General features: G+C 41.1%; 9 protein-coding genes across 30 annotated transcripts; 4 read left to right on the forward strand and 5 right to left on the reverse strand.

Annotated features, from left to right (window-relative positions):
• Positions 1–5,080: 5,080 nt before the first annotated feature.
• On the reverse strand, positions 5,081–9,095 carry sod1 (superoxide dismutase 1, soluble). Its single transcript, XM_051402281.1, has 5 exons — positions 8,936–9,095; positions 6,938–7,034; positions 6,775–6,844; positions 5,686–5,803; positions 5,081–5,481 (listed from the first exon to the last, which is right to left on the reverse strand). Exons 1-5 carry the CDS (start codon positions 9,005–9,007, stop codon positions 5,374–5,376), a joined length of 465 nt encoding a protein of 154 aa, XP_051258241.1. The 5' UTR covers positions 9,008–9,095; the 3' UTR covers positions 5,081–5,373.
• A 576-nt stretch (positions 9,096–9,671) lies between these two features.
• Positions 9,672–22,330, reverse strand: scaf4a (SR-related CTD-associated factor 4a). 3 transcript variants are annotated; one of them, XM_051402268.1, is made up of 19 exons: positions 22,151–22,330; positions 20,382–20,465; positions 20,196–20,240; positions 19,946–20,107; positions 19,687–19,819; positions 19,291–19,427; positions 19,009–19,185; positions 18,718–18,803; positions 18,505–18,589; positions 17,813–17,989; positions 17,613–17,686; positions 17,282–17,472; positions 16,977–17,077; positions 16,524–16,637; positions 16,283–16,439; positions 16,063–16,190; positions 15,672–15,825; positions 13,790–13,945; positions 9,672–13,398 (listed from the first exon to the last, which is right to left on the reverse strand). In XM_051402268.1, the coding sequence occupies exons 1-19, from the start codon at positions 22,178–22,180 to the stop codon at positions 12,236–12,238; spliced, it is 3,354 nt and encodes a 1,117-aa protein (XP_051258228.1). In that variant the 5' UTR covers positions 22,181–22,330; the 3' UTR covers positions 9,672–12,235. The 3 variants fall into 3 exon arrangements, with proteins under 3 accessions (XP_051258228.1, XP_051258227.1, XP_051258229.1); XM_051402267.1 differs by having other exon boundaries at positions 19,003–19,185; XM_051402269.1 differs by lacking the exon at positions 22,151–22,330 and adding an exon at positions 21,437–21,517 and having other exon boundaries at positions 19,003–19,185.
• A 2,105-nt stretch (positions 22,331–24,435) lies between these two features.
• Positions 24,436–34,932, forward strand: hunk (hormonally up-regulated Neu-associated kinase). Its single transcript, XM_051402270.1, has 9 exons — positions 24,436–25,268; positions 28,027–28,319; positions 29,139–29,194; positions 29,546–29,681; positions 29,791–29,918; positions 30,695–30,821; positions 30,990–31,158; positions 31,418–31,580; positions 32,634–34,932. Exons 1-9 carry the CDS (start codon positions 25,029–25,031, stop codon positions 33,380–33,382), a joined length of 2,061 nt encoding a protein of 686 aa, XP_051258230.1. The 5' UTR covers positions 24,436–25,028; the 3' UTR covers positions 33,383–34,932.
• mis18a (MIS18 kinetochore protein A) lies at positions 29,951–44,891 on the reverse strand. 3 transcript variants are annotated; one of them, XM_051402279.1, is made up of 6 exons: positions 44,590–44,891; positions 44,235–44,307; positions 43,799–43,921; positions 43,410–43,512; positions 40,695–40,800; positions 29,951–30,813 (listed from the first exon to the last, which is right to left on the reverse strand). In XM_051402279.1, exons 1-5 carry the CDS (start codon positions 44,822–44,824, stop codon positions 40,720–40,722), a joined length of 615 nt encoding a protein of 204 aa, XP_051258239.1. In that variant the 5' UTR covers positions 44,825–44,891; the 3' UTR covers positions 29,951–30,813; positions 40,695–40,719. The 3 variants fall into 3 exon arrangements, with proteins under 3 accessions (XP_051258239.1, XP_051258240.1, XP_051258238.1); XM_051402280.1 differs by lacking the exon at positions 29,951–30,813 and adding an exon at positions 38,262–39,637; XM_051402278.1 differs by lacking the exon at positions 29,951–30,813 and having other exon boundaries at positions 39,947–40,800; positions 44,590–44,889.
• Positions 44,892–45,357: 466 nt separating this feature from the next.
• On the forward strand, positions 45,358–50,942 carry haus1 (HAUS augmin-like complex, subunit 1). Of its 2 annotated transcripts, XM_051402276.1 has the most exons (10): positions 45,358–45,637; positions 45,727–45,901; positions 46,350–46,485; positions 46,569–46,703; positions 46,894–47,017; positions 47,835–47,900; positions 48,011–48,082; positions 48,311–48,358; positions 48,446–48,531; positions 50,931–50,942. In XM_051402276.1, exons 1-9 carry the CDS (start codon positions 45,617–45,619, stop codon positions 48,488–48,490), a joined length of 822 nt encoding a protein of 273 aa, XP_051258236.1. In that variant the 5' UTR covers positions 45,358–45,616; the 3' UTR covers positions 48,491–48,531; positions 50,931–50,942. The 2 variants fall into 2 exon arrangements, with proteins under 2 accessions (XP_051258236.1, XP_051258235.1); XM_051402275.1 differs by lacking the exon at positions 50,931–50,942 and having other exon boundaries at positions 48,446–48,571.
• Positions 49,464–56,201, forward strand: eva1c (eva-1 homolog C (C. elegans)). 2 transcript variants are annotated; one of them, XM_051402272.1, is made up of 8 exons: positions 49,464–51,207; positions 52,363–52,556; positions 52,875–52,998; positions 53,209–53,361; positions 54,050–54,193; positions 54,815–54,892; positions 54,975–55,079; positions 55,162–56,201. In XM_051402272.1, the coding sequence occupies exons 1-8, from the start codon at positions 51,093–51,095 to the stop codon at positions 55,551–55,553; spliced, it is 1,305 nt and encodes a 434-aa protein (XP_051258232.1). In that variant the 5' UTR covers positions 49,464–51,092; the 3' UTR covers positions 55,554–56,201. The 2 variants fall into 2 exon arrangements, with proteins under 2 accessions (XP_051258232.1, XP_051258231.1); XM_051402271.1 differs by having other exon boundaries at positions 50,352–51,207; positions 54,972–55,079.
• A 2,000-nt stretch (positions 56,202–58,201) lies between these two features.
• cfap298 (cilia and flagella associated protein 298) lies at positions 58,202–60,914 on the reverse strand. Of its 2 annotated transcripts, none has more exons than XM_051402273.1 (8): positions 60,757–60,914; positions 60,330–60,499; positions 59,939–60,106; positions 59,568–59,635; positions 59,318–59,476; positions 58,998–59,129; positions 58,773–58,868; positions 58,202–58,683 (listed from the first exon to the last, which is right to left on the reverse strand). In XM_051402273.1, exons 2-8 carry the CDS (start codon positions 60,466–60,468, stop codon positions 58,573–58,575), a joined length of 873 nt encoding a protein of 290 aa, XP_051258233.1. In that variant the 5' UTR covers positions 60,469–60,499; positions 60,757–60,914; the 3' UTR covers positions 58,202–58,572. The 2 variants fall into 2 exon arrangements, with proteins under 2 accessions (XP_051258233.1, XP_051258234.1); XM_051402274.1 differs by lacking the exon at positions 60,757–60,914 and adding an exon at positions 60,622–60,749.
• A 582-nt stretch (positions 60,915–61,496) lies between these two features.
• Positions 61,497–90,037, reverse strand: synj1 (synaptojanin 1). Of its 15 annotated transcripts, XM_051399829.1 has the most exons (35): positions 89,877–90,037; positions 88,717–88,876; positions 88,426–88,512; positions 87,847–88,114; positions 87,366–87,591; positions 83,847–83,930; positions 83,484–83,561; positions 81,096–81,157; positions 79,132–79,228; positions 78,451–78,626; positions 78,285–78,366; positions 78,019–78,171; positions 76,604–76,769; positions 76,156–76,179; positions 75,498–75,689; positions 74,955–75,039; positions 74,491–74,631; positions 74,206–74,398; positions 73,966–74,124; positions 73,673–73,829; positions 73,314–73,440; positions 72,422–72,634; positions 72,260–72,338; positions 71,870–72,035; positions 71,603–71,782; positions 70,893–71,021; positions 70,653–70,691; positions 69,892–69,939; positions 69,104–69,145; positions 68,276–68,317; positions 67,501–67,553; positions 67,216–67,405; positions 66,795–67,108; positions 66,481–66,504; positions 65,270–65,369 (listed from the first exon to the last, which is right to left on the reverse strand). In XM_051399829.1, the coding sequence occupies exons 2-34, from the start codon at positions 88,838–88,840 to the stop codon at positions 66,484–66,486; spliced, it is 4,197 nt and encodes a 1,398-aa protein (XP_051255789.1). In that variant the 5' UTR covers positions 88,841–88,876; positions 89,877–90,037; the 3' UTR covers positions 65,270–65,369; positions 66,481–66,483. The 15 variants fall into 15 exon arrangements, with proteins under 15 accessions (XP_051255774.1, XP_051255776.1, XP_051255775.1 ...); XM_051399814.1 differs by lacking the exon at positions 66,481–66,504 and having other exon boundaries at positions 61,497–65,369; positions 89,877–90,029; XM_051399816.1 differs by lacking the exon at positions 66,481–66,504 and having other exon boundaries at positions 61,497–65,369; positions 76,604–76,760; positions 89,877–90,028.
• Positions 90,038–90,228: 191 nt separating this feature from the next.
• slc46a3 (solute carrier family 46 member 3) lies at positions 90,229–98,302 on the forward strand. The gene is made up of 6 exons (XM_051399830.1): positions 90,229–90,363; positions 90,921–91,144; positions 92,327–93,203; positions 94,037–94,120; positions 94,366–94,522; positions 96,655–98,302. The coding sequence occupies exons 2-6, from the start codon at positions 90,953–90,955 to the stop codon at positions 96,770–96,772; spliced, it is 1,428 nt and encodes a 475-aa protein (XP_051255790.1). The 5' UTR covers positions 90,229–90,363; positions 90,921–90,952; the 3' UTR covers positions 96,773–98,302.
• Positions 98,303–112,116: the final 13,814 nt, after the last annotated feature.

Raw genomic sequence — 112,116 nt, forward strand, 5'->3', positions numbered from 1 at the left:
TCCAACATATGTGATTGTCCTGCCATTGACCATTCAGGAGTTAGACACAGAAGCATCTCTGGAATGTCACACAAGGTCAGCGTCTGCCAAGATACTCAGTTGCCAAATATCCAGTCATGTCGGTCTTTGTGCCTTCCTTCTACAAAACAGTGTTGAAAATCCTACAGCCATTCATCCTAGAAAGAATAATAAGCACGTTCTCGACTAAAAGTGAGAGTTATGGACGTGCAGGGTTAGGTCACCCAGGAGTTCAGACCCCTCGACTGCAGTTTGACCATGGATGAGAGTGGGGGTAGTAATGTGTTAAATAAGTCTTGGAATCCATCTGGAGTCATCTCTACACAGCTCGCACACAGTGAAGCCCCATGCTACAGCCAGCAGAGGCTGGTGTAAAGGTCTGAGAGGCTACTGAACCATTTGTATACACATTTCAAGACTCTTGGGCAATTCTCATTTCCACTTTCTTGCCCAAACTATGAGAGTTGAGCAAGAGATGGAGTGTATCTGTAGTGTAAAAAGATATGTAGTGTAAAATAATGGTATAAAGTATAATAATAAAAGTATAAATGAGAAATTAGCTGTCAAATGTAAGAGCAATGGGGTGTTCAGGGGTTCCACTCTCATGGGCACATGGCACAGATCTCAGGGGGCAGAGGTTAGGTCACAGGGGCCTTGTAATTAGTCTGTCTACCAACCAACCATGTCTCATAGGATAGGCACCATTTATGGCATCTCACCCCTGACCTATGGCTCCTAGCCTCTAAAATAGCCCCACAATGTCAGTGGTGGATGGTGTACCGGAAGGTAAACTCTCACCCCAGAGAATAGAGGAAGGTCACAGGGGAGTGAGCACCAATACCTAAAGAGGGTCATTGAGGATAGAGTGCAGAATAGGTTTCCGTGTTTGTTTCAAAACATTTATCTGTGTCCATGTTGTCTCTCAAGAGAGCAACAATTGTACCCTAAATCACACACGCCTGTGCTGATACAATTACAGCTGAAACAATTCGTCAACCAACAGTAATTTAATCAGCAGCTATTTGATAATTGATAGTTTGAAGGGATACTCAAGTAATTTAGTAATTACGTTCATGAGGTGTGGGGACTTAATACAGAGATTAAAAAAAGAATGGTTAAATTACCAGAGGTCGAAATATTCTGACTTTTCAAGGGGTCAATCTCCAAAAACACGAACCCATGTCTTTCAAACACCAGCTTTCTGTTATTTGTACAGTAAGATATATATAGTTAGTTGCAGCCCTAAATACAATCCTCCAGCCTGAGACCAACCAATCAGTGGTTGCAAATGAATTCCAGACCTGAACTGACAGAAACTTTGCCTCAGTCACATCTATAAGGAACTCACACACATAAATGATTGCTTTTCATTTTCCAAATGATTGATACCGACCCAAGTAGAAAACATTCCACCTCAGAGAAATCACCTACACAGATTTAAGATGGGTGGGAATGTAGTACATATATAGCATGCAACTGGTAGACAAGTAAAAGCCTGTACAGCTAGAGTGCTGGGCCACACATCGACTGCAGCGGCCCTGCAGGGGAATGATAGAGAGCCACCTCCAGAAATGTGACCACACTGGTTCTTTTCAGCAGTGCTTCAGGGTGCAAAGCTGGCTGAGGATGAAAAAAAAAAAGAAAGAAAAGAACGCAACCCTGTAAATACTCACAAAGTACACGTACTGACAGAGGCACATGCACACATGCCAGCAGAGTGCACTTCTCTCCACTTACGTAACTTGGTTGAATAGAAGAACCTCCACCTATGAGTCATCTTTCAGTGAACACCAGAGGGACAGCTCCACCACCTCCGAGTGTGACTGTTTATATGTGGGTGTTGGATATCGGTTAATAGTAGGACATTTTCCCTCTTTTGTTTTAATACAATGCACAAGCACGCACACATGCACTCACTGCGACTATAGGTCAGCAATAAAAGGACTGAACCCTGTGAGACTGGTTCCCCCGTACTTTTTGGAAGGAACACACACAGCTACTGTGCTGTGTAAAAACCCTGAAGCAATGCCTATCAAAGGATGGATACACCTTAAGCATTACCTTTCACCTGAAAGCTTGTTGTTGAGATGCAGTGACAGTTATGCTCCAAGGCTTACGTAAGTATAGCTTATGTCTGTTTTGTGTAGGCTCATTCTAGGGCTTGACTGAATTTAAAGGCCTGTGCTGTGAAGTGAAGGCTGATGCTGACGTTTTTCTTCGTGTGCTACCAGAGTTACTACTTATGCCTTTTGAGGAATCTCAGTTTAACAGTTTTCAGATGTGACAGTGTGTAGTACAAACTAATCTCTTATCTAATCTGACAAAGTACATTGTGACATCATATCTGAGACTATCAGGATTAGCTGATCATTCATAAAAATCCAATATTATATTGACATATGACACACACATTAAATTCTGTCAACAGCTGGCTGGATAGTTTTCATTAGCTTTCTCATTCTATCCTATTCTTTTATACTTAGCTTTGTTGGACTGTCACGGCCACTCTCCCTCACTGTCAGCAGCATTGGTAGTCTCTATTATTCATCACCTCCACTGCCAGGCTATTTATACCAGCTTTTACAGTCAGTCTGTCTTTCCGCTCTGCTGGTTGCATCTGTCTACACTAATACAGATATTTCAACCTGTGTATATGCAGTTTTAGGCTGCTTTTGAGTTCTTGGCCTGAAACGGCATCACTACAGATACCCAAGCAGTGGAAAAAACATATCAATACACTGACTTTCATATATAAAGGCTAATCCCGCCTGCTAGCTACCTCAAAAAAAATTGTCAAAATGATATTGCAATTACTCTTAATGGCCAATTCTTAATTTGACTAATAAAGTAACAAGTGCTTATGGTTACCAAATCTGCTGCTTGACTGTCTTTAAAGTTGAAATTTACACGCAATAGATTATATTGAGCAGAAATCAGAGCCCAGAGAGGCACATCCCATACACCAACAGATTTTCATGTCTTGCTACATGATTAGTATTCCACTGCACATTTTCAGAGCTAAACATTTCATGTATGTATTTAAACTGCATACACTGCAGCTTGTCACTGCCTTGCTCCCTGAGGTGTTAACTCCATTGATGGCCCTCCAATATTTCATTTCCCCTCGAGAAGAGCAGAGAGTGCCAAGTCGCTTCACATAGGAGCATCCACCATTCACATGAAAGGAAAAAAGCTTTTAGAGCATGCAATTTTTGCATCCATGCGCTGTCTGTAGGCAGGGGTGTGTATGCTATATGTGAGTGTGTCCGTGTGTGTTAATGTGTGTGTTGGCTAGTGCTGGCCACAGCTGTTCAGTTTAATATCATGGATGAAGAGCAAAGACCGAGATTTCAATTTCAATCCAAAATTTCCAATCACAAACTGTTATTTATATTTTAGTAGACCTGGCTGAGATGTTTATGAAATGTAATGTTTTTATTTATGTGCAACAGCAATTCATAATTTAAATGAAATTATTTCCAGTGCAGCATAATGAGACCTGTGTGTCCTGTAATGATGCACTAACTTGTGGACATTTCCGGTCACTGGTATGCACGGCTACACTTCCTACAATGTAAAAAAAAATATGCAGATTCCCAAGAGGGCATATTTTCCAGTCTACAAAATGTGGTCTGATCTCTCTGTGATGGAGTGTCGAGACTTGTACTTGTTACAATTTGAGTTATTTAGAGTGTCAATGCCCTCTAGAGGATGACACAGCTCAATACACAGTTCACATAAAAGCTGATCAAAGTGTTCTGCTGTCAGAAGCTCCCAGAAATTCCCTGCCTGAGAATCTAGGGCTTACAGATTGATTACATCTTTAGAAATCACGTCTTCAATTTAGAGTAATTGTTTTAAATGCTTGATGTCAATCTCTTTATTGTATTGGTTTATGTAATGTCAGCATTAGGCCAAACTGTCCTATGGCCAAGGGTATTAAATCATCTTCATTAATATATCTGGAGCGTCAACCTTGTCTCTGCCAATGTAACATTTGTGCTACTCATTTCTAGTGTTAGCCAAGTAACTTGAAATTTTAAGATTTCACTCACTGGAAAGGTAATTGAAGTACACGACACAGGAAGTAATTTGTTACATTACTTAGCACACAAGTAACTTGGATGTGTAACCGAACAGAAGCAGAGGGTCCGTACTCACAACTTGTCGACTCTAGAGAACTCCAGGTGATATTCAGAGAATATTCAAGGTGACTAGCCAGCAGCTAGGAAGGCATAGCCTGTGAATTAAAATGTATGACTTACCTGAAAGACCTCCTGTTTTAGCAGATGCTAGCCTCGCCTGTAGCCAACATGTCCAGGACAGGTGTTGCAACGAAATCTGTAACCCATCACATTCCGCGACCCCCTGTCGTTGATCGTATACTGACATGTGAGCTGCCCCAACAATGGCCGGATTAACCTGTGTGGAGGGCCCTGTGGCCTCCAAGTCACACGTTACCAGCTGATAGGTTGTCTTTACACGAGCTAGTTTGGGGCAATTTAATAAAATACAACTTAATTTAGGAAAATCTACATTGTAAACACAATATGAACTGAAATGATTAGAGAGTTTGCCTGATTTTGACACAGGGACATTCACAAGACAGGGCTACAAGATTAAGTAATAATGCAGGAAGTAATCAATTTAGCAAAATAAATGTATACACAGTAAATTCGGGCCACAGTGGGAGTTGCCAATTTGGTAATCCAGTAGAGTCTAATGTATATACTACAGTGTCACCATTTGTAGAAAGAAAAAATGATTAAAATCAATATTACAGTATGTACCAATATCAAGAACCATCAGTGGCAGTGAAGCTGACATTTCCGATTTGGCCACAGTATCAGAAAGAATCAGCGTCTTCACGTCAATTACACTTTGATTACAAAAACAAACATGCCCACAGGTCTAACAACACAAACAATGACTACTCCAGTTTGGGTGTGTCAGTGAGCCATGCCAATGAGGAAGTATAGCAGGGCCCTGGAACGAACACACCTACCTGGTTACAACTGTGTATTGACTCAAAAATGTCCACTGACAGAATTATCACACACCATTCAGATGAAATGACAATTTATTGATTAACTTTGCAAATTGTATACATCCGTTTAGGACTTGTGCGTTACCAATTCTTTGGGACCAAAACTAAACGGCAGACATATAAACCCATACGTACAATTGTCATGAAGAACACACAGGGTAAATCATGGCTCATCTACTCTCTTGACTCGTCAATAAAAAGCCAGAGTACTGAAAAGGACAAACTGTCACATCAAGTAGCTAGGTTGGTCTTAAGTGCTGTGGGGAAAAGTTTTTTTTCCTTCAGTTTTCCATGTTCTGGCAGACTGTTTACTGGGCGATGCCGATGACTCCACAGGCCAGACGTGCACCAGCATTGCCCGTCTTTAGACTCTCCTCATTGCCTCCTTTTCCCAGGTCATCGGCCTTCTCGTGGATCTAAAACATGGGATAGAAAGAACAATCACAGTTCATGACCTAAATAACGCAATTCCAGTCAGTAAGTTGCAATACCCGACAGGTTTTGTCACACAAGCACACACACGTCTGCAGCCTGTCTTATAAAGCTAAATGACCAAGTTGACTTACTTGTCTCACAAACTTTGCTCGCTGGAAGTGAAATGGAAAAGGACACTTTCTTACCACCATGGTTCTTCCAATAATGGATAACGGGCCTGTGAGAGTGAGCATCTTGTCCGTGATGTCGATCTTGGCAATGTTATCTCCTCCTGCAGTTACATTTCCCAGGTCTCCAACATGCCTATTTACAAAAAAAAAAACAAAAACAAAAAAACACAACACTTGCTTGAATTAAACCCAACTTATCTCACACACACAGAAATGTTCCTGTTGTCGTAAGTTAGTTACAGATAGCAACACTGACAATTTAACATACATACACACACCTTCCTAAAGGGCAGAACATTTTCCTTAAGCACAGGTTCAAGTAATAAGCCATTTGTAACAGCTACATATAATTTAAGTGTTCCAGAGGCAGGGTCCTGATGTTTGCACACTGTCAGTGGCACATCTGCATGATATGCAGCCATCATCAACACCATTACGTTCACCCGTGCTTTTCCTGCACAGATACTGATTTATTAAGCTCACCCTTATTAACACGTTGCAGTAATTATTCAAATTCAATGTTTTAACGACAATTGATAAAGATTTTATTCTGGTTGGGGACCCAATGATTCCTGTCTGTACCTTAACAATTGCTATCTAATAAAAATAAATACAAATTTAAAGCAAAACCTTTGCTCCCTTCCTAAGAGTAAAACCCACATACTTTATGTGCACTAACAAAGCAAATCAAAGTTAGTTCTGCCTCCTAACAAATGATCTGTGACTCAAAATGTATTAAACATGTTACCAAACTACACACAGACCACATGCAAAACTATGCAAATTTTGCTGAATCATTGCTGAACCAGAGTAAATGTGATTATCTTTTCAATCAAATATCATAACCTCCAGGAAAATACATGCCAGGTTATGCTATACAAATACAGGTCTTCCAATTAAACTCAGTTATTGATAAAACATGGAGCTTTACATAGAACCAGGATTTAAAAATATTTTTTAAAGTACCCTAATTTCTGATTTCTTAAAGCTAGTGATAAATCTGAGTCTATGGCTTCTGATAAAAGGTTAACCATATACACCAGCACCATGATTTGCTGAACATTATAATGGCTCATAAATACTCTCCCCCCAGACTGGACTCACCTCTCAGCATCAGCAGGACCTGCATGATTCTTGTTGTGGGGATTGAAGTGAGGACCTGCGCTGATGCATCCTGGCAAAGAGAAATAAAAATAAAATCAGTTACATTCATTTGCAATTCTTGCCATTTCAGAAACATGATTAACAATCATTGTCAGATGCTCACCGTTTGTATTGTCACCAAAAGCATGGACATGGAAACCATGCTCACCAGGAGTAAGTCCAATGATTTCTCCTGTCAGCTTCACAGGGGCTGAATCACTCTAGCAGATCAAGATGACACAAATTATCAGGAGAATACAAAGGACACAAAAGAGCTGTCAAAGCCAGGTGGCGGGAAGGAGAAACTAATGTAAAACAAGACACGGATCATTTCCACCTCATTTCCATTTCCCCCACAGGCTAAAATACAATTAAAATGCAGTCATCTTAATACATTTCCAGGTGTTTCCATGGCTGGAAAACTAGTCTTTAAATTTTCCAGGATGTGTGGTAACTCGGATGTTTGTTTGACCTTCTCTCCGGATCTCTGAATTAGGGTGTTCCTATAGCTTGTAAATATGTAAATAGTGTTTGAGCGTGTAACTATTTAAATAGTTTGTTTGAGCTTGTAAATTTTTTAATTGTTTGGCTTTTTTTTTTTTTAATTCAGATATAAGTGCAGGAATCAACTATTAAAGATTCAATGGCAGACCAAAGCAAACCAATGAAGTGATGCAAGTTACTGAAACTATTATTATCATGAAACTAAGACTAGGAAGGTTGAAAGTAGAATTTGGCACACTGAGGAAAAAAGGTAATGTTGAGGCCTTCATTAAACAAGCTGAAACACAGGACAAGACCTGTGTTCCTCTCTGTAAGGTGGATAAAGAGACTGTGGCTGTTGTGCAGCAGGCAGCTATGTGGTCCAGTGTGACCGTCTGCACTGCCTATCACAGAATGCTGACTTTACTCCTTTTGGCAAGATCTGACTGGCTGTATCAAAATAAGGGCCCCATCTGTATAAACTGACACCGGAACAATACTAGGGGGGGGTGCCATTTTGAAAGCCAAAAAAATAAAAAAAATACACATTTCTCCCTTTTGGTTTATGATGTTTTTTTCCTCTCTCAGAATGAGAACACAGGACAAGTGACAAAGCAGATATGTAGCACGATGAATAATATATGTCACAGGGTGTTTCAGTCCAGAACTACAGCATATAACGTTATAAAGATATAACTGTATGCACATGCATTTCCATCGAAATATGATCATGGATTTAATTGTTAGTTCAACCAACCTGCCGTTGTGTCTGGGTAGTCAAAAGCTAGATACATGTACTCTGACCCTCGTTGACACAGAGGATCCCAGTCCGCCTGCAGCTTATCAACAAGGCCAAATATTGGAGGTAAAGGCAACAAGAACGAGGGCAGTGACTCAGCAAAAAAAAAAAATCTAATTAGTGGGCTAGCATTTGCTCTTGTTATAAAAAAGGGCAGTGCAGCTTTCGCCTGGAACTATGTTGTTTTCAGGAAAACGACTACAAACATTAGTGCTTCCCTGACTTGGTGTTGTTCAGCTAACCACAACAGACTGACAATGTTCACGTCCAAACATTGGACTTATGCAACAGGCGTTTCCAATACACACGCTGTCGATCATTACCAAACTACAAGCCTTGAACGTACAAAGGTTATCGGTTTAATAACACGCCACTGTTTGTCTTTTTCCCCCTGATATATTAACTAAGTATTTACTACGGGTTCACACGAGTAGCCTAACGTTACTTTGAATGAAAAGTGTCCTGTTCCTGACTGCATGCGCACTTTGACGTTAACGTTAGTTGGATATTTTGCGACGTGCAGACTATCGGTAGTTTGCATTGAGTGAATACATATCCACAGCTCGGTAACCTATGGAAAATCAGCACGGCTTTGCTTCATGTGACCAACTTCGATGCATTTTCATTCAATAGTGAGATATAACTGGTTAGTGTAGTTAGCGAGCTAGCTAGGTTCCCTGAAAGCCAATCTAACGTAACTACTGGCTTGTGCGTGGACAACTTAGCTAACCAGCTTAGCATTTTAGCGCTAACGCACCCCTGAGGATGCATGTATAAAATATATCTCCGGGTAGTTTCCTACAAACACTGACTAGACATTTCTTCCTCTGAACGCCTTACCTCCTGCTCAAAGTGAACGACCCCGCTGGTCTCCCCAGCTCCTTTCAACACGCAGACAGCTTTCAGCACCATCTTTGCAGCAGTTTCAAAGGACGACCAAGTTTCTGTCGTTCGTGCTCTTGTTAGACAACCAACTTACGTCAGCAACTGATGGGCGGGCGTATGATACAGACAGCCAATCAGAGTAAAGTACAATCAAGAACACACATTGTGATTGGTCATTAAGCTCATTAAGCAGGTGGACGTATCTTCATCAACCAAAAAACCAAAAAGAAATGCTGAATAAAAAGTAACTAAGCCGGGGGACAAGACTGTCAATAGACCTCTTATAGTCATAAGTGAAGTAGCATGATTAAACTACATGGCTGGTCAGTACAGCAATAGTTCAAAGCTAATTTGAAGTCATGACTGGGCTTTTATATGAAGAGGAACATTTGAGGGGAAGAACTGTGTGGGCTGCAAAGTCTGCTGTCCTACTGGCTTTCTGTTGTTTCTACCTAAACTTCCTAATAATAAAAGACCTTACCTGTTTTACTCTTCACCGTAGATAGCGAAGGAAACAGCCTGTAAGCATTAGTTGAATAATTCCACAGTAAATAACAGGCGAGTGGCATTTAAACTGCCCATTGCATCAAATGTGTGCCACATCATTTTGAGTATCTACATCCTTCACCATCTGGCAAACAGTTTACAGCATGAGTTATGCACAGAATGTAATTTGAACACAGAAAAATCATTTGGTACAAAAATAGTTTATTAAAAACAATTTCCTATGGCTGAAATATTGAAGATTTTATGTCCATGTCTTTTGTATTTTTAACAAATCATAGAAACATCTGTCAACTTTCAAACCATCAGGAGTTAAAAAACGTTAAAGCAAAGGGCCTCTGTTATTCCTTCCAAGTCAATTGGTTTTCTCAGATAAACGAATCACAGATCATAAACAACAATTACCATTACACCTTTGAATCGTCAGTGATACAAGCATATTTACAGCAGTGTGTCCCAAGCAACACTCTTCATTTCATCACTTTAGTTCTGCCCGCGCTGTCTCTCTGTGTTAAAATCAAGATTGAAGAATCATTGAACAGTTGGGCTTGCAGAATCTGGGCTTCAAACATTAACAATGTTAACAACTCAGATAAAGTACGTCCTCAGTGAAACTTTGAAAGCTGAAATGATCAAAGACAAAAAAAAATTATTCAGCTATAGGGTTACATTTTGCATTTTCATGTGGCCAAAATGAATTAAAATCCCAAGTTTGACTGACGTACAAGAGGCAATTGAAAAAGCTCTTTTGTGTGGTCCAAGACATTCCTTCCATACACACAGCAAAAAGAAAATACCACCATTAGCATAAAACTTATCAAGTCTGCTTGCTAAACTGTGTTTATACAAAATGCTCAAAAATCCAAGCTGGCACTAAAATAAACCTGTTTTGAATATTTCTCTGTTGGATCTACAAAAGGTTCTATTTCATTTCTTTAACTGAAAAATAAAAATATACACATTTAGGCAACAGTGTGAAATTTAGACAGCAGAAAAAAAACTAAGTATACACATACTGGAATTTCCAATGGAATGTAATTCCACATAACTTTAATGATGTAGATGTTAAAGTTCTGAAAAATAGACGGAAACAAAGATGAAAATCCACTTTGCTAGTGAAAAACGTCTCGTCTTCTCAGCAGTTTTTGAACAGCTGTTGCTCATCTGGGTCAATTTCTTTGCAAATGAATATAATCCTCTATGTTTTTGCATACCAATATCTCCATCTAGATTGCTCAAACTTTTGAAACAAAACGAACTTATATAATATCGTCAAATCTCTTTATGTCCTAAATATTCCAAGGGACATATACCACAATACACCTGGGTGTTCCTTTTCTTTCGTTAACTGTTATGCATGTTATGTTGAAATGTCTTATATAAAATGCCTCTTGGCTCATCGTTTACAATGTCTGCTCAGCAAAACAAATTAAATTATGCCACTGGTAAAGTTTAGGTCCTTGGTTTTGAGCCCCTACAATGGTTTGAGTCAGTAACCAAGCAACATGATTATGATGCACACACAGAGAATTAACCAATTTCCATAACAGCTTTTCTATAAAGTGACAACTGATACAGTATGATCAAAGAATGTGAAGCATTCTTGATTTCCTAAAGAATATCAGAATGAGAGGACTTTTGTTATCAGTAAAATGTGACTATCAAGTTAGACTCTTGTGAGAACAAGCTCAGCTTCTAATCAGTCCTATGTCTCAGTATTAGTGGAATATATACTTTTTAAAACTGAAATAAAACCATGTATTGAGAGTGGATTTTTTTAAAGGACATCAGGTATTGGCCAGTAAATGTGAATGTCACAAATTCACAAGTTACTACACCAAGTGTCTGGTAGAATGAAGACAATGCTCATTTTTGTTTTGCCTGAAATAAAATATGGTTCAAAGTGTGAAACGTGAGGACATAATGAAAAGGAGAACTCAACAAATTGTGTGAGCGAGTACCAGGCCTAATTCTCATGGATATTTTAACTAATTTATAAATCACGTGCTCTTCTCCATTTAAACACATACAAGTAACTTGATTGGCTTTTAAGGCAACCATAGTCCTTTCAAAGCTGAGCCTTACTGGCTGTGATTGCAATGAGGATACAAAATTAAACACAAGATGAAATGAAAACAATAAAGAAAATTAAATTGCGCCTCTATTATTCAGTGTTTGACAAGAACTTTTGGCAAATTAGAAAATATATGTTTTAAAATCACCATATTTACCTTGTTGAGGAGTGCCTGCTATCACACAGATGAGGCCATGACGTAAAAATAAATTTGTGTCATAAAAATCATGTTTTTCCACCGACTGCAAACCAACTTGAGTAAAACATAAAAGAGCTAAGCTCCAATTAACCTCAGATGGACAGAGCTTAGTTTACATGCAAACACTCATTCATTCTTACAACGTACAGGAAGGAGAACAACCAGAGTTGATAGCCAACATTTAACTACAGCCATTTTTCCGAACTGATTTTCAAGTGGTAAGTGTTTAGACAAATGCAAAGCCAAATGTGACCACGAGCCATAAAGTCTTTAAAAAAAAAACATTTTTATGTGTGGAAGATGTTTGTTTTCAAGAAATGTGTTACTGCCCAGAAACTGTTAATTACCAACTGACAAACTGTGACTAGTTAGTTGTTCAGTTGAGGCTGGTTATCATAGTAAAAAACACCTTTTTTTTTTTTTTTTTTAACTTTCAGTGGTTCACAACAGTCTGTGGCTGCAGGAGTAGTGAGCCAGTCTACGATGCTGCTTCCTCTTTTGTTTCTGTGGGCTCACTTTGAGCTGAGGGTAAGGGCTCAGAGGGCTTTGGCTCTTCTGCAGCAGTAGTTACGTCTGGGGGAGGGTCTAAAAGTTCTGATTCTGCCTTCTTTTGAGAAGTTTCCATGCTTGGTTCTTTACTGGTTTCCGCGGAGACAACAGGAGTCAAACAAGGTTGCTCTGTACTGTTAGAGGTCTGAAATCTGTCCATGTTTTCCAGTTCGGCCAATCGATCATCTCTGTCCCACCGCGTGGTCCTCTCTCGCCGTTCTGACCGCCTTGGCCTGTCCCCTTCTTTTCCTTCAGTCCCCCTTCCTCTTTCTCGACTCCCACCTTCTCCCCTTCCTCTCTCACGCTCTCCTCGCTCTCCTCCCTCCCCCCGCCCTCGCTCCTTTTCCCCATCATCACCCCTCCCTCGTTCCCTGTCGCTATCCAGGCTGCTTCGCCTCTCCCTCCAGTCCCGTCTGTCTCTGTCCCGATCGCGGTCTCTGTCCCGATCTCTGTCTCGATCTCTTTCCCATCCTCCTCCCCGGTGATCACCACCGTCTTCCTGCCAGCCTGAAAGCCTGTCCCTGCCATCCATTCTATCACCACCTCCACCCCTCCCTCCATCACCAAATGGACGCCTTCCACCTCCAAAACCTCGGTCCCTCTCTCTATCCCTGTCTCGATCCCAGTCTCTGTCCCTCTCTGGCTCTCGGTCCCTGAATCCAGGCCTGTCTCCCCTGAATGGTCTGCCTTCCATTTCTTCTGGCGCTTCCAGGCCACGAGGACCCCCTGGTCTGATAAAAGGAGGGGGAGGACCTTGAGGAGGAGGGCCATGCCCATGTGGGGGAAAAGGAGCCCTCATATTGTGAGGAGGGAGAATCCCAAAGCCACCTTTAGGTGGAGCGGGGTCATGGTGTATTATTTGAGGGTGTGGCCCTCTGGGCATCATCTGTGGGGGCATGGGTGGCATGTTGGGATGAGGGGGTCGTGGCCCGTGGGGCGGAGGGAAACGCTGCATGTGTGGTGGTGGGGGAACTGGAGGACGCTGAAGTGGGATTATACCGGGTCGTGCGCCAAGCAGACCACCAGAAGGGGGTTGGAGGTTTCCTGGAGGACCACCTGGGAGAGTCCCTGGAGGTCCGACTACCTGGTTACCTGGAGGGACACAAACACAAAATACAGCTTTAATTATATTTCATTACTGTCCAAAAGCACCATAATATTCAATTTAGGACAGATCATACCATTTGAGAATCACAAACTAACAAATGTCTGGTACTGTATTTTCACTTGATAAATACAAATGAATCATAATAAAACTAGTCATTTAAATTCCTGCCCATCAACAATCAAGTGACCGTTGAAGCACTATATTTTATCTAATAATAAAACATTTAAACCAGTTTACTAATGGTAACTAATAACTTACTAACTAATAACTAATAGTACTAACTAATAGTAGTGGGTTGTTTTAAAGTGGGTAAGGGCAGTATGAGAAACCACAAAATCACATTGGTAAAAAGTCTGGAGTGAAAGACAGACTGACCTATAGGTCCCATCTGGTTGTTGAAGATGTTGGGTCCCTCCAGGATCTCATCATTTTTCCTGTTGCCCAGACCTGCTGGGTCCAGAGGTGGGTCTTCAACTCCACCTTTGGAAGGAGGTGGGGGGCCGAGAGGCATTGCACCTGGAGGAGGAAAACCTGGGAGAAGACAGGTGAGAGGAGTTAGCATGCTTTCAAACCAGTTTGATTCAGTTCAAGCAAACTTTGGTGACAGGTGAACACCGACAAACCACAGGACTTTTTGATAGTGGATATATAGTTTTAGCATTTATAAAAAGTAGTGCTGTCAAACGATTAAAGTTTAATCGCGATCAATCGCATTAATGTCATAGTTAACTCGCAATTAATCGCACATTTATATCTATTCTAAATGTCCCTTGATTTATTTTTGTCCCATTATTTTTTCTAATTTTAATGCTCTTTTCAACATGGAAAAGTGGATCGGCTTGCTTTGTGCAAATGTTGTTTTTATTGAAAAATCCTCCATTGTCGCCTGGCTTTGACGAGGGGGTGGAGAATTCGCATCAGCTGTGTGTTTGGCCATCAAGTGGTATTTCAGACTGGACGTGCTGCAATGATAGCTCAGTTCACAACGACAAAACACACAGCTCACTCTTGTCAATGGAACCATTTGGCAACTTTTTAAAAGTAAACTTTCCATTCAGAATATTATTGGCATCCATTTCGGCGTCTCGTGCTCGCCATCCACTCAAAACGTAATGTCTACTACTCTTAAACAAGTGTGTGCGGCGTGCCTGTTGTTTTGTTTCCGGTCTAGCTAGATCCGGTGTGGTGTTGTAGTTTTTCTAACATTACTAGTTGTTGCAACAGCATGTGAAAAAAAATATGAAGTTAAACAAACGTTAATCTCACGATAAAAAAATTGACGCCGTTAATAGCGCGTTTAACTGACAGCACTAATAAAAAGTTAAAGGACCAGTGTGTGGGAATTAGTGGCATCTAGTGGTGAAGTTTCAGATTGATAACTAAACACTACCAGTGTCTGTATTTGACAACCTGCGAAAGACAACGGGCTGTAGGAGAAACTACGGTGGCTGTGAAACACAGAAGGCCCAATCTACAGCCAGTGTTTGGTTTGTCTGTTCTGGGCTAATGTAGAAACATGGAATTCCACAGTGTGTGCAAATAAAAACAACTTGTTCTAAGGTAACAAAAACACAACAATTTCCTATATTCAGGTTACACACTAATGAGAACATACCTATGAATATTATATTAAATTTCTCCCAATAGATCCTCCTAAATGTTACACACTGGACCTTTAAAGTAAATCTTTCAAATCAATCTGCTGATAGTTAACTGTCAAGGAAGCAATCTTATAAGCAATCTGTATAGGTAAGCCTAATAGCGTGCCAGCACCTGAGCGAGGGGATTGAAAAGCAGTTAAAACAGCAGTGTGTTGTACTTGTGCTTTAGTTTGTGTATTTTTGCTGTTTATTGTTAAAAAGTCAGCAAAACAGGATTCCTCTATTTGGTCCCGTTTTAATCATCAATATCCTTGACGATTATTTCGTCATGAGATGTTTGTAATACCAGAGAACATAAATTAACACATGAGGAGCGTCAAAGGAATTTGAATGAAAAGCTGATGATGCAGGGTGACAGACACCTTCCAATGAATGACTTATCAGCCAGTCCATATAACTTCTTGGTTAGTTTGTAATAAGCCAGTATGAAGACAATTTTAATGGCAATGAATCATTTGGACCAAATGAACTTAAATTTGTGTGAAAATGAATTTGTGTGTACGTTACTGATATACATCATTCGAGACTGTGCCACAGAGGGAAACTGAATGAAAGCCAATGAGAAACGATGTCATGGCAGCTGAAGGAGGTGCTACCTGGAGGCATCTGCATGGGATTGAAGCCAGGTCTGATGAAAGGAGGAGGGGGGGACGCCTGGGGGAAGGAAGGCGGAGGCATGCCTATGGGACCAGGAAAGACAGGAGGCTGGAGAGAACCCACACCAACCATTGGCTGCTGCACTGGAGGAACCTGAGAACATTTACAGGGATTTAATGGACATCTCAAATGAGAAAAGTATTTGTTATACTGCCCAATCATACTCTTGAGAAACACAGGAGTTAAAGAACTTCATCAAAAATGATCTTGTCTAACCAGGTGACACACCAGCTTGCAGCACTATTAAATATTAACATAGCAATGATATTTCAACATACCTCTAATGCTAAGAGTTTTAAATACTGGCAACATCGTTCAGCTGTTGTTTACCTGTGCAAGAGGAGCAGCTGCAGCAGCCACAGGTAATACTTGTGTCTCCCCAAGCTGCTGTGGCTCCGAACGGCCGTTGTGCGTGAGCTCTTCCGAGAGGTCAAGAGTGTTTCTCACTCCACTCCACTCTGGAAAAGACGGATGCAATTCAAATTTGGTTGGTGAACAAACTATAATACACAATCAATCAATAACACAACTTGTCTGTCAGAGTTTTTACCAGGTGATAAGGTGTCTACATCCAGTATTCCTCCTTCTTTTAGCTCCTCCAACTGAACCTCTCTGATTTTAGACCAAGGTATGTAGGTGACACCAAGCTCCACATCCCAGTACTGTTTGAACTCAGCCTTTATGCCCTTGTTTAAAGCCCAAGCAATCTGGCAAGAAATGAAACTCTTGATTAAATTAGAAAATGCTTTTGTTTAGCAGTGCTTTACTAAGCAGCAATGTTGCTCACTCACCTTAATGGCTTTTTGGTTAACTTTGTGAGTTCCTCTACTAAGCTTCTGTAGCGCTCTGAAGGCATCTTGCCTATGTATCATTACAATGTAGGCACAGCCACGTGGAGGGATCATCTTAACGAGAGAGGAGGACAAAGACAGGTGAGGAAAAAGATTGTGATTTCCCATGATTGCACTATGATTCTTTTATGAACATGTACAACATTTGAAAAGGGTTTGGAAAATCAACGTTTTTTTTGTAGTTATTTCGACTGTATGTAATCAGTATTTTACTATCAAATATTAATAACAAAGCAGATTATATGAGCTGTTAATGTAATGACTTGAATGAAAAACACATAATATAGCATGACAAATGTACCATAGTGGCAGAAAGACACAAAAATCTCTGTTTTTCATTGTTACAAACACAGGATGTGGATCAATAGAACTGATCAATATAAGTCTACTTACATTGATGGACTCTATCTGGCCAAACTCCTCCAGTAAACAGGCGACGTCTTGCTGTTGTGTTCTCTTGTCCAACTGGCCCACCCAGAGAGTTGTACTGCAAACTGAAGGAGGAGAAAGAAGTGGAAACATGAACAAGAACAAAAATATGTAATAAATGGGATAAAAGGGAGGAGAAAAAAATGGTAATGTTGTCTCATCGTTTTATGAAATGACTAAAACAAAAACACTGCATATTCCTAGCACATCATTTCAGGGCCGTGTCTATCTACTTCAATAAATATGACCATAAATAGATTATGACTCACTGCTTAGTGTCTCGCTCTTGGGTGGAGGAAGACCTTTCTGCCGTCGCTCTCGTTCTTTCTCTCTCTCCCTGCGCTCCTGCGAGCGAGAGTGTGGGGAATGATGACGGCGGTCTCTAGAGCGCGAGCGGGATCGCCTGTGCCTGGAACGTCGTGTACGGGAATTAGACCGCGACCTCCTCCGCTTCGGAGACCTGGAGCAAAAACAAAAACAAAAAGACATTGTAACTCATGATATGTCCGTCATAAATAAGTACTGAGCAGTTTATCTAACGAATTACCGTGCTTGGATGGAAAGTCAGTTTGACACATTGCATTAACATCAGATGCTTACCTGGAGCCTGAGTTTGACCGCCGACCATGTCTGCCATCCCTCATAGATGAACGCTCCATGTCCATTGACAAATCCTGATATGGCATCAGATTCCAATTTTAATGCAAATATAAAAATTCACAGGAAATATACTTTACCAACGAAATGTACCCTAAAAATGGCTTGTTTTCACATATCCTTTGTACCATTGTTAAGTCTACCTGTTGTTGCTGGGTGGCATTGTGGGGAGGGTATACCCCCGGGAAGCCCGGAGGCCCAGTAGAACCAGGGAGAGGCTGCCCTGGTAAAGCATGGCCCACAGGAGGCATCATAACTGGGAAGCTTTGTCCTGGTGGTAAACCATAGGCCTGGAGCTGGCCATTAGGAGGGAGGGGAACCTGAGAAAGACCACTGGAATAAATATTGTGCACGTACAACAGGGTTCCCAAAAAGATTTGTCCCTACACACATTTTATCTTCATTTTGTATGTATTACTAAATTAAAAAAAGACCATATACTGTAGTGTAAATGGTATATGTATTATGTAACCCAATAAAGCTTTTTCACAAAAGACATTTTGGCATGTCATAGCAGGAAAAGCACAGGTATAATTAATAAAAACACACACAAGCCAAGCACAGCCAGTTCCAAGACCCTGTATTTTTCATGCTGGCTCACTCGCATGCTAACTGGCACAAATATGTTTCACCTGTGCTTTTCCTGCTACAACAAGTCAAAATGTCTGCTGTGAAAAAGGTCTACTGTTGTAACACAAGCTTAAATACAAGTTATAGTGACAGGAAACAATTGATAGCAATTTTTTAGTTTAAAAGTACAAAATAAAAACAGATAATCAGTGAATCCGATGGGCAGATGAGTTATTTTATAATTTAAAATGTTTGTACTTATTACCTGTTGTGAGAGGTCTTGCGACATGTTAATCATCTGCGGTTTAAAGTGCTCCATGTGCTGTAGGAAGGCTGGAGGCTGCTGCATACTGTGGTGATAAAAAAAATACCACATCAGCTTCACAGCTTTTAGTTCCTTTTAAAAAAATCAATCAGAGCTTCCCACTTCTTGGCATTGCAGAGCTGCTGTAGTATATGTAATAAATAAAAAGCTTACAAGGAGGGCTGTGATGAGATTTCATCCTTCTTCGTTTCTTCTCCAACTTCTGGTTCGTCATCATAGTCGAAACGGTCCAGCAATTTCTAAAAGAGAGGCAGGCAATGAATGTAAAAAGTACATAAATTACGTTTAACATGGAAGAACTTTTACTTTTCTTAAATTACTTGCTAAAATACTCCAAGCACTGTGCTACAAAGTGCCTAAACATTGCCTGGCCTCTGCCATGTTGTATAGAGTATGTTAAGCTGTTGATGGCATGTGAAAATACAAAAAGAAACGCACAGCCACCTTGTCAAAGGCTGTCTTCTGCTGTGTGGATTGGGTAGGCAAGGGAGGTTGTGGGGCGACCATGCCCAGGCCAGTGGTGACATTTTGGGCTTGTGTTTGCACGTTATGGACAGGAGGCTGAGTGTTGGTGTCGGGCTTCACTGGCTGCTGCTGAAAGTTCTGGAGCATCTGTTGAAGCTAAACATGGCAATGATAGAGAGTTAAAGAAGAGTTATTAGTGAGGATCTCAAGCAAAATGGCCATGGTCAAAGCTAATGTTGGAATGCACTAGTGCACACACACCTGCTGACCCTGTGAGGACTGGAAGAGCTGTGCCACAGCTGCAAAGGCATCAGAGTTTTGCAGCTGAGCAGCAGGTGTCGTGGTGGAGTTTGCCGTTACCGCAGTAACAGGCTCTTTGGCTGGAGGTGGGGAAGAACCTGCGAGAAGAGACACAGCATGAACATGTGTGTGAGCAGCACACAAATGCCTTCAAACGCCAGCATTGTTCACCGACACGTCACCATATCAATATTAAATTATTATATGCTATTACTATATGAATCTATAAAGTGCATTTGCAAATGTATTCTCTAAGAAAATTATTATTATTATAATTTAAATTTATAATATAATTATTAAAACAATAATTCACATTAGTTAGGATCTTGGGCTGCCTCATGTGTACAGACATATTACCTGGCTCATCTGTGCCTGTGTACGGTGCAGCCGCACTGCTAGAGCCAGCTGCCATATCCAGGAGGGGCTGAATAACCTCTATCTTGAACACCCCATTCTTCTGCCACAGGTTCAACACCCGCACGATCTTACTCTACAAAGGAAGATAAGAAAGCAAGGAAACAAGTGAAGGAGAAGGAATAACAGGAGGCTGGCAAAACCCCAATGTGGTACTACACTACAATGCACAATATTTATCAAGTGAAATTTCTGTTCTTACCCTGTCCTCTACTGGGCAAAGGCAGAGGTTCTCAAAAGTTCCTGTAATGTTTTTGGTGAACCTTGGGCCAAACACATCCTTGTCTGCTCCAAACTGGTGTCTGGACTGCCTAACAATGGAATCCACCACATATAGGCCTGCTACCTTGTACTCAGGCTTACACTGGAGAGGGCAGAAGTAGAAACAGATTTTAGTTTATTTGTGTTTGGTGAGAGAAACCAGGTGATGACTGAATGTAGGGGTGTCTGACCTTTTTGATAAACTTTTCCACAATCTGGACCACATGTTTGTAGAGCTGAGAAAGAGAGAAGCAAGTAAGCATGTCATTGTCTAGATACAGGCAAAAAAATTCAATCATTTTAGAAAGATGGAAAATATCAGTCAAATACATAAACAAGTAACTCTCAAAACAAACAAATACCAAACTCATTCTTACTTTCATAGCTTTGATGGCCGATTTGGTGATCGATATCATCTTTGCCCGAGATATTGGAGGCTTGGAGTCCATCAGCGAGAATAACTACAGACAAAGTAGATAAAAGATGAGCGACATGTGGAGAGTCAGGAAATAGGAGGAAGATAACAAATAAAAAAAACAGATGACATTGCTTGAGGAGCTTCAGAGGTGATGTCAATCATTTCCATTTGGTTGCTTTCTATTTCCAAACCCTCATGTCTTCCCACATCAGAGAGACACATTTATAGGAAAAGCTCTGCACAACTACAGATTTTAGTCGAAACAAGTAACCGAACTAAACATGAAATCAAAATCTTTAATCAGGGAATATTCCAATCTTAACAGGATTATCATTGATGTTAACATTTGTTAACTGGATTAATGATCTTTCATATTGATCATCTGAAAAGTGACACTGATTGGTGGACTTGGGAACTTTTTCACCACCTCTGTATGCTGCATGATTGTTGTATTGTTCATTATTCTCTGATGGAGGTATGGCAATGAAAGTTTTAGTATTGTGCTGCAAGCCAGTGAATGCACCACTTTCATTTCCCATCAAGGCTACAAAGCTTTGATACACGCAGACACACCAAACTGGCATCTGAGTTTGTAAAACAGAATATAACAAACTCAACCTCTGCTCTGGGGAGGACGGGACAATGATACATATTGACTGTTTTGACGTGTGGATCCAAGAGGTCAACATACGGCAGCATGAAGATACGGTCTTGCCACAGTATGGTGCAAAGAAACTAGAGATGAACTACCCCCATGTTGTTGGCTGTCTGCTTTTGAGGAAGGTAAAACATCTTAACAACTGAGGTGCACTGAACTACTGCTTTTCTTATTCTGAGCTAAACAAAATGATAGTGTCTGAGAGAAACTCATTTAGACATCGCAGTCTCATCATAGTTGCTCTTTCTATAGGTGTCTATTGACAGTATGCTAAGGTATACACTGACATATTTGCCTTATCTAACAGGGATCTGCATTTGCAACAACTACAGCCTCTGTTTCTGTGCCAGACTTACTGTTTTTTTTTCATAAGAAACTCCTCATATTCCTGTGTTATGATGATTTGGTTTGCCACTCAGTTATAGCGGTCCCAGTCACTGTAACTGTTACATTCAAGGGTTAAATCAGCAGAAACGAGAAGAAAAAAAAAAAGAAGACACCAATAGATAACATGACCTCTCTTTTAACTGGACTTATAACAGTATCAACCATCACTGCTCAGGCCTTACAGAGACTCTGCCTGCAATCAATCTAAACAAACCCTGGGATTTGCATATAATTGAAGCAGTTACGAACATTTTGTTAGTAAGCTTGCAGTGTGACAATAACAATAGCACAGTGTGTTTGCTCGCTGTGTGGTTGCCTGTAGCATTGTTACCAACACCAGTGCAAGTGACCATGCTCCCACAAGCTAACACTAATGTTACTCTGCGAACTTTGTGCAAGGTTACTGGAACCAGTGTGCACTGGCTATCGCGGTTAGCTTGCGAGTTAGCAAGATATCCTCTCATTGGTTTCAGTAACAGCATTACTGAAGTGCTTTAGCAGCTGTAAGCTACAACACAAGCGCTAACTCGGTTAGCCTTGAGCCAGGTTAAGGTGGACAAGTCCAGCTAGCAAGGCCCGCTGGTCGGTCCTGCTCGACTAGCTTCAGTGCATCACAGTACCATGAACCAGCACCGCCAGACTCGGTGACTTCAGGGTCTCAGCGAGCCCTGACGGCAGCCTACCTCGTGGTTAAAGGCGTTGACGGCATCCATGATTGCCCAGCGCTTCGAGCCTTCCCTTTAACTCCCGGTTCCCCGCTTACAGCGATGTTTATTCAAGGAAGGGTCGGTACAACATGTCCGCTCCCGGGAGCTAACGACAGTTAGCCTAGCATCGGTAGCTCTCGGGTCGGCGGGCACGGCAAAGCATGATGGGATTCAATTTCGTTGTTCTATGTTTTGTCCACTGGGTGGCAGAGTGCTGTAGGGAGTGGACATGAGGAGGACAGGGTATGTGGGATATGGGTGTCCACAGTGTCCCTTTAGGGCCTTGGACCTCATTCTTTGTGCATTGTGTGCCTACTCCAGTCGTCTTTAAGTGTCTCTCAGATACAGACACAGCAGACTACACATGCAGTCTTATATTCTGTCTACTCCCTCATACCAACCAGTATTACTGTGCTGGAGAACTGCATGACCCCAGATTAAGCCATGAAACCAAGCTGAAGACTGACATTCGTATTACTCTTCATCGTCATCATCACCTGATATTTCTGGGAGACTGAGCAAAATACAACCTTATCTACCTTTAAAGTATTCTACGCCACGAAGTTAGTTGGATTAGTGAATTAGTTATTAGTGAAATAATCTGTTTTATAGTAGTTTGTATAATGCTTCTCAATCATCATCTCCAAATCATTAAATAACTTCCTGACAGGACCCCTCTGTTATCTTTATTTTACATGCTACTGTTAAATTCCAAAGACTAATCCACAGACTACTGCATAAGTCATAATTTTACTAAAGAAACTAATTCTTTATTTGTTTTTTATTTGGATAAGCCTCCACTAGTCGTATTTTGTTTTTCTTTACTACTGGCTGCAGGTACAAAGAATGCATTTCACTGTGTATTGTACTATGTATAACTGTGCATGTGACAAATAAAACCACTTATCTATCTTATATCTATCTTATCTACAAAGTAGTCACTATCCCTGGTGTCCGCACAAAAACCATAACTATAAACACAAACAACAATTTTAAATCACACTGTATCAGCTAAACAAAAAATGGCAAAACAAGCCAAAGGGAAATGGTGTATGAAACAATAAACAATAGTAATCTATGATGGAAACAGAAAAACTAAATTGTCACAAATAGGCTACACAGCAATAAAACATTTTTAAAAAATCAACAAGAGCAATAACTACAATAACATGTGAGAGTTATATTTTTGGTTTTAATTACTTTTTGAAATAATATCTATTTTTAGTCTGTCTGCTCTGTAGGGGAGGATGCAGGCTCAGTCAGTTGTAGACCTGACTGTATATGTTCTTGTAGTACAAAATAACTCCAATAGATGGTGGTACACTTATACTTTTGGTTCCATGTCTGGGTGTCTGGTCTGGTGTCTAGAAAGCATGGCCCAGCAGGCAAGTCAAACTGTATGTATTCTTTTCACTCCTTCTAGGAATCCAGGAGTGAACAATACAGAGCACACCTGTATATATAACTAAATCTGATACAGTAACGCCACAAACTGCAGCCCCATGAAACACCACAGAGCTGAATGAACACCTGTCTGACACAGACTAAAAAAACCCCAATATGTTTCATATTGGTAGTATTAATTGCAGTGCTATTCTATTGGATTTCAATATATTATCAGGTGTATCTGTTATTTTGTCAACCCTCTGCAGGCTCAGTGTATAGGAAAACATATAACATAATCATATTAGGTCGGATTAACCTGACCTGAAGCCAAATACAGGAAGGAAAATATGCCTCAAACTGTTGCCCCTCCCTGCAAGGTGTCCTCCTTTGAGTGATGAACACCGTGTTAATTAGGCCAGTGAACACCTCAGTGGGCGAGGGGGGGTAAATGCTTCTTTGTCTGCCAATGGTATACTGGAGCACAACTTTCTATTGCTGGCAGAACTCCAAGTTCAGCAACAACCAATAACAAGAAAAAAAATGGCAGTGGCTAGATGACAGTGCCTCTTATATGAAAATTGAGCATTTCTCACAGACGAAATGTATTTAATATTATTTATTACCACTAAAAATGCACACCTCTAACCCTGTGTGTGGGTGCAGAGCGCATGGTGAGACAATTTGCGTCCTTTACGCACAGTTCTACCCAAATGACAACATTACGACGCCCAAAAATCACGTTACAGGAATTTAGAAAAAAAAAAAAAAAGCTATATATATGTGTAGTGACTGTGTTAATGTCTCGCCCTTCAGGTAATATATTCTTTGTTCTTTGCCGTGTAGCCTACAGTCTGAGCGCACCATACGAAACGGGGCAGCCGCGGTACCAGGTGGAGTGGAGTCGTCCCCCTTGTTCTCACATGTGCTCCGCCCGCCTGCGCTGATTGGATTGGAAATCACCCCGGCTACCACCACAGTGTGAGGGGCTGTGGGGTTTTTTTTCACTCTAACACTAAAGAAACGCCCACCCAGAGGAGCCGGCAAAGTCAGTTCAAACTGAAAAACACGCTGCCTGCACGCATTCAGGACAGGAGACGTTCATGTATGGAGAAGGGACGCTGAGTAATAGCCTACCTCAGACAGAGCCACCGACTCTTTTCTTTTTTAAAACCCTCACAAGTATTAACACAGGTTGCGTCAGTTAATAACTTTCCACTGATTGAGTGTGGCATTTACGCTTATCAAGTATCGGAACCTGCTGAGTGCGCTCGCTGGATGCTTTGGCCGAACAGGTGGCGCGCAAGCTCCGGTTGCCTTAATTTGTCATTAGGGGCGAGACGCACGCAAACGGGAGTGAACGCACTTCACCGGACGTTAAGCATTTAATACCTGGCCTTAAGCTGGGCGAGGGGACGCGCTGCGTAGTTGTCTCCCTCGTTAAAAGGAGACATTTGACAAGGGAGCGGTGATGCCAGTTGCCGACAGCGACATGGTAGTGGACAACAGCCACGGGTTGTACGAGGGTAAAACCCCAAACAGTGCCGGGAACGAGAGCATCCTCCCGGCCTCCCTATGCAGTCCTGCAGCGGACATCCTCAAGAACTTTTACCACACCAAACGGGTCGGGAACTATCTGATCGGGAGGAAGCTGGGAGAAGGGTCGTTCGCCAAAGTTAGAGAAGGTCTCCACGCGTTGACTGGGGAAAAGGTAAGCGGACTCGCAACGTGGAGTTTAACCAAATGAGTTTGGTAAAATTGTGTGTAATATACTTATTTCTTGGCATAATTTAACTGCATCCTGTGATTAGAACGGATTGTGTTGGTTTTAGTCCTGGTGATTGCTTGCACTTATTAATTATTTTTTAATGAAAAAATAACTTTTAAGGGGAAAAAAACTGCACTTTTTCTTTTTTCCCCCCTTTTTTGAAAACTAGCTGAGTTTCCTCTGACTGCGGTAGTTTTCGGTAATGTTTCAACATCTAAAAATCATGAGAGGCATGCAGCAAGGCGTCTGATGTGGTTTTACATTTCTTTTCAGCGGAATGTGGCAGCTGTCATTTGCCTGCATGTGAACCAAGCAAAACTATTCGCCTATTTATATTTACAGTTCAGCCGTACATTTTGATTTTAGTCTTCAGCCTACTTATAGAAAGTGATCTGCCCTGTTTGCTTTTTTGAAGAGCTGCTGCTGCGGCACCACCAGCTGTTGAACCCCGCTACACGCTCAGCAGGACTTGTTTTCTAGCCGAGCTCTAGTGACAATATTTACTTTTTGTGTGTGTGTGAGAGAGAGAGAGAGAGAGAGAAAGAAAGAGAGAGAGACGGAAGGAGCTGCCTGTATTATTTTTTCTCCCATCACATGTGTTGGAGGACTAGTTGTGCGCACTGTGGCAACCTCTTGCTTTGTTTGCTTGGTGGTGGTGATCTCACCGCAGTTGGGCGCGCAAGCCCGTGATAGGGACATAGGGGGAAATTGTCCGGCCTATGAGAGGGCAGAGCTGCTACTTGCATATGAAATCCTGTCGTTGATAAATGGGCTCCAGCCTCATTATGATTCTGCCAGCGCAGGGCTTTGATATGGGCTGCCATTGGCCACTGGTTGCCTTTGTCTCTCCGTGCTTTTTTTTTTTTTTTTTTTTTTTTTGAGGAACAGCCAGGACATTTGCATAGGCTATTGGGAAAACAAGTACCTCCCTTGTTTTCCTTATGTATTCCTACATGTAGACCCATATCTGGTTGTATATGTGTGAAAACACAATATGTGCCACTGGATTTAATGATTAGCATATTAAAGAATATTAAAGACTATCTCCTCCTGTGCACCCCCCCATTCAGTTGCTGCGAGGAGAAAAGAAAGCCCTCCTCTCCTCTTCCCTCTCTTTGTTGAGGATGATGCAAACACTGGCAATCACACAGCCAAGCATATCACATGCTCTCCCTCTCCTCTCTCTCTCTCTCTCTCATTCAGTGCAATACAGGGGTCCAACAGGCGCTGGAGGGGAGGGGAGGGGAGAGCAGTGAGTTTATTCAAGCAAAAGGGTAGTCAGGAAAGGAAATATAGGATTCCCAGATCCTTTTTTTTTTTAAGCATCCCTAGAAAGTCAGTGTGGACACAGGGGTGAGAGGGTGTGTGTTATAAAGGCAGGGGTTATGAAAGTGAGGAGAGGTGAGGGATGGTGCTGTCATGGTCAGGGGGCTGGGGAGGTCATATGCATGTGTTTTTGATGTCTGTAACCCACTTTCCCCTCCATGCTCCCCCGGTCCCCCCCCTTTTCTGTCTGAGGGGTGCCTGATAAACAACTGAATCCCCCAGAAGCCCCCTGGCTGGGCACACCCCTCCCCTCTATATACCAACCCACCCCCTCTTCCCTTTACTCATATAGACCAGCCTACTGTAAATACAGTGCCCCATCCCCCCATACATAGCCCACACCCCTTCTCTTATTCACCCTGCCTGGCGTAAACATGGGCCATCTATTACTGTATTGTGACAGCTAAGCACATGCAGCCAGGTTTAATTAGCAGCCATAAAAAAGGTTTTCAGAGGTGAATCAATTATCAGAGATGAAAGGATGAAAGTAAAAGAGAAAGACAAGCTGAAGGGCAGAAGAAAGAGATGGCACACACGCACACGACCACTTTGGCCCTCGCCATTTCATTAATGGATATGGTGATTAGTTTCATTGGTCGTGCCTTTCCATGTCTGTGGGCTCCCCTTGAGATGATTTGCTGTGTATGGTAGCCATGCTCTTGAACTCAGTCTAGACGGGGATACAAGGGGACACACAGGCAAAGGACGAAATGGAGTAGATGGGTACGTTACTGAATGTAATTAGCTACAGAGGGAAGTGTTTGTCATAAAGGTAAAGGACACTTTCTGAGGCTTTTATGAGGAGAGATCTTTGTCAATGAGACCAAGGGCAGAGTAACACGGACAGAAGATGCTGGGATGAGTAATTAAAGAAACTTAACACATCCGACTGGGAATCTGTTCTCTCAGTTTGTTGAAGGCTCTTCCTCCCCTTTTCTTCCTCACCCTTGTTTCAACATTTGTCGCCGCCCCTTGTGTGTCTAGCTGGAGCTAAACTCTGTGACAAATGGGAGTATATTAAATGTCCATTTGGCCTTGGCGCCTTTCTTAAAAGATAGGGTAACATTTGCTTTTCCCCTAGTTTATGATGGTTCAATAACCCCTCCAACACACACACACACACACAAACCTCCCCCCTCCTGCAGCCTCAGGGCCCTATAGCGCCTGGGTTGCCCCACATTGGGAGCAGCTGTGAGGGAGAGGTCAGTGTCGAGTTATATTCCCTGCAACGGAGACTGAGTAGCTCATCACCTGTTACTCTACAACTCTCCGAAAACCTCTCTCCAAGACACGCTTTATGGGCCAAACTTCAGCTGCCAAGCCAGTGCTTTGTCTAAAATATCCTCCTCACCTAATGCTCTTTCTCTGTCTCCAGGTGGCGGTGAAGGTGATCGACAAGCGGAAGGCAAAGAAGGACTCATATGTGACCAAGAACCTACGGCGGGAGGGCCACATCCAGCAGATGATCCGCCACCCCAACATCACGCAGCTGCTGGACATCCTGGAGACGGAGAACAGCTACTACCTGGTGATGGAGCTGTGCCCCGGTGGGAACCTCATGAACCGCATCTACGACAAGAAACGCCTGGATGAGAGGGAGACTCAGAAGTACATCCGACAGTTGGTGCTGGCTGTTGAGCACTTGCACAGGGCGGGTGTGGTGCACAGGTAAAAAAAAAAAAACCCACAAAAAACTTTTACAATAAGGTAGAAAAATGCAGAGAAAGAAAAAACACACACAGAGCGGCACACACATTGCTCTGCAGTGTTAGAGCAGAATTCGTATAAGTGCCTCAAATAATATTGGCAGTTTGCTATCCATAGCTCAGAGAGCTTTGTGCTGTTCATGGGTTAAAGCTGACTTTAAGATCTGAGTCAGACATGATCCTCTTTCTCAAAGTCCTCATAGTGCATATTACTGTAAATCCACAAATAACCATATCTGTCTGCTCAATGACGGCACTGCCATGTTTTAAGAAGTTTCCAAAAGAGCTGTTAAGAACTTCTTAAAAAAATAAATATATTTTTAAAATCTGTATGCAACTGCTGGATTTCAATGTCAATCCAGTTCTTCTACAAATACCATTACATCTTATGATACAATAAATTGATTTAGGGAAGAAAACACATAAACTGCATCTCCTGAATCAAAATTCAGATAAAAATTTCACAAAGCTCTCCCCGGGAATATTCAATTGTTTGTCACTCAGAGCCTGGGAACTAAATTTCTATCGTGGTAATATGGCCTATGTAGATAACTGTATAACAGGATTTCTAAGACTGAGGAGGGATCTGGAGGCACACAATAGACCCTGAAAATCAGCCAGCGTGACCCACATTGGGAGGGGTATTTGTGTATGTGTTGGGGTTTGGGGGGGGTGACCTTTCTTGTTAGTGCATTGTATGATGATCGTTAGATAAGTTATCTCATGTAAATACTGATGCTGTGGAGTCACTGACAGTCTTTTTGCTCTGTTTGTCTTGCAGGGATCTGAAGATAGAAAACCTCCTGTTGGATGAGCAGGACAACATAAAGCTCATAGGTAATTCAAGAGCTCGTACATTTACACAATCTAACTCTATAAACCTCTCTTCCTGTTTCTTTCCCTTGTTCAGTAAAAAGCTGAACAATAAATTCATTCATAAATGCCTTTTACTAGATTTAAAAGATTTTCCCAGTTGGGGTGGGATGGATTTTTACACGGTCCCACATGTGGCTAAGCGTTAAGAGTAATTAAATATCCTGTTAAAACCCTTACAGGCTCTCACCATAGTGTTAATCTGCTTCTGTTTGTGTGTGTAACACTGTGATGAGGTGACTACTTTAACAGGTGAGCTGAAAAGAGCGTAATAAACCCAGAAACAACACTCACTCCGCTTCTTCTGTCCCTCAGATTTTGGTCTCAGTAACTGCGCTGGCATCTTGGGATACTCAGACCCATTCAGCACCCAGTGCGGAAGCCCAGCCTATGCCGCCCCAGAGCTGCTCTCCAGGAAGAAGTACGGGCCGAAGGTGGATGTCTGGTCCATGTGAGTGTATTCTCCTAATCAGTTGTTGCCCAATATCAACATATTTAAATATATTTGTTTATTTTACGAGTGCGTCCAAAAGCTAAAGTGCGTATTTTTGATCTTCCAGTGGTGTGAACATGTATGCGATGTTGACTGGGACTCTCCCGTTCACCGTGGAGCCCTTCAGTCTCCGAGCCCTACACCAGAAGATGGTGGACAAGGAGATGAACCCGCTACCTCCCTCACTCTCCACGGGTAAGTACTGAACACACAAATGCGCACCTCTGTGCAGATAAATCATAGATGACAAGAAGTTTATTGGCAGAGTACCAGGAAAACAGAACGGCCATTGTTTGTTCATAATAATAGAGTTAACCTTTCCAGTGAAGTTGCTGAAACTGTGTCAACAAGATTATCTATTATCTATTTCTACTAGTCAGAATTCCTGAGAAGGGCTGTCCACTGTTTGGTTTCCCCAGGAAAATAAATAGAAGATTTGTTTGTCGTGTTTAATTATACTCTTGGTAGCATTCTTAATCTTTAATTGTATTCTTTATATATAAGTAGAATTAGAATATATTTTCACAGGCACATTCTGTGTAGCAACATGAGTTAAAAAAAAAAGTGTGTATGCACTTGGCTTCAAGTAGTGACACTCTCTACACATTCTGAAACTCAAGGTAAATGATGGCTTAACCGAGTTATGTAAGTAACTATCAATCAAGCTAATGACATAGATCTATTATCTCATCTGTCTTATGTAATAACAGCATGAAAGCGGATGAGGAGGATAGAGTTGCGGTCAGTGCGTAGGTGCACTGTGTCAAGACAAAGGGATTGTTTAATTCGCACCGTCATCTAAAACTGCTGAGGGGCATGCTTAAGAAATGTTTCTTAATTAAAAAATTAAGAAACATTTCATAAGAAAAATATCTAATGTACAAACACGTTGCAGGAGTGGAAAACGTTCCTCTTTGTAGTGAGTTGAGTAGTCGGTAGCTACATATAAATATTTATTCTCTCTGTCACAGCTGCCATCTGTCTTCTGAAGAAGCTCCTTGAGCCAGATCCCAACAAGCGTCCCAATATCCATCAGGTGATGGCTGATTCATGGCTACAGCTGGCCAACAAGAACACAGGGGCACCGTACCTAAACAGGTAGACACACACACATTTTAAAGTTGGTTTGAGTTTGTACCTTGCAGCAGTGTGTCATCTATTTTAGCTTATTTTAGTCAATTTTTTTTTTTTTTTACAAACATAATTTTCAAATTTAATTGAAAGAATCACAACCAAAAACATTTAAATTTCCATTTTTGTTTTAAGGATCCACATCGAGGAAATCAACCACACAGTGTTGCTGCATATGACAGAGAAGATGAGCTACAAGCACAGCGAGGTGCTGAGCGCCGTCCTCACCAATCGCGCCTGCCACACTCTGGCTGTCTACTTCCTCCTCAACAAGAAAATGAAGAGACTCTCTAAAGAATACAGGGTAAGGGGACCCTAGCCCACACCTGTCCCGTGTCGCTCTCAAAAACAGAGGGTGACGGAAAAACTCTTACATAAAACACACTCTACTTGAATTCCAAAGTGTTTTTCTTTTTGACACCTGAATATAGTTGCGTGCATCTAGAAGGGGTTAAAAGAGTGCACGGATTATTAGGTGGCACATCTGGTTAAGCAACAACAGGTTTGTGAAATGCAAAGAATGATTGTAATAAGCGGCTTGCTGTATGTGTGTGTGCCTTTAGGAGATGCAGTTCCAGGAGAAAAAGAAGGGAGAAAAGCAGAAAAGTGAATACTTCCAGACCCAGTGGAGGAAGCACGTCGACAAGCTCACTATCCCCCCCAAACAGACACCCGTCTACCTGGCTGTTAGCAAGGGGCCAAGCAAGGAGAAGAAACACAGGACAGGTGAGGAATCATATGGTACAAAACACTTTGTAAAAAAGGAAAAAAAAAAAAAAAAGATACTGTACATTTGTAAAGTGCCTTTATTTATTTTTATTTACCTTTATTCATACAGGGTAGGTTGACTGAGCATGCATGTTCTTGTACGGCAACGACCTGTTTCACACACACATAGTTACCCAGTCATCCGCCGATCCATCCACCCCTCCTTCCATCCATTGTTTGTCTGTCCATCCATCCATCCATCCATCCATCCATCATCTGAGAGGAAACATCCTGGACAGGTTGCCAGTCAATCGTAGGGCAATTTTTAAAAATGTATTTTACCTGTTGACAGTCAGATTAAATGTAGGAGGAAGTATAGCACAGAAGTAATTGGGGCTGTGCGATATGATAAAAAACATCATATTGCGTTATGTGGGAATGATCATTTTTCCATCAAAAATTTAATTTTTACTCAAATAAAAACTACTAAAATCATGACGAGAAATTTTGGGGGGTCTGTAGTAAACAAACATGTTTTCTTAAATCTGTAGAAAAAGGTTTGTAGAACAGGGCACCTCTCCTATTTGTCACACATTTGACCTTGTCAAAACATTACAGCTCTTGTGATTTGCATATTGTGGTTTGGATAATAATAACAAGTAATTGCAGTCTGTCAGTACACGTTCCTTGAAGAAAAGCTTATGAGTGACAAACAAGGGCCCGAGGGCATGGCTGACACACCTCCTCCTTTGCCCTGATTTGCCTATATGTGGTATAGTGAACGTCTATAGGCTGGTTTCAGATCCAGCATGTCAGAACAGGCTGGTCTTGAGTAGGTAAAACTCTCAAAAGAATGTACTTGTACCTTGGCACCTGCTTGTTAAATGCTCTCAGGTGAGGTATGTCTTCACTGACATGACATATAAGACATAATCACTCAGTGTTCAGAAAAGCTGTAGTTCTCAACAGTTCACTCAGTTGCATCTGCAACTAATATTCCAAATGTTTGTTTGACAGCCAGAAAAATACAGTATTTCAGAAATTTAACAATGCTTCTCTTTTCCCCCTCAGGTCTGTTGCGTGCCATAACTGGGGGCCATCGTAATTCACCTCTGGCGCCACCCGGCACTGTCGCCTCTTCGTCTATGGAGTATCTAGAGATCCAGCCTCTCTTTCACAACACCCCTCAGCAACGAAGGCGCTTGGCCACCCTCCCTCAAGTCAACACGAGCCCAGAACACAACATACCCGCTCCACCAGCACCATCCCCGATCGGCATGCATTCCTTCGGCTCCCTCTCCAAAGCAGAGCAAATTGAAGACACCCCAGCTTCACCCTGGTACAAGCTGACCAACGGGACTCTGTCCCCGCCCCGCCACGTCTCTGCCTTCCAACCCGACTCCTCTTACTTGAAGAAGGCGACCATCCCCAGTCCTCCTGTCCTCATTGTCAACCCGCAGCCCAAAAAGAACCTCTCGTCAGATTGGTGTGGTTCTTCCGACACCAGCGGGAGCCCCCCCAGCACCATAGGAAGCCCCCCAGGCAGCTCGGCTTTCAGCCCTCCGAAGTCCGCCTTTAGTCCCCTCAACCCCACCTCAGCATTTAGTCCTCCTTCCAACAGCAGCAGCAGCGACCCCGACAGCCCGACGCACCGCAGCAAGTTCCCCTCTATGGGAATCGGACAGATCCTAAAAAAGAAGGTCCAGCTGCAGCCGTTCTCCTTCCGGCCAGAACAGGTCGTTGAGGAAGTGGTGTCCCCCCCTCCCTACCCCATGCAGACTCTCCTCTGTGCTTCAGGTGCACTCAAGACCCTCTGCTGAGGGATACCAGACAAAAGAAAATGAAAGAAAGACAGACTGAACTCAAGGCCCCTCTCAACATTTTGTTGAAGTTAGAGAGGTCTTCCAGAGCGGCCTTTTGAACTGTGAATTGTTATTTTATTGCGACTGAGCCACTTTTCATGACGGACTTGATCATTTAAAAAAGATAAAAGAAGAAGGGGTTTAAAAATGTTACTGCTCTCCTTATGTAATGAGAGGTGTTGACACTGAGAAGATGAGATTGGAAACAGATCCCGGAGGGATGACTAAACCTCGCTGTGTCCTAGATAGCTCGGACATTGGACATCATGTAATATGGGCCTTGCCAACAAGGTGTACACATACACACACAGACATGTATACACACAGAACACTGTATTATACACTGAGTTAAGAGATACTCTCTTATGTAATATTGCTGTAACTGGTTACTAATTGAGCCGCAAACTGATTCTCACCAGCTAACAGACCCCAACCCTAACCCTGATTACATGTATAAATGTTTTGTCTCTGTGAAAACTCTCTTAAGATACCCACTGACTTCCAGCCAGCTGGCACTGTATCCTCAATGCTGACTGGATGTAGAAGCTCACTGCACTATTCTTAAAAACCAAAACCTATAGTAACAACGGCGTTTACCATCTTTTACCTCACTGCATTATTCATACATTAATGTATAGCAGCTGTCGGTTGTGACATGCTTGTGTGGATTTTGCCACAGTGTTGCAGTGTCTGAGCATTAGTGCCATTAGAATCAACACACTGAAATAGAAGTAGGTACCAAAAGTAGAGTCATACTCTCACTTTTTATAGCATACTCAATCACTCAACACTGATACCAATTCACAGCTATAACTTTTTATATACAAGTCTTAGACGACCTCTATGACCCACGGGGAAACTGTAAAACTGTCTTAGTTATGACTTTTTCACAGGAGGATATACCTGTTCAGTCAGTTTTGAAAAAAAAAGAAAAGATAAAAAAAACAGAGCAACAGAAGCCTTATGAAACTGATCAAAGTGGGAAAGAACTGCTACTAGGATCGTGCAACACCCATGATAATAATTCACTTCCTTTTGTCTTAAAGCTGTAGTTTGTGCAATAGTCTTAAATGTTAACTGCAATGACGAGTATTTGCCAAGAGCTCTCTGAGAGTGATGTGAAAATTGTGCTTGTAAATAACAGTACGACTCCTGTGTTCCTGTCACTTCTGTACGAAGGGATTCTAAAATGTTTGTCGAGCCGACATTTTCACTCTAGTGGCTTCGTAAAAACTCCACAACAAGGCTTCCACAGGTACACGAGGCTCCTCACTGTTAAGAAACTGTAGAATCTCTTCCTGTCCAAATGAAAAGTTGCATGCAATGTCTCACGAGTCGAACTGTACTGTCACCATTTGAAAATTATTGTCTTTGTAACTTTTTTCTGGTTGATACTGAGATTGATACAGACTCGGGGGGTCTTTTGTAAGATTTTGTAATGGATGGTTTTGTTCGAGGTGTCAAGAGATTTCTATGCTGTATAAAGTATTTTAAATATTTATACTAAATCCATTACGTGTCTGTCTGGTCTTTCAAATGCACCTGCTTACTGTCTGGCTTCCATCTGCGCACACATGCCAATATACAACTTTTTATTAGCTGACAAAATGTACAATTAATACTTAAATTACTATAATTAAGTAAGTAATTTCAGCATAATCCACAGAATCCAACATTCGTGTTAATATGTATGTATAATTCACACAGAGCCTGAGGCGTGTAATTTATTCCTAAAGCTCTCAGCTCCAGGACGACTTAATGAAGATCAGCCTCTCTGCTATGGAAGGGTCTCTGTTGCATTACAACCTCAATGTGCCCTTTTTCTCACATACCATCCACATTTCCCACGGGACACCTGTGGTGGGTATAAAAAGAAACACCCAGCCTTGCAACAGCTGAAGGATCCTTAGGACTGACACTGACACACACACACACACACACACACACACACACACACACACACACACACACACACACACACACACACACACACACACACACACACACACACACACACACATATTATGACCCCTCCCTCCCTCACACACGGACACACACACACACACACATATTATGACCCCTCCCTCCCTCACACACGGACACACACACACACACACACACATACTGTAGACACTAATCCACTCAGCTGTGTCTCCTGTGTCCCCATCATAAACCTCTTTGGGTGACACTGCCCTGACGAGACAAAGAAGGGGGATCACCAGAGCTCTGAGACAAACACACACAGGACAACACAAACAGGGCCGTCCGATTAAATCGGCGTGGCTAAGCCGATAAAAGCCGAGGGGCAAGAGTGGCTCTAAAATGCATTAGAGCCGGAGCCTTTTGTTTATCAAAGACAGGCGGACAGTTAGTCAAAAATCCCTGGGCGGTCCGTTGAGACAAACAGGCTGTGGCTATGTATACTGTGGCTTAACAACAGCGCTGAGCGAAAGGATACTTTACACCACAGAGCGTGTACAGGTAATACCTGTACCTAAGTGTTCAATGCTGCTCTGGTGACACCTGTAGTAGTGCACACAAAAAAATACTCAGTCCTTACAGAGTGGAGCTCCCAGAAAGCCACCTCTTGTTATTGGTGGATGATTATGTTTTAAGAAACAGAACAGTCAGGTGAGGGACAGTGATGGGTCACACCAGATTTGGTAACAGTTTAACCAGACTGCCATGTAGCAGAAGATTAATCAATAATTCTTTATTTAATTAGTGTAAGTAATAAATCAAGCAAAAATGCAAGCAATTTGAGAAGTCACCTTATAGGCTCTGTAAAATTGTGATAGACATTTTCGCTACTTTTGCACATTTTATAGATTAAATTATTAAAGAGTAAGATTAATAAATAAAATGCAAAAAAAAAGTTAGTTGCCGTTGCCTTTTAGGGGATTCTGTATACGGAAGCAAGTTGTTAATCTATGTACAATCTCGGGAAGCTTTAAGAAGAAGAAAATCCATACTGATGAGATAAAGACAGAAAAATAATTTTCCTTGACAGACAGATTATTTCAACGTTAATCTGTGTGTAAACAGGTCAAGTTACAGTGACGAGTCTGTGATAAACAAACATCCACCCCACCGTCCCCGCAGGGATTGACAACAAATTGATATTTTTCACCATAATCATATTCGGGGGAATTTTAATATTGAGAAAAGTGACTAACTAATATGTTGTCTAAAAATGACACCGAGCTGTTGGGATGACAGATTTCTCCAGGGATGACAAAATACTTTGATACGTCACATTTAGAGGTCTTTTGTCAGAATCACCAAGCCATTCATCTTGACTCATAAACCCCTGAGATTTGAGATTGAAACAAGATAAATCATCTATCTAGAGAGCAGACATATGCCACACCTTGGAGACATGTAGGCTGTCCTTCCAAATGTTGACACTTTAACCAGCCAATCTCCTCCTTGTACTCAAGAACCGAGTGATGGCATTCATAAACGTTCACCAGAGACTTGCTCATTTCCTGTTTTTGACCACACAAAAATCCTGTTTTAATATTCAAATTACTTTTAATGTGAGGCCAAACTGACCACTTAACTGTACAGCAGGACTTCATTTCTGTCAATCTGTTCAGGCTTAGATCCTGATGACACTAATCCTGTTTTCAGCCCCCTTCTCGTCACATATACGCACACACACACTCACACCAGGGTGTCACTGGCAACGGGACGAGCCTTTGTGTCTGAGAAAAACAGACGATTAACCTGCTACACAGTGGCGAACACCAGGGACGTGCATGCCCGACCCCCCCCACACACACACACACCCACACACACACACACACACACACACACAACCTATGCATCCTGGTTCACCCTCACAGACCAGTACTGCCTTCCTCAGCAGCTCTCACACAGAGCAGAGGACGAGTAGGAGAGAGTGAGAGACAACCAGACGACCTGGCAGACACCGGCGTACACAAAGATGTGAGGGGGGAAATAAACAAGCAGATGTTTTCTAATGAAGTAGGAGGCTTTGAGCACTCAGAGGGGATTTGGGTTATTCCGACAGACGACTCTCTTGACTGGCCGGCTATCTGGTTCGATCACAGACACAGATGAAGGTGATTAATGAAACGAGAAGGCTGTGGCTTATCAGAGATTTTACGCTTTCGCCCTAGCGGTGTTGCCTGTAAAAAAAACAACAACAAAAAACTGAGCTAAGTTTCCCAAATGCTCTTGACACCAAGATCATCTTACACCCACTGATTCCTGAGATTAATGTGGGAAACTTAACCTCTAGCCCTAAGGGGCTTACTAATTGATCTGCTGTCTACTCTGTCCAACACAAGAGATCAGACCAGACTGTCTTAATGACTTCAGATCTAAAAAGAAGATTTTGGTGAAGCATATGTCATGCAACCAACCATGTGAGAAGAAGTAACAGCGATCAACCGAGTCAAATGTTTGGCTGGTTCTCTACCACATAATGATTCTTTTTTAAAAAGTAGATGTTTTGTTTATCATACGATAGAATCTATTAAATTTAATTTAACTGTTGCTGAAAATTAACATGCACAGTGCAGATTAAATATGACTAAATGTGGCTGTTATGGAACACAGTGGACGTGGGGTTTGGACAAGTGTGATGGAAAATAAAGAGTTAAATCAGGAATTGGTCATAAACAGCTATGAGCAACTAGTGGGGTGTGGTTCTTTTGTCAGGGGGAAACCAAATATTATGATGGGAAGGCAGAAAACTACATTTGAATGAAAAAAAAGTACTGATCAATATTCCCATTACTTAAATTTGTTTGTTTTCCCACCTTTTATTTGAAAAAAAAAAAAAAAAAACCCTGACACCCTCAGAATATACCAGAAAATCACTTTCCTCCTCAATTTATTACAAAACCTCAAATGGCACTACATTTAGGTCTCTTAAACTCTCAAAAAAAGAAACATTTTCCTTATCCCAAAAGTAATCTTTTTCATTTCATGGAAAAAAACAAACATATTTTGTAAGTTGGCACACAGGTGGCACTCCTTGAGATATTTTCTCTCTCTCTCAAAAACAAGATCAGAAATTCAATCAAAGAGCAGAGCCCAGCCAATAGGATTTCAGTGTCTGTGGCAACAGCAGCATCAGTTCGAGCAGCCATTGGTGCAATGTTTCACACAGGGAAGGCTGTAATTGGTTGACGGCGTGCTGAGGCTTCATTGCCTCCATGGCAACATTGCTTCCTTATTGCTTAGGGAAGGTGAAAAGGAGGAAAAGAGGGGAGGGCTTTCACTCAGACACTACCTCTGCATTATTCATCCTTTGTCCCCGAGTGCTTGTACGATGTGTGTAGATGTACTGACTGTTGCCTGTGTGTGTGTTTGTGTTTCTACGTCGGCCTTGGTTTGGCTGGCAGTGATTGGTTGAGACTTAAGGGGTGAGTGGGGTGAAACCGGTGCAATAATTGCACTCGGTAGTGCAATGCATCCAGCAACACCGTGTCTATATATAAAAAAGCTAAATGAGTTCAGAGGGCATTCAGTGAGCCGTTCACAGTGACGCTCACGTCAAATGCGGCTTCTAGCCTTTAAGCTTTATTACTCCGAATGGAACATCAAACAAAACAAACAAAACAAACAGGGACATATTCTCCGAAATGAGTCTGTTACAGCTCGTAACAGCACAAGTCTGGACCGTTACTGGCTGGACCGGCTTGCATCATCCACTCTCTGGGTTGGCTGCATGGAGACAACAACACCACCCACCACCAACACCACCACCAGAAACAACAACAACAAAAAAACACGCGGCTTGTTTGTTGTTGTTTTGACTTTTTTTCCCAAGCAGTTGAGGGAGGGGAGATTTAGAAAGAGGGGGAGGGAGAAAAAGGGGCAAGGGTGGGGTTTGCAGCGAGAAAAACATCACACAGAGATTAGGGTGGAGGTTCATTCAGGACTCCTCCCCCGTGTATGTGTCTGAGCATGAGTGAGGGGGGGTAACGTCTGTTGACAGGCATGCCGGCCAGCGAGCTGGCTGGCTGTTCCTCTGGCGGTGAAACGCGATGACGAGATGGCAACAGGCACTCAGCATAGCACGTGCTCCCAGTTGCCATCGCAACCTGCCCTTGGATACAGCATGCTGGTTGGCCGTTTCTAACTGTTGTTGTTCTGTGAGGCTGATGAAACCTCGTGGATGAGGGAGGGCAAGCGGTACAGCATGCAGCCGCTTTCCCGCCTTGGTAGAAAGTGTTGCTAGGCACATTAGAAGTCAGAGTTGGTAAACAAACACTCAGCCTTTTATATATAATCAACCCCCCCACCACCTCCTCCTCCTCCTCCTCCTTCTCACCCCCAAAGACCTTAAACTTGCTGTTTAACTCTTAAATCCAAGAGATACTTCTAATTAGAGACAAAGCTGGATGAGCCACTGATCCCCCGACAATCACAGTGCACAAAGTCAAAAAGAAACATTTAAAAAGATTATCCTGAGCGTTTAAAGTTGTCTCATTTGTTCATTTCTTTATGTAAAACTGACAATATTGAAATGCATTTTTAAAATCCTTTTTGGAAACAGTTGAATACTTTATTACACAAAAATAAGTCAGACAAAACTTGTACAACTGTGAACAGACAAAACAAAAATAAACAACCCATAATGTAATAACAAATTAAAATTCTGGCAGTATTTTGGAAAAAGACAGAACAGCAATGAGGTGAGTGACAAAAATATCCAATAAATGAGATGCAGGGAATATTAAAGAGTATTTGAGTATTTAACGATGAATCCAAAGTCCCTAAACCAACGTTCACTTCTGGATAAAAAGCATATATCCATCCTGCAATCCCTCAAGCAAGCGTGGAGCTTGAGGAAGAGAACAAAGAAATAGTGTGTGTGTGTGTGTGGCCTCGAATGGCCAGATCAATACAGCATTGTGCTGAGTCTGCAGCCTGCCTGATGAAATCCTGCACAAATAAACATTCTGCTCATAGTGTACATTCGGTCTGCGGCGAGACGTACAAAGAAGATGGTGCTATGAGCCACAGGAGCCGAGCTGACAACATGATTGATTACAAGTGCAGGCAGTCTTTGTTTCACCATCGGTAATCAGGACAAAGCGGAGTGGAAGTGGTGTGTGTGTGTGTGTGTGTGTGTGTGTGTGTGTCTGTGCACAAGGTGAGACTAGGGAATGTAACTGAAGGAATGTGTGGCTGAAATTTAAACTTAAAGGAGGAAGTGTTAATGTAAAGGTAGCTGCGAGGAAGGGAGGATATTAAAACCTCAAGTTCAACACCTGGACAAAGCACCCACCCAGACAAGCTGATGTCCGTCACCGTCATGCCTCATCACATCCCTCCTGAAGGCCGGCTTCGATCTCCTCCAGCCTGTGCGCCATGGATATGACCAGCATTTTCATCTGGGAAGGATAGGGGTCAAGCAGGAGAGATGGGGAGGGTTTTGACAGGGTTCGGGGATGTGAAGATGAACGGCGAGGGCAGAAAAATTAGTAAAGAGTGAGGATGGAAAGGGTGGGCATGAAGGAGTGAGAACGGCGAAGAAACGAAGGAGAGGAAATGGACAGGTGGGAAATGAAGGGAGCAGCAGGAAGCAGTGAGGAAGAAAGAAGGGAGGAGTAAAGATAATTGGAAAAAGGGGGACAGTGAGGGAGAATGACAAAACCCAGAGGGGAAGTGGTCAGGGATGGATGGGTATAAAGGGGGGAGAGAGAGTGGGAGGGGTGGGGGGAGACAGGTCACTGAGTGTACAAGATGAACAACCCAAACAAGTGTCTACCAGCCATACAGACAGACAGACAGAATACATTAAGTATGGCGGCAGGGGTGATGGGCACCTTCATCAGATATGGTACAGCCGAGGACAAAGAACACTTGAGTGTGGGGCTGGGTGCTGTTTTTAATACTAGTGACGATACGGGAGTTTTATCGTACAGATATAAAAAATATTTTTTCCATACCTTACTAATATGCTAAATTAAAAAAAGAAGTAGGGCTAAAACTATGATTATGTTCATCTCATCCTTTCATTCATGTCAATTAGTCAATTTTTTAAACAGATTAGTCTATAAAATGTCAGAAAACAGAGAAAAGCCTTTAACTAGTTCCCACAGCTCTCGTAAGGTGAACTCTTCAGTGAGGGTCTTGTCTGACCAACAATCCAGAAGATATTCAATTCACCATTTAAACTGGGAAAACAGCAAATCATCACAGTTAAAAAGGCTGGCATGTTTGCTAAATAAATGACAACATTTTCTGTTGATCAAGTAATCGATGAAACCACTTCATCATTTTAGCATTTAAAAGTAGCCGAACTTAAATGTTAAATATATGTACAGAATGTTAAACTGTCTAAACACAAGCAATGCTACAAGAACTTTGTCTAGATAAAACCCAATCCAAACTGGCAAAAATACTTATTTTAAGCGGAAACAGCTCAAAAACAATGCTAATGCTAAGACTTTAAAGCAGAAATGGTCAGTCAACGATATACGCTGACAGACGTGCAATGAATCAAAGCACTGATTTTAATTCTTGACCTATTATCTTGTTACAGTGCGCCAATGGCCAACGACAACTGATGGCAATAAAAACCACCTAAAATGAATACAATCATGTACTATAGTGAGATTAATCTTCAGCCTAGAACTAAACACAGTCAATAACGAGGTGGATTTAAGCGGTAACCTACATATTAACCAAAGAGTATATGAGGTTAGCCTGTTCATTTCATCAGACGGTGCCCTGAAGCGGCCCTTTGTTTGAGAGACACAAGTTGTGCAAACATTGTTGCAATGGTGACAAGTATGTCATTGCGTGAGATAACCGAGGAAGCTGATTCATTTTGAATTGTGTTTGTTTTTGGTAGGTCACGAACATTGATCAGAAGAGAAAAGATAACTGATTGTATCGAAGCCACTGACAGAATAACGACATGGGAGTTGATGTGGTAATACCCACAAACATGACACACACACGCAAGTCTCCATAAGGACTTAGAAGCACGACTAATGTTTTGTTGCCCAATCTTAATGTTTTTCTTCTTGCCCTTTGATCATAACTTGTTTTTTTATACAGTCTGTTACACAGATAACATCTCTTCACGCAATGGATCAGCTGTCACCTGCAGGAAAATCCACTGTCACTGCCAAGTAGATAAAATGCCACATATTCATCCAGCCATACATACAAAGACACTTCATGATCAAAACATGTTTTTCCGCTCACAAAGATTCCTCCACATGGTCCCTATCATATCTATTGTCCTTGGTGCAAGTGTGTGGGAGGGCTGGCAGGTAGTACTGCGCACTATCACCACCTACTGGCCAATCTGTGGCTTTATGGATATTTTTTTTAAACAAAGGATGATTCAGAATAACTTCGGGAATAACCACACTACTCCAATCCAAGAATTGTGAGTACCCTCTGAATTTGTATACTAATAACAATAATAATATTAATGTGACAAACATTAAGAGAATTCTGTGTTGAAATAAGTTGAAATATGCAGAAAATAAAATTAAAAACAAAAATGGATTTAATATTGAAACTAAAACTTAAAGAAAATATATTTCTTTATTTCAATTAAATATTAACTGCCATGAAAAATATCTATTTGCAGGGGGTGACATGGAGAGATGAGGTAATGTCTGATATAAACGTCTGCCCGTCACAGGAGTACGGGCTTCCCAGAACTAAGCTGATGTCATCATTAGTACAACCTGTGCATTGATAATCAATGAGAGCTGCTCTACAGCAATGTGACCACTGTCAGCAACACAATGCAACAGTGAGTCATGTGCAGGTCACATATGTAGTTTTTCCATCATTTTCTTTTCATCAACGATACAATTTTAGGGACTAAACTTAACCTGTGTTTGGAGAGACAGTCGTGGTTAGACACTGAACAGAGCTTCAGAGCAGATATTCTGCTCAACAGATGAAATATTTTATTTCACAGCAACACAATATCAGAGAAAACAGACAAAGAAAAGCAGCAGCAATAAATTACCTCTGTCAGCTGTTGTTCAACAATGCCTCTGTACTCCAGTGTGACTGGCTGCTCTTTGGGGCCCTCTGCTGCCAACATCTGGCTTGCAGAGCCAAGCACATAGCTGGGAAAGGTTCACAGTATAATATTAGGATGCTGAATGCAGGTACAGGGGGTTACAATTTCAGTGGAGATTATTTTCTCAGATAATCTACAGTCCTGACTCTAGTGAAAGTGCACCAACATGCTTTTTTTATCTTGTAAAATAACTTTACAGGTGTACAGCATAGCACAATTATGTTTTGATCATCACACATTCTCCAGAAATTGATCAATATCACATTAAACAAATGTAAACTGGGGCGTGTGCCTTTAAACATTCCTACTAATAAACCAAGCCCTAAACATACCTGTCAATGTCTGCTACATTAAAACAGAACGTAAATCTCTTGTGGTCCAGGTTCTTGGGCGTGGATGCATAAACCATGCCGAGCACAGACTGGCAGCCTTGACAGAACAGATCCAAAACCAGACTGACCAAAGAAAAGAAAACAAACATGGGGACAGATTTAATTCAACAAGTACTACTTATAAACCAATAATAAAGGTAAAGGTGGGTTTTCAGTTGTTGTAGTTAAATAGAGTTTTTAAGGTATTTGTACTTTTTATTTCTACTGCAGTTATCTCACAGCTATAGTCACTGGTACTTTGCACATTTAGATTTCATATACAAAACATATGTTCACCTCACAAAATGTGATGAACTGTTATAGATTAATCTACCCAACAACATACAATGGATTATTTTTACATTGTTGTATTCACTAGTGGGAACTACTTTCTTACCATAGAGATCGTTTGCTCTTGCTCACTTCATACAGGCGGTTGTCCTTTCCAATCAAGACGTTGTCAGTGACCCCTAAGACCCAAAACATCACAAACATGTCAGCAAAATAGTGCAGCATTGTAATTACAAGGTAACTTCAAAATCCCCAACCTCGACAACTGCATTTGAATGCACCATCCTATAAGACATTTAGCAAGTCGACTTTTTTTTTTTAAACTTTCCCGTTAGCAGTTCAAAGTTACTGAAACTTAAAGATCCCAAAGATTATGTATTTCTTAAAATTGCTTTCTCCGCCCTTTAGTTTTGTTTGGGACACGAAAAATAAAAGCTGGCGATCTAAAAACCTTGACTCACTCTTTAGTCTTATTTGGTTTTGGTCGTCTTCACTTCCATCCCAGGACAGTGAATCTCCAACAGGCAACTTGCACTTCCCGCAGATAAACACCACAGGTCCGTCGTCACTGTCCTCGTCCTCCTCCGCTTGGCCAAACAACTTTTCTTCGACGGCTGTGGAGTCAATGCTTGACGCTTCAAACGTGGTATTTACATGTTTCAGTCGGTGTTTCAACGACTTTTCTCTCGCCGCCATTTCTACTAGCTTTTCCCAAACAAGATGTTTCGAAGTTACGCGGGTGGATGACAGTGAAGTGAAATCCAGACAACGCGAGATGTGTAACCGCGTGTACTTCCGCTTTCCTCTGAGAAGAGACAACAACGAGTCATTTTCTTTCTACTTTTTTCTCTTAATGTATTTTAAAACTTTGATGAATGGGAATGAAATGCGTTAGTTTGTTATGCGTTACGCCCAACACTTCCCGAGATGTTTCATGATTGTTGTGCATGAATATTGATCTTTAACTGTGAACGGATGTTTCCGTCTCTGCTCTGTCAAATAAAATAAAATAAATCACAATAAAAACCCAGAAATTATTAATTTATTCATAAAGTGATCTCAGTTCTCCCTCGTGTCAGAACTCCTATTCTTTTCCAGTTAAGTGGGGAGAAAGGTTATAAGCACAGAACTATCTTGATCTGATCTTTTATCTTTGGCAGCCTACAGGAAACGTGAACCGGATAAACTTTTGTTAGCATCTAGAGTTTGTTTTTTGTCTTGCATTTACATAATAATTCCCCATTGTCAATTGTATTTATTGAATTCCTTGCCAATTTCGTCTATTTTTTTTAACCTATTTAAAAAAAAAAAATCGTTAGGGTTGCGAGGCCATTACTCTTTCTTCTCATTGGCTGCTAACCAGGAAGTATTCAGAATGATTAGTGGGGGCGCGAAACCAGAAAGCGTAAAGTGTTGTTGTTTATCCTAAGGACTGCTAAGGGTCTTAAGCAGCTAGTTGTTGTGGTTTAAACTTCATTGTCATTCGCCATGTGTGAAAAGATCACGAAGGTAACGTTCAGTGTATTGCTTACACGACTTCAATGCAGTGACTGCCGTTGGCGTTTTTGTTTATCATCCAGTGTCATGTCGCTCCTCAGGTGAACAGCTGGCTCAGCACAGTGTTTGGAGATCAGCCGGTGCCACACTTTGAGGTCAACACAAGGACAGTGGACATACTGTACCAGCTGGCACAGTCCAGTGAAGCCCGGTGCAGTGACACGGCTCTCCTCATAGAAGACCTCAAACAGAAAGCATCAGAGTATCAGGCTGAAGGTGAGGAACTCACAGTTAAATGCACTGGAAGTTGGACTGCTCGTGGTTAGGATGCAGACTGAGTTTTGGTCGTAATTGCTGAGATCTGGGAACAAAGTGACATCACTGCAAAGAGTCTAATAGGTTGTAAACAAGCCAGCTCTGAAATGTCAAGTCAATCTGTAAGTTGTGATTGATGTGTACAACAGACACGTATACGTAGACTCGCCTATGTTTTCTCTTTCAAATCCATTCTCTTGATCCTCAGATCACTTGTGTTTCTTGTCCCATTGACTTCTTTTTAATAATGCTACCACCCTGATGTCAGCAATTCACTTGCGGAAATAAGACCCAAGTTAGTACAGATCATTATTCAGTGTCCTTACATACTTCACTCTAATGTATACAGTGTTGTGAAATGTAAGACAGCACCGTAAAGTAAGAACTCAACTGTTCTTCCTCCGTGTAGGTGCTCATCTCCAGGATGTTCTTCTACAAGGTGTCGGCCTGTCCTGTGGAAGCTTGTCCAAGCCAGCTGCTGACTACTTGTCTTCTTTAGTGGACACCGCCATGGTGCTTGGAGTCAGAGACACATCACTGGGCAGGTACACTGTCGCGCACTGTTGAAGTTTATTGTGTAGTACTCTTTTCCTGTCAGTAGTTTCCCTGACAAAGATGTCTCGTCTAGCTTTATGCCAGCAGTGAACAACCTCACCAACGAACTTCTGGAAGCAGAGAAGTCGAACAGGAGACTTGAGAGAGAACTCAGGGCCCTCAGAAAGAGACTTGGTGCTACTCTGGTGCTGCGGAGCAACTTACAAGAGTAAGAAAATGGATACAGAGGATGATTGTGGCATGTAAACATTAGTAAAACCAAATGCACATTCCTGGGCTATATACTGTACTATATACATACTGTGTGTAGACACATGACAAAATCCAGTCACAAAACAAACTATTTACTGCTACATACTGAGCTTCATCTGTAACACACTATGCTTACTTCTCTTCAGAGATATCAACAAAACTGTCAAATCTCAGGCAGTGGAGAGCGCTAAAGCAGAGGAGAGACTGCTCAACATGGATTTTGTGACGGCAAAGGCTAAAGAGCTCAGCAACAGACGGGAGAGGGCAGAGGTACGCTGTTGTGTTATACCTGTATCTGTAATATCTGTATAGTTAAGCTGTGCATTGGGGTGTTGATACATTGTACTATATACTGAAAATGATAGGACATTTAAAAAAAAAGCCCAAATATTTAAGAGTGCTCCTTTTCCAATTTGCCCTCTTTTGTTTCTGAAATTCATATCTTAGTGGGAGTTTTGCTCTGGGTGAGAATATCAAGTGAAATTGTACTAATGGAAACTTGTTATGCAGCCTGAAGAGGCCTAAATTAGTTATTGGTGTGCTCAGCCACCGGCAAGAGAAAATGTCAATCAGCACAAGCCAAAAACAAAATAAATCACACAACCAATGGCATCAAAATACTCAACAGGGTGATATGGATGAGGAATGAAAACCCTCTGCCAATATCAAGCAAAGGGAAAGAAGACAAACCTTAAGGTGCAAGAAATTGAGTTTGTGATATCTGGATATGCTATCCAGATATATTGATACATAGCTCAGTAATGTTGCCACAGAAAAAAAGACCAAAATGCTTCTAAAGAGTATGCAGAAGTGGCTCTCTGAAACATAGACAATTATCTTCTGGCGTTCCACAGTTCTTCCCTTTGTGGAGTTTTATTTTGTTAAGAAAGACAGACTGTAGTTTGATCCGGGTATAATTTGAGCATCAAGTTACTGCCTCCGGGTTAGAGCACAGAGATGATGCTGTGGACAGGTCCAACAGTAAATGCCCCTCGTATCCAAATATTCTAAATATCACAGTCAGCAGTCATGTCAGAGCTCTTTCAAGGAGCATGGCTGTTTTCATTCTCTTCTATCAATCCTGTAGGCTCAGCTTCTATCCAGGAACATGGACAAGTCTATCACCCACCAGGCTATTGTGCAGCTCTCTGAGGTAACTTCAGCTGTTACACATCCAACACAGTCAAGCACCATTGGTAATGAAGACGTAACACTTTCTGCTTTCAGGTTTGGAAATGTGTCATCTTCTTTTTCTCTCCGCAGGAAGTCTCAGCGCTGAAGCAAGAAATAATCCCCTTGAACAAGAAACTGGAGCCTTACATGGATTTAAGCCCGGTATGTTTGTCTTCAGTTTGGCTTGTAACAGTCCAAAAACCAAAAGTTGTTATATTATGTTAAATTATATTTTTATGATAAATGATAAATTCAATGTATGTTCATGTGTGTAGATTTCATCCAGCTTGACAAAAATGAGTCCCAATGATCACATTTATTTATTTGGAAACAACTTAATGTTACTGTATTTGGCTTAAAGTCATGTTTTTACCTTCTAAACCACAACAGAGTCCATCTCTTGCTCAAGTGAAAATAGAAGAAGCAAAAAGAGAGTTGGTGAGTATCTTTATACGTGATTCACTGGTGGAAGAGATGTGGTTGCTTACTTTTTATTTTAATGCCATTTTGTTTCTTCATTTATAGGCTGCGATTGATTCCCAACTTGAGATGAATATGGATTTCAAGTGAGGATGTTTGTAATGTTAAAATCTTTCCTGTTTTTAGTTGTAAGTTTTCTGTGCTTGAGAAATAATAAAGTAATTATTTCCATGTCTTGGTGACTTTGTGAGTCTCCTTTTACCATGGAAATTAAAGTTAATTATCTGCAAAATTTTGTTCTTCTTATATTCTACAATGTATTAGGGCCACATTTGAAAACCAACTGCTGCATGTAACAGTGTTGATCAAACTTTTTTGTTAACTTGAGTCTAGCTGGACACATTTCTGATTACAACTTCCTGCTTCAGAGCTTTAAATCTTTGTTACTCTTTTTCTTTGTATCTATATTTGTCCCTTAGCTGCAGTTGCCTAAGATTAGGAAGACATTGTATAATGGTTCCCTCTGACAATCTGTCCTTTTGCATTTAAATGCAGTTCCTACAATTGTGACGACCTCAAACAAATCACATGAGTGTCGCCCTCTTTTGAATTCTTTAAGTAAATAAAGAAACCTCCCTAGACTGCCAATTTATTTGATAGAATTTTGCTTCAAAATATTTTAATTTATTTCAATTCCAGCCATAGTTGAGGAGAAAATGTAAATCATGATCTTTCTATCCTTGGGTTGGACCTATTCAGTTTATCCCCTCCTCTTCCTGTTTGTTACAAAACATCATTAACACTAATCAAATGTTATGTCTTTATTTTCTATCGTCTCTGCTATCTAATCGAGGGGTTGTGTTTTAACAAGTCATAAGGGTTTTTCTTTGATCCAGTTTGTCTGATGCATATTGATTATCGATCAAACCATTAAATGAGCATTAATAGTTGTATTATACTGTACATATTACATGTTTTTTTCTACTGAATTCTTATATGTAAAGACATTTATGTAACTAACTGGTTCTGTCATAACTCTCCAGTTGGTTATTTCTATAGTTTTACATAAGAACCTTAATATCCTCTGCTTACATATATGCTATATATTTCAGAACTGTTTTCACCATACCTCTACCCATGAATGTAATCATGGGTACATTTAAGGAGCCATTTTTATTTCCTTTTTTGACATATATGGTTAAATCTTGTCTTGAAAACAAAGTGCAGGAAACGTCTTGAGTTTGACAACAAAATTCCACAGGCTTTGGAGGGATAACAGCACATGAAAGGGGTTTTGGAGCCACTCCCTGGGTGCCTAAAGCTAAAGTACAGAGAATGGAACCAACTAGGGGGCCTGTTGTCCAGTTTGTATGCAAAATATCACCCCCTCAGTTCCTCCCCCTGCCAGTTCTCCCCCCGTGGAGCCGAGCGTGGAGACCCCAACGTCTCTGTCAGTCTGACTGTTGTAGGTCTGCTCTGCAGTCTGACATGTAGATTGACCGGTTACCATGGAGTGGGTCATGGATGTGGGCTGGGGCGCAATTTACCCAGTAGGCCCCCTGCTTCATTCAAAGGCCCCATGCTTAGAGCATCGAAAGTTTATGAAAAGAAACAGAATCAAAATATCATTCATTTGGAACTTGATCTTACCACCAAAGTCAATTTGGGGGACGCGCGGAGATCCACACAAAGCATGATTAACACTAAAGAAATGTTTCGCCTATTTTTAGGAACTGGCATTATATTTTATATTTGCTTACTAATTCAAGGGGTTGCTTTCTTGTGTTAAAAAGTTGTGACAATGTGCTGTGCCAGTATTTTTTCTTTGTCTTTCAGATGTATGTTGAGTGTTGCTCTGTCTATTCTGGTTTATGCTTTCAAAGAATCTATTAACTCAGTTTGGGATAGATATATGCCAGATATATATTGTGAGGCCAATTTAATACAGAAACACTATTGGGGCTTGCTTTAATGTTTATATGCTCTAATCAAACAAATAATGTAGAAATAATGAAAATGAATGTGCAGAGAAAGGAAAACATTTTTTTTAATTATTATTACTTTCCTCTACCTAAACATTATGAAACAAATTCACACTGTAAGAAGTATTTTATTCTGACATTACAAAACGATTTTAATTTGCACCTGTACGTTAATAGGAGTAGTAAAGAAAGGAAGAGAGAGACAGAGGGGTAAAAGAAAAGCAGAAAAGGAGAAGCTTCGCAGAATGAAAGCATTTTGCCATAATCCAAAAAGTAAACATGTGCCTCATGGAGGGGAGACAGAAAAAAATAAAAGCTCCTGCCAGTGCGTCATACCAATGAGCGTGTCTCTCCTCTTCCCTTTAAAATAGTTGATCTGCCACGCCCACGCCACCAGCCACACTCAGCTGTTACAGTAAGACGCCTTTAGTTTCCACATGCATTTATTCAGCAATCTGCGGTGCTGAGCAGGAGGGAAGTCTGACAGGGAGTATCACCACGCGTCGGATTGAACCCCTTCAGTCAGTTTTGAGCAACTTGTTGCGCAGCTGCTATTCCTATCCTCCTCTGTACTGCTGCTGCTGTGCGTTCTCATCGGCTTCACGGTGGTAGTTTTCTGTAGAGGAAGAACATATGGATGAAGTGATGAAGCTGGATATCGCGGACCCGTGGAGTCGTTTGACCTGTTTGTGTTGGTTTTTAAAGTGAATGAAGTCCTGCAGCCTACAGTGAATGTTCGAGTCTCTTTAATATGATCTCAGAGACGGGGGATGCGGGTCATGAGCTGGACGCGTCCTTGCCACGGACTAGACTGGAGCCACAGCCTCTTCTACCTGACTTTACTCCTGTGGACCAGACGCATGAATGGACTGGCTGACTTTTCAAGTAATTTGATGGTGGTGGGGGTGGTGGGGATGGAGGAGGAAGGAGGGATAAATCAGGATGGTTAAAGATCACATGGAAGGGTTTGTCCCAAGAAACCATCTAATTTGAAGTGTTGCTGTTTAGGTTTGGTGTAATAATAGCAACAGTGGGGGAATGAAACATGTATGGTGTGATAGATGAGTGGTTTCTAGTCTTTGTCACTTTGCCAGTGTTCCTAAAATACCAGTCAAGTTATCCCAAAGATCCCAATTGAGAATTGACATAGAACTGCCAACCTGTCTGAGAAGGGGTCTCGTCATTTTCTTGTCCATTGGTAGAGAAAATGAGGATTTAAAATGCTTTATCTCATCTAGTTCAATCACTTCTGAGTCCTTTTCTAACAAGATGAATTATGTTAACATCCCAAAAATAAAGTCCTCTGAATCAGAAGTAACTTAATCACATCTGCACACCATGCAACAAAGGTGGGTCATATTAGCTTGAATGCCAGTTGGCGGAGTCTGCCACCCAGGAAAGAGAAAGAGAACTGGCAGTCCGCACTGTGATGGGTGAGTTTTTTTCAAAGCAACATGAGACAACAAACAGAGCTCCAAAGAGGCTGAACGAACTGATCTGAAAACACATGTAGATTGAAAGATGATGTTTTTCAGTGTTATAAAGTCAAAATCCTTTTCATTAAGATCTATTTCTGCCCCTTTAAGTAATAGTGGACCTAGTGAGCCCCCTGGAAACACACTGGATATATGTTTAAGTGGATTTTAAAGGGGTACTACAGCAATATTGTATTGCACTTTCATAAAGTTCAGGGACTCACAAGAGACAGATTAATTGTGAAAATCGAAGTGACAGAGGTCTGACTTTTAGCCTCTGGTATGGGCCAAGCTCCACAAATGTTGGATCCTACATTTCCCATAATGTAACTCGATAGCATCTTTCATTAGATCCTCCCTGTCTGGCAAACCACACATCTCCAATTCATAATGCAGGCTTTTCTGTTAAAAGCGTTAACTCTCATGCCTGAGCTGAGGTAACCCTAACAACCTCATAGGGTTATATTTTCAGTAAGTAAACCGAATGTGTAAAATCAGACTCCCATTAATGCATCTGTGTGTTTCCATGTGCGTTACGTCTTAACCAGTGCCTTTTGTGTAACAGACTACCTGTCCAGGATCATCACCAGTCACTCTGCTCACGCGTGCGATGGACAGCCTCTGCGGCTCCACTGTCCACGTCACTCCACCATCTCCATCCAGTCTGCCTTCTACGGGAGCGGTGAGGTGCGGCTGTGCAGAGCAGACCCTCCACTCAGAGCCCACAACCACAGCTGTTCTGCCTTTACTGCGCTACAGGTGCATTTTACGGGATATACAGCAATTTTCACTCTTGCTGGGTCAGTTGTGTGCGGGTGGGTGTTCACCAGTTTTAGCTGATTTATTGGAGAAGTTTTCTCCCTGTGTGTGTTTTAGCTTTGTAGCGAACACACCACTCTTAGATGAGCTGGCTGGTGAATGCTGTTGACTGTTTAATGGTAATGCAGGATTATGAAGGCACAGCCCACAGTCTTCCACTTGGCGCATCATTATTTTTGCACGTGATTTACATTGTGCTCACAGTGCTTTGTAACGTCAGTTCATGTGTACTGACTGTCACTGGTGTTTGCTATGCAGAAGCTGCTGTCAGAGTGTCAGAGCCACAGAGATTGCCAGCTGCCTGTCAACCACCTGCTGTTTGGGAAGGACCCCTGTCCTGGCACTGCCAAATACCTCCATGTGGACTACAAGTGTAAACCAAGTGAGTTCAGCAGCTCAATTCCCGTTTGTCCTGACCTGTTCTCAACCCTTTTGCTCCCTGTTTCCCTTGCTCAGCCCAAGTTTATCTGGTGGTTGATCAAGGGGTTAGCTACACAGCTAAACACAAAAACCCCCAGTCCTAACCCTACCAGTCTCCCCCTGCCATCATCCGCTTCACCTCTTAATCATTATTGTTTTTCCCCTCACTCAGCTGAACACAAAAGACATGTGGTGTGTGAGGGAGAGATGATGACTCTGCGCTGTAAGCCCCCCAGGGTTCTGAACATCTATGCAGCTGTCTATGGGAGAAGTCTGGGTCAGACTGACACCTGCCCCTCACACCTAACAAGACCACCCCCATTTGGTGAGTCAACGGGATATTGGTGGTAGCTAACAGATGATTCCTTCTGTACAAGGCGAACAACGAAGCCAGGGATGTAATGTCTTGAGAAATTACTTAATGTAGTGGAAGAGGAAGTTTTAGCATCCCTAACTGGTGATCAGCTGTAAGTTATAGGATCCTCTACTGATGATATGTAGCATTTAAATATATTTTAATAATTGGCACATTAATTTTGAAACATTAGTATAATTATTGTAAACAAACAAGACCGTCTCTGTTACAATTAGCAGCAACTATTGGCCTCTTTTTGCAGTTTCAGACGTGTCATAAAACTCAATTTACTGCTCACAATAATGTTATTGAGTACAACTGTCCTAGTATGACAGTGTGTGCTGTGGAAAAAGGCCTATGGGAATGGTGTGAGATAAAGGTTACGTTTTATTATCATTTGTTAGTAATTTTAGCTAATTATACAAAATTTAACATTGATATGTTATGACACAATGCTTTAAACAATGCTTTGGACATTGAATGGGTTAGAATGAGAAAACTAGCTCAGATGCACTGAGATAAGTACTCTCCTTTGCCGAAAGACAAACAGATTGCTGCCAAAGAAGGTGATTTCATTAGAGTTAAACTTTAACAAACTCACTACACACACAAACTCTGTGTTTCTTATACATGAATTCCTCTTTGTTGTTCCCTACAGAGTGTCTGAACCACGAGGCCATACACTTGGTGTCCAAGTCATGCTACAGCAAACAGAAGTGTGTTGTTGCTGTCAGCAACCAGACCTTTAGGGACCCCTGCTTTCCAGGAACCAGGAAGTACCTTAATGTGGTCTATTCTTGTGGTAGGACTCTTTCTGCTTCCTCATTCACAAGATACAATTACAAGCCTGGTCGTAAATAAGAGAGAGATATCAAAATAAGACCAGGCTTACATGATATTATGGATAGCTCACGTCATGTCTGTTTTTGTTTTTGCTTTCTTCATTATGTGTCAGTTCCTTCAGCAAACGTGTAGTTTCCTACTGTGGATTCTTATCTAATGATCTCAGTCATAGACTCTTATCCTATCACACCCAACAACACAGTCGCTGGGAATAATAAGACTAGTGAGCTCAGATTTATGGGTTGAGACTGACATCCTGGTAAACTTCCTACGATTGGCACAAATGCCAGTGAGGTCATGCAGTGACATTGTTCACATATCTGGAGATTTGACTTCAGCCTGGTGTTGGTGTCTGTTGGCTCCATCTGGCATAAAACAATGTGTTTTAACCTTGTAAACCGGTTATCAACTGAACTGGACAAAAAGCATTCATAATGTGAGTGTCTTTCCATTGTGAGCCTAGTTTCTGCAGAGGTTTGGATGTGGGAAGTGGCGTGCTGATGAACGGCCTTTTGTAGAGTCTGTATCAATTTGTCTACAGTGATATAAAGACTGTCCCCCTCTGTCTTCCTTCAAATAGTACCACAGACTCTACTAAAGGAGGCAGACCCTTACATATTCAGCTCCACCTCATCTCCCACTGTGGACACAGTAAAAGGTAACTGCATCATGCTATGTGTTGCAATTCCAGGTTTTCTGTGGCCTTTTTGCTCACATCATACTTATAACTTTCACAGCAGCTCCTCCTACAGATCTGGAGGAGCCTTTTCCCAAAGGGTCAAAAAGGCCAGACAACTCAGGAGCAATGATGAGCAACTCTCTCTTGACCTACGCCTACATCAAAGGTAAACATTATTCACATGCATGCATGCACTCATGAATCTAGTGCTTTGTTTGATACACCTCCTCCCTTCATTTCCTACACAGAGCATTCAGAAATGGCAGCGCTGCTGTTCACCTCCAGTGTATGCATTGGACTCCTGTTCACGCTGCTGGCTGTGTCAGTCCGAGTGACCTGCAGAGGGCGCCAGCTCAGAGATCACAGGCTCGCACCCCAGTCTCGTAGCCAGGCTGGCAACTGCCAGGAGGACGCCGATGAGGATGATGAGGATGAAGAAGAAGAAGATGATGATGATGATGATGATGAAGAGGGAACAGAAAGCTCTTTGATCTCAGCCGCGGAAAGGAAGGCGATGTACGACTGGGAGGAAGTGACTTATGTGAGCGAGGCAGCTGAACGGGCCGAGAGGATTGAACGCAGAGAGATGGTCATACAGGAGATATGGATGAATGCCTATCTGAATGGCAGTTCGTGTTAACTAAACCGGGACCCCCGGATGCTGTTCAGCACCTTCAGGTTGTTTTCAGGATTCTCTGCCGCAGCTCCCATTCTTTTTATTATTATTATTATTATTATTATTAACAAAACAAGAAGCTTGTTTTTTTCTTTACATTGTAATGCAGTCATTCATATGTCTTACCATTTTTGGAGCAGTGCTCACCTTGTGAAGAATATAGTGTACAGGTGAAACTGCAGTACTGGAAGCTTAAAGGATCAACAGGGTTTAAAGCTGTAAAATAGATGGTTATAAATTCTGTAACTGTTTAAATCTTGTATTTATGAAGCTAAGATTTCAGGTTGAAATACTTTGTACTGCTAAAAAATAATAGTAAAATCACTGGTTTTGATAGAAGTCTCACAGCTGCCATGTTCATTTAAATCAAGTAAATTTTATTCATATATGTCACAAATTTGCCTCAAGGGTCTTTACAGTCTGTACAGCATACAGCACCCTTTATCCTTAGACCCTCAATGGGAAGATGAAGGAAACCTCAAGAGGAACAAGAGAGGACAAATCCCTCTGATGAAAGATGATGTGTTTACTGAACAGACCAAGATAGTAAAATTACAGTATGGACAATCAAATTGTTCTATTTTGAAACATAAATGAAGACTGTGGATCTAGGCGGATGTCAAGCAACTTGTCCATGTAGACCGGCAACACCATTCACAAAGGTAGGAGAAAAGAAACTAATCTGAATCTCCTGAAGGATGGAGATCAGGATCTAAAACATCTGGAGAAATAGGAGCCCTGTATTCTGAGAGTGAGAAAAGAAGGAGAGGGAGACGAATCATCTGGGATACTAGGGCTAGTTTCTGAGACACAACTCTTTTTAGTACTTTTGAAAAGAATCAAGGTCAGAGACTAGTTAGTAATGAGGTTTAACCCCAGCAGTCTAAAGCTGTGACAAATAAAGGGATAAATTAACAATATACAGCATTGTAGGTTCCAGTAATGGCCAAACATCTTTAAAAAGTTGGAAGGAGGTTGAGGAGTCAGGTAGGACAGCTGCTTTTGAGTAAGTTTATTGTCACTGATTAAGCAAGAGAAATATGCTGCTTTGGCAGTGGGCAGAGCATGCTTGTAATTCATTACACACTCCTGCCATGAGAGGTTGAAAACACTGTTTTGATTCACGCCACTCGTTTCCAATCTTTTGCAAGCCTGCTTAAAGGACAAGTGTGTAGGATTTACTGTAAATGTGAAGTTAACTGAACACTACTCGTGTCTGTATTCGATGACCTGGGAATTAGAACAGGCTATGAAGTGTGGAGGAGACTCACATAAAAAAACGTGAAAGGCCTCATCTACAACCAGTGATTGGTTTGTCCGTTCTGGGTTTCTGTAGAAACACGGCTTAACCTCTAATCCAGCCTGATGGAATCAAGTAAAGGGTGCTATCAATGCAGTGAGTAGATTAATGTACAAACTGAGTGAAACCAAAAGTATCAACAAAAGAAGTGCCAGAAAGGCTTTACTTACAGAATCAAAGGCCTTATTCAGGAGAAAACTCAAATCACCAATAACTAGAATCTCATTATAATGGGTAATAAGGTCTGAGATAAAATCTCTAAATGCTTCTAATTGGCCTAGAGTACCATAAGGTGGAGCCTGTTGCTCTGGACCACACAATTCATAGTGGATGGAGAGGGTTTTAAATTCAAATTAGTTGAATTCAATTGAAAATTGATTTATAGATTAAGGCGATGCACCTACCTTGTTTTTGTCTTCCATAGCTCTGTAGAGCTACCAGTAGATGACATACCAGTAAGATTCAAGAATATTACTTTACTGATTCATCATCAGGGGATCTCTTTGCAGCTGTATCTGTGAAACTGATGAATCACTATAAACCAAATAATGAGGTAGTTTGTTGAAAAGGACCATTACACACTGTTACTCCCATCTCCTCACTGCCTCTGGGCTTTAATTTCAGAATACAGCCTTTTCATCTTGGACAAATTTGTGGTTTAATAAATGTCAAGTGTAATCTTTCCCAACAGTGGCTTACATTTTGTATGCTCATTTGAAAAAAACTATGTGATATGTAAAGTAATATGTAAAATATGTAAAGGTGATTTGATATATTATGAATGACAAAAATAGTCAGTGTTTTCCCTACAGTATAAGTACATCATCGGCAGCTGTTCAGACTGAAAGGTATGTGTTGCAGTGTCACCTGCCATAAGTGATCCCAGTTTCCATAAAGAATCATCTGAGTTGAATGTATAACAGGTGGAACTGTCCTTTAAATCTACACATGACATCCAGGATGTTTTTTTCAAATGCAGTGTTCCTTGAAACCAGCCACGCCTCCCTGAATCACTGCATCTGCTCTGTCAACTTAACACAGTTCAACCCTCTCTCCTGCTTCCTCATCCCTGCTGGGACAGGAGTTGGAATGACAATCTACTATGTGGCAACTTCCTGCCTCGGCGCAGCAACGACTTTCAGATGTGTGCCACTGACAAAGAGAGGAAAGGTGTAGCATCCTTGTCCCTGCACTCCGAGGGACGTAGAACTGTGTTCCAGTTGAATCACCACCGCTGAGACTTTGTTGAATATTAACACGTCAATACAAAATTCGATGTTGTGTTTTTTTTACACACAAAATGTACAGTAAATTTAGATTAAACTTAAATTTTATTTTGTTTGCACAGTAACAATAGTTTGCACAATAAAAATGTAACTTACCAGGATTAAAACAATTGGAAGAATACATTTAAGTTCAAATAAATCAGGTTTATCACAACATCTGCCTTAATGTGGCATCATACATATATGTCATACGGTGTGTCCAGATGTCTTGTGAACACTTCAGTTCAGAAACACACTTACTCCAAGGTATATGAACACATCTGGAAGACCTCAAATAACACAGACCAGAAGGTGATTTCAGGGGTGTGATAAGGCATCTTAGTCAGTTGCATATAGAGCTGTGAAGGACCAGGTCAGAGCAGCAGCTCTAAGGTGGGTATCTGAGAGGTAGTGCTCTTTATCTCGGTCCCCATTTGATGTTGGCCAGGCCTTGAAACTGTTTTTTGAGGGCCTGTCTGTCTGACCACTTCGAGTCCAGGTAGCCATCATCGTCTGCCTCCTCCAGTTTCTGAAAATGTCAGATTAGATTAGAAAAGGCACATTGACTACAACATTTTTTTTTTACTGTGTGCACCTATTTATTAAGCTTTTCTTCACCTTAAGCTCCTCCTGCCTCCTGTAGCAATTCATCATCATCTGTTTCTGCTGCTCATCAGTGATCAGAGGCTCCCTCGCTGGGGCACCCTGCCCCTTCTGAAGGCAACGACACATAAAAAAAAAAAGGATTACAGTCTCAAAGCTGACAAAAACATAAAACCACACACGCAGCTTTTTCATATGCCCGAAAAATATATGCGTCTAACTGGCTGAAATAGCACTCACCTTTTGGATTTTGACCACAAGCTTCGTCTTTTCATTTTTGCCAATGTAGTCCTGCAGTTTCTTCCCCCGCTGCATCTCCTTGGCTGCCCACCAAAGCTGGCACTCGTCCTCTGTGATCACCTGCAGAGATGCCTGAGGTACAGACAGATGGACAGGGCAGATGCAGAGGAATGGGGGAGGGGGGGAGAAAGTTAAAGAGACAGTGAAGACAAATGCACCAAACCATACTAACTTATGCCCTTGCTGTTGACTGAAAACTAATTTCATGTGTCCATCAGCCAATAGCTGCTAGGATTACTGAAACAGGTTCAGCTTTTTACCTGTGTTCCTGAAAGGTCTTCCCGGTCCTCAAACTCCATCCTGATAGGGTCATGAGGAGGCAGCCCCATGGGATATACGATCATGACCGCACCCCTTAACTGATCTAGGGCTTCTTTTACCATCTCCATGGTAACACAAACATTAGCTTGAACTTGTTTCTGAAAGAGGTAGAGAAAGACATACTGAAATGAAGTGTTGAGCCTTGGTAAGCAGGACAATCTAAGATTCAGTGTTTACACTAATACTCACGTTGGAGATGAGTGCCTTTGCATCCTCCAATGTTCTCATCAACACCTCTTTCATTTTATCATTTGGAGCTGGTAGAGGGTAAAAAGATGAATTGTTAGATTATCAGATTATCTTTTTCTCTGCTTGTATCACCATACACCATTTACAGTAGTATATCGGTATGTTCTTGACTTCGAGATTGAAATGACTTTGAACATTTAGGTTGGTATTCCATATATGAATACTGCCTGATTTTACAAAACATGAAGATTGCCAATGCGTCTAGTTTTATAATAATGAATTTAAGAGTCAACTTACTAAAAGAGGATGGGATAAAAAGAGGAAACACACAAGTACACTCATAGAAAGTGAAGTAATAGTCATAGTCTCACCATGTCCGTTCCTCCTCCCAATCTCATCAGTCTTAAATACTGGCCCTCCGCTGGGCACACACTTGTCTTCCCATTCATCCTTCAGTTTCAGCTCCACTATCTGCTCCTCTGTCAGCCCCTGCATGTTGGGGGGCAGCGTGATGCCATGGTCTGCCAGCTCTGGGATCTCTGAAGGGTTCATAAATGTACAAGCAAGTTTATATCACTGTTCCCACTGGACTCAGAGAGCTTCTTTACAAGAGCTCATAGAGACACATAGTAATAGTTCAGTGCAGTTAGTGCTGGAAATGTTGAACCGTAGGTGTTCAACAGAAAATCCACCTGTCGCAATACTGAAATTCACTGAAGAATAAAAGTGTGTGCAGAAAAGAACTTGCTATGTCATTTCCACCTGAACATATTCTGTCCACTTTGAGTCTCCCGTTGTAGATGGCTGTAATTTGCCGGATCACCGTCTCCAGAGGCGCGTCCACAGTGGTGTTAAAAACAAACTGGCTTTCATCTCCTCGCTTCACATGCAGCTGCACCATCTTGTAACGTAGTTCACCACCTCCTTAGCCCCTAAAAAAAAGAGACGTTTAGGGATATAACTTAGTTAACTTTAATGCGGCTTTGTTCTTGAATAAACCCACAACAACACGAAGAGTTCGTGTCCGTGAGCGAAAGAAGGAAAACAGCGTAACCATAGCAACAGTCGTTCGCGGACGCTTCCAGAAAACTCCAAGCTAGCTTTTAGCTTTTGGCTGATTTAGCTAGCTGTTTATTCATTCGCTGAGTCTTTTAAAGGGTAGCTCCTCTACAGTGGTTGACACACTTACCCGTGCGGTGAAACCACAAAACACAAGACAGTCCCTTCACTGTTCAGACTACGCTAACACGTTGTTTACAGCCGGGGACATTGCATTGCTAAAGATCCCATGAGGCTCCATCATCAGTCCAGATACTTCTTCTTGTGAACTACGGCAGGTTAGCTGACTCCCAAGCAGCATCACTGCCCTCTAACGGCGAATGATGGTAACTCTCTGTTCTGTACAAATAGGCCTTATGAGGTGACTGCGGGCAACAGGGTGCAGCTCAGTACAAAGACATTCCTAATGTTGTAATGTATATACTTTCAATGGTTGTAACTCCATAAAGGTTGTGATGCCTTGCTCAATTGAACCTAGGTTCCTCATCCTCTAAAATGTTTATTCACTGTGCTGCCCTGCTACATCAGCAGAGAAGAGGACAGTTCATTTAACTTACAAGTTACTAAAAGAAGATGGGACAGAAAGAGGAAAACACATACACAGTATACTGATATCATGTGAAGTAAAAGAGGAAAATCTTGGACCCTATGGTCCATATAAATGAGGGCATAGTGCTTTGAGACATAAAGCACTATATAAATGATGGAGCATATAGAATATACACATATTTGTGTTGTAACAAGCATGAATAAAGATTAACAAACATGACAAAATGTCTGTAGAACTGAGTTGTGATAAGGTTTATGGTGTATAATTCTTTATGAGCAATAAAGTTTACAGCCTGCATTCAAAGAAGACAAACATTCACATTCAGGTAAACTTACATTTATTTTTGCATACATACAACATAAACTGCTTCATACATAAATGTGCAATCAGCTGTGCACTTAAAATATGGAACATTGGATATTAACATGAATCGCAGCTTCATGTTTTCTCTTTAGTACATACAGAATATGTTCAACAACACAGACTCTTATTTACTATGGATTATAGCCATAAAAAGGGACACCAACCTCACAAAAGGAGCAATTTGTTTCCTATAAAATCATCTTGAACATGACATGACACAAAGCACTGGCTAGTCACCTACTTTTAATGCAGATACAGTTATCTACTGCACACATTTGGATAACACAATAAATGCATTTAGATGACATCGACATGTAAGCAAAGGCAACCTGATACACTTGCTTACATTGATAGCTACTGCTTTCAGTGCAGTGAAAGAAGATTATTTTATTGTACGTATTTTACATGGTGTTTAAACAAAGCGCGGAAGCGTTAGCTGGTACTTTCTTGGGTCAGATGTTTTATCCTCCCATAAACCATCAAAACGCTTTTAAGACTACAGATTTCAAACCAGTTACATAATTTCTGAAGGTTGGGGAAACATCTGAGTAAACGGACACAGCTGGCATGTGTCGTGTGAGAGAGGCTTGTACTCTCACTGATCCTTTTGCAAAACTATTGCTTGTCAGCATTGTCAGCATTGACGCTGACCTATACAACTCAATAGATGTGAAAGGGTGAAGTAGGTAGTACGGGGAAAAAATACTGACATATCACCTCTGACAACACCATACATACACACACACACACCTACCTCATGAATGAAATCAGTGAGGCTCAGTAACAATTACTCTCAACTTGAGGAAACGGATATGGGTTAGATATCACTGGTGGATCTTTAAACGTTGAGAAGAGTTTAACACCCAACACTCAAATCACACTACTGTCTGGAATGTGGGCCACACTGCGCCTGGGAAGGACACAACAAATAACTGGAAATGGTTATTTGGAGATGCGTTTGGGTTCGAGCCGACAGTGTAGTTGAGTCTGTTAATTCAGTCAAGGTGTTGAATAACGTGTTGCTACCGGGGAATTCTCAGTCAGGTTGTGGGTGCTTTGTGGGAAAAAAATAAATAAAAAAAATTCCATTGTCTTATATCGTTTCGCATACAGTGCTGCCACCACAGAGCTCTGTGCCGGCTGGGGAGCGGAAATACACAGTTACAGTCATGACCGAGTGAATACAGTGGTTGTTGGTTCAGAACCTGTAAGCAAATACACTGTGTGTGTACTTTAAAGAAGACTTACTGGGGGGGTGGAAAGCTCTGGCATTCCATTCTTTACTCTGTACACACACTCACATCCAAACACACAACAACACCACAACAGACGATATGCACCTCAAACACAACACATTACTTCTCACCACAGTATCAATAGATTATTTAGAGTAAATGTCCTTAGAAATTAAAAGCTTGACCTTTGCAGTAAACAAAAGTTTAAGTTTGGAAAAAAAAAAGTGCCCTCTTATTATTATTATTATTATGCGTGTCTTTGCTGCCATGTCCACAGACCCAAATCGCATCACCTTCATACTTAAAGAGAACAGAAGTATACAGGCATATGCCACATTCTCTGAATTTACAATAGTATGGTTAAATGCTTTGGATAAATCAAGAAGGATCAAAACACTACAGAGGTGGAAAGGTAAAAAATAAAAGCCCTCTCCACGTTCAGTCCGCAGGCTCTCGTTTCTGTCACTCTACCATCAACAAGAATACAACCAAGAGAGCACATACATTTCAGTGCATATCAGTTACATTGTGCAAACCACTGATACGGTCATCACAAACACACACACATTTAGCGAGTAGTTTCCATACTGAAAACATACATTTATACATATTCACTATGTATAGGTTTTGATATAGAGCTACAAAATATATATTCAGCTAAGCGTACCAGCCCATAGACAAAGAATGATGACCGAGTAGAGAGAGAGTGGATGAGATGATATTACAGAGCTATCAGTGCTGCGGCAGTGAACGGTCTGACTATGACACCGACTCATGCTGAACATGTTCACACTGTGGTGCCGGCGAGGAGGCAATGACAAAACCCAGTGCGACATAAAGTACATTCATGATAAAAGTAAGCGCACAAAAATACTTTTTAAATTTGCACCCCTTAGACACAAAAGAACAGAAAGAAAGACTCACAACAAACTCTTTGCAAATTAAAGTAATTCTCTGATTGCCGCACACTGCAGCAATTCTGAGGGCAAATTTAAAACCTGTAGTGCATAGCTTTCTACCACATGTAAACTGACAAAACTGAAAAAGTTGAAGATTACCCTCTACACTGAGAAATCAGGCTGCAATGTACAGATCAGTCAAAATGGTGGATTTGAGCCGCAGTGTGTCAGCCAGTGTAAATGCAAAGGTAACACAGTTACAGGTGAAAGCTTGCGGACGAATGCAGTGCACTGCACGGCCACGCAGACGTGTCTTGATATTGCACCGGTGAATTCACACATGATTTGTGTGTATAGATGTACTTTATATAACTATATACTGTAGACACAGGCACATGTTTGCTGCCATAAATAAAAATAAAAGAACGATTCATATTAAAATAAATGTTAATATCAGGGAACAAGCAAACATCTCTGTGGTTAGAAGTTAGAACACACGTTTAGGCTCATACTTCTCATGTTTCTGCTTGAGATATAAATCCTTTCCTTTGATTCAGAAGGGGATTGGTCTATACTTCTTAAATACTGTTTCTTTTGTACAATACACACACAGACATACACATTTATCATAGATCTATACATATCTGGATATGCCCTTTACATATTAAGAATGATCCTATCTTTCTGTCGACTCCCTAGAGAAGAAGCAGTCGTCACCGGGTCCCTATGGGAGCTTTGGGTTACTGGTTACCGTTCTGGTTGGAATGGGAGGAGGGAGGGTTGGGAATACTGAAGGGGCGGAGGATAACCAGTCAGGCTCTGAGTCAAACACGGAGCGGGAAGGCAGAGTCTGAGTCTGGGACACTAGGGCACTGGAAGGGAAGGTGGGGGCTTGTGGTGTTTTGGTTGAAGGAAAATCATCATCGAAAGTGACCCACTGCTGGGTCGGTTTCCCTCCCGGGGGAAATGGCTGGCGACGAGGCGCGAGGGCAGGTGGTATGGACGAGGGCGGTGCCAGAGGCAAGGCGGGGGTGGGGGCAGGAGATGGGTCATGGGTGAAGGGGAGCAGAGGAGCAGGTGTATGACTGAGAGTGGGTGATGGTCCAAACAGAGACATGGTCCTTTGCAACTGGGATGCGGGAGCAACAGTGGAGGCTGCTGTCGGAGCAGAGGTGGGGATGAGTGGCTGAGTAAAAGCAGACATAGTCCTCTGAAGGTTTAACGTTGGGGCCGGACGCTGGACGCTGAAGTCCGGTGTGAGCGAGCGCTGCTGCTGATGCTGCTGCACCAGTGGGCCTGTGAATGGATTGGTGCTGCTGGGTCGGGCAGGGAGCGGGTCAGTCGGGAAGGGCCCGGGGGAGGCACGCAGCGTCTCCTGCGAACGACTGCGAGACGGGACTGGGGGAGGCGGGAGCAGGGAGGAGGCGAACGGTGATGGGGTGGAGAGTGAGGAAGACGAGGACGAACCAAGCGCCTGCAGATCTGAGAGAGCGGAGGACTGGAGGGAGAAAGATGGAGGGAGAGTGCTGGAGGACAACGCAGGAACAGAGGGGGGTTTACGCAGAGAGGAGCCTCTGGTCAGGGACTGGGTGGTGTGCCAGGGAGATGAGGAAGAGGAGAGGAGGTCAGATGCAAGTGTGTCGAAAGGGTCAGGCTTCCATTGTGCTTCTCTTTGGATTCCATTCAGTCCATTGGTCTAAAAGGAGGAACAGAACAAGGAAAATGCCATTCAGCTGTCACAACAAGTGCTGTATGAAAATATGAACCATGAGCTAATATTACTGGAGTGTTTTACTAACTAATGGAGCATAAGCTTTTTAATTAAAGATACCCCTTGGAGCTTTCTTGTAAACAATTATAGATATTCATTCAGTTTTTCTTACTTTGACCAAGTGTGTGCATCCTTAACAACTGCAGAGACTGCATTTCCTCCAAGTTTTGACTATTTTGAAAGCTGCATCCTTTGATGGAAAGCTGCTATATTTCTTAATATTACCACTAACTGCCATCAGTGGAATTTGGGGAAATCATATAGGCGCCCTTGCATTTATTAAACATGGCCAACCTTTAATTTACTATCACACTGGCTGATACAACAAGCAACTGATTAGATGTGTATTTATCTAGGTATTTCATATGTTTTATGGCTTGCATGCACTACACATTTGCATCATTGCCCACTGCGTATCTTGTCACACACACAAGGGGACCCGCTCATCAGAACACTGATCCATTAACACCTCTTGTGGTCAAAAACTCCACAGGGTACCTTTAATCAGGCCAACTTAAAACATTTACAAACACATATTGTGTTTTATTACACTGACTACTGCTGACAACTTATGTGTGTATCACAGTCTACACACAATCACCAACTCTAAAACAAATACATGAAGTAATACAAATTAGACAAAATGTCAAATTAAATATGGAGGTCATTGCATATGTGCTCACTCCCAGGACTTGATCCACGGAGAGCAGATATGAAAGGACTAGTGAGGGGAAAATGGCCAACAACAAACATCACATTTTCATCCGTTTTTCATGTCATTTATGATTTGATATGTTGACCGACAAAAAAAAGAAAATAATTCTCCATTTTGTGAGCCTAGCACAAAACAATGCATGACCTTGCAGTGGACTAAAGGTTAAAACAACTTAGGAGGAGATGTAAAAGGAAGGAATATCAATTTCAAAATGAGACAGGAGGAGGTTACTGGGTGTAATGTATGAGAGGTAACAACATCAGAGCAGAGGACTGTTGTGCTATGGAGGATGAGACAAAGAGGTGGTTTAACATCAAGTACCTGTCACCCTGAGGGCTTCTCCAGCTTGTGAGAGAGAGACAAATGTATCAGAGAGACAAAAGCAGGAAGAATGACACAGACAACTAAACTCATCTGATGTGAAACAAAGGAGCAGAAAGAGGCTATCTACTTATTGTCGCAGTTTCCACCTCCTGCAATTATCATAATTTAGCAGTCAAACAAGCAGAATTTGAGCAACAATCTTTAGTACATGATTAAAGCAAGCAGCAACATCTCGGTGTAGATAATTATGGTGGTGTTCTGCGCAGTTGCTGAAATTCCAATAATCTAATGAAAAGGAAGTTGGCACCAACCTGCGCAGCTGGGGCTGTCTCAGCCTTGGCAGCATCAGGTGGCAGAGCGTGAGAGGAGCGGGAACGTGGTGGGGGTTTAGGAGAGGCTAGACCCTGTGGAGGCCCAGCAAGAGCGGCAGGAGGGGGCCCTGCTTGAGGAGCCGCAGCTTGCTGCGGCTGGAGTGGAGCTGGAAGTGTGGGCTGCATCGGTGGTGGGAGTTGGGACTGAGCTGAAGGGGCAGCTTGTTGGGGTTGCATGGGTGGCTGCATGGGTGATGGAACTTGGGGTCTCGCTGCAGCAAGCTCTGTAGGAGGTGGTCCTGAGAGAGGGGGACCTGAGGGAGGAAACAGAACAGAGTTAAATTTTAATAACTGTATCATATTAATAAGATCCTAGTGTCAATAATTTAGTATATTGTCCTCTGAAAACACATGTCCTTACCCAGAGGCAAGTCAGTCGGTTTAGCCTGTGCACTTGGCACAGGTCTTGGGGCTCCGGGGTGGGTGTCTGGGATGGGCCGAGGGGCCCCAGGATGCACCTCCGGGATGGGTCTGGGTGCTCCAGGGTGAGAGGGATGTGGCGGGCGAGACTGAGGTGGCATACTGATTACCCCAGCTCGAGGAGGGATATTCTGAACGATGAAGAGGGAATAGAGAATAGGGAGGAATTAACAACTTCTTTAAAAATCAGTGGAAAAAATATGAATAATCAGGGTTGTAAACTCACTGGTCTGGGAGCACCTCCAGGTCCAGGAGCGCCCACTGCTGCCTGTCCTCGACCTGAAACAGACAAACCAACTACATTAGCAACAAAAATATGTCTCACTAGTCCATATTTATCATGTGTCCCCTAGGGAGAGATATAAGGAATACACCAAGCACACCCCAACCTATGACAGACCAAATTCCCTCTGACTAACTCCATTATTAATGATGACTCAGTTATTCCTTAGCTGCAGGAGGTCTGGAGAGACAGGCCTTGTTCTGCAAGCCAACTGCTTACTACGCAGCTTGCAAACATACACCTCTTCTTTCACTATTCTCATGGTGAACCCCTCCCTCAGAGCCTGCGAACATGTTCCCACGCGACTTAGATGTCGGCTTCTGTTTAATACTTCACTATAAAGTCACCAAACGTAAGTCAACCCTGCTAACCACACACACCCCTACTGTGACAGAGGGATTCAGCTAATCACGCACACACACCATACAAATGGGTCAGGTGAAGACAGGCCAAGTCACCAATAGGCCAAGCAACCAAACTCTATCCTCTACCCTGGGACAGGCTTAATTTGTGTCAGGGCATAAACAAATAACACAGGATTATAGTAGACAGCGGGATAATCTCGGCCCCATATCACTCCCAGGAAGTACAAGCAAACTCCACACAAAGATGGGCTTTCGTGGGAAAAATACAAGCCTACATAACTGAGGAACAATCCTGTGCCCTCACTGATTACATTAATGCTGAGTGAGGCTACGTCATGCTTTGTGACACTCACCTGCAGCAGCATCTGGTCGAGGAAGAGCGGGGCTTTTAGGTCCTTTGCAGCACAAAGGAAACCAAACCACATTACTGTTATACAAAAAGTGGTCACACGGAGCAGGTGTTCCCAATGACAACACTTTACAAGAAGCACTAGCGTATGGTGGGAATAATGCAGCAGAGCAGTGAAGCCTGAGATGCTGTGAGTCTGAATATCAACCTGCTGGAGGTGGATTTTCACACTAATCGCAGTGCATTAGTGTAGCCAACTGGCATAAAAATGAAAAGACTATAATCACCTGATCAATACTCTTTTAGTCCATAATGAAAGAGGGCACACTTGTGGTGTCCCATTCCTCACTATGTGCAACCATTTGAGTCAGACAATCTTCTGCAATATGTGTAACCTCATTCCTCCTGATGACAATGTTAGTGACTGATTAAAGGGAGTCTTTCTTGCACAAATTGTGATATTACTTTTAGACTCCAATCCTGCCCCCACACTAATTTGTAGGGATGTATTTATAACCAGCACAGAATATGAAATGGAGAAGAAGAAATTCTGCTTTTGGGGTAGAAAAGTCAGTAATTGTGAGAGTGTTTGGTCCCACGAGCTCTTAAACCTCCTTGGTTTTTTGCATTCCCCTACTTATTTTGCATTTAAATAAGCAGGCTACCAAACACATCTCTCTCACGTACACACACATACAATTAAGATGACCTAGCAGAATTGGTCAAAAGTGCTGCATCAATGTAAAAAAAAAAAAAATCTATAACATTGATGACTAGGTGTAATACTACAGGGATCGGATGACATTTAAAGAAACATCGCCTGGCCAGTTACCTTCACTGCCTCTCCTACCGAGCATTGGGCTGGGAACACAGTCTTAAAGTAAAAGAGGGGAAACAGTATTTTCAAAATAAAGTACACCAAAAACACACTAAGATTTTAGATGCAGTGCTGGTGGCACAATATGAAAAACTAGAATTACTGCCTTGTGTTTGTATGCCTCCGCCAAAGTTGCAGTTTACTCCATGTCTTTTTAAATAATACAAGTAATATGTAGTTAAGACTGAAGGAATCAAATAAAAATGTATTATTAGTATTTTTAAGCAAAATAGATTATTACTATATTGACATGCATGATTTCAGTGAATAATTATGAGTGAGAAACTCACTTTTTTTTTTACAGAGGAGTAACAGAGGAGTGATAGACGGTGCCACAACAATCAACTGAAGCTCAATATCAGCAAAACCAATGAGCTTGGTGGACTACAATTCTTCAAACATGGATGCTGCTGCTCAGAAGCTATAAATTCTAAAACATGAATGCTTCACACACATACAACTTCATCCTTGCAGCACAGAACATCTATACAATCACCACAGTTTCAAGCTAGGCACTAGGGGAATAAGAAAATGTTGATTTTGTTCTGTCATAACGTATCAATTCTCAAAAACAACAACAAGCTACCAAACACATCTCTCTCAAGTACACATACAACACTAAGATGGCTCATACTGACGCTTGATTGATCCATCAGCGTCAAAAAAGCATCAGTAACATCAATGACTGGGTGCAAGACTACAGGGATCAGATGACATATAAAGATAGCTGCCTGACCAGTTACCTTCACTGCCTCTCCTATAAAGCAGTGGGCTGAGACACTTGCCAAAGTCTTAAAGTCAAAGAGGGGAAACAGTATTTTCAAAATAAAGAACACCAGAGAACATCAAAACATCAGATTAAAAATGTGGCACAATATGAAAAAAAACAACAACATTGTGATCTACTCGGACATTAAATAAATTCAAAAGGACACTTTAACAGTGCTCACAGATATACCACAGAAGAGGGATAGTCCTAAATATTATTGAAAGGCAAACCACATTTTCTGTATAGGAATTTACATCCACAAAAATCACATATTATGGGGAGGGATTATACAATGCACAAGAAGCTTCACCTAAGTGGTCCTTCACCACCTCTCAAGACAAAAATCTTAACACGTACATAATCAAGTATGACTCAGCACCCCATGACAGATTACTGTGAGACCAATTTGGGTGGATAGTTTTGGCAAGATCCCATGTTTTAACATTTTAAGTTTAAAAGCTAAAGCTAAACCCAAGCCCAGTGACAATGTCACAGTCCAAAGCAAATGATTTACAGCCATAAAACTGTCAATAGTCATATATGAAGCCAGGCTTACATGCTCAGGTGTGCCTCTAGAAATGGTTAGCTATATGTTTCACTGGATTATCATTTACTCGATCAGCACTAATGCAATGTGCTTCTCTGTGTGTAGCGTCTGATGGAAAACAGCAGCCACTAGTTTAAATGCTTCAGCAATGTAAGCACATAAACACAGTTCCACAGCAATCACTTTACCTCCAGAGTCCTTTCTAACTGGCAGAGGGCTCATGCCTCCTTCAGGAATGAGGCGAAGCAGTGGGATAAAGGTGAAAATGTTAACATCTGCCTAAAGTATCTCACACTGTACCATGCTGAAAAATCCAAATCTCCACACTTCTAGTGGACAAAGGGTGCAAGCTATATTTCTATGATTCAAATGTCAGAAAAGGAGGCTTTTATCAACTGTATACAAGAAGGTTAAGTATGATACTTTACCTGAAGGTGGTGGTGGGCGTTGAGGGGGTGCTGGTCTGGGTGGGGGGGCGTTGGGACGAGGGGGAGGTTGGCGCTTGGGCTCCATGCTTTGAGATGTTGGGGCACCAGGCTGGAAGTCGACAGGAGGCCCTGGAAGGAAAAATAAATAAATAGAAGAGGTGCAAATGTATACATGAAAAGGGAGTGGTTTAAACTTTTTGCCTTTCAAACTTGTTTCCAAACAATTGTGACTGCCCTTCATTTATTTGGAAAAAGACATGACATAATACCTTAAAAAGTAAAGAAAAATGTATAAACTGTTCAAATCACACTGGTCAAACACTTATCAAGGCATGTGCCCTATTTCTGAAAATCAAACCGACAAACTTTGTGATTCAGTGTTTCAGACCATTCAGACCCAAGAAAATATTAAGCAAACACTGCACACATTTTCATACTGCATTAGAAAACATGTTTCAAAAGGAAAGAAGTAGTTTACTATAAGTCACACCACAAGCCTTCTAACACATCTAATTCTAACATAGATTAATTCAACACATTTTACCTGGAAATTCTGTCCCCAATGATGATGGACTTAAATCTGCTTCAATGCATTACAAACAGAACAAAATTACAGTTTATATTCCAGCAGGCAGGGACTGGATTCTGAGCAGATGATTGGATTGTACCTTTAGCAACCTGATTCCCGGTGTGTGTCATGCTACATTTACCTTGTGATGGTCGGGAGGGTTGTGAACGACTAGGCCTGCTGGGGGCTGCAGGTTCTCCGTGGGTGGGGGAGGGACAGGGGCTACTGCGGGGTGAGGGGAGAGGGGAGGATCCGGGGCCGGAGCCTGCACCAGGCTGCAGGTGCTGGGGAAGGATCTCCTCCACCTCATCGTCCACATCACCTGGTACAGAAGACATAAACGCATACATAAATTGGCATTCATATTATTGAGGATAAGGATCGGGATTGTTTGGCTGTCACTCCTCACCTTCCATATCATAATCATCGTCGCCCATGTCTGTATCCTCAGCAAGCAGGGTGGAGCTGGCCGAGGTGGGGATGCTTCCACAGATCCTCTCTACGCTCATCTCCTCCTCCAAACTCTTGATCCAGCCTGGACTCTTCAGACGGATGTCAATCATCTTGCCAAGGACCTACAATGTACCCAAGAGACATTGGTTGCCAGGTACACAACTGATGAAAGAGTAATGCAGAAACGCTATTTCTGTTGTGTTTGAGACACACAAATGTAGCACAGGGGTGATTAAAATTGAGTTTCAACGACAAAGATGGATACACATTTTGTATTTTTAATGTTAAGACTCGGAGGAGCATTTTTATATCTTAAAAGTAATTAATACAATCAGTGATGACTTACAGTGGAAGCGCTGAGAGACAGAGCAGCAAGAGCAGAGTACCCTTCCAGGAAAGTCACCCACATCTTCTCCTCAACAAACCTGCATAAACAAGTACACCGTCGATGCAGTCCAGCTGTTTGAAAGTGATGCATGTCAGTCTGTGTAGGGGATGTCAGGCTCACCTGATGAGGATGACCTCTCCAAACTGAGTAAACTTGTCCAGCAGCTCGTCTATGAGTGCATCGTCAAAGTAATCTTCAGGGCCGGAGGAGCAGAGTGACACCAGGATGGTGCCATCTGGAGGCCCCTGAAGGGCAATGACATCTTTGTAGACCTGGTGCCGATCCTCAGGGTCGACCTCCAGAATGTCCACATCCATTATCGCTACCACAGGCCTAGGAGGAGGATAAGAGACATTGAGGCTGGTGATGTTTGATTCAAGAGAAATGCCATATATTTGTTGCACCATTGTTACAGTATATTTCAGAGTCTATGTTATCAGTAGGTATATCACAAGACCGATACTTAAGTACCAAGTTGATACCAAAATTCTGTAAACAAGTGCAGCTGTTCCGACAAAACTTTTGTGCACAGTGCTCCGTCATCAACTCTCTTCCTTGCCTGTGTCTCTATTGCTGTGCTATGTGTGTGTGCAACGAAACACCCTGCAGGCGGTCAGAGGCGAGACAGAGTGGTGGATAGCTGTACATGCCCCCACGAACAAAAAGCAAATAAGAGTAATTTATTAATGTAATCCGTGCAAAAGATGTACAGATGAGGAAAATACACACTGCAGAGCACTTTCAAAGGAGAGAGAAACTCCTTCTAGACAGATACAAGACAAGATCGACAAAGATTAGAGAGTTTGTTAGGCATTTTTACCATGGTATCGAATTGGTATTGAGAATCGTGGATATTTACTGGTGTTGGTATTGATTATATTTCTGGTATCAGGACCAAGCCTAGTTATCAGTCGGTTCCGCTTAAATTATCATATTGCATCAAAATATACTTCAGTGGGGACAAACATGTAATTTATGCACTTCAATCTTACAGATATATCTTGTTACTTACCTGTGGTCCGAGGTCTTAAGCTCAGCCCTGCCATAGTACTTCAAAATCCCAGGGCTCCAGGGGTTCTCTGGATCTTCCTCATTCTCCCCAGATGTAGACGTTGCCCCTACTACATTCATCTCCTCAGCTGCAAAACATGCACAAATGCATATCAGTGCAAAGGCAGACAAACAGATAAAGCATCCATCTGTCATATTCTGTTATTCTGTCATATGCAAGTTCAGAACAAAAGAAGGAAGACAGGATAGCAGGATAGACCTAAAACATATTTTTGCCAGTGTTGTAATGTTGTCTGAGATAGAAAGGAAGGAAATAATTTGGGTGTGGTAAGACTTATCTGCAGTGGTTTTGCATCTTACCTGTTTTGTCAAAGTTCCACTTCCTCCTCTTCCAGAGTATGCGGTCAGTCCAGGCTGGTGTGCGGCATTTCTCACTGGTGTCATAATCTTCTGAGAAGAGGTCATATTTATAGGTGGGGGCAAAATCTAACTTCCCCTCAATGAAACCTCGGAAAACCTGTTGAAGATATTTCTGGATTAGTAAGGGCTATAAAATCCAGACTAGAGGTGGCTTGTTATGGTTCACTGTTTTCTGTTGAGAGGAAGTGAAAGTCATTAGTGCTGTAAACATGCACGTGTGCTGTACATCATACCAAACCAGCATTCTTCTGGTCCAACAACTGGTCCCCAGATGTCAAGGCATCCCAGTTCTGTTGTCTGATAAGGTCTTTTACTTCCTCGTTGGGCAGGCTGATTCGATAGTTAAAGTCTCCACACCAGAAAACGTAGTCATGCGAGTATAGCAGACGACCCTGGCAAGGAGAAGATGGATGTGGTTATGCTTAAGTTACGCAAAAATGTGTTTCAAAATGTGTTAATGTAATGGTTATTACCATGGGGAAGGTGAGTCTGCGTGTGATCTCATTGTAGTCATCGTTCCTCTCTTTTACTTGTGACTGGCCAGCAGCAAAGTGGGAGCAGACAAAGCAGATGCTGGTGGTATGGAACAGCAGGCGGATGGCCACACCGCCTTTATTGCCTGTAGCCCCGCCCATTCCAGTTTTTACAGTATCGACGGCAACATCCCTGGAAAGCATATTAAGAGGCAATCTGTTACCACACCTATAATTTATAGTGCAATTAGATAAGGGTCTAATTCAAATGTTTACAGTTTTTACCTGATGAAGGGTGCATGCTGGGGGCGGATGAAAACAAACAGACACACCCCCACCAGCTGCTCTGAAGCAAGCAGCACGTACTTGTGGTCTCGAGATATGTTTTTTTGGAGCTCAGCTGCCCAAAGTTTCTGGTTAGTGGTGCTGAGACGAGAACGGAAAGATGCGTCAGTGCAAAAAAAGGAAAAGAAAAAAACAAACAAAAAACACTCAGACGAGCCGAAAACAAAGTGAGTCAGAGGGAATATTAACATTTTATGATGTTCAATTTTAAGACGTGACAATATCCTCTGCGTTCTTCATCAAGATATATAACCTAAAGTATTAACATCTGAGTACATCCTATTATTGGATCAGGTCTAAGCTTAATCATAATGATTTTCTGTAATGTAAGTAGAGCCAATTCAGGACTTTGTGGATGACAATGACAGTTTAGTTGTCTCAGGCTTAGAATCTTGCACACCTACCTGGCACTGACAATGTTGCCAGCGTTCAGTTCAACCATTTCCTCAAAACCGATGGCAAAGATATCTATAGGGTTGGCTTTGCTGTCTGCAAAGAGAAATATTACACCATGTTCAACACAAGTATCTGGCCAAAATGATGACTACAATGACAGTAATTAGTACAATGTTCTGCTAACCTATAGGCAAACTAGCCAGCACATAACCTTACTTTAACCTACAACAATGGGTTGTTTTTATACTTTTTTTCCCTTTACGTATTAAATAAACAGTGTGTTAAAGAGTGAGTTTTTGAGGAGCTGGCAAGTAGATTTTGGTACTTTCAAGCCAGACTACCTGTTTCCAGTTTAAGTTAATCGGCTGCTGGCTGTAGCTTCATATTAAGCATACAGACATGAGAGTGATATTTTTCAGAAAGAAAGCGAATAAGCATATTTACCAAAACATTAAACTACTCCTTTAACCTAACAAATTAGAGCAGCCCTCAGAAAGATAATTTACAGAGATGACATCTACCACCCTTGAGTGCAGATAAACACAACATACCCTGGAACTCAGGATGCCCTGCCTTCTTTGGAGCATCCAACAGCCAATCATTGAGCGTCTGGTTGCGGAACGCAATGCTGCGAAACTGTTTACCCCCATTGACATTCCAGGTGCCGACACACACCCGAATCTGCTTGGGCCTCGTGTATTTATGGTAGTTTTGACACATTCCCAGCAATACTCTTGGGGAGGCTGCAGGGGGGAGGAGAGAAGGATTAGAGTGTAAAATGGTTGAATGTGCGTCTGCAGGAAGGGTGGCATACAGGGAAATGAAACAAAAATAGGAAAACGCTAATCAAAACCAACAGGACATCCAAATACAACAGAGGAAGGCTGAAACAATGTTCTAAAACATGAGGCATGGGAGATAGGATAAAAATCTGACAAAATAACATTCAAATAATCAGCATTGGTAGTGGTTAATTTCTGTCTGTAAAGTTCCACTCAAAGTGATGTTTAATTTTGAAAATCAGCAACCTCTTTCTTTATTCACTATTGCAAAATCCTATTGATATGCAACAGACAGACAGTTAAACCACAACCAACATTAGATTATAAATGAATGAACAATAATGAGTAGCAAACACAAATGATAGGACAACTATGTGATGGGATGAAAACATCCATCCAACTCGGGGCAGTCTGTCAGTTACTATACCTGATTGTAAGACGGGCTCAGTGACTAAGATTGTGTGCAAGAGCAGGAGGGAGAGAAGGGAGAGAAGGGCGGGTTAACCAGTGCTTTAACAGATAATGCTAGCAGAGCAGTTGGTCAGTATTAATCTAACTGGGACAGAGGGCTGACATATGGAGATTACACTGCCCACTTGACACAGAGCAGACAAACCCTTCTATTGTGCAGAGTAGCTTCTTGCTAACAGGGAAACAATGGATAAGAGGTCAAAACTCGTCAAAATATTCAAACCACCCCCGGTGGAGCAGGAATTAAATTCTTAAATATAGTCATAATAAAAAATAATGGAAGTTGCAACATATATTATGGAGCAAAGACAGTATTTGTTACACTTTTCATGAGTACATTTTAGGCAAGACGTGACCTTTTGACTCAATAAAATAATAGGTCATATATTGGAGTAAAGAATTACCGTAAAGACTGGAAGTGGTGAGCAAGGCCCGAGCTTTGTCAGCCAAATCACTGTTAAGCGTGGAGCCCAGCCTCAGGATGTCTATAGCCTCCTGCTTAGAACTGTCAAAGAAGTTGTTCTGGATGGTCCTTGTCACAGAACGTGCTCCATCTTTAAGCTTCCCCGCCTACAAACACACACACAGAATTAAAAACAATTAGATTACACCACCTTAATTATTAGCTATACTCTCACTTGGGGTGAAAACATGTCTGTACTTCCCACTCCAACCATGGAAGAGAAGAAAAGTAGGAACACATCAGAGAGATCCAAGTAAGGCAGTTTTTTTTTTTTTAACTGACCAGGAAGGATCACAGCTGCTTCACAAGGTGCAACAAATTTCACTGATTGATGTGCAACTGATTTAATGCCACATGGCGATAATTTTAATCGATTCCTCCAGGTTCATCCAATCAAAAGAGCAGATGTTGCAAGATAATTTAGGCTATGATTGGAAAGTGTAAGACGGTCATAAGAAAATGATCATTCAACAAGCCAGTACAATGGCTACTTTGTCTTTGTTTTCTTTTTAAATGAATTTCTGTAGATCAGAGATCTCCATGGATCTTTCTAGAGGTAGCCAGGTGAGGACGGTATGCATCACCAAGATACCTCAAGGGGAATAAAATCAAGTTTTATTTAAGGAGGTACCACCTATTCCATCCTCATCATCACCATTTAACCCACAGATACTGAAATCAATAATCCACCAGAAGTAGACCCACAGCTCAAAAACGCATCAACTGGCTTGTAACTTACCACAAAAGTAGAGAGGTCCAGATGAGAGCAGTAAGAGATAGCACACAAGAGTTAAGAAACAGAAGCACACAGCTCTACACACACAGAGGACAGACTAGGTGCATACAGTACAGGGTTTCTGCATTTATTGTACAGTGGTAGAACTTGTGCCATTTCTGCTATTAGTGTTTCCTCTTCTCGAATTCCATATAATAGACTGCTGTTAGCATACTCTATCTGAGATAAACTGGTCACAAGTAAGGAGAGTATTTATCAGGATCAGGTCTATTCCAGAGTTGCCAATTAAATGTCTACCATCTGCAAAGATCTAATACGACACGGATACGGCACATTCAGTACCAAAGTTTGCTGAATTTGCTTCAATAAAAGGCTGTTATTCACTATTTCATGTCCTCAGCTAGAAAAAAAAAATGTGGATGGCATTGTTACGGGCTAAGCTATACCATAAGTAACCCTTAGGACAGTATCAGATGCCACATATAAAATCTGACAAAATGAAAACCTACATTAAATGAAGCTCATGATGACCTGCTGAGCATTACACTTTTGCCTCAATGGTTAAACAGTTAAACAGAACTTGTGTATTTGTGTGTGTTTAGTGTGTCCACATTGTGTACCTTGGCCTTGCCATCCAGGGCACCGGTGCCCGCGTAGATCTTACTGACGGAGTCTCCATTGGCAGACCACATAGTCCTAAAAACCTCCTGGAACCTGGCCACCAGCTGGGGTTTCTCTGTCAGACCCATTTCCTCCAGCTGCTTTGGCAGCATCTGGTATGGTGAGGAATAGGGGGGTTAGACTAAAAGCATCATCACTTAAAAATAAAGGACAGCAGAAATGCAACTGCAATTTTATAACAAAAAAAAATAAAACACTGTCAGACCTCAAGGGCAAAAAAGGCCTGGACACTGTTGGTTCTATCCAGACAGTCCAGGCAGTTGGTCCTAATGGTCCCACCCTGAGTCCTAAAACGCATGTTATAATGTTTAGAGACAATACCAAAAATAAAATTCAACACTACTTTATACAGGTTTGTATTGGTTCCTCACCTTGCGATTCCTGTCTCTCCCGAGTAGTAGAAGAACCCACACTCTTCTATAAACTTGCTGAGGTAGGGTTTGAGGACACTGTGGAGTTTGTCTGCCTTGCCTCCTTTCACATTTTGATGGTAGTCGAAGTTCACCATCTTCACTGCTGATGCATGCTCTGATGCCTTCAGGTGACTCTGAGGAGAGAGAGAGAGAGAGAGAGAGAGAGAGAGAGAGAGAGAGAGAGAGAGAGAGAGAGAGAGAGAGAGAGAGAGAGAGAGGGGGGGAAACTTATTACCAGAAATTCAAACGAAATGCAAAAATGCTATGCACACACGCTGTGTCGCTCGTACCTGACCTCGACTCTAAGGAAATGGCAATGCTATTGACTTTGCTTCCTCAATAGAAATGACTGACACTCAAATAACTATGACTCAAGCTTTGCCAAATAAATACAATTTTAACTCGGATATTCATATTAATCAATGAAGTGCACTTTTATACCTTGACCTGACAAGATTTCAACATACAGTAATTGGGATAAGAAAGAATTCCTGTGTGGGTTTACACAACAAGGCAGCATCTGTTGTGACACACATCATTTGCCAGTGTTTATTGGACAAAGTCTGTGTTGCTAGGAGCACCAGATAAACCTCTTGCAGAACAAATCACTGCGAGTGATTTGAGAATGGTTCCTCTCACCTGAAATGCTTTGCTGAGCATGTGTTCCCCTTCCTTGCTCCCAAGCAGATTGATGATCACCTGTTTACCATACAACCTCCGCAGTGCAGTGAAGTGCCTGGACAACACACAGACACACATTATATATATATATATATATATATATATATATATATATATATATATATAATAAGCCTTGTTAAGGTCTAAAATAACATCACAGGACTAATGGTGTACAAATATCAGCATTTAATATACCTTCGTGCAACACCTTCATGCTCTTTACTAATGCTTAAGCTTGATGAATACACACAAGATTCATCAATCAGCAGTATATAATACACTATACAATGTTTATCACCCAGGACTGTATGATCAAGGGATGCAAATTATTTTGGTTTAATATATTGTAGATATGGATGAAATGGCAGCACCATTGAGCGGAGAGAAAAGCAGACATAGACTATCCTCTGCTACTGTTACCGTGTTTATAAAAAGATGTTATTCTCGACCTTGTACTATCTTAGGAATTTCAACAGAGACAGACCGTCACTGCTGAAAACTAACTAGATATTACACAGGATGAGTCACAAGTCCTGATCTGGGCAGATATTGAGATAGACTAGCTGCACTGCCAACTACTTAAAGGTGAAAAAATGACTAATTAGTTCCAAAATACAAATGGTGTACCATCTGTCATCCTTCTCTTGGCATTCTCAAGATGCCAATAAGCAAAGGAAAACATGACATTAATACTGAGCTCAGCCCATCTGAGTCTATCCTCTAAAGTCCAAGATGTTGATCTTTAAGAAATTAAAGAACCACTGGTGGTCTAGATAGCTTTCTAGCAACATGCTGCCTTGAACTGGGTGAATGGCATCACTGCTCTGAGACTTATCTTCCCCCTAGAGAGCCTGGGTTTCGTCCCTGTGGTAATCCATCTAACTGAACTGTCCTTAAGTAAACTAGCAACTCTAAAAAGTGCTGCTCTGTTACTGACCCTGCACATGTAATGTGTCTGTAGACAGGGAAAACAAAGGACAAAGAAAATGTCCATAAAAGGTGCAAAATTAGGATTTAAATGGATTTGTTTTAGGGATTTAATGTTTAAGACAAAATGAGGGTTAGGGTTATCTTCACAGACTTCATGTTTATGAGGCCATAAAATTTGTATATTGTATATAAATCAATCTTTCGGTATCAGACAGTTTTGTGAGCATTTACAGTTAAAATTATGTTGTGATACTTGCGAACCTTGAGCTACTTTCTAAAAACAAAGGAAACAAGACAAATGTGACTGGAATTAGATAAAAATGTGGATGATTCTTAGAAGGCTCATATTCATCGCTGCCCACCTTGCCTCCACAATTTACTGCCAGTAAAGAAAAAATGAGTAATCAAAGACCCACTCCATAACGGCAGCATAGCTATTTTTGCAACTTTCCAAGTAGAATTTGGAAGGATACAACTACTGAGAAGACACGATTGGCAGAAAATGATAGAATAGTCTGGATTTGAATGCCACACATAAGTGAAGACTTTCAATACTATTTTTTGTTTAACGCTGAGATATAAAAAGCTTTAATACACATATGCACAATTTTAATTGCATGCGCTATAAAACAATTTAACTTCCGGAAGAGATGTGCAAAAAGTCAAGAAAGGACTTCTGCAAAGAAACTGTCTGCAAATAATATAAAATAAGGTTATTAAGGTTGACAGCTAATCAAAGGCTACTAATGTACCCTTTCTGTTCCCTGCAATAAACCGGCCTCTGAGGACACACTTCAATTAACATCTTCCCCTTCAAGAGTCTGGAGAGCTTTCCTCTACCGTGGCTTGGGCAGTTACTGCAGGAGACATAGCATTATGGTGTCTCCTCTCCTCCAGAGGAGTGTTAATCTGTTGGAGGCCAGATAAAGCCGCTAAAAACTGCTACAGACACACATGTATACACTAAACACTATATAAAACATTTTAATTACCTTTCGAATGCTGGTGCATTTGCTTCAAATCCCCTTGAGAGTTTGACACGATGAGAGCCAACCTGCAAGGCAGAGACAGCAAGAAAAAGACAAAAAAGACACAAGTCACAGTGTCCTTTTTACTTTAAATGAAATCCTTTAAAAGGAGGATTGCACGAACACACATGTTGCAGATGACCAGAAAATCTGGGAGTGAAGAATGAAGTTCGGATAGAAATTTTGGATAACATTGAACGGTGGAAAACCAGACCTTTATAGTGGCAAATAAAATGGCATAGGACAATGGCAACACAGGGGAAGCATAGGGTGATTTGTTCATACAGAGACAAAGACACTGAGCAGCAGAGAAATATTGTTGCCTGTCATTCATCCAACACCTTTATTAGGAACTTTTAATCAAAGTGTTCCTTGCTTGCTTTTGGTCTCACCAATTCTCCTTCATTCTCTCTTATTTTGAGAGTATACTGGCACCAAAGAGCCTTACCGAGGAGGAAAGGCAGGCATGACCACACATGACCCCACCTTAACAGGACGCTCGCACGGTGGCTGTAAGTCGAAAATCTACTCACCCTGCACTGCAGGTCCTAACTTGTTGTTCCCTACTCATCTGTGCCTTTGCACAACATTCCCTACTGTTATTCATCTTCTCTTGCTTCTCTCTCACTGTCTTTAATAGCTTCTCATTAACTGAAAAGAAAAATGTCATCATCCCTTCTGCACTTTTCAGTTTCTGCCTCTTCTTCCTTTTACTGGTCACTCAATTCAGGTCACAAGCAACATACACACATCCTAAGTCTAAACCACCATCATCATAACCACTGCATTGTCTCTGTGGACATTATTGGGATCTCCTGAGTGCACTTTGACTTTGACTCTGTGTTCATACAATTCTAGTTTCTCATTTTCTTTGCACCACCTGATAATCTTTTCCTCTGCTTTGTATTCATCTGCGTCTATTTTTGCTAGGCCTGTGTTTGGCAGGGCTAGACATTTTGCTCCATGCTGCTGCCATTTTGTCATTCCTTCCTCTCGCTACTGTTGTTAAGGTCTCTGCTATGCATATTTAATAACTTCCTCAGATGGCATCTAAAAAGGACTCAGGTTACAGCTGTACACCTCAGACCAAAACCTCTTCACATTTTACTCAACCTCAACAGATAACACCTGGAGTGTTGCAATTGCAAATCACCCTTTTAACTCATGTCTGACAGTTCTATACTAATATAATACTAAACATTTTTATGTATATTACAGGTTACAGGTTTCATTTTACTTACTAGGTTTGTCCTCAACTGTCAGTTGACTATTAATCCGTTTCCGCAACTAATTCATCAGATGTTTGAATCTGTAATTGATTGATTCAATATTTGAATCATTTCAAAGGTTTTCTTGAAATTGTGTTCTTATTCAAGTAAGAAAAGCATATTTGTGAATATAACTGTAATACCACACATGACAATTTTCCCTTTACTAATTCCACTAATGATTATTTCCCCAAAACAACCAAGTAACTAAGTAATTAACTAAATTTTGTCATCAACCAGGATTCTAACAACTAATCAGTTAAGAGGGATCCTGACAAATGTACTGATTTACAGCTTACCCAGTAGGATTTTATGATACTACACTAAAAGTATGGTTCAGAGACACAACTATTTCTAATGTAAACTAACAGTAGAAAGATCAGTAACTCTTCTTCTGGACAAAACCGAAACTATCCTTCCTGCTCCGGGAATGAATTACAGGGTAAGGGGAGGAGAAAATAAGCTTACGAAGCCACAATCGGTAGAGGGGACTAAGAGCTAAAACATTGCTTTAAAAGCAGGAGGACTACAGTTTTGTCTGAAAACAACCCCGAGCCCACTACCCTCTGTTTTGACCAAACCATAGACCTTGTGGGCTGAATAGGTGACTAATATAGTCTTGGCTTCTCTTGGTCGTCTAAGAAATTTAACAGCTATTTTTTTCCCATATTATCAATTAACACCTATCCAGTTGCCTGGGGAATATCTTCTGAATAAGTTAAAGGGAAGTGGCTATGGGATGTTTTCAGACCAGGCTCTCACCTGACCAAAGAAGTCTGGGAGCTGAGGAAAACAGAAAAACGCCCTTTACCAACCACTACATCTATCATTAACCTCCCCCACGTCTGATCTTATCCACTAGTCTGTGCAATGTAAGGTCAAGGGCAGAAGAATCCCAATACTGTTGTTATGGTATGTGCTTAATGGATGAACCTAGTTCCTGCTTTAAATCTCAAAAATAGTATTTCCTTGACAGGTATCTTGGTTTTCACCCCTGGCCTTTGACACTGCACAGAGAAACCCCTATCTGCAGGATGAAAGCACCAACACCACAAGAGCCAGAACAAAAAATTAAAGGTTATACCAGGTGGGGGTTCTCATCCAGCTGTTTAGGGTGCCGATTCTCATTCAGTTGCAACAAAACACCCTTAATGGACTTTTTCTGAACACAGCGTGGACAAAATGTGTTAAAAAATAGGGTTAAGATATCCATTTCCTATTTTGCAAGAGCTCCACATAGGCTTCACCAGAGTTAAGTGTTTACACTTACACTGTGCAATCAACTGACTGAGCCTTATCTAAAACTGCAGCATTTACAAAATGGTCAGGACTTCTACACAAACACGAGGGCTGTTTTAGGATTTTCATATAATGTGGCTTAATATATGAAAAACCTCACATTCACAATTCTAGGCTGGCTTCATGGGATAGATTTAGTTTCCATTACCTGGATTCCTGGCTGCTCCCAGAAAAGAGGAATGGACCCACGGATCTGTATGAAGGATGAGACTCTGTCATCCAGGAAAATAACCTGTTCAAAACAAGAGGAAAGTTTGGTTAAGTTTGTTTGCAATGTGATGTCACACATGTGTAAGTAGACATACAACACTATTAAAACACATTTAAAGAAAAAAACAGAAACAACCCCAATCATAAACACACATACACACTACATGAGGAACTGACAAAATGTTAATTCCTCTCCAACTGCCTAATGCAGAGAAGGAAATGTCTTCACACAACCAGCATGTGTCTGTGGCCACTTTGTCAGGACACAAAGAAAATCTAAAAGGAGGCATCACAATGAAAGGCAGTGTTGAAAGGCAGCGTGTCATATGTAGAAAGGCTACATTTTTCTGTCGTGTGCTGACGGAATATTTTTGAGACTCAATTCATTAATCTGCATGACCAAAAGCTGCAGGTGCTACAGGAGCTTCCCAGAACAACCAGAACACCTGACAATGCAATATAATAAGGCCTGCAATTACCATTACACATATGGAGCTCCAACTGCTCAATTTCTATGTCGACTTTTCCAGAGAAACCTTGAATGTCTTCTATGGTACTTTTTAAAGCAGCAAATATTGGTGTAGTTAGTGTCCATTGAATTATATTGGTTTGTAATTGTAGTAGGTCCAGTTATACTGTCCAACCTACAGCTTTGTGTTTATTTCCTGAAATGGGAACAATAAAAAAGGAAAAGGAAAAGTGAGTCATTTTCCACAATGGAGAGCTGAAAAGTAACCTTTCCTAGTCAGATATAATGTGCTGACTCAGACAAAAGCAAAAAATAAGAAGGAACTTAAAAACGATTGCAAAATAACAGGCATGAAAACGGGTCAGGGGTGAAACAGGTGAGAAGGATATTACCCCTCTAGGGGGGTCCGGTGGCATGGTCCCTCGGAAGAAAATGTTGAATATTCCATATTTTAAAGCATCAATCTGATGCATTTCGAGATGCATTTTTTGCCAACCTGGGGAGAGCTGTAGAAACTTAACTTCAGCCATGAGTCAAAAATATTATGGCCTCCTTACTAAGTATTATGCAAGCCATTTCATGCCAGCCTGTCACTGGGTCCAACATTTACAGTATATGAGGCACAATGTGGTAAGGTCATGAAAACAGGTCATGAAAATATACTATACTTTACTTCTCCTAAAACAGCTGGGCACTGTAGGTTCTGGCAAAAGTTACCCAAACAGTGTATTTGTAATGGGACGACTTTCAGCTACGGATTTGGTGAGCTAGTGAGTATTTGCAGCAGAAGAACGGTGTATAACGGATTGACTCAAAATAAACTACAGTGTAAACAAAAGATTAAACGGAAATGTTGCCGATCTTCAACCTTAAAGGGATAGTTTGGGTTTTTTGAAGTGGGGTCCTATGAAGTATTTATCTATAGTCAGTGTGTTAGCTACATTAGCTGCTGCTCAGCGATCCCTTAGTTTGGAGAAGCAGAGAGCCCCTCCAGCACAGACGATCAGCTTTGCACTGCAGTGAACGGAGTCCAGATGCAAAGAGAATTTTAACCACCTAAAACAAGGCCCACCTAAAAAAATCTATATCAGTTCAAGTGTATGTTACATAGAAAAGATTCACACCGCTTTCCATCACTGTCAGACGGCCCTTACAATTTATGCTGCTAAACTGCACGGTGCGTATTGCTGTATATTGTATATACTGTACCTAAGTTTAACTGCAATTTTTGTTGCACTTTGTCACATTTAGTTACTTGTTTTCTTCTTTTCTACTTATGTTACCTGTAAGTGCTTGCATTTTGTTGCATTTAGTTAATTGTTTGATTTATTTTATGTTAGCATTTATTTTAATTTAATTTAATTTAATTCAATTTAATTTAATTTAATTTAGTTTAGTTTAGGTTTGTTTTGTTTTATTTTATGTTAGCTTATTTTTACTGTAACCCTGTAGTACTTTACTTTACCACCTTTGTATTGAAACTGTTGCACAGTAATTTCCCTCGGGATAAATAAAGCTTCCTGAATGTTGAATCTTGAATTGAATACCGTATAACTCACGTATTCCTACGGATAAGCGCAACTTTTGCCTGCTGCGGCCGCACTGTATTACGCCGTATGCGTAGGAATACGTGAGTTATACGGTTGAGAAATGTAGTGCCAAAGGAAGGGCCGTCTGACGGAGATGTAAAGCGGTGTGAATTTTCTCTATACAACGTACACTTGAACTGATATAGATGTTTTTAGGTGGGCCTTGTTTTAGGTGGTTAAAATTCGCTTTGCATCTGGACTATGTTCACTGCAGTGCAAAGCTGAGCGAATCTTTCCATGCACTCGCGCTCCCTTCTGGCACGCACACCTGTTCGCAGTTCACTGAATCTCTGGTACCTACCCCCCCCTCCCAAAAAAAACATTTTCTCATCGAATCTACACGATTCACGTAGGTCACCTATTTTGGTTTCAAAACGGCAAAATTCGCCAAAAGGTGAGTGATTTTCATGTATGAAATAAGCTTCAGACTTGAACTTGACCAATGAATAAAGTGTGCTAATATATTATCATCATCATCATCATCATCATCATCATCCTGCTGGTTTTCCTAGAAGTTTTAATGTTAAATATGCATCTATAATTATCATTAACAGTTTAATTTTACAGTGACGGCACAAAATGCTGGAGCAACAGTGTTTCACTCAAAGGCCGCACCAGCTTTGCTCCTGAACAGTCAATAGATAACCAGTGTTTAAATAGACTGTATTAACCAAGGTCATGTGACTCTATAGACAAATGTATGATGTTAAAAAGGCCAGTACAACTTAAACTATTCCACCGATAATTTATTGACAGAATGCACTAACCAACTAACACCACAAAGCTTCATACTGCACAGTTCTACAACACATGGAAAGCCAAAGAACTAACTTTGTGCAATGACATTCAAATTCCACACTAAACTATTCTTCAGCCAATACGCCAAACATCATCCTTGTTTCTGACAACTTGGTGGAAATCCCACAAGATCACAAACCTCCATTAGTTTCATACTTTCAGACTCAATATCTCCACTCCTAAAATACTCCTGTCTCTAACATATACAAACTGATAACCCAATATGATACAACAATATCCGTACCATCAGTAAATTGGCAACAAGATCTATCTATCAATCCCAATGACGACATCATCTCAATGACTACCAACACTAACATACAGCTCATACCGTACAAGGTAATCCAAAAAGTGCACGTCAGTGGGCAAAAAATTGTGGGATTGGCACACCCTGAAACCTGCCCTAACTGCACACAAAACACCCCTGACACAGACTTCCACACTACGTGGGACACTACTGCTTTGTATCGTACTGTACAGCATTGCCATGCACAGAGCATACAGAAACGAATGCAACTATGATATCAAACTGATTGCTTTTATCACAACACCTCTCAAACCAAAACAGAGATTCAATCAAACTGTCAAAGATCTCAGTCACCTGTTCAGTCTCCACAAAGTTGGCCACTTGTCCATCGTCATTTGTTCCTCGAACATTGAATCGCGTGCCGGCTCGCTCTGAGCTGAGGCGGGAGAAGATGCAGGCCTTGGCCTGTTTGTGCCCTGCATAGATGGTCCTGATCTCCACACCACCACACATCAGCCTCAACAGCCAGTCATCACAGTTTACTCCATAATGTTTCAGGTGCAGGTGCAGAGACTGGTTCCTATTGATTTATGACATCAAAACAGACACAAAAGAAAACACACAAACAAATTCAGTGTGAGCAGTGAATTTTCACACCTTAGTTGCAAATCACAGTCCTATCACACATTCATTAGAAACTATTACACCACCGCACAAGGCTGTGCAGATTGCAGAACAAGTAGATAGTTCATATACTTAACGGATTTTTAAAGCCAAAAACCTGCCTATTAGTCTTCTTATAACATAGGAACAGTAAAAAATGTCATGGTCTTACCAAAAGAAGCGGTTATCTGTAGTGTCTTCAAGGATCCTGCGATGCGCATTGAGACTGAGGTCCATGCTGACTCCAGTGGAAGACCAGGCAAAATAGAAGTGTCCTGAGTTTAGGACCTTTCGCACTTCAGCGATCCGGTCCTCATCTCCTGGATCATTCTTCAGCGATATAAAGTCTGTCTGTGTGACCCTGAAAACCTCAGAATCCTGCACCTTCCCCACAGAGCTGCATCCTGTCACAACCACCAGACTGTGGAGCATAGAGTCACCTAAAGAAGAAAGGTTGGGTTAAAGCTAGCTGTCGTGTGTTAGCGTTTGCTTCGCTTGCTGCAGCTGGACATGAAATAGTTAATCAAACTTTGGTGCTACTCCTTTATAGGAGCTATCTCTAAGACTGAGCTTTAATCTTTTAAACCATATTTTCCTTGTTGTGATAACAAGAGCCTTCAAGGTCATGTAGAGGACAGGAGAAAGCAGCTTAGAAGTAGGCAGCAACGGGACTACAAACCAGAGGGCCTCCACAGTCACACAAGAACTGCATTATGGAGCAATCAATACATAAGATGATTCTGTAGCTTACCCAGGTTTAGGCGGAGGACGCCCAATATTCCATAGGCATCAACAATCTTGGTGTATGTGTTTTTAATGGCCTCCTTCTCTGCCGCCGCTGGAAACAAAAGCAACACAAAGTCAGAAAATATCAGTAATACTCTCTCCCTTAAACTTTAAGTTAAATGTAGCCTGTGGGTTAATCATAGCCCATAATCACGTCCATTACTTGATAGTCAACATGTGTCTTATAGCTATATTTCCTTTGTGGCATCTTTATTTGGAGAGTTTAATCTCAGCGCAAACAAACAAAACGCCTTACACAGAACAGCAACAGCCCCCGATTCGAACATGAGGCATTCTTCCCTGGTCCTAGTTTCCACTATGACACTGTAGGGGGGTGGATCCAGCTTGTGGTAAATGCGATATCCCTTGCTGAAGGCCATTGTTGATCCAAGATGGAAAAAAAACTATATTATGACCTGTAAACCAAGAAGAATGAACGACAGCAGATCAGAAAATAGGCATTAACCAATCAGACACAACATCTGTAATTTGAAGGCTACTACAGAGTATGATGCACTATACATTAGTGCTGGAGAGGCTTGCTTTTTAGGATGCTTGGATCAAAAATCGAGTTATTAGATTCTGTATAGGTAACGTTGTGACTAACACAAATATGTAATATCAAACACTGGACGAAAAGGCATCATAAAAACTAAATGTAGACAATTGTAAAGCACTGTGACTGTAGATAATACAATATTTGCGTTTAAATGTGTCGAATTAATTAAGAAAATCTGTCCTAATACTCGGCAATAGCGTTTCAAATTGCGTGATCCAGATTGACGAGAGAAGTTTAATTGCGAAATTAGAAGCCTTAGGTCAACATACTATCAATGGCGGACATAAATATGGCCCACACCTATGACAAACTAATCTTAGTTTAAACTGAATATCGCAGGTAGCTGGAGATTATGGGCAGCAGGAGCCCTGTGAGCGATAACGTTAGGCCGGGCGACTGAAATATCATCCATCCTGACACGGACAGTCACGACTTTGTAGTGAAACTGCAGCAGGCGAAGCTAACGCTAACGTTTAACTTACCCGACAGCTAGCTTTAATGCTAGATGTTGTGCGATTGGATACAATTAAAACAAACGAGAGAGATAAATTGTACAGCGAAAACAGGTTGCGGTTTTCTCACGTATCTTACGCTAGCTGGTATCGTTAGCTAAGTTGGCTAAATTAATCACAGGCATAGCTATGATTCGCTAACGCTAGCTGACAATATTGTGATAGGTGGTACTAACCTGCACGTCCGGGATGTTAAGCTGACATTTACTAATACATACAATTTGAGCGACTCGGTCTTGTAAAACATATAATACTTGTGCAGACGTTGTCAATGCAGGCTTCGTCTTTAAAATTGGAGGTTAAGATTTAAATTACAGAGAGGAAGGGCTATGGATTTCGTCTTACCGTCTCCCCCCGCCGGGTTGTAACTCCGCTGTCACAACAAAATCCTTCCCGGTGTGTTGGCAGAATGGTACATTCCGACGCAAAGCACGCCTACCTCACGTTACCGTAATGCCTAGAGAAATGGTAGCGTGCATTTTTGTACAAAGATAAACGGAGGCAGGTAGTGTAAATAAATATGTCGCAAGATTAACCAAAAGAATGTCCCTTATAAGTATTTAAAATACACATTTATGTGCGATAAGGAGCCTGTTACAACATGTCCCAAACTGCCCGCCCGCTTCACCCTTTGACTGACAGTTCTTCCGTCGAATAAACGCGACCTTGAAAGACGGCTGTCCAATCGCATGCGGCGAGGGGCGGGACCCCGGCGTTTCATAACAACCCCGTACGTCTTTATAAAACAAGAGCACCGAGGGACCTCATGAAGCGAATGTTATACCGGGATCACTTTATTGAATAAAACATGATCCAAGTGACCATCTAAAAGGTAGGTTGTTGTCAATATCCTATGAGAAAATAAGGCTAAGCTGTTGTTCTCTTACATTTCCTGTTATCTAAATATTTAGCTAGCCGAGCTCATCCTACAGCATGCGTAGTCACAACAGACAAAATGTACACAACAGGGTTGTTATCTTATATTCCACTTTATGTTTCAAACTGTCAGAAAGTGTTGGATCGATAATGTATTGCAGTCTTTTGCTCCCGCGATTATTCTCAGAAGGCAAAAACAACCAAACAAATATTATCTGTACTTCCACGTAGACACTTAGTCTTATGACTTGAATCAGTTTTGTGCTATTTAAAGAAGAAATGTGGATGTCTTCCTGCACAGTGTACCTGCATGTTGAAGTGAAGGGTTGAAGGTTAAAACTTGCAACAACAGAATAATCTTTATGGAGCTTTACAATATCCTAAATTTGTTTTAAACTGTAGTATAAAAGTCTAATTCATACACTGCCATAAGTTTTTGTTTTTATTCCACCTCATATCAGTTGAACTGTATTTTTACCCTATTATCTGTCTCTCTAAATGTATTCTCTTCAGCTCTTTTTCAGGGAATACTGCAGCTCCTCACAATGAAGCGTCTTTTCCTCGTGGAGCCTGTGGTGGCTCTGTACGCTTTCTCCAGTTTTCTCATCTATCCACTTGTGCAGCAGTATGTGTACCGAAGGCTCTGGCAGCAACTATCAAACACCACATATCCCATCTCGGACAACACCTCCAGGTGTGCAGGAAACAGCAGCGGCAACCATTCAAGCTATCATGAGGTTAGTCATGAATTACTGGATGTAAAAAAAAGAGTTAATTTAAGTAATTCAAGGCACAAGGAGGATTCTTACAAATATTTGATATTTTCTTCTACTTTAAGTTTTAATAAACAAATGAATATACTCCAGTATTCACCTGTGTAACAATATAACAACTACTGGAACTTTGTAAGGGTATTAATACTGTGAATATTATTTTAAAACTATTTTTAGAGACAGAGGAAAAAAATGCCTGTTTTTCTTTTTGTTATCTGCCCACTACTTTTTTTTTAAGCATGTGACGCTGACTCAGACATAGTTGTGTCATGTTTTTTTTTGTGTGTGTTTTGTGGAAAGAAATGTCTTATTGACAGAAAAAAAACTCAGGCTTCCTAAGAAACCTGCGGCTCAAGAAACAATAACGCTCTATGTATTGCATAGGTACAGTCTGTTCTTCCCATATACTGTCATGGATTCTTCCTCAACTGCAGGTTGTCTCAGCAACTCTCCCTGTGGGTTCAACCTTTACTGTCATGACTCAGCAATAATATTATAATTCTTTAGGATTCCCTCTTGCAACACAGCTCAGGTAAAAAGAACTGATTCAGCTTCTTCACTGCGAGGTGGTATGAAAGGGAGACCTGTGACTAAAGTTAACTGTTCTACGCCTACACTGACTGACATACGCTAGTAGCAACACTTTTGCTCAAGACTGATAATCTTATTAAATTATAATTTCAGACCACATGATGACTTATTAATGTGCAGCAATTAAGTCTGCTGTATTATAAGAGGGATTTAAAAGAAGTGTTCTGCTGCAAAAGGTATTAGTAATGTTTAATTTGATCATGTATTCATAGAAGGAGAATGGAACAGGGGAGTGAAAGCGAACACACTGATCCTTTGTCTGAAAATAGCCACTTCTGCACCTGTTGTACTGTAGAAAGCTTTGTTCCTTTCGGGCCTGAATAGGAAGACCTTTTGTGAAATGCGCAAAATTGAAGTGCTTTAATTTTGTGTTGGTTTCACGACTTTAAATGTCTCTGTTTAACTTGTGTTGTTTGCAGGATAATTGCCAGCATGAGGGCAGTTATTTTGTCTGAGGCCTGCTACAGAGAGCAGGCCTCAGACAGAATACAGAGAGCCCAGTGTCAGTCCATGATTTTTTAGGCCTAACCATGCTCTCTCTTTCTGTGTTTCCAGGAGGTACAGAGGCAGGCCTCTCTCTTCTCCCTTTACACAGAGGTCTTCTCCACAGTCCCCTCTTTGGTTGTCACTCTCATGCTTGTGGCCTATAGTGACCGGGGAGGACGCAAGATCACAATCATCATGCCTCTGATTGGCACATTGATCTACACCTTGACCTTCCTGATGGTGTCCTTCTTTGAACTCAACGTTTACTTGCTCATTGGCTCGTCGCTTCTCAGTTCTCTGTTTGGTGGCATAGGGACATTTCTGGGGGGCTGTTTTGCCTACATAGCAGACTTGTGTGAGGATGATCGTCAGAAGACACTACGCATGGCTGGAGTGGACATGATGATTGGCCTTTTGTCTGGAGTGGCCTCAATATCGACAGGCTACTTTCTGAGAGCTGCAGGCTTTAACTGGCCCTTTGTAACCTCTGCGTTGTGTCAGTGTTTGATCCTACTCTATGCAATATTCATCCTAGAAGAGACTCTGAAGAAGGCTCCCACGGATGCCGTTAGTCCAGATGGGTCTCCTCAGCGCTCAGCCTTGAAACAGATGATCTTTGGGGTCTACAAGATGTTTGCAGGGGCCAAGTGTAAAACTGTGTTGATTCTCCTAATACTCATCTTCACCAGCTTCTCCTTTGCCTATGTGGGTGGGATGTCCTTGATGACCCTATATGAGCTCAATGAGCCACTGTGCTGGACTGAGATTTTGATTGGCTACGGCTCAGCACTGTCCACCACTGTGTTCCTGACCAGTTTTGTGGGAGTGTCAGCGTTCACGTACTGTGGTGTGCCACAGCTGCTCATTGTCCTGATGGGGATCCTGTCCGTCATATCGGGCATGATCTTGTTGGCGTTTACTAAGACCACTTTACTGATGTTTATAGGTGAGAAAGATTTCCCTAACAACTGCGCTGCTTTAACCAATAGTGTGGAATATTTTTGAATGTCCTCCTCAGTAAAATAAATTTCACCAAAGCCTTGTAGTCAAGGTCAAGTATGGGCAGAAGCTTAATTTAAACTTGCAACTGGTTTGGTTTTTGCTTGTCCTGTTTTTAGAGAAGTTCAGTAATGCTCGAATGTTTGACGAGGACAATGGAAATTGTGTTATGCAAAGGATTTGTTGCCTCAGCCATGTTTAATCACTAATATGCTTTGGTGTTGCTAACAATCATGTAGATAATATAATACTAATATCTCTGTTTATGTGGCCCTTTTCCAATATATTATATAGTGCTCTTAAAATAAATGGCAGGACATACACAGGACATAATTAAAATTAAAAAAAGGCCACATTTTAGCTGTAATATAAGGGACACTGAAGAGTAATATAAAACAGTAAATTACACAAATAAACAGTACAGGCTAGTTGCACAGGTTACTGATTGACAGAACCTACCTTTCCTACCACATTTACAAGGTGCAGCAATGTTACAAGTGACACTGTATCTTTTGTATTTTATTAGATTATTATATTGTAAGCCGATAAGACAGCGTAATTATGATATATTATCACTGCATTTTTTATTTTAAATGTCATGTAGCCATTGTCACTTTCATATGTTTTTTCATATTACACACCTTAAACAACTATGACAATGAATTTACTTTAATAATGTATTCATGTATGAATCGATGTATTTTACAATTTGATTTGATTATAGTCCTTGCATTATGATGTATAATATAATTTCTGTCTTCTGTTATTTGTTTTCCACAGTGAGGGTGCCAATGCTTCTGTCTATCATGCCTTTCCCTGTTCTGCGTTCCATGATGTCAAAGATCATCTCAAAGTCTGAGCAGGGTGAGTTGGTTTAGGGCTTTACAGGAGCCACAGAACCATGTCTGTGTGTTTGTAGAGTCAGAGTCCAATGAAGACATGCCTGTCCAAGCAACTTCATGATGCACTTGAAAACAAAGCACTCCAAGTTTCTGTTCCTTTTGAGCAAAGGGCAATCTAAAGGGCCTAAACTGATTACAGGCATATCCTGTTGTTATTCATCACTTCTTAAAAAATGTTTTTGTACTCTGTTGTGTGTGTTTTTGCAGGAGCCCTGTTTGCCTGTCTTTCATTTTTGGAAAGTTTAACTAACAACGTATCAAGCGCAGTCTTCAACAGTGTGTATGCTGTTACAGTAGCTTGGTACCCTGGCTTCATCTTCCTGTTGTCTGCAGGACTCTGTGTCATCCCTTTGTCTATCCTAGGGTAAGTTCATCTTGTTGCCAATGTAGATGACACAACACAGTCAGTGAAACATGCTGTTCGTCTTGGTGCTGTGAAAACTAGAGGGAGAACGTTTTCATGTTGGGCTTGTTTGATGTCAGAATTTGTTATATTGATAAGGTGTTTAGAAAGTATTCTACCCAAAGTTATTTGTTAATTCTACAATAAAAACATAGCTTTTTATTCACAGTTTGTGCTGTGTAGATATGCTTCAGATGTAGAGCTGTACTCTATGGATAAGGTTTCATTACAGACACCTCTTTTTTCTGCTAAGTCACTGTTTGCCAGTTTTGCTTGACTACAGAAGAGAAAAATGCTTTACTTGATTTGGCCCAGAACAGTGCTCGAAATTAAGGATGTCCTGTTGTCCCGGGGACAATAAAAATGGGGACACAAAGATACAGTGCTGCCAACTTGGCGTCTTTTTGGTTAGATTTAGCAACTTTTCAGACCCTCTTAGTGTCTTTTATTTCTAAAAAGAGACCAGCGACAAATTTACTGACTTATTCACACCATGGAAAAGGTGTTAAATGTATTGAAATATATAATGTAATTCATTCCATGCATACTGCTTGTAGTTGCAGTCCACGGCTCTTCTGCTAACAGCGCCGGGGTCTCTCCCTCCCCTTTTGCGTCATGCACTGGTATTCAGTTAGTGTGGCATGTGGGTCACGTTTGACCCTCACTCTCACTCTTTCTCTCTTTCTCTCACTCTGGATTAGGGTGTTCTTATAGCTTAGCCTATATGTAAATAGAGAGTTTGAGCTTGTAAATATTTAAACAGTTGGTTTTTATCTTCCTCCGCCATTTGTAGACTTATTTTTTCAACTTTTTTACTTTAAATGAATATAAATTTAAATATATGATGTCACTGTAGTAGAGTTTGTGATTATTTGGTTAAATAATAATAATGTTTAAAGTGTGTCTATGTAAATGTACTATGTAGGTTTGCATTTACACTACAGTTTGCAGTGATGCATTTATTGATCTAACAATGACTAGAAGAATAATGAAAAAACAAAGGATGATTCTAGTTTTTTATTCATATAAAAGTAAGCAGAACTTCCATGGCGGACCAGAGTGAGTCAATGAAGTGATACAAGTTACTGAAACACAGTTATTAAACAATATTCATAATGCTGCGTAAAAAGAAGTACTTCAATTTGGGAGTACTGTGTTTTTAAGTCAACAGTTGAAAGTAGAATTTGAAAAGTTGGACTGATACTGTGGATAAAATTTAACTTTGAGTCATGAAAACAAGAAGAACCAGTTCCTCATTCCTGTAGTCACATCCAGCTTCCTTCACCAAACTGTTTTCCTCTTCATATAGTAACATAAATCTTTGACATGTGCATTATGTCTTCTCTTTTATATGTTGACCAATACACCATCAACATTGTTTTGTAGAAAATATATAAGAAAGGTCATAAGCTACATGGTACACTGTGTTCTTACATTTGTCTTGTTACACTGAGTTGACAAAGTAGTGCTGCTGAGTCAGTCTGGGAGGTGTAGTGTGAAACATTAAACTACTTGAGCAAATCCACCTCTGTCACAAGCACTTCTTCTTCTGTTACATAGTGAGTAGTGAGGTAAAATAACAAACTGGTTCAGCAATCTCAGTCTAACCTCCAAGGCTAACATAGGCTCTACAAAGCAATCCCTAATGGCAACACATTATTTTCAGTTTGCTGTGTACACTACAGTTTTAAAATTTAAATCTGTACTGTATGTTGCAGCCACTTTTTTTTTTTTACTTATTAGGAGTACATTGTAACTGCCTATATTCTGTATGTTCAGTACTCTTTTAGCTAAAGGGAACTACTTTCACAATTCCACAAAACTGAACTGCATATTTTACTGTTTGTGTATGCACCAGGTGATATTTGGTAACTTTGTACATGTGAATGAAAAACAGGACATTTCTTGTTCCAATTATGGGTTGTTTCCTGTTTCTCGAAACATCAGACTTAAATGGAAATGGAAATGTTATTACGTCAGAAATGCTGATGCAGGTTTGAACAAAGAAGCTATGTTGAAACTGCTGACAGTTACCCAGTTTAGTTGGAATTGGTAGAGACAGTAATGTATCACATGTCTTATACCCATTTCAGGGTGGTGGGTCTGATCGGAGTGGATGTTGCTAAAGAGGCAAAAGATCCAGAGCCTATTCTCTCAGAGGAGGAGGATCCTGCTATAGATCAGAACGACAACAGCCCTCTTGTTAGCTGAGCCACATTGACTGCCAAAACCTCACCAGCACTGTGTTCCGTTTTTTTATATTGTCTTAGTATTCTAAGATACTTTTTTCAAAAGTACCTCAGTTGTTGTCAGTTTCAAAAAGTTAATAATACAGGTTACAGTCATCTCTAAACTTTTTTGGTGTGGTTGTTTGTGTGGATGATGATGATGATAATAATAATAATGTGCATCCAATATTACAATTAAGAATGGTGTGTGCATTCTCAGAGAAATATACCTGAAAATGGCACATTCAAAAAGAGTTTGTGTTTTTTATACAGTTTTACAGTGTGATGTGATCTGCTTTTTTAAGAACCAGTTATGTTTCAATTATGCAAACTGATTCTGAAATACGCTTTGTCCCTTCGTCTCTCCTTTTTATATGTAATATAACACAAATTGTGTTTACTATATAACATTGTTCTTAGCTTTCAAACAAATCTGCAATTTAGATGCATTTTATTCACTAAGTGATGTAAAAATAAGCAAATATTACAGTATATATGTGATTTTAAAGAATGTTAAACTGATCAAACCGGTGAAGCAAGTAAGAGAACAGAGTAAGGACAGTGTTTTTTAAGAAATGAATAGTCTCTACAACAAATATTTTTTTGGTTTAAAACCACAGATAATTAAACATTTTTGTAGTATCAGCTATCCAGTTTTTGAAAACAACATTAATGAGAGGATTGATCAGATTTATTTTTTATAGGTGTGTGTGTGTGTGTTTGAACAATAAAGTTAAAACAGGATGACATTTTCCCCGGGGGATGTGACCCTTGCCATAAGATTTGTTTGTTTGTTTGTTTGTTTTATGGGGAGATATGGATTTGTTTTTGACTCAGGAGTTTACTATCTGTGTGGTAACTTGAGTTTAATGTTCTTTTGTGACTCAATTCCAAATGTTTTAATGTGTTTTAAAGTGGAAACAAATCAGTGAATTCCTCTGACACTGTCCCAAAGAAGACCAACCATTAGGAAGACTAGTCTTTGCTGTTGGGACAGTCTCTCTTCACGTTTGTCTTCCTGTTGCTCGCTAACTAATGGAAACTGGACAGCAATAACATGATCAAGTATTGTAAAGCACCTTTCCTTAAATACTTGTCAACCATAAAGGGAATAAAATCCATCAAGCCAGACTTGAGTATTCAGGGAGGCAATCAAGTTCACAATCACAATTGTCAGACAAAAGTGTAGAACTCTGAACTGTGAATTTGGTCAATGATTCAAATAGACTAAAGGAAGTTCATTATGTTGTCACATGACTCACTTCAGATGTAACTGTATATCAAGAGTATATGACTGCATCCATTTCCAAGTCTCTACATTTCTAGTCACAGGTTCACGTCAGTAGCAACAAAATATATGTCTTTCATGCAGTGAAATAAATCCTTTCTTAAAGTAAAGTTGTGGGTGTGGGCTTGACTCTTATGTAAATCTGTATTCTGAGTCACAATACTGGCATGTTTTAATATATCCATGTCCATGTGAAAGAATAAATTAAAATCTTCTTAAACAGAACTGTCTCTGTTTGATCACTAGGTGTCACTCTTGTCATGCGTACAGCCGCACTAACACTGATATTAAAAGCCAACACCATAGATACACCCATACCAGCTGACATGGAAATAAAGGAACAGTGTTAAGATCTGTCATGTTTTCATCCTTTGTGCTGTCTTTCAATGAAATCACCTACAAATGAAGGTGTCAATCTTCTATGTATACACTCCCTAATATGCATGCTAAAGTGTACTCTAGAGGATCTACTGGCAGAAATAAAATATAATATGCGTAACTATGTTTTCATTTGTGTATAATCACCTGAAAATAACTTATGTTTTTGTTAACTTAGGATAAGTTATACATATACTGGCGCTGCCGGTCGCCTTCAATGGGGTCCACCATGTTGACCATGTTTGTACAGTAGCCCAGAAGGGACAAACCAAATAATGGCACCAGATAGGGGCGTTCACAGGTCCACCGTAGTTTCTCCTTTGTGCTTGGAAGGGGAGGGTGAAGTGAGAGATTTGTTGTCTGCACTAAATCGGGTCCTTCAATAGCTGTCTCCACGCAATGTCAGTCTCCAAAACAAAATTAATTAAGTGCAATTAATATATGTGAAGTTATGTTGGTGAACAATTCTTGTAGATAAAAGTACATGTAAAAAAAAAAAAAAAAACGACAGCCCGTTCTTCCACCAGTGGATGCTGCCAAAGCTTTTCAACTTAACACTGTTCTTCATTCGTCTCACACCACAAAGTTAATGTATTTGATTTTCCTGTACTGAATTTTCCAAAGTTCCCACCTCCTGTCTTTGTCCTCTACAGAGAAGGGTTGTTATACAAGGGTTGTACATGCATGTGTGTAAAACCCTTTTTTTCTAGACTCCTAGACTCGCCCTGCCTCTGGGAGAGATGTGAGATTCAAGGAAAGCCTGTAAGCATGCAAACGGTGTGTGTCTTATGGATGATGAATGGACATCAGAAATCCTGGCAGAGATCCCATCAGATTGCATGCTTAGTTACTGGACCACTGGGTTAGTGTGGAAACAGAGAAGCATGTGACCAATGTCTGCCATCACAAAAGATAAATGAGATGGCAGGAATGCTATACAATTCCCTCACGTGAATCTGCACTGAATATGCCACATAAAATCAGATTAGACTTAGACATGATGCATCGTGGGTATAGTTATCAGCTCAGTTTTAAATCCGGTTTGTTTGTTGTTGGGATGTTTCGCCAGCACATCGGTTTTATGTTCGTCTGTGTTGAGAGATGTGACTTACACAGGAGGATGGGAAACCTCCATGAGAGAAACGCTTCCTTGTATATGCTTGCTGAAGATGAAGACCAAGCTGTTTCAGTGTAAAAACATGTAGCAGACCTGCTCACACTTAAGAGAAATAAAATCTTGTTGCTTTTGAACATTGTTGAAGTAGACACATGCCAATGAAAGTGTGTGCAATTTCCTTTTTTTCTCCCCTTTTTTAAAAATGTCTACATGGCACGTCAGTTTGAATTGGCTTCTTTCATGGAAACCCAAATGACGTCTGATCATAATGTGCAGTTATTTGATTTCCACCCTCAAGTCTTGAGAACCGTGACTGCAGCTTGATTGTAAGGTAATGTTGAAACTGAGTTTGAATTAAGCTCTCAGAGCTGGAGGTTACATGAGGGATCATCTGAGGCAGGGCCTTGCCTGGCACCAAACATGAGGTTTTTTGGTTAAATTGGAGATGGAGGTGTGGTGAGCAGTGATGGTTTTCCCAGGGGTGAGGAGGAGCGGGGGGGGGATGGTTGTGGCGGTGCCTTGTGTGCGTCTGGCGTGCATGGGGTCGTTGAGGATTAAAGGGAAGTTTGACAAAGTATGGTTGAGAATGGAGGCAGGGGGATCCGGGGTCTTTGGTTTCTGGTTTCCAAACTAGCTGAATCAGCAGTGCGATCATCTGCACCCCACCACATCACATCACCAATAGCTCAATCTCTGATGTTGATCCAGTGAGTTGCTAACAGACCTCTCTTTATCTCAACCTTCTGCTGCCCGGGAGGAGATAATTCGCTATAATATAAAACCCCATTTGCGGTGGGTTGCGTGACTGAAGCTAAGGGAATACAGGGGCTTCCCAATCTGGAGTGATTTCATCATTTGATCACACCAGGATCCACTGCATATTTATTTTCATTTCTCAGTTTTCATGCCGTAAACAGGCTCAATAGCACAGCGAATTGACTACACTATAAGACAGTTCATGTGGGTTGATTTTGATTTGAAAGGAGGTAATTTCTTTTCTTTTTCTTTATGTACCCAGGAAAGGATTTTGCTGATCACAAAAGCCTTTTGTGAGCTCTTTTCTGCATGTCAGATGTTTCAGAGTTTTCAAGTGAGCAGCTTCACTGGAGCAGATGCAGCTTAAACACTTCCCACAAAGGCGTCTTGACAGTTGAGGTAGCGCAGAGTATTATCGACACACTTGTGCTTGCACACAGTACTTGCACCAATCTTTTTCAATTTATCTGTGTGTGTATGCACCATAGATTAACAAACCTACAATCCAACACATTTCCAAGCTGTGTTTGGTTGTTTAATGAAAGTAAATTGTTTGATTGTGATGTAGAAATTTAGTCAGGACAGTCGGTTCCCCTATTTTCATCTAAACCATCAGCTGGAGGCCGTTCAACTTTTAATTTCACTTCCGCCCTTTTTTCCTTCTACAAAGGTCTTGCTGCTGTGTTGGTTTTCTCCTGCTTTCAAACCTATAATGCACCACTGATGGTGCGTGTAGGTTGGTTGGTTAAATGTCGTTTTTCAGATGCTCTGATCTCTGTGAATGGTTAAAATTAATTATCATAAGTGAAACAAACTTACATCGCTTTGGATTTTTAACTTTCCCCTCAATCATGGCTGCCTCTCTTCTTTGTTTTATCCATTCATACCAATGAAATCAACACATTTGCCTACCTGCTTCTGTCCCATCTGGATCGCATGGCTTCTTGGGGTTACCCATTCCTTCCACAGATGTCTTTTCCCTGTCTTAACTGCCAATAATGTCAAATCCCCTGTTGGTCCTACTGCGTCCCTCCTCCACATCCTCGTTATTTTCTCTCTACTACTACTTCTCTCTACCACTTATGAGAATGGACTGGCTTTTTTTATGAGCTGTTTCAAATATAGATCTGTAACTGCCGTTATTGGCATGCGCCTCAACCACAGACCCTTCTTCTCCTCTTTGTCATTTCCAACCACCCAACCAACCATGCTTCAATCTCCAGAAGTGGTTTTTACAGTCAAATCTTCACCTCCCTCACCCTGCATATCCACTGTATGTGTCTCCTACCCCTTCCACTAGACCCACAAGCACAGCTTCAGTCAACTGCCAACTCCATTGCCTTCTGAAGTGCTATCACACTACATAGCAACACAGCCCCACTTTCAGAGGTGTAGTACACACACACACACACACACAGACACACACACACACACACACACACACACACACACACACACACACACACACACACACACACACAGAAAGACACAAACATCGACATCCGTTTCATTTTGGATTAATTTCCAAGTTGGTAAAACACCTGGATTTGTTAAGCTCTCAGTTTAATATATTTTTATACTTTTATCTCTTTTTTATGAGCACAAATACGATATGTTTGACAAAAACTTTTGTTTTTTAGGTTTTTATTTTTCTAATGTAAATCTTTGAATGTTCGCATTTTAAATGGCTAAAAGCTACACCTAAATACATATGCTAAGGGCTCTGAAAGGATACATATTTGATAAGTGGATTCAATACTGGATTAGATTTAGATAAAATACAATGAAACCCTACACACAACCACTATTGATGACCTTATTCATTGTATGGCAGCTGGTTGATTTCCAAGGACAGATAAAATCAAAGTATATAGGGATATAAAATAAATATTAAACCATTATCATGTCAAAAATGATTACACTATTATCTCCACAATTCTATATTACTAAAATAACACATCCTTTGAAGCTTGTGTTACTGCATTAAGGCAGGCTGTCATTTTCATAAGCATGGGGAGTTATATTGATTATCGTCCCGCCCCTACTTAAGAGGACCGAGCTGAAGGTTGTTGTGTGGTGGTGCCACCCCGCTGAGACCACAATGATTACAATTGACTGTGTGAAAGCTATGAATGTCATTTGTGCAGGGCAGCCCTCCTGTCTTTAGCCACGTTGGCTGCTGGTGAGCCAGAGTTTTAAAGAATGGCAACCCCCCACATCTCTAGAACAGTATCAAAGGAAAGGTCACTGTGACAATCAATACACTGCTCTTCGTTTGCCTGGTTCTGCTTCAGTGCGTCACACTAATCAGCCTGCTGCCCGGATTGAAGGAGACGTCAGGACCTGATTATCAGAGAGAAATGGAAAGAAGAAGGCTTGACTAACAGTGATATACGTGCCACACTCAGTGTCTGTACTTTAAAGGGATTACAGTGAGCCTTCTGGCACTCTTATTGTCATCACTATCCTTGTCATGGTTTCTTTGTAGTCGTCATCATCTTCTTCACAACTGAGTCCAGTTTCTTCTTTCTTTTTGGTTTCCAGTCTCATTCTGGTCTCAATTTTCCTTGTGAAGGTTTTATTGTCTCTTTGGGTATATTAACAGCAACGTGTGTCTTAAGTGGTTTCACACTAATTGCATTTGGTCGGGGCGTGCTCTCAAACACACACAGACACTAGCACACAAACTGACTAAGAGAGGTATCTCTGGTCAAATCAGAAGCTCTCTTGTTTCACTCTAACATTACAGGAACCACAGAGCCAGTAAACCTTCTGTTTAGCCACACTGGCAAACAGTAAGCCGACATGCTGTGGAGTGATGTGTGAGCATACAGTCACATCTGTATTTATCAGATTTTCTCTGACCCAACCCATGCCTCTGTTCTTTGCAATGAGCTCATTTTTTACAGCCTGGAGTTGGCTATGTCTGGTTTTCACTAGTCTATTAATAGGCATTTTCATTTGAGTTTGCATTAGCACAGTTTCCACGGCACTCACAAGCATGAGGTTTCTGATTATGACCTTTGAGTGGAAATTACCATCTCAAAAGTTCAAAATCAGTATAAGCAGTACAAGATACATCAAACTATTATCTTACAGATATCCAGAAATTCAATTGCCCTGTGCATTCAGACTGAACACATATATAAATAAAATAAAAAAATGGCTGGTTATGTAATAAATGATATGTCTGGTCTTTTTTTTAATTATATATTATTTTTATTGTCAACAAATTCTATTAAAAAGACCCAAACCAACATTATCTTCTGTTAATTAAGTTATCTGTTTCTTAATACTTTCTGACTTTCCTACCCTGTCTGTGGCTCTCAGCCTCAACCCTATTGGTCCCTACTGAAGAAAACAGATGGCCATTGTTGGTATTAGCAAATGTTACTTAAACAGGGGAAAATAGTACAATTGTTAAGAACTTTTCATCGGTGGATTAAAGGTCCAGTCTGTAACATTTAGAAGGATCTATTAGCAGAAATATTTATAGACATAATTAATTGATATGTTTTCAGAGTATACAGTCACCTGAAAATCAGAATAGCTGCATTTTCTTTACCTTAGAATGAGCCATTTTTATTTACAGATATTAAGTCTGCAACGTTGAACCACCATGTTTCTAGCACAGAACAGACAAACCAAACACTGGAGCCACAGAGAGCCTTTAGTGTTTAGTTTCTTGCCACTGTAGTCTCTCCTTCCTGCTTCGAAGGAGAGTGTTATTCAGTTGGTTGTAATCTGTAACTTCACTGCTAGATGCCACCAAATCCTACACACTGGTCCTTTAATATAGAACATTTGGTGGTCTAGGGAGTATTTCCTGCAGCAGGATGTATGTGTATGTGGAGCTGACTCCAAATAAACTAAAATGGCTGTGTTTATGGTGATAAATGAACATGTCACCCAATACAACTTGTGGCTCATTGATGTGTTTTTAATATTTTTTGGACAGCAACAGAGAGTTTAACACAGCAGCAACAGAGAGTTTAACACACGAATAAACTATATCAGTATTTGGCTACACAGACAATACTTGTAAGGAATCATTGCATTGTTTCATGTGATTTGTTGACAACAAGAAAATATAACCTTAAAAGATAAACAACTTAAGGCCTCCCCCGTAAGTCCATAAAAGTTTTGTGTCAAAAGTTCCACAACCAACAATCTCTGGCTGGAACCCCCTCTGTCAGTGACCCTTTAAATATTATTGTTTTGCTTTCATTTGTCTGAATTAGCAAATCCCCAGATGTTCAGCAATGTAGTCAAATGATACATATGCACCAAGCTTTAATGAAAGCAGATATTTGAGATAGATTTGTATTTTGTCTATCAAGCCAGTGCCCTGAACCCAAACATAAGAGAGGAAGTCTCCATCACATTTGGTACGGCAGTAGATGATAGTACAAGGGTCGGGGTCGGGATAAAGGGGATACAAGGATATTATGGTAAATTTATTGTCTATGCAGCCCCTAGGGCTTCCTCCCCCCTCCCTCCCTCTTCACAAAAGTTCTTGGAGGGAAAACTTACAGAGGGAGATTGCTGCCATGTCCTTGAGCCTTTCTTTGTTCTGACTGTCATCTCCAGCAGGGAGGGATTGGGACAGAAACCTCCTGGTGTGTGTAAATCCTTGGAGCAGAAGCATTTTGCAAAAGCAGATACTCCGCTAGTAGGACGAGTCTCAGGACACAGATAGAATCCAGAGGGCTGTTTTGCCCTTATCTTCTTTTCAGGTCTATTACTCCAGCTGTTTAGACTTATTTGTGTCTACTGGAACACTGCTGAACATCTGTCCCATGTCTGTCAGTGATTGATGTCAGCCATGTGAGTGATATCAGCCATATCACAAAGACACATGAACATGAACATATGCATTTGCAGTCCAGAGAACACGTGTGTATATACATGACTGCATATGCAGACAACCAGACATGTGTACATGATAGCTTTATTGGCTGTCATCTCGACAGCCTGGCAAAAAACAAAGTTGTTGTGGTTACTGACGTGGGAATGTACCATACGTTTGCCAATTTCAGCTAGCCTTTTCTCATTTAACCCAAAAAGCCAAGACTCTCAAATTTCTAATTATTTCAAATTATTTTCATTGTTTTACTGACCCAAACAAAGCTGTAACCCTAACCCTAACCTTAAATAAAGTTGTTCAAGTTGCCTAATCAAAATCTGTCTCAAAGTTATTTTACTTGCTGAAATGTAATCATAAGCTAACCCTTCACACACTACTGTCGTAACTATTCTCAGTCTTAATTCCCATTCCCAATGTGCTCAAGTGTCATGTAAAGGTCTATCCTTCAATGTTGGAAGGATGACAACAAAACATTAGAAAAGTTGTGATTTAGGCAGAAAACAAGAGAAAAGAATTGTACTTATTTTAAATGGTATTCCAAGTTTGGTATAGCTTGATGTTTAGGCTAGCTGCTCGGCAAATAAAACCCACAATAAATATCCCACCCAATCACAATCATGATTTTGGCAGAGTAGTTGTAAAGGTAAAAATAACCTGTGATAACCCAGAACGTCATCCATCTGTTGATGTATAACCATGTTTAGCCAAGTAGCCATAACAATTCACCATAATGTTGGCTGCGGTGTGGTGCTTGAATGAAGTGCTCCAGCTTGATATATATATATATATATATATATATATATATATATATACATATATAGTGTTAAAGAGATGACAGCTGGCATTTGACTGAGAGGAAACCACTGGTCAAATACCAATCTATGTCAGTCTTCCAGGTCTAACTATGGTCAGACAATGGTTTCAAGAATGTAAGACCACAGAAACACACACACACACACACACACACACACAAACCTAGATGGACACGCATAAGCATAAGCATACATGCAAACACATTTACACTGTCTTTTTTGAAGTTATCCCCACTCATTTTCATAGCCGTAAAATTTGTATTTGAAAACAATATCTTTCTTTTCTTCCCCTACAAGAGGTAAAAAAAAAGGAGCTGAGGGTGCTTTTCACTTCCCCACACCTGGAAATGTACAAACTCTGCCAAGATTTTTCCTGGATTTCAGCTGTTACATGCTAACTGCCACACTAGGGGGTGAAACCAGATGCTTTAAGCAGGACGATTTAATCATTTTCTTCCACCGTACTCACTGATAAAATGGAGACGACCTCTCTGGAAAAGCCAAGAGACCTTAATCATAAACTTTACTTTTAAAAAAAATCTCAATAATGCCATTGGATTAAAAACATTTTCAGACTACATGTTGTTGTTTGAAAAAAAATCTTTTGGTGTTTCCTCCAATTACAGTGAAATATTTTGCCCGGGTAGAAGCTGGCTGAATGTCAGTTTTTTTTTAACTTTACATGTGTTGCCATTTTAGAAAGTGAACCTATGTGACCCACATCATCTGGCAGTGGACTTCATCATCTTACCAGTACCAGATGCAATATTTGTGATACAGCTTGCATGGTGCTGACTGTGATGGTTAGCTGTAATGCAGAGAGGGGCGGTTAACCTTCATTTGACCTTATTGATTATCGCTTCATCAGCCCGGTCTGCTTTTAACATATCTACTGGTTAGTCTGGCTCTGTAGTAAAACAGGAAACGGAGATGAGTAGTGAAATGCTTTCATTTCAGCAAAACATCCAGCACATGTAAGAGTGCAGAGAAAAAAAAGCCTTATGCTCCATCATATTTCATGTGAAACACTGACCACTTGCTTTTAATCATCAGATCTCTTTATCGTGCCAAACTCTCCATAAGGGAAGGGAAGGTCAGTTAAACCGGGATAGAAAAGAAAAGCATTATATGCCATTGGTTTTCCATTCCCTGTGCTTCACAATGGTTACCGTTTCCTAAAATCAGCATTTCCAATCTTTACAAAAAAGATCTCTTGACATTTTTGGAGTCAAGCATCGTCTGGTCTCCAAGCCAGATCTACTGAGGAACCACAATCCTATTGTTCTCGGAGGTTTATTGACAATATGTCATCAACAGCCCTGTTGAAATATTTCCTTCCATTTAGTGACCTGGCCTGGGTGACCTCGCTTACAACTCAACAAATGTTGATTAATTAAAGCTAAAAGTCTGTAGTTATGCAGTGTTTTAAGCAAATTTGTGTTTCAAACAAATATCCCCCCTTCAAATTAAGGAAAATATGCTTAATATCTTTCCTATCTAAAGTTAGACTTCTAGATAGGCCTACTCATGTTTGTCCTTTAAAAGTCAAGTGTGTAAAAAGGAGGAATATCAAGTTAATATCTTCACTGGTGTATTTTCACCTGAAAATAAGAATCGTCGTGTTTGGTGCGCTTTATTATTTAAACTAATAGCACTGCACATCTGCCTCTAAAGCTCACAGATTAACACGTTATATCTTATTGGTTTGTCAGGCTAGTGGTTTCCTGTTTCTTTTATGGTTAGCAAACACGTCTCCTGGCTCGAACACACTGAATGGCAATGACAGTGGTAGCCTATCCATCGTCTCTTCAAGAAAATGTCAACATTCTTAAAGCTTTAGTAATGCCTCGGTATATAAAATATCCATCAGTTAAAAACACTTTCCAGAGCTTTGGTTACTTATTCTGTCATACCTGTTTGAAGTGCAAAGCTGCATGCCCAATAACTGTTTTTTTTCCCAGTGCATTCTCACTGTGTGTTTATGGAGGAGGTTTCGTGAGTGGACATGACCTTTGAAATACTCCAGGGAGTGAGTTTAGCAGGCAGCAGCTTTAAACAGTAGTTGGGCTTTGATGAGGTCTGCTACTGCCCTCTGTATTTTAAGAAAAGAAAAAAAACCTGTGCCAAGTGCTCCAACCAGCACATACACTGCACCAGCTCCAAGCGCACATCCTAAACACAGATTTAGTAAATTACAACCTGCGCTTAGAGCTCTTTAAAACGTGAACACTTTCTTTGATGCAGTTTAATGGAAAGCAGACCACATGCCAACACACATACAGTCCATGTACATGCAGTGGACAGAGGTCTACTGAGGTCAGCAGTATTGGTATAGGATGTCCTGTTGATGTCACTCCAATGAGGATGAGGATGGAAGACACAGCTGGAGCCGTTATGTGTGCCACTTTGATCCTGATGTGTTTGTTGGAAACCCCTTGCAACACCGAAGTTACAGCTCAGAAATGTCTCCCCAGTGTCATGCTTGAAATTTTAGCTTAAAGAAAACTCTGACACACAAATGAGAGAAAGAGGTAGTGTTATTGAAGGAGCAAATTGGCCACCAGTCAAATTCATATTCAAACTGAGGGCAGAATATCACCAGAAAATGAGGTTGTCCACCCCTATCATGAGAAACAAGGACATGCACAATCCCTCCCATAGGCCTTTCTTTCTTTCAACAAACAAGTGAGCAAACACTGTCAGTAATGTCATCCAATTAGCTACCTTTATGAGCTATTGCTAAATAGCCAACGTTAGCATTAACAGCTTACCCGTCTAGAGGAAATGTTAGGAGTTCAAGGTCAAACTTCATCCATTTACTCGCCAAGCGCTGTCTGCAGCGCTGGAAAACATCAATGTTAACGTGTTTTGCTTCTATTTCTAGCACTTCTCTCTTTGTCACCAAATGTGGTTTCTTGCTCTCGAGGCACCACTACTTCTTCTTCATCCCCTCATGTTGGACTGAGGGCAGACTGGACGCTACAGTGACTCACCTATTGAGGATGGGCCAGGGTAGCAACTTCAGTTGATATGTAACACAATATAGATGTCTTTAACATAGCATCAAAACTGTTGATAATGTCAATCTGTTGCAAATGACAATTTCAAACTAAACATACATGTAGCTCCTTTAAATGTTAGATTTCCTAAAGGATCTCTGTGCTGTTTCGGCCAAGATAAGATGTGTCTGATCAGTTCAAAAGGGTTAATCAGTGCAAACCAAAAGCCCCCTGTTTGCTCTTATAATTCTCTTGCTCACTCAAATATGTTAAAACCTAGAAAACTAAAAGTGGAACTTTCTTTGATCATATTTAACTAACTAATAATCTGTGAGGGTATTTGAATAATACAAACAATCCTGATAACTATGTGGTGATTTTATCTGCACCAGGAATTTGAGCATTTCCAGACCCCTTTGGTAATGCGCAAAGTAAGGAAATTATAATTAGGTGAAGGAGAAAGATAAAATAACAAGGTGAGAGTGGCAAAATACAACACTAACTTCTCAATATATCAATATACTAAAAATGCTATTTTGCTAGATCAATATGGAGCAATGCTTTTTAGTGTTCCTGCTTTCTTCAGTTCATTGTTGGACACATTTCAACTCCCTATTTTACTCCACTTGACCAACAATAGGCTGTGGCTGAAGATGAGGAGACTCTGGGGGATTTTTCTGTGTGTGTTCTGACAGTTTTTTGGGCTCTCCTGCAGTACCGTGATGCTATCTTTTATATCACATTTCAGTATGCCAGACCAACTCACTTGGAAAGACTGCAGTAAAGGTGATACAGCACCTTTAACACTGATACATCATTATCAGCATAATTCTCTCTCTTTATTTTTGTGTAATTATCCTGAACTAAATGGGGCCATTGTCAAGATGAAGTGAAGCTACTGCAAGTGGCCCACTGCAAGTGTTTTTCTTTTTTTAAATATGACCACATTTTCCATAAACTGCTTTCTTTCCCAAAGAGCATCTTTATTTCTTCTGGTGACAGTTTTTGTCTTTGTTTTGCTGAAGAAGATAAACACTTCAGATAAACATAGAAATCTTGTTGAGGGTCTTTTAAAATATTCCCATCTGCCATTGAAAGAAACTGTTGCTCAGTTTGCGCTGGGAGAACTGAGCCCTTTTCTTGATTTGAATCTTAAACTGATCCAGGGGGGTTTGGTGAATTCTAACCCGAAGGCACAACATTTGAAATAAATTCTGGACTGCTAAACGTAAATGTCTCATAAGGTGAACTGTCTACATTAATTACAAAAGCATTTGAAAATGAACCGCACTGATTTGTTGATGTTAAAATGCTACATTTGCCATCAATTGGTGACAAAGCTCTTGAATGTTTTTATTTTAAATGACTCATGACTGCCTGCTAAACAGTGCCTCCTTCTTTTACAGCTCCGTTCAGATACTTAGGGACGGAGCAAAAGTGAAGAAAAAAACAAGAGTTTTGAGAGGGTAAGCGGGGACACAAGAGTTAGGTAACAGAAAAAGAGGGTGGGTCCGAGTGAAGGGGCCAGACAGCTAAAGAGGACAAGAATCCGAAGATGATACTGTCACTAAAATTAAAACCACCTGCAAATTAAAATCACAGAGGCAACCCAAATCTTCCCCATAGCCTGGAACTGATCATAGTGCCCCTAGGGAGTTTATATTTGCTCTACAGAATCAGCTCCAAATTAGACTCTCACACACTGTATCAAATAAAACTGCCATATATTAACATTCACACGCACACATGCAAAATGCAGGCACACAGGCAGACCTGCACAAACAGGAAACACAAAATGCACTTTGTTTTTTGGTATATTTTTTGATAACATCCCTTAAGGTTTTCTGGACTCACTGTTCACTTGCCTCCTATGAAGTACAATCTGAAATCTTCTCGCTTGTTGCCCCCACTCCAATCTCCCGTTGCACCACAGTGAAAATCTCCCTCCAAGAACCACCACATCAGAGGGCGACGACAGACCTTTAACATTAGCCAGAACTGAACAATGCTGGCATGTTCTGCGATGTGACAGATGGACAGAATGAAAGAAAGAACAAGAGGAGCCACAAGCCATATAAAGGGTCTTGTTAAAAATCACAGCCACCATCTTTATTGGGCCACAATCATCACAGCGGCTGAATAAAAAGTATAGGCTCCTTGCATTCAGGGAAGTGTTTCATTTTTTTCAAACCCATGGACATAATGCACAGTGAAATATTATTGCGTTATTCTATTAGTATGAACAAGAACCCCTGTGTTCAGTGTTTCTTTTATGGTTACACTGAACACCTGGAACACACTGCAAGGTGCCCGAGCAGTCATCAAAGTAGTTTCAGTGTGCGCCTATTGCGATGGATCTAATGGTGTACAAATGGGAAGGCCTGTTAGGCTTCCTCTCACACCTTCAACCCCACATGGCGCCCATATTTCTGATCACACACACTCATGCACGCAGAGAAAGAGTGCTTAGCATAGCACAATAAGCTCATAACTATCAAAGCCCTCAGTTTTTCAAACTCTTTCCTGTCTTTGTTGTTGAACCCACCCCGGCTCTCTCTGATGTTCAGGAAATTAACCAGTTGGACCAGAGGTGATTAGAGGCCAGCTGCTTGCTTGGAAATGTGATAAAGCTAATAGCAACACTCAGCAATCACCTAAGGTAATAGCATGTAGTCAAAATCATGAACACACAACTCTGAATTTGATGACGGAAAGAGTTGTGAGGAGGAGGAGGAGGAAAGGGAGATTTTTGATTTACTTTTTGCTGAATGGTGCTTTCGAGTCCCACTTTTGATTCCAAAAATTACTAAAAGAGAACTGAACTTTGTGTTTGGTTTGATTCTAAAAGAGTTTCTTTGTGAATCCTGGTATTAGATTTTTTTTCTGGAAACCGATCAGAAACGAAAACAAACTCTGTGGATGACTTCATGAGAGCGACTTAATGTATTTAATCTTTCAACACTGACCCAGCTGCCACTGAGATGATTCACTGCACGGTGATGATATTCCTTCAGAATTTACGCCACTATCATTGATAGAGCCAGATCACATTCTTACTCTTTGGCATGATATACATACCATCTGCATACAGGCTTTCTACGTTTACCAGC

The sequence above is a fragment of the Dicentrarchus labrax genome, unplaced genomic scaffold (genome assembly GCF_905237075.1).
Source record: "Dicentrarchus labrax unplaced genomic scaffold, dlabrax2021, whole genome shotgun sequence".
In the NCBI taxonomy this organism is placed as follows: domain Eukaryota; kingdom Metazoa; phylum Chordata; class Actinopteri; family Moronidae; genus Dicentrarchus; species Dicentrarchus labrax.

Coding starts and splice junctions, on each gene's coding strand:
- sod1 (XM_051402281.1), bottom strand. CDS start 9,007: ATGGTGCTGAAAGCTGTCTGCGTGTTGAAAGGAGCTGGGGAGACCAGC. Junction 7,035..8,935: donor TCGTTCACTTTGAGCAGGAG/GTAAGGCGTTCA, acceptor TTGATCTGCTAG/AGTGATTCAGCCCCTGTGAA. Junction 5,804..6,774: donor GGTCCTGCTGATGCTGAGAG/GTGAGTCCAGTC, acceptor TTTTGTAAATAG/GCATGTTGGAGACCTGGGAA.
- mis18a (XM_051402279.1), bottom strand. CDS start 44,824: ATGGCGGCGAGAGAAAAGTCGTTGAAACACCGACTGAAACATGTAAAT. Junction 44,308..44,589: donor AAACCAAATAAGACTAAAGA/GTGAGTCAAGGT, acceptor TTTGGGTCTTAG/GGGTCACTGACAACGTCTTG. Junction 43,922..44,234: donor AAGAGCAAACGATCTCTATG/GTAAGAAAGTAG, acceptor TTCTTTGGTCAG/TCTGGTTTTGGATCTGTTCT.
- hunk (XM_051402270.1), top strand. CDS start 25,029: ATGCCAGTTGCCGACAGCGACATGGTAGTGGACAACAGCCACGGGTTG. Junction 28,320..29,138: donor AGGGCGGGTGTGGTGCACAG/GTAAAAAAAAAA, acceptor TTTGTCTTGCAG/GGATCTGAAGATAGAAAACC. Junction 29,682..29,790: donor AAGGTGGATGTCTGGTCCAT/GTGAGTGTATTC, acceptor TTGATCTTCCAG/TGGTGTGAACATGTATGCGA.
- haus1 (XM_051402276.1), top strand. CDS start 45,617: ATGTGTGAAAAGATCACGAAG. Junction 45,638..45,726: donor TGTGTGAAAAGATCACGAAG/GTAACGTTCAGT, acceptor GTCGCTCCTCAG/GTGAACAGCTGGCTCAGCAC. Junction 47,018..47,834: donor ACAGACGGGAGAGGGCAGAG/GTACGCTGTTGT, acceptor TCAATCCTGTAG/GCTCAGCTTCTATCCAGGAA.
- slc46a3 (XM_051399830.1), top strand. CDS start 90,953: ATGAAGCGTCTTTTCCTCGTGGAGCCTGTGGTGGCTCTGTACGCTTTC. Junction 94,121..94,365: donor CATCTCAAAGTCTGAGCAGG/GTGAGTTGGTTT, acceptor GTGTTTTTGCAG/GAGCCCTGTTTGCCTGTCTT. Junction 94,523..96,654: donor ATCCCTTTGTCTATCCTAGG/GTAAGTTCATCT, acceptor TACCCATTTCAG/GGTGGTGGGTCTGATCGGAG.
- cfap298 (XM_051402273.1), bottom strand. CDS start 60,468: ATGGTGCAGCTGCATGTGAAGCGAGGAGATGAAAGCCAGTTTGTTTTT. Junction 60,107..60,329: donor AGTGGACAGAATATGTTCAG/GTGGAAATGACA, acceptor TGAACCCTTCAG/AGATCCCAGAGCTGGCAGAC. Junction 59,477..59,567: donor CAAAGGCACTCATCTCCAAC/GTGAGTATTAGT, acceptor TACCTCTTTCAG/AAACAAGTTCAAGCTAATGT.
- scaf4a (XM_051402267.1), bottom strand. CDS start 22,180: ATGGATGCCGTCAACGCCTTTAACCACGAG. Junction 16,638..16,976: donor GCCAGATAGAGTCCATCAAT/GTAAGTAGACTT, acceptor TCTCTCGTTAAG/ATGATCCCTCCACGTGGCTG. Junction 16,191..16,282: donor TGTAGACACCTTATCACCTG/GTAAAAACTCTG, acceptor CGTCTTTTCCAG/AGTGGAGTGGAGTGAGAAAC.
- eva1c (XM_051402271.1), top strand. CDS start 51,093: ATGCGGGTCATGAGCTGGACGCGTCCTTGCCACGGACTAGACTGGAGC. Junction 54,194..54,814: donor TAATGTGGTCTATTCTTGTG/GTAGGACTCTTT, acceptor TCCTTCAAATAG/TACCACAGACTCTACTAAAG. Junction 54,893..54,971: donor CACTGTGGACACAGTAAAAG/GTAACTGCATCA, acceptor TAACTTTCACAG/CAGCTCCTCCTACAGATCTG.
- synj1 (XM_051399814.1), bottom strand. CDS start 88,840: ATGGCCTTCAGCAAGGGATATCGCATTTACCACAAGCTGGATCCACCC. Junction 88,513..88,716: donor GGGGGCTGTTGCTGTTCTGT/GTAAGGCGTTTT, acceptor TTTTGTTTCCAG/CGGCGGCAGAGAAGGAGGCC. Junction 67,554..68,275: donor TCGACCAGATGCTGCTGCAG/GTGAGTGTCACA, acceptor TGTCTGTTTCAG/GTCGAGGACAGGCAGCAGTG.